Source organism: Carica papaya, chromosome 9, assembly GCF_054855325.1.
Source record: "Carica papaya isolate Zhongbai chromosome 9, ASM5485532v1, whole genome shotgun sequence".
In the NCBI taxonomy this organism is placed as follows: domain Eukaryota; kingdom Viridiplantae; phylum Streptophyta; class Magnoliopsida; order Brassicales; family Caricaceae; genus Carica; species Carica papaya.
Genome location: NC_142317.1, coordinates 6395409 through 6529971, shown reverse-complemented (window position 1 = coordinate 6529971; position 134563 = coordinate 6395409). Strand labels below are relative to the sequence as shown.

At 35.3% G+C, this 134563-nt stretch overlaps 9 protein-coding genes, 1 long non-coding RNA gene, 3 other non-coding genes and 2 pseudogenes across 18 annotated transcripts; 5 read left to right on the top strand and 10 right to left on the bottom strand.

Annotated features, from left to right (window-relative positions):
* Positions 1-16466: 16466 nt before the first annotated feature.
* LOC110820538 (uncharacterized) lies at positions 16467-17392 on the bottom strand. Its single transcript, XM_022050029.2, has 2 exons — positions 17033-17392; positions 16467-16859 (listed from the first exon to the last, which is right to left on the bottom strand). Exons 1-2 carry the CDS (start codon positions 17265-17267, stop codon positions 16651-16653), a joined length of 444 nt encoding a protein of 147 aa, XP_021905721.1. The 5' UTR covers positions 17268-17392; the 3' UTR covers positions 16467-16650.
* Positions 17393-17512: 120 nt separating this feature from the next.
* On the bottom strand, positions 17513-19835 carry KUOX1 (KAR-UP oxidoreductase 1). Its single transcript, XM_022049827.2, has 3 exons — positions 19563-19835; positions 19210-19457; positions 17513-18714 (listed from the first exon to the last, which is right to left on the bottom strand). Exons 1-3 carry the CDS (start codon positions 19788-19790, stop codon positions 18138-18140), a joined length of 1053 nt encoding a protein of 350 aa, XP_021905519.2. The 5' UTR covers positions 19791-19835; the 3' UTR covers positions 17513-18137.
* A 2722-nt stretch (positions 19836-22557) lies between these two features.
* On the top strand, positions 22558-23498 carry LOC110820378 (Cupredoxin superfamily protein). Its single transcript, XM_022049825.2, has 2 exons — positions 22558-22778; positions 22959-23498. The coding sequence occupies exons 1-2, from the start codon at positions 22616-22618 to the stop codon at positions 23345-23347; spliced, it is 552 nt and encodes a 183-aa protein (XP_021905517.1). The 5' UTR covers positions 22558-22615; the 3' UTR covers positions 23348-23498.
* Positions 23499-23741: 243 nt separating this feature from the next.
* Positions 23742-26779, top strand: LOC110820462 (peptide methionine sulfoxide reductase A1). The gene is made up of 2 exons (XM_022049933.2): positions 23742-24334; positions 26308-26779. The coding sequence occupies exons 1-2, from the start codon at positions 23792-23794 to the stop codon at positions 26557-26559; spliced, it is 795 nt and encodes a 264-aa protein (XP_021905625.1). The 5' UTR covers positions 23742-23791; the 3' UTR covers positions 26560-26779.
* Positions 26780-31675: 4896 nt separating this feature from the next.
* LOC110820546 (cyclin-U4-1-like) lies at positions 31676-34058 on the top strand. Its single transcript, XM_022050043.2, has 2 exons — positions 31676-32126; positions 33520-34058. The coding sequence occupies exons 1-2, from the start codon at positions 31777-31779 to the stop codon at positions 33782-33784; spliced, it is 615 nt and encodes a 204-aa protein (XP_021905735.1). The 5' UTR covers positions 31676-31776; the 3' UTR covers positions 33785-34058.
* A 21504-nt stretch (positions 34059-55562) lies between these two features.
* Positions 55563-56539, bottom strand: LOC110820582 (uncharacterized). The gene has a single exon (XM_022050096.2). The coding sequence runs from the start codon at positions 56196-56198 to the stop codon at positions 55686-55688; it is 513 nt and encodes a 170-aa protein (XP_021905788.1). The 5' UTR covers positions 56199-56539; the 3' UTR covers positions 55563-55685.
* Positions 56540-70016: 13477 nt separating this feature from the next.
* LOC110820319 (uncharacterized) lies at positions 70017-72251 on the bottom strand. The gene is made up of 2 exons (XR_002540840.2): positions 70536-72251; positions 70017-70403 (listed from the first exon to the last, which is right to left on the bottom strand). It is a non-coding gene; the product is annotated as an uncharacterized LOC110820319 (long non-coding RNA).
* On the bottom strand, positions 71315-71408 carry LOC148239764 (small nucleolar RNA snoR31). Its single transcript, XR_015816641.1, has one exon. It is a non-coding gene; the product is annotated as a small nucleolar RNA snoR31 (small nucleolar RNA).
* Positions 71538-71637, bottom strand: LOC148239763 (small nucleolar RNA R30/Z108). The gene has a single exon (XR_015816638.1). It is a non-coding gene; the product is annotated as a small nucleolar RNA R30/Z108 (small nucleolar RNA).
* LOC148239762 (small nucleolar RNA Z107/R87) lies at positions 71890-71992 on the bottom strand. Its single transcript, XR_015816642.1, has one exon. It is a non-coding gene; the product is annotated as a small nucleolar RNA Z107/R87 (small nucleolar RNA).
* A 1246-nt stretch (positions 72252-73497) lies between the features above and the next one.
* Positions 73498-101597, top strand: LOC110820377 (protein ORANGE-GREEN, chloroplastic-like). Of its 3 annotated transcripts, none has more exons than XM_088212151.1 (9): positions 73498-73988; positions 74546-74660; positions 75084-75200; positions 76077-76163; positions 76346-76422; positions 77345-77472; positions 78061-78197; positions 78400-78479; positions 101548-101597. In XM_088212151.1, the coding sequence occupies exons 1-8, from the start codon at positions 73789-73791 to the stop codon at positions 78475-78477; spliced, it is 939 nt and encodes a 312-aa protein (XP_088068277.1). In that variant the 5' UTR covers positions 73498-73788; the 3' UTR covers positions 78478-78479; positions 101548-101597. The 3 variants fall into 3 exon arrangements, with proteins under 3 accessions (XP_088068277.1, XP_088068276.1, XP_088068275.1); XM_088212150.1 differs by lacking the exon at positions 101548-101597 and adding an exon at positions 80681-80954; XM_088212149.1 differs by lacking the exon at positions 101548-101597 and adding an exon at positions 81124-81572 and having other exon boundaries at positions 73499-73988.
* Positions 80245-103528, bottom strand: SRS2 (P-loop containing nucleoside triphosphate hydrolases superfamily protein). 2 transcript variants are annotated; one of them, XM_088212148.1, is made up of 29 exons: positions 103221-103527; positions 102219-102909; positions 102057-102098; positions 101625-101788; positions 101055-101253; positions 97916-97972; positions 97721-97826; positions 97503-97636; positions 97287-97361; positions 97060-97185; positions 96840-96971; positions 96676-96759; positions 95287-95400; positions 95069-95169; positions 94808-94874; positions 94668-94718; positions 94149-94226; positions 93260-93463; positions 93112-93150; positions 92147-92218; positions 91965-92051; positions 91836-91892; positions 83707-83870; positions 83535-83628; positions 82496-82546; positions 82029-82091; positions 81801-81860; positions 81263-81325; positions 80245-80459 (listed from the first exon to the last, which is right to left on the bottom strand). In XM_088212148.1, the coding sequence occupies exons 1-29, from the start codon at positions 103385-103387 to the stop codon at positions 80370-80372; spliced, it is 3432 nt and encodes a 1143-aa protein (XP_088068274.1). In that variant the 5' UTR covers positions 103388-103527; the 3' UTR covers positions 80245-80369. The 2 variants fall into 2 exon arrangements, 1 of the variants encoding a protein (XP_088068274.1); XR_015816612.1 differs by lacking the exons at positions 80245-80459; positions 81263-81325; positions 81801-81860 and having other exon boundaries at positions 83736-83870; positions 103221-103528.
* Positions 103529-105290: 1762 nt separating this feature from the next.
* Positions 105291-107912, top strand: LOC110820573 (U6 snRNA phosphodiesterase-like protein). Of its 3 annotated transcripts, none has more exons than XM_022050084.2 (6): positions 105291-105561; positions 105714-105806; positions 106443-106692; positions 106806-106902; positions 107524-107589; positions 107674-107912. In XM_022050084.2, exons 1-6 carry the CDS (start codon positions 105393-105395, stop codon positions 107872-107874), a joined length of 876 nt encoding a protein of 291 aa, XP_021905776.1. In that variant the 5' UTR covers positions 105291-105392; the 3' UTR covers positions 107875-107912. The 3 variants fall into 3 exon arrangements, with proteins under 3 accessions (XP_021905776.1, XP_021905777.1, XP_021905778.1); XM_022050085.2 differs by having other exon boundaries at positions 105293-105561; positions 107683-107912; XM_022050086.2 differs by having other exon boundaries at positions 105304-105561; positions 105686-105806.
* A 66-nt stretch (positions 107913-107978) lies between these two features.
* On the bottom strand, positions 107979-110539 carry LOC110820375 (ankyrin repeat-containing protein BDA1-like; annotated as a pseudogene).
* A 16268-nt stretch (positions 110540-126807) lies between these two features.
* Positions 126808-129188, bottom strand: LOC110820374 (ankyrin repeat-containing protein BDA1-like; annotated as a pseudogene).
* Positions 129189-134563: the final 5375 nt, after the last annotated feature.

Here is a 134563-nt window from a genome sequence, read left to right as displayed (position 1 = left end):
TTCATGCTTTATTATGATTTTGGATTAATTGTTTCGGATATTTTATTGTTTATAGTTTATTTTGTTATAGATTTTCAAAACTTATAAGATATTTAGTTCACTTTGATTAATTGTGTTACTATAAAATCTACTAGTAGGATGTTTAAAGAATAAAATTCAATTGTTAAATTTTTTATTAAACGTCAAACTATTTTTTAATTACCTCTATTATGTCAATGTTTATTACTTAAAGTTACATTTTATAATCTATGTGTTTATGTGATCTTTGTTTCTATTATATAGCATGACAATAAAGATCACTTACATGTACTTCAATCTATTGTGTGATAATTGTTCGAAACAAGCCTATTTTAATTTTAATATTGTTTGTAATTAAATTTAATTTAATAAGTTATAACTTTTTAAATAATCAACTTTGATTTCATCTTACATAGATATATTAGAGATAGCATTTGATTCAAAATCAAATGCATTTCCCTACCAATTCTATTAACTAATCAATGGCATGTTAGAGATAACATTTTAAATATAAACAATTCATACTCATCATATATTATAAAATTATATTTTTTAAAAATTACTGTATATCAATAAAATTTAAGAAAATTAATCTCATCAAAACTTACATATAAGTTGATTACGTTTAGAGTATGTTATAAATTTATATTATTATTTTTATTTACTATATATAAATTAATAAAAACTTATTACAAACATAAAATAAAATTTGCTAATATATCATTTTATATACGAGTAATATTTAAGATAATAAATAGCTATAATAATATAAAAATATATTTTCTCTAAAATTTTTGTTCAAACTGTTTAATTTATTTATGAAATATATTTAAAAATTTAAAAGTTTTTATTATTTTTTAGATATCAATAAATTATTACCGCTTATAAATAAATAATAAATTTATTATTAATTATTTGTAATCTCGTGTTGAATTATTATTATTATTTTTTTTTTTTTGAGGAAAAGTGAAGCTTATATACACACATAGACACATATATATATCATTAAACAATAATATTAGTGATGGTTGTAGGAAATTAAGTTGTAAATAATTAAAAGCTATTGCAATTTGCAACGGCATATATATCCATATAATGTAGAAAAGTTTAAAAGCTAAGCTTTTAATTATGTATATATATTATTTTATTTTCTTAATTATTTTACGTGTGGGATCTTTAGGTATGGGAGTAGGCTCAAATTATTCTTGGAAGTTTAGACCACTTAGAGATACAATTCTCTCAATCTTTACCTTTTAATTTTTTATTATCGAACAAATTATTTATAGAGAATTCAAATTTTAGAATGTGATTTATAAGAACATAAATAAATATGTACATATATTATTTAGAAATTATATAATATATTTTTTGTTATAATTTTAAAAATATATAAATATTAAATAATGTTAAAAAATTAAATAATAACGTATATTGATAAATATATCATCCACATAGAATTTTGAAATTAAATTATCGTTGTCTCGCGATCAAGAGAAAATTAGATTAAAATAGATTTTTTTATATAACTATTTGAAAAAATTAGCCTTTTAGTTTAAAACTTTCTCTAGTTATTTTATACAATAAGTGGTAATAAAATTTAAAACCACTTTAAAATCTCTTCATCCACATCAAATTTTCCAATAAATTACAACACCACTCGTATATCATTTTACATCTAACATTACATTTCTCTTAGTTAAATAAACATCAACAATAAGGCCATTAATAAAAAATATATATATTAGTATAGAGAATTTTAAAAATATTATATTAACAAGTGAAATATGTCAAGGAAAGTGTTATAAAATATATATGTTCAATCTGCTGGCAAATTTTAAAATTTTATTTTTGTTTTCTTTTAAAAGAAAATATAAACCAAATTCTCATTTCTATAAATAAAAAATTAAATTTATCCCCACAATAAATAAAAATTAAATATGCTATTAATTTACACATTTTAAATAAGTATAAATATCTCATAAATGAGAGGGGGAACTTTTTTTTCTGTGTGGAAAATGGGTCAATATTGAATTTAATTGACCTAAAAAAATAAGTCTCATATTTAAATTTTTTTTGGCTACATTATTTAATTGTGCCAAAAATTAAAGGCATTTTAAATATTGACGACTACAAAAAAAAAAAAAAAAAGGTTGCCATAAAATCAAGACTGAAATGAGAAGAATATAAAAGAAAGGAAATTAAAATGTACTAAAGCAAATCAATAGTCAAGCAATTAAAATGAGAATATATATTTTTTAAATTAATTATAATTCTAGGGAAAGGAAAAAATATTCTCTTGTAAAGAAAAAAATTAGTGTTTACACAAAAAATAATTAATGACAATTAAATTTAAAAATACTTGGTAATTAAACATATAAAGAGAAGAAGTTGAAGAATTCAAATAATTATATTTTAGTAATTAAGTTATTACTACCATAATATGAAAATCGGTATCATAAGATATATATATATATATTTAATTAAATATAAACTAAGTATAACTCAAGAGAAAGAAAAAAATATCAGCTTATAAAGAAAATAAAGTGTTCAACAAAATAATAGTAATAACTAATAAAAATTAAATTCAGAAATAGTTGACAATTAAACATATACAGAGAATAAGTTGAAAATTTTAAATATTTACATCTTAGTAATTAGATTAGTACCACCATATACGAAAAAATGTATTATAATATATATACGTATATATTAAATTAAGTGTAAACTAAATATAACTTTTGGAAAAGGAAAAAGGATCATATTAGATATGTAACGACTCCATAAATTAAAAAAGAAAATACATATAATAGTTTGAGTGCGGAAGTGAAATAAAGATTAAAGTTAACATTCTTCACACGATAACTCAAAAGTACTAACAAATAGCACGGAACAAATTTTCTAAAAGAAATACAAAAAATGAAAAAAAATAAATGAAACTATAAAGTATTTAGGGTCTACTCGTAGTCTTCTTGCGGATCGGGCTCAGGAACCGGATCCTCCTGATCTGAAATGGTTAAATAAGGGGTGAACTACACTAGCCCAGTAAGGACATCACAATATATTGTCGTCACAGAAGTAAAGGTTGGTAGAAAATAAAAAATAAAAAATAGAGCATAAATTTTAAACAAATTCATTTATCAATAATTAAACAATTTACCGTCCACTTACCGCAGTGAGATTTATAAAAACAACCTATGGAAATAATAACATTATAAATATCATGATTTCATATATAATCTGCAACATAGCACATATTATACTTTTATATTCAAATCATCAAATAACAATTACCATTTTTTATCAGCCTACTAGTATCTATTGAGATCCATAGAAGTGTATCCGTTATACATGAACCATTTCCATTAACAATCTTAATTTCAGGACCCTCCCCATACTCTGTCCGGTATGAGTGCCAAGACATTAAACCTCAATACTCTGTCCGGTATGAGGGTGAAGTGGGTCGTCTCCATACCCTGTCCGGTATGAGCACCAAATGACTAAGTCTTCATACCCCGTCCGATATATGACAACATTCACGGTATGATTCCCTATGAACCCGGTCCGTCCATCATCTCCCAAGATATTTAGTGAGGCTGTCGCCTTATCTGTTTATTAGATCACATCCATTTCCTATTTATTCTTAATCTTCGTTACCAAATTAAACACAATCACATAAACAATGAACATGTACTCGGTAATACAATCATATCTTAAATCCCAAAATCACACAGTGGTCAAGTAATACAGTAATACATGCATTTAAAACTCTAAGACCATATACCATAATGCATTTAAACAATAAAATAAATCAACAGAGAACAATTTTCGATTTCGGGCTCCATTAGCAATCTGTAATTAATTTTGTATATTTATCTAACCTGTATAAAAAATCATATTATTATTTATTCAAACTTCACATCTATGATAGAAAATATAATGAGGGTTTCTTACTTGATTCGACGCCGAAAACTAGATAGTTACTACGCCTAACGGGCGGTCCCTCGGTTCCCTGAATTTTTCTTCGGGAACTGAAACACGCTTACGGTATCTACAAGTGTCCCAAATAAACCCAAAAATCAGACTCAGGGCCCACTCGGCCAATTTTAAAATTTCAGCACAGCGGCTCCGCCGTACTCCGGTGACAGTGTTGCCGCCCGCTGCGGCGATCCGCCTTGGGTTGGTTGTTTTCGATCGTTTTCGACCAAATTCAGCCGAACTTGCATCGGTTCTTGCGAGAAAACACACTTAGGACCCTCGGTGGGCTGAAAAAATATAAAAAACCGAAACTCACCCGCGGTGGGGCTCTCCAGTGCGGTGGCTCCTCTAGCTCACGTTGCGGTTGGATGTTTTGCTTCGGTCAACCTGTAGAGAAGGAAACGGTGGTCACAACAGTGGAAAAGTCACATCGAACGGGAATCGGGAAGGAACTCATCAGAGGTATTTTTTGAAACACCCCACGACAGCACTATCGAGTTTCGACGGCATTTTTCGACCAATCAGCTTGTTCTTTTACTCCGATTTGGCCATAGGTGCGTTTAAAATTGAATTTCATACAAGAGGAAAAATTTTTACCTCGTTTGGCAGTCAGAAATTGCTCTGGTACGACGGCGAGTGGCAGCAGTCGGCTCCCCGGCGGCTGGGCTATCTTCTCCGGCGATGGGCTCTGGCGGCTAGGGTTAGGGGTTGGGTGTGGATGAGGTTATTTATACCCATTCGCTTTTGATATGGGCCGTCCATTGCTTTTAATCTGTACCGTCTGATCGCGATTAAATGAGGAGTAAATCTGGGCCGTTCATCGTGATTTAATCTGGACCGTCCATACACGATTCAATCTAGGCTGTCCATGCACGATGCAATCTGGGCCGTCTGTGCACGTTTTTTATCTGGGTCGTTCGTGCGCGCGGAAACGGATCTCAGTTGTTCGATCGCGCGCATGCGGATTGCCTATGTGGCTCCCCCCCGCGTGGCTTCCCGCATCAGCGTCTCTGTCACCTAGCGCGTCCTGGTTGGTCGGGGCTGCTGACTGGGCAACTGATGTAGTGTAACTTTTCTAAATTACATTTTTTTCTCTAATTTCTGATTTTTCTTTTAAAAATACCTCGAGAACCTAAATTTTCACCTCTTTTCCCCAAAATTGTTTTCAATTAAATCCCTAACCAATTTTTACTATTATTATTATTATTATTATTATTATTATTATTATTATTATTTTCATTAAATCAAATTAAAATTAAACAAATTAAATTAAAATCATATAAATAATAATTATATTTATATAAAATAATAATAACAATTAATTAATAATAATAATAATAAAAGAAAGGTTGGGTGTTACAACTCTCTCCCCCTTAAAAAAAAATTTGGTATTTCAAATTTGCTTTTTACTCTTGATCAAACAGCTGGGGGTACTGGGCTATAAAGTCTAATTCTAGCTCTCATGTGGCCTCTCTTGGTGTGTGGTTCTGCCATATGACCTTCACAAAGGATATCTCCCGGTTGCAGAGTAATCTGTTCTTTCGATCTGCAATGTTGATTGGTACCTCCTCATAGGATAAATCATCCTGAAGTGGAAGGGGTTCGTGGGCTAAGACATGAGAGGGGTTTGGGTTGTACTTGCATAGCATGGACACATGAAATACATTTTGGACCTTAAAAAGTTCTGGAGACAATTCTATTCTGTAGGCGGCAGTACCAATCCTGTCTAAGACTTCAAATGGTCCAATAAATCGGGGGTTCAGTTTCCTCATCTTGCCGAACCTACTAATTTTCTCAAAAGGAGTGACCTTAAGGAACACCTGGTTGCCTTCATCAAACGCTAAATCTCTCATCCGGATGTCCGCATAACTCTTCTACCTGTTCTGAGCCGTCCGAATGTTCTTCTTGATCTTAGCTATTTTGAATGTAGTATCCTTTACCAGCTCCGGGTCGAACAATTTTCTATAGCCCACTTATTCCCAATAAATCGACGATCTGCATAGGCGCCCATATAATACCTCATACGGAGCCACACCAATACTCGCTTGGTAGCTGTTGTTGTAGGTGAACTCTATTAGGGGTAGATGGTCGTCTCAATGGCTCATGGAGTCAAGAACACAAGCTCGGAGCATATCCTCAAGTGTACGGATTGTCCTTTCTGACTGTCCATTAGTCTGAGGGTGGAAGGCAGTACTGAAGGACAGCTTCGTTTCCATGGCTTGCTGAAAACTACTCAAAAATAAAGAAGTGAACTTGGGGTCCATGTCGGACACCACTGTCATTGGGACTCCATGCAATCTGACTATTTTTTGGATATACATTATTGCCAACTTGTCCAAAGGATTGGTCATCTTGATGGCAAATAAGTGGAAAGACTAGGTAAGCCGGTCAACAACTACCTAGATGGTATCATGTCCTGAGTGTGCCTTAGGGAACCTTATCACGAAGTCTATGGTGATATATTCCCACTTCCACTCTGGGATCGGTAAAGGCTAAAGTAACCCGCCTGGGCGCTGATGCTCTGCATTGACCTGCTGACATACCAAGCATTTAGACACAAAGTCAGTTATGTCTCTTTTCATCCAATTCCACCAAAACAAGGGTCGTATGCTTTAATACATTTTAGTGCTTCTAGGATGCATGACAAACTTTGAGTTATGGGCCTCTGTCATGATATTTCTCTTTAACTCACTGTCACCTAGAACACACACCATGTCCTAGAATCGGAGTAACCCATCGGCAGAAACTCAAAATTCTAAGCTAACTCTCTGTTCTACATCGTTCTTAAGGGCTACTATGGTAGGATTAGCTGACTGAGTTTTCTTTATTCTCTGGATTAACTTAGGCTGGACGGTCAAATGATGCAAACATGTGACTCTCCTCAAGTCTTGAAGTCGAACCTGTTGTGTGACCTCAATTTGCCTGCATTCTGAAACTATCAAATGGGCTAAGATATCTACACTTTTTCCGCTGAGTGCATCGGCTACCACGTTGCCCTTACCTGGATAGTACAAGATGTCACAATCATAGTCCTTAAGAAGTTCTATCCACATTCTCTGACGCATGTTGAGATCCTTTTGAGTGAATATGTGTTTCAAACTCTTATAATCGGTATAGATCTGAAAGGTCTCTCTATATAAATAATAGCGCCAAATCTTCAAGGTGTGTATGATTACGGCAAACTCTAAGTCATGCGTGGGATAATTTTTCTCATGACTCTTTAACTGTCTGAACGCATAGGCTACGACCTTCCCATGCTGCATTAGAACACAATCTAGGCCTAGATAAGAGACATCACTGTAAACTGTATATCCATCCGAGCCACTCGGTAAGGCCAGCACAGATGCAGTAGTCAGCCGTTTCTTTAGTTCTAAAAAACTTATTTCACAGTCCCCATTCTACTCGAACTCGACATTCTTCTTTGTGAGCCGGGTTAGGGGAGCAGCTAGACTAGAAAATTCTTCAACGAACCTGCGGTAATAGCCCGTCATTCCCAGAAAGCTACGATTTTTTAACTGATGTGAATTTCTACCAGCTGAGCACTGCTTCAACCTTTTCAGGATTCACTGATACTCCATCATTTGATATGATGTGTCCTAGGAAGGTGGTCTGCTCAAACTAAAATCTACACTTACTCAACTTTGCATACAACTTCTTTCTTCTGAGAACCTGCAAAACCTAAGTTAGATGGTGAGCATGTTCCTCTCTGCTTTTTGAATAGACCAGGATGTCATCGATGAACACGATAACAAATTGATCTAAAAATTGTCTGAAGACCTTGTTCATCAGATTCATGAAGATGGCTAGGGCGTTGGTTAGCCTAAATGGCATGACCAGAAACTCATAGTGTTCGTACCTAGTTCGAAAGGCCGCCTTGGGGATGTCTTCTGTCCTTATTTTCACCTGATGGTAGCCTGATCGCAGGTCTATTTTTGAGAAGACCTGCGCACCCTGCAACTGATTGAATAGGTCATCAATCTTGGAAAGGGGATACTTGTTCTTGATTGTGACCCTGTTCAATCCTCTGTAATCAATACATAGTCTCAACGTTCCATCTCCCTTTCTAGCAAAAGTGACTCCAGCACCCCAAGGGGACATGCTATGTCTGATAAAATAACTATCTTGCAATTCAGTGATATGTTTTCTCAGCTCCTCCATCTCAACGCGGCTCATGCGGTAAGGAGCAATCGAAATAGGCTGGGTGTCTGGCTGTAAATCTATGGTAAACTCGACTTCCCTGTCCACTAACAGTCCTGGTAGTTCATCCAGAAATACATCTGAAAAGTCTCGGACTACCAGAATCTCTTGAATACAATTCTTTTTCTTGGGTTTGCCTAGTTAGAGAAAACAGTAAGGTTAAGGTATTCGACGAATAAGAAAACTTGCCATCAAGGAATAAGTACTAAATGATTTTATTAATTTGTAAATGGTTCCTCATTAGAAGGATTGAATACAACCTTCTTGCTAAAACAATATATGGTGATGTGATACGCCACTAGCCAATTTATCTCTAAAATTACATTAAAATCCTCTGTGTCTAATTTTATTAGGTCTACACTCAGCTTCCTATTTGTTATCTTTACGGCACAAGCCCTGTAGAAAACTTCTCCCAATAATATTACACTCCCAGCAGTAGACACAAATAACGTTAAATCAAGTTTATCATGTAATACCTTAAATTTTGATGCAAAAACAGGTGAAACAAATGAATGCAATGCACCAGTGTCAATCAAAACATGAGCAAGATGGTTACAGATAGTATACATACCCTGTACCACGTCCGGGTTGGCTTCGGTATTCTGCTGGATGAGGTTGTAAGCCTTGCCCTGATTCTGGTTCCTCGGGCACCCTCTCACATAATATTGGACACTACAACACATACGACAGGTGTTGTTGAGACGGTAACAGAGTTGGTCCCCGTGATCCCTGCCGCAATGTTGACAGATCTTACCACGTCCTACCACTGGAGCATAAGGAGGAGCCTGGATCACTGGCCTGGGCCTCTTGTTCTGTTGGACAGCCACGGTAGGTGCTGGTCTGTGTGGTGGAGCTGAGGGTCTGAGGTTCCCTACTGCTTGAGGGAGGGTGTGGAAGCTCATCTCCACCAGCTGTGCCTTAGCTAAAACGACCGAATAGGTCTTGACCTCCAGTACGAACAAATGCTGCCTAATCTCTGAGCGGAGGCCCCACTAGAATCTCCTAGCCTTCCTGCCCTCTTTCAACAGCGTCTCAGGGGAGTATCGGCCTAACTCCAGAAACTTACGAGCATATTTTGACACAGTCATATTCTCTTGGACCAAGTGGATGAACTCTATCTCCTTCAGATGTCGGAGATGCTCTATGAGGTACTATGGATGAAAGGCTACTAGGAATTGCTCCCAAGTAACTGGAACGGGCAAGGTGGTCTGCTTCAGTTTCCACCAGCGGTTTGCTTCTCCCACTAGCATGTAGGTAGCAAGGGTGACCTTTTGCTCAGAAGTCACCCTTAAGATCTTGAAGGCCTTCTTTGTCTCTGCCAACCAGTACTCAGCATCTTCAAAAGAGGATCTCCCTGCAAAAGTCGATGGGTTTAGTCTCTTGTACCTCTCTATGTAGCCCAGGTCAATCTTGGGAGGAACTGGGTTCCGTGAGAAATGGACTAGGCCAGGCTAATGGTAGACTGGGGGCCTTGTGGTGGTACTTGTTGATACGACGGGGGTACCGGATTGTACTGTGGTGGTGGTACCATGTGGTACTGTAGAGGAGCAAGATCGTACCGGGGTGGCTCAGGATCCTCTCGCTGCAGTGGTGGCTCAACTTGTGGCAGCGGGGGAAGGTCAGGTAGCTCCCTCCTCTCCTTTCGGCCCTGCTGGGCCGCAATGAGTCTTTCTAACATCCCAAATATCCTATCCATGTCTTCCCTGAGTGAACCCTCTCGGGCTTCTTGGTTTAGTGGGGGTCTTCCTCTTCTCATTTCTCTGTACTTGCATTTTATAAGGAAGGGTTGAGTGATAATTCATTGTTTAGTGTTTCTCTAAATATTATTGTGTAAGGGACGGGTTTGAGGAATGCGGCTCTGATACCAATTGTAACGACCCCAGAAATTTAAAAAGAAAATGCATATAATAATTTGAGTGTGGAAGCGAAATAAAGGTTAAGATTAACATCCCTTATACGATAACTCAAAAGTACTAACAAACATCACAGAATAAATTTTCTGAAAGAAATACGAAAAATGAAAAAAATAAAGGAAACTATAAAGTATTTAGGGTCTACTCGTAGCCTTTTTGCGGATCGGACTCGGGAACTGGGTCTTCCTGATCTGAAATGGTTAAATAAGGGATGAACTACACTAATCCAGTAAAGACATCACAATAAATTGCCGTCACATAAGTAAAGGTTGGTAGAAAACAAAAAACAATCAATGTAGCACAAATTTTAAACAAATTCATTTACAATAATCAAACTATTTACTGTCCATTTACCGAAGGGAGATTTATAAAAATAATCTATGGAAATAATAACATTATAAATATCACGATTTCATATATAATCTGCAACATAGCACATATTATACTTTTATATTCAAATTATTAAAATACAATTGTCTTTTTTTATCAGCCTACTAGTATCCATGGGGATCCATAGGGGTGTCCCCACTATACGTGAACCCTTTCCATTAACAATCTTAATTGCAGGACTGTCCTCATACTCCGTCCGGTATGAGTGCCAGGATATTAAACCTCAATACCTCATCTGGTACGAGGGTGAAACGGATCGTCCCCATACCCCGTCCAGTATGAGCACCAAATGACCAAGTCTCCATACCCCATCCGGTATGAGACAACGTTCACGGTAGAGTTCCTATGAACTTGGTCCGTCCACCATCTCCCAAGATATCTAGTGAGGCTGTCGCCTTATTTGTTTATTAGATCACATCCCTTTTCTGTTTATTCTTAATATCCGTTACCAAATTAAACACAATCACATAAATGATGAACATGTATCCAGTAATACAATCATATCTTAAATCCTAAAATCACACAGTGGTTAAGTAATACAGTAATAAATGCATTTAAAACTCTAAGATCTGATACTATCATGCCTTTAAACTGTAAAATAAATCAACATGAATCAACAAAGAACAATGTCCGATTTTGGGCTCCATTAGCAATCTGTAATTAATTATGCATATTTATCTAACCTGTACAAAAGACCGTATTATTATTTATTCAAACTTCACATCTATGATAGAAAATAGGGTGAGGGGTCCTTACTTGATTCGATACTGAAATATAGTTGGTTACTGCACCTGCAGGCGGTCATTGGGTTCCCTAAATTTTTCTTCGGGAACTAAAACACGCTTACAGTACCTACAAGTATCCCAAATAAACCCAAAAATCAGACCCAGGGCCCACTCGACCAATTTTGAAATTCTGGCACGGTGATTTCGCCGTACTCCAGCGACGGTGCCACCGTCCGCAGCGGCGATCCGCCTCGAGTTGGCTGCTTTTGACCGTTTTCGATCGAATTAAGCCGAACTTGCACTAGTTCCTGCAAGAAAATACACTTAGGGGCCTCAGTGAGCCGAACAAATACAAAAAATGAAACTCACCGGCGGTGGGGCTCTTCGGTGCGACAGCTCCTCCGGTTCACGTTGCGGTTGAGTGTTTTGCTTCCGTCAACCTGCAGAGAAAGAAACGGTGGTCACAACGGTAGAAAAATCACATCGAACGGGAATCGGGAAGGGCCTCATCGGAGGCCTTTTCCAAAGCACCCCGCGGCGGTGCCTCTGAAGTGGCCAATCGGCCGGTTCTTTCACTCTGATTTGGCCATGGATGCGTTTAAAATTGAATTTCGTGCATTAGGGGAAATTTTTACCTCGTTTGGCGGTCGAAAATTGCTCCGGTACGGCAGCGGGTGGCAGCGATCGGCTCCCTGGCGGCTAGGTTGTCTTCTCCAGCGAAGGACTCTGGCGGCTAGGGTTTGGGTTTAGGTGCGGATGGGGTTATTTATACCCATCCGCTTTTGATCTGGGCCGTCCATCGTTTTAAATCTGGACCGTCCGATCGCGATTAAATAGGGAGTGAATATGGACCGTTCATTACGATTCAATCTGAGCTGTCCGTGCGTGATTCAATCTGAACCGTCCGTGCGCGATGCAATCTGGGTCGTCCGTGCGTGCGGAAACAGATCTTAGCCGTTCGATCGCGCGCACGTAGATCGCCCACGTGGCTCCCCCCCCCCCCCCCCCCCCCCCCCCCCCCGGCCCCCCTGTGGCCTCGCGGGTCAGTGTCTCTGCTACCTGGCGCGTCCTGGTTGGTCGGGGCTGCTGACCAGGCAGTTGATGTGGCGTAACTTTTTTAAATTGCGTTTTAACCATCCGGTTTCTGATTTTTCATTAAAAAATACTCCCATAACTAAAATTTTCACCACTTTTCCTCAAAATTATTTTTAATTAAATCCTTAACTAATTTTTACCCTTTTTATTTTTATTATTATTATTTTCATTAAATCAAATTAAAATTAAATAAATTAAATTAAAATCATATAAATAATAATTATATTTATATACAAAAAATAATAATTATTAATAAAAAAAATGAAAGGTTGGGTGTTACAAGAAATAAAATAAAAAAGTGTTTAACAAAAACATAATAATAATTAAAAAAATTAATTTCAAAAATAGTTGGTAATTAAACATATACAGATAAGAAGTTAAAGAATTCAAATATTTAGATACTATTAATTAGGTTGCTACTACCATAATATGAAAAAACGTATCATAAAAAAGATATATTTTTTAAATTAAATGTAAACTAAGTATAATTTTTGAAAAAGAGAAAAAGATCGTCTTAAAAATAAAAGAAAGTGTTCAACAAAAAATAATAATAATTAATGACAATTAAATTACAAAATAGCTGGTAATTAAACATATACAGAGAAGAAATTGGAGAATTTAAATATTTATATATTAATAATTAGGTTATACTACCATAATATTAAAAAACGTATCATAAAAAATATATATATATATTTAAATTAAATGTAAACTAAGTATAACTTTTGAAAAAGGAAAAAAGATCCTCTTAGAAATAAAAGAAAACGTTCAACAAAAAAAAAATAATTAATGACAATTAAATTCAGAAATAGTCATTAATTAAACATATACAGAGAGAAAGTTGAATAATTCAAATATTTATATCTTAGTAATTAGGTAATTAATATCCTAATATGAAAAAATGTATCATAAAATATATATATTAAATTAAGTGTAAACTAATTATAACTGTAGGGAAAGAAAAAAAGATTCTCTTAAAAATAAAAAAAAAAGTGTTTAAGGAAAAAAAGATAATAATTAATGACAATTAAATTCAGAAATAATTGGTAATTAAATACATACGGAGAATAAGTTGAAGAATTTAAATATTTATATCTTAATAATTAGGTTATTAGTACCGTAATATGAAAAAACGTATCATAAATATATATTTTTTAAATTAAGTGTAAACTAAATAATAATAATAATAATTAATGACAATTAAATTCATAAACAGTTGATAATTAAATATATATATATATATATATATATATATATATATATAGAAAAGGAGTTGAAGAATTCAAATATTTATATCTTAGTAATTAGGTTATTATTATTGTAAAATAAAAAAAAAGTATCATAAAATATATATAATTTTTAAATTAAGTGTATTCTAAGTATAACTTTTAGAAAAAAGAAAAAAGATCCTCTTAGAAATAAAAAAAAGTATTCAACAAAAATAATAATAATAATTAATAACAATTAAATTAAGAAATAGTTGGTAATTAAACATATACAGAAAAAAAAAGTTAAATATTTCAAATATTTATAACTTAATAATTTAGTTATTAATACCATAATATGAAAAAAGTATCATAAAATATATATATTTTAAATAAAGTGTAACCTAAGTATACCTATAGAGAAAGAGAAAAAGATTTTCTTAGAAATAAAAGAAAGTATTCAAAAAATAAATAAATAATTAATGACAATTAAATTTAGAAATGGTTGGTAATTAAAGAGAATAAATTGTAAAAAATTCAAATATTTATGTATCCGTCCATCAAGATCTGAAATTAATTATATATTTAATTATTTATATTATATAAATAGGCCTTTGTGAAAACAATAACAACATCAGAATACAAATTAATCTGCTTCTTTGGTCTTACGTTTTTTTTTTTGTCAAATTAAAAGTATGGAGAAAGCTTCGGTAAATGCCGGTCTCTTAGTTCTGATGATTGTTACTTACTCATGTAAGTTCTCTCCCTTCCTAAACTTTGGATCTTAATTCATATTTGCACCCATATACATCCATATAGTTCATTTTTCTTTTTCAGTTAAACCCATATATGTACACACCCATATACACACACACGCACACACACCCCCCCATATAATTCATATTTGCACCTCTACGCAAATACGCCCATACGCACACACACACACCCATAAAATTCATATTTGCACCCACATACAAAGACCCATACACACACACACCCATAAAATTCATATTTGCACCCACATACAAAGACCCATATACACACATACCCATAAAATTCATATTTGCACCAACTTACAAAGACCCATACCCATACACACACACACCCCCATAAAATTCATATTTGCACCCATACATACACACACCCATGTAATTCATATTTCCACCCATACATACACACCCATGTATTCGCGTCGCACATCTCCATGATTAATATGTATAAGATATTAGTAACAAAATTTTATGCGCGTACACATAATTTTCAGGTATTTCATTTGCTAATCTAGCAAATGCAGAAACTCAGTGTTCTGAAAATTCTGACTGTATTGGAAAAATCAAGTGTCCTTTTGATAGAATTACCTGCTCAAATGGTCAGTGCAAATGCATAATTCATAAACTAGCAACAAATGAATCTCGGTGTTTTGAAAATTCTGATTGTATTGGAAAAATTAAGTGTCCTTTTGATAGAATCACATGCTCTCATGGCCAGTGCAAATGCATAATTTTTGAAGTGGCAACGAATGGACCTCAGTGTTCAAAAAATTCTGATTGTACTGGCAAAGTGAAGTGTACTTTTGATCGAATTACCTGTTTTAAGAGACAGTGCAAATGTACTACTGATGTAAATTGATTTAAATAAGTTATTTTAAATTATTATCAGAAATACTTTTCAATAATTAAATAAATATACATTAAAATTTTTATCATTTTCTATTTTTTAAAGTTAATTCTCTAAACCACATCATTTCTTATTTTCAATTCGCAAATTTAACTTAGTACGGATAATAATCACAAGTATATTCACTTTCCACTTTAAAAAAAAATTATAAAAAAATTACGACATTAGTTAAATTTACAACGCAAAATGACATCGTTCGTCAGCAAAATTGGGAGCAGAAACCCTTGAGAAATTGCGAAGCAAATCAGCTTATTCTTTGTCAATTACAGTTCCACCGTCATCGAAATTGAGAGCGTAGCTATGAGGATCATACTGAAACCGATTCTTCTGTTTCTTGCGTGAATTACCCATTTTTTAAATGAAATCCTTCCATTTTGGCCCCGCCACTAGCTCCGAAAACTCCTTTATCTCCTTCAGTTTCCTCGCCCACCATGTCTCTCTGTGGTCGCCGTTTTGGTGCACCAAATTGTTTTGTCCTGATCCGAAGTCGTTATTGACTTGATGCCATTTGGAAGTGAAGACTCGGAAGCAATGGCATCTCCACTATTCCATACGTTTTCTTTATAGTCACCCGTTCTTTCTTCGTGTTCTTCGACCGAGAAAAATGTTACTTTCTCTGGAACGACGGCCATGGTAGTCCGAGGTGGTTGTTAATTCTTGCAATGGTAGGGCAATGAATGACGTCTCTTTTTATACTTGAGAGTAGAGAGAGGAAGTTTCGAAGAAATTGGCAAGGGTCAGCTTGATGAGGAGGCTGGAAAAATATGGTGAAAGACCACTAGGGTTTTTGGACGAGTAACTCGGAAGATTTTTCAATGATTACGTGTCTCCTTACCATTGGTCCGTGTTAAAGAGTTTGTTACAGTAACATTTTTGTTTTAAGTTGATTTTGAAATATATAACCAAATTAAGAAAAATCTTGGGAGGAGGTTAAAACATTTCTAATATAGTTATAACCTGCAAAGCGGTATTTTAAAGGAGTGAGTCATGATACTGGTCAATCATGGAAACTAAACAAAATGGAGAACCAGAAAAGTCAAAATGGAGAGAGCCTATATATAACTAGTAGGTCAGATTATCTAATTCCTCTTGATTTATTCTTCTGTTACAGTGCATCTCATGTCATTTAAACCAAACAATATATACTCTTTTATTTCTCTTCTCTTATTTATTTATTGTATGCTCATTGAGCTATTAAAATTAAATCATCAAGAATTGAAAAAAAATAAAATATTAAAAAAAATTGAAAAAAATTATAAAATTGTTCTGGAATTCTTTTGAAATAATTAATGCAATTAAATCTATATTGTGTTAGTTCGGAAAAATTCAACTATAAACTTCGTATTTTCTTAATACATTTTCCTTTATATATATATATATATGTATATAAAAAGATGAGCAGAAAACTAGAGAGTGAAAATGCGATGGCAGATCCCAATGAGTTGTATTTCTTCATCATTTGAATCGCTTAAAACTTCCCTTCTTATTTGCTATTACACTCGCAGCACCTCTCATACGGTTGGGTTTGCCCAAATCCAGCAACTCCGCCGTCGGCAAAAAACCCGTCTGAGTTCCGTCACTATCATTATCCATGTCCCCTTCAATTGTCAATCCTTCTATTCTTGCTGCAATCGAATCCCCTAATTTCAGCTTTACGTCTATATCTGCATCAAATATTTGGATCCGTTAATGGAATTAATCAGTTTTCTATTCTTCAATTTCTAATTGGGAGTTGAAGAGAGAGAGAGAGAGAGAGAGAGAGAGAGAGAGAGAGAGAGAGAGAGATGTATGAATGTAATTCATGCGCGGGGAGAGAAGGAAAATGATTAATTAGTACCTGGAGTAGAGAAGAACCAGAGGATTAGGGCACAGAGGAAGAGAACAAAGGGAATGACATGAACGGCGTTCTCAGCAAATTTAGAGCGCGGCTTCTTCGATTCCGTTTCGGTGTTGGAATCATATGGAGGTGGCTCTCGATCATCCCCGTCCGTCACCGACGACGGTCTCATCGCCGGCGATGAGTGCATGTAGTAGTCATCGGCAAACCGGCTCCAACTGTTTGATCTATACATTTTTCTTTTCTCTTTGGAGATTTTAATACGACAGAAAAATAATAATAATTCGATTTCTTACCAATTAGATGCAGCAGATGTTCTTGCTGTTATTATCAAAAGACGAAATTGAAACAGAAGTATAGAACATAAAAAGCTTTTCGATTGATCTGTGGTGAAAAAAAAGTTTTTTTTTTCTTTTTTTTTAATAAATAAATAATCCACTTTTATCTTTTCACAGTTGTATGTGACTTAATTTAAGCTCCAACAATTTGGGATCGGAAAATGGACTTTTTCAAACTCTTGAATAACTTTTTTATTTTTTTTTTATATTTATTATAGTTGGAATAAACCCACAAGTTGTAGTTAGATTAATTTTTAGGCTATTTTAAGACAAAATTAGGTTATTATTCTTCTGAATAATTTTCCTGAAATACAATAACAAAAATATAATTAGTTGTAGAGCTTCTCTTCTTTTTTCTGTTTGGCAAAAGAAGAAAACAGAGGGCTTCTTTTCTCTTCTCTTTTCTGTTTGGCAAGAAGGAAAACAGAGCTTTCCCTCAAATTATCTCCAGCATAGAGTGGAAAGCAAAGAATCAATTAAAGAATATTAAACTGAAACCAAGTTAATAAAACTCTATTTTTATAACTCTCATCACAATAATATAACATTACCAATACATCTGCTGCTCTGATTCCCTTATTATTACTTGATTAACATAAGGACGAAAAACCCATTTCTCACCCTGTTCTCTAAATGAAAACACAGAAGAAAAAATGGGTTTTACTAACAGAGGATATTGGAATGCCGACCCATATTTGTACATTTTTTTTTTTATTTAAACTTTTTTTTCTAAGAACTATTTTGCATTTGTCTTTTAACATCTCTTGCTACTTCTCCAGCCTGATGGTGTCGATGAAACGCTTACCACCAGATATATCAGTGCTGGAGAGAAAATCAAGAAAATCCCTGAAGCTACTTTCCTTATACTGCAAAGGATTCTGGTTGTCGACTAGTTCCATGGCGGCTCCCATAACATCATCCATTCCCAAACTATGGAGACTGGTTATGGAAACTCTTGTCTTGTCGGAGTTCAGAGTTGCTCTGTGCACAACACTTTTGTATCTGCCATTGCTGAGTACCTCAAGGTGATCACCTACGTGAACCTGCAGTGCGCCATGCAGTTCCGGCACTACTTTCCAATTTCCGTCTTCCTTGTCGAGAATCTCCAGTCCCTGTAAGCTTTGAAGAAGAATGGTCAAGCAGCTGTAATCTGAGTGAGGCGGCAGCCCTAAAGCCACCTCTGGTTCTGGACATGGCGGATAACAGTTCACCGCCATCACTTGCATCCCTTCTTCCATTCTGTTTCCCAAGTAGTCTGATCCTAATCCAAGGCTCTCTGTTATGGCACCCATTAGTTCCAATGCTACTCTCCTCACTTCACTGCAGTATTTCCCCATTTTTTTCCTGAGATAATGAAATACATAGTTACACTCTACATATGTATATATATCACAAAAGGGTATCTGGGTGTATGTATTTTTCACAAGACTAAGTTCATTGCATCTGTTGTTGTAATGGGCAAGCTTTAAATTAACCTTGAGGTCACATGGCATACTGTTACATTTTTGTTTATTTCTCGAGTATAGTTCATAGCTCATATAACTATAATCACATGCGACAAGCAAGCGTAAGCGGTGTGTTTAATATAATAAAATAATTATGCATGTATATGAGCAATGACCATCGACAAAGTCAGATGGAATCAAAAGATAAAATGAACACCTGAGAATTAATTAAACTATTAACAAACTAGTTCTGTATGTACCGGGATCATGTATGGTTATTGCAAATTACGTATACCCTCATCCGCATATATTACTGGTATATGCAATACTTTGTTTTCAGTGACCCACATGACGTTTGAGAGAGAAGACATATATATATATAATATAAAAATACCTGTAATCAGGGGGATTATGGGGCCAGAAAGGAGTCCAGGAGTGAAGGGGATATGCATAGTGCTTGAGAAATACCCTCCAGTACTGGATACTATCAACTCCATCCTTCATGCTCGTCCCGTATCTCACCGGCTTAAACACATCGTTTGACATCAGCTTCGTTTTCTCTTCCCCTGGCAGCTTGAAATACTCAAACGAACATTTCAATGCCCCCTCCATTACACTCTCGCTAATCCCATGATTCACAATCTACCACAATATCATAATCAATACATGATATGTACATATAAATATATACAAACGCACACACACATATATATATATGTAATATGTGTAATTAATACTGAAACTCACTTGAAAGAAACCAAGCCGGCGGCAAGCGTCGGAAAGTTGAGAAATGAGAGTAGAACGATGGTGGGTATCGGGCATTTTAGCCAGATCAATGACTGGTATATTTGCTACGCTGGGGGCCAAATTTGGACGATCAGCCATCGGAACAAGGTAGCAATCCGGGACGTACGGCAATCCCTTCTCCTGTGCCGAGTTACCCATTGTGTATTTATCGCTACTGCAGCCTTCCATTTCAAGTTAAAGCTTCTTTGAATTTGGATTAATATTGTATCGATCCAAGATGTGGGGGCGTATATATATAGGCGAAATATAAAACAGTTTAGAATTTCTTATTGAGCGCGCGTGGGTTTGATGATGATATGCATGCAGACTTTGTTCATTAGACATGGCCAAAGACAGAAACACCTGCAAGCTATATTCACTGCGTTTTGGACGTGGATTGCAAATGGCGTCTACATAATATATACCTATATATGCCATAGATATTTAACAAGTTGGTAAATTAGAATGCGGCTGTAAAACGAAATAGCACTTTATCGCCCTATTGACTTTGAGTCAGAATGCGGAGCATGTACATGCGGCGTATTGAACCGCTTCAATGTATATATACATATACATGTCTATGTACTATACGTATGACTGCAAAGTCACTGGTAAAATATCTAGATCTTCATATCTGCCTACCGTTTGGGTGCATCACTTGTTCTTTTCGTGATCCATGACGTAACTAAATATTTTCCAGACCTAGACTATTTATAGCATATATCACATAATTAGGTAATACACACATAATTAATTAATTAATTTACATATACAAATCTTAATACAATAATTTAAATTTAAATTTTCTTATAAAAAAATCTACTCGTAAAAATAATCTTAGTTTATGAACTTTTTAATCTTTTAGTTCTTTATTTTTCCTTCTAATAAGTCCTTTTGTTAATTTTTTTTAGCAATTTTTTGCTTAAGTTTATGTTTCAATATGAACAATTTTTTAACAGGTCATTAACACATAACAATCATATTATTGGTTATTATATATTAATACATGCATCCCATTTAAGATATTTTCAAAATTTAAAAAATTCAAGTATAAAATTTTAATTTTCAACTTTTTTCTCTTAAAAACTTTATATAGTTTTAGTTTAAACTCTTATGCCTTAACAGTTAGTGATAGGATAGCTACTATATAGTGATAAAGTATGTATTAATGAATGAATTTAAGAGTATTGGAGAGTTTTTTTTCTGATTTTTTTAATAATTTAAACTATAATAATATATATTTATATATGCACATATATGAATGAGTTCATAGTTCTGGTCTTTTTTTTTCTTCTTTTTGTTAAATTTAACTACAAGCATGATATATAAATCTATATATCTGTCTGTGTTTATAGTTTTTGATTTTCTTTATTCAGTGAGTAGAAGTAAGGTAGTAAAGACAAAATGACGTCCATTTTCAAGGCATTCTGCGAACCAAAGCTAATTTTTTTTTAGCCTATTGGCAAACTTTATCTTTTGAGTCGTTTTCTCCTGAGAAGCAAACAACTTTCGTTGAATAACCATTACTATTGCGAATATATACACAGATGTAATGTATGTATACTAGATAAGTCTCAACTACTAGTAGCGTCGGACTGTGAGTACAGATTACTTGGATACTGGCCGCAAAACAATATATAATCGCAGCCAATTATATTACTTCTTTTCCAGGTTTATAACTGATATATATATATATATATATATATATATGAGACAAGTCACAGCTACTACTAAGTACTGTTGGACTGTGAGTACAGATTACTTGAACACTAGCCGCAAAACAATGTGTACGCACAGCGGCTCATATTACTTCTTTTCCGGGTTTATGACTGATGAATGCATACATATATATATATATATAATATGAACGAAAGGATGGGGAACAACAAGTTGTTAGTATCCTTATACAGAAACGACCATTTTGGGATTATGGCGCTTGCCACGTGGAGGAAAATCTGGTGGGTAACATCCATGCCTAAATCCGTGGAAGCAGAGCACCTGCCGCCCAAATACAAGTCTTGCCCGAGTGCATGCAAATTTAATTTTCTACCCATAGGTTTTGGACCTTTTGACATCTGTTTTTGATAATTAATAAACTAAATTATAAAGAAATTTCTGGGTTTTGATGTTTCCCCGAGTTCATAGTTTTGATTTTTGCTTTCTTATATTTTTAATAAATTGAACTACAACCATAATATATATATCTATACATCTGTATGAGTTCATAGTTTCTGATGTTTTTTTTTTTCAGTGAATAGAAATAAACTAGTAAATCCATGATGACGTACATATTCAAAGTATTCTCAGAACCAAAGCTAACTTTGTTTTAGCCTATTGGCAAATTTTTCTTTTATAATTTTTATCTTTTGTGTTGTTTTCTCCTGAGAAGCAGACAATTTTCATTGGGAAATCATCACTACTAAAAATATATACACACACATATATATATATATATATTAGACAAGTCTCAGCTAGTAATAGTGTCGGACTGTGAGTACAGATTACTTGAATACTGGCCGCAAAACAATGTATATACACAGCTAATTATTCCTTTTCCGGGCTTATGTCTGATGCGCGCGCACACACACACACACACATATATATATAAAATATGAACGAAAGTACGGGGAACCACAAATTTGTTAGTAAAGTTATACAGAAACGACAATTTTGCGATTGTGGGCGCCGGCCACGTGGCGGAAAATCTGGTGGGTAATATCGATGCCTACCGAAATCCATAGAAGCAGAGCACCTGCTTGCCCAAATTCAAGTCTTGCCCGAGTGCAGGTAAATTTAACTTTTTACAATTTAGATTATAATATAAGTGACAGTAGAAAAATATATTTTTACAAGTTGAAATATTATTCAAATAGGTAGATAAACCAATTAGAAGTTAGGTAATCTAATTACAAGCAACCCTCACCTATGTATATATGTATATGGATATATATAATATCCCATAGCTCCGATCTCTACCTATTATATTCCATATTTGCAAATCGTTATTGATCATCATGGGTTATAAGCTGCTTTTTCTTCGCTTAATTGTCATTTGCAGCACTGCATTAACATGCAAAGCTACAACCTACTTGGTGGGCGATAATTCTGGCTGGGAGATAAGCACTGATTTTGATACATGGCCACTCGATAAGAGATTCAAAGTTGGTGATGTTCTAGGTAATTTTCTTAAAAACAAATTTATCTACTTTATTAATTATACAATATATAAGTATATAATCTGTTTGTTAAAACACATATTAGTTGTTTTTTTATTAAAAAAGATGAGAGATTAATAGTAAGAAATTAGTTTACTTTATTAATTAAATTAAAATAACAAATTACATTTTAAATTTGCAGTATTTCAATTCTCTTCATCCCACTCGGTGAATCAAGTAACAAAAGAGAATTACGATGCATGTAACACAACCAATGTACTCAAGTCATATTCGAACGGAAATACAACTGTTGCATTATCAAAACCAGGGGACACATATTTTGTGTGTGGAAATAGATTACATTGTCTTGGAGGAATGAAGCTTCGAGTGAACGTAGAAGATGACGGGTCAGCCAAGTCGCCGATTGGTTCGCCAGAAGCTCAACCAGGATCGTCTCTTCCTCGACCTTCGTCTAAGAACGACAATCCTGTAGCCCTGGTTCCGACTTCAACCGGGTTTCTTCGAGCTGGGAAAGTCTCTTTTCTGCAACCCTTTTTGGCTGTTGTAGTTATCTTACTGCGAATGTTATGAGTTTTTTTTTTTTTTTTTTTTCTTCTTCTTCTTCTTTTTAAATTTGAAAATTTTCTTGTGTTGAATTATTTGGTTTCGAACAAATTATGTACGAATATATAAGCATGATTATAACTGTTATTTGGAGTTATTAAATGGGTCGGGTTCCAAATTGGGCCAAAATGTGTCAGAAAATATTAACCTGAAATTTTTTACTATTTCAAATTAATTTATAGAGCGAGATCAGATAAATTACGTGGAATCTCAAACACCACGTTATATCCATCCGATTTTATTTTACAATTTTTAAAATTTAAAAAATAATTAGAAATTAAAAATTCTGTAATTTTCTCAAAATATATATAATTAATTAACGAAATTATGACTTATAAAAAGGTAACCACAGATTTATTTATCCCCACATTTCTTCTTCCAACCGGCTGCAACACGTCAGACGCGCCTGCCATGCTGCACGCGCTTACTGCCTCCGCGTCTTCCACCTCACCTCTTCTCGTCGCTTCCTCTCTCTCCAAGCCTTTCCTCTCTCCCGCTACGCAGAATCTCTCTCTCTCTCTCTCGGCTGCCAAACACGCCGCGACTTTCCCTCAAAACACAAGACTCTTTTCCATCTACTCATCCCCCATGAACATACTCAACAAGTTGGGTTTTGGCTTCAAATCAAACTCTGACCCGGCTACCATGGAGAACTCCTCGATTGCGCAGGGGCCCGACGACGATGTCCCGGCCCCTGGTCAGCAATTCGCTCAGTTCGGTGCGGGTTGCTTTTGGGGAGTTGAATTGACGTTTCAGAGAGTGCCTGGCGTCACCAAGACCGAGGTCGGTTACTCACAGGGCTTCATGCATAATCCGAGCTATGAGGATATTTGTTCTGGTATAACCAACCATAATGAGGTGGTCAGGGTGCAGTATGATCCTAAGGAGTGTAGCTATGAGAGCTTGCTTGAGGTGTTCTGGGCCAGGCATGATCCTACTACCTTGAATCGCCAGGTAGGTTTCGTGGATTTTTTCTTTTGTGCTTATTTTTGGGCTGAGTATGTTCTGAAATTGGTGGCTTATTGATGGATCTTGTTTTATATGAAAATTTTTCTTCTCTTGTTTTGGTGGTTTAAATTAACCTCGTTCCATATGTGGTGCTTGATTAGGTTTCAGGTAAGTGATACTTGTGCCGGTTTGATCAGAGTAGTGACAGTTTGTGAAGTTTTGAGAGTCATTTTCTTATAGGTACAAGCCTTTTTTTTGGGTCAAAATCTTTGAGGGCTGGAGTATATTGATGCTTGTTTGAATTTTCTTGGAAATGTTATGATGCATTAGAGGCCACTGGTACTTCCTACTGAGAGCTTTTGATTGTCGGCAGAGCTGGGGATATGGATGATTGGGAATTTACTGTTTTTTTTTTTTTTATTTTGAGTATTTGGTAGAGGATTTTGCCTGTTTCTTGATGAGTGACCTGTGGGCTTTCGGTTCATTTTAGTTGTAGATTCTTAACTCTTGTTATAGAAAGCCCTGCATATGCTTCTCTAGGACTTCTTCATTGAATCATCTCATTAGGGTCCATTTCGTTGATATCAAGGAGGATGAGATTAAGGAAGATGATTACTTAATATTTATCCTATGTTTGTTCTGCATTGTTCAAAAGGAGAGAAAATGGGTTTTCTTTAGTCTATTGATACATGCACAATACATTTATGGCCTTGTGACCTGAACTCTGGTGAACCACGGACGAAGTGGATCATTAAAATTGAGTGCCTGACTCTAGTGCTTTTGGCCGTTGCTTGATATGAGGCTGGTGGTGGTGGCTGTGTCAAACCACTACGCAGTGGTTGTTGGAGATCTGTCAATTGCAGTTGATAGAATAAAACTGACTGTTGGCAGGGTGTCTTGTTTTTTATATGGCTGCTTACTGTTTTGATGTAGGGTTATATGATATTTGGACTGGAATTGATGAACAACCAATGACAATATTAGTCTTTGTTACTGTTGAATAAAAATCTAAATGGTGTATAGTCGGTTGTAAGGCAATGGGTTTCGGACTTCTAAGTATGATACCAAGTTTTTTGAAATACTAAGTATGATACCAATTGATGGAATACAAATTGGGGTCAATTTGACTACTTAAAGTTTTAATAAACTTAGACATTGCACTAATACTGCATTTGTTTGGTTCAGTTCTAATTTAAATTTTTAGTCAACTTCGACTTATATTTTTTCATATTAGCTTTATTATGCAAAGTGAGAAAATAATTTGTTGTGTTTTAAGTGAATTCCCACTGAACTTAAGAGAGGATGGTGGTAGTGATTCAGACATCTGAGAGTTAAAACTAGGAGTTGAATGAGATTGAACCAAGCACAACCTTAGATTTCTTGGACACCCCATTAAAGGAAAGGGTTGAAAATTGCAAATTTGATTGCATTATGCAACTGGGTATTGGGAAAACTCTCAAGAGTAATCTATTGACTCATGGCTTTCTTAAAGGTAAAATTATAAAGGTGTATAGTGCTTAAATGTAAAATCTACTAATCTACTGAATCCTAATAGAGAACCTAATACTTTGTAGAATTTAAATTACAAATAAATGTATTTTAGATTAATAATTTTCTTTCTAGCTGATCTACAATTTATTATGATAGCATGGATAACATTAGGTTTCAGTAGCTATAGAATCTATGAGAAACCCATAAACTACCTAGTCGAATAGCTGGATATAGACGTAACACTAATAGTATGTATATAGACCAAAATTCTTATGTAGATGAACTCGCCAAAATTTGTTCTACATCTTATAGACAATTCATATTCTCACTAATGCTTTGTTTGGCAGGAAAACTAAGAAAATCCTACTCTAGCATAAACTGGATGTCTGATCATCTTACAATATGATCATCTTCTATTGAAGTCTTCTTCCTCATGACTTTCCATTTTTTTCATTCTAATTCTCTGTTGTTTTGTCTCCAATGGTTAGGGGAATGATGTGGGAACACAGTACAGGTCTGGAATATACTATTACACCCCTGAGCAGGAGAAGGCAGCGAAGGAGTCTCTGGAACGACAGCAGAAGTTCTTGAACAGGAAGATTATTACTGAGATCCTACCTGCAAAGAAGTTCTACCGAGCTGAGGAATACCACCAACAATACCTTGCCAAAGGGGGCCGTTTCGGTTTCAAACAATCAGCTGAAAAAGGCTGCAATGATCCAATCCGATGCTATGGTTAAGTTGGAGATTGGCCAAACCAGAAAATGTTGTGCAGAGATAGCGGACGTGGATACTTTGTGTTTTGTTCTTTAGCTGATATATTACAGTTAAGAGATACTTTTCCGTCCTAAACATCTGATATATGTAGCTGCAGTAGTTTTAGGAAGGAGAATCCTTTGTCTCTTCTGTATGCATACTCATTGAAAGTGCTTTCCTCTGTTGTGGAGAGATTAAGTGTAACACCCCGTTTTTTTTTTTTTAATGGTGTACGATAAAGCACTCATACAACACAATACCGAATCCATATTATTCCAACCATGCACAAGAGAAATTTGTCCACCTTCCATGTTCCAAATCAATTGTACATACATCTCCACCTCTACAACACATAGTAATACAATATCAAACATTCCTAGATATTCAATATCCAGACTAAACCATCCTTTCAAACTGCTTTAAATCACAACAAAACTTGTGTCCTGTGGCACTACCGACGGGGCTCCGTTACCAGCCGTTTGGATCCCAATTCCGTTCTTACTCCACCTGTGAATGATGAGAAGTGAGTTCACATAACTCAATACGATAAAAATCAAGTTGTAAGTGTAATATGCAGTGACAAGAATTTCCAGAAATGTCTATATGCATTTATCCTACCCAACCCCAACAACTCATAACCCTCTCCCTACACTAATTATCAAGGTCCTATTCCAAGGAAATAGCACGATCAAACAACCCCACCCACCCAACAATCATCCATTAACTCCCGTCACCAACATCGGCGACTCATACACTCTTCCCCCATCTCCCGACCTCACGAGACCACACACACACCCACCCAACCACCTTCATTCCACGTCACCAATATCGGCGACTCATACCCATATCTCCACCTCTCGACCTAATAGGCCACGCACACACCCACACACCATTATTCCGCGTCACCAACATCGGCGACTCACACTCACTCCTCCACCTCTCGACCTAAAGAGGCCACACACACACACAAATACCATTGTCTCGCGTCACCAACATCGGCGACTCATACTCACTCCTCCACCTCTCGACCTCGTTGGGCCACGCACACACACAAACATTTCCACCTCCCGTCACCACCATCCGTGACTCATGCACCCTTCTACCCCTCTCGGCCTTGCTAGGCCACACTCACATACATATCCCCTCCCCGCTCCACCAACATCGGCAACTCAACCCGCCCCTACCAACGGCCTCCAAATCTCCCCTCCCAAACCGCATGCTCCCATCTCCCCTTATACCATGCTAGCCCCAAGCGTTCTAACTTGCTAACTCCTACTGACCACATTACTCCCCTTCTCCCATCCAATCCCCCTCAAATCCTGTTTCCTAGTCCCCACTGCCGTACCTTCCAGCTCCCTTCCCTCTCCCACTGCCCCCTACCCGCTACCTCCCCCATCCTCCTGCCTCATCCCGGTTCCTATACACTTTTGCCTACCTAGGGCGATTAACCTCTCCGCTTGCACCGTTTCACGCCACATACCCGCCCTCACCACCGTGCATTTCGGGGAAACACATCACCGCCTATTAGCGGCTCCCTCCACATCCCCACCCACGCACACACCACGCACACACCTCTTCTGTCCTCTCGAGTTTTTATCCCCCCCGCGCCCCCTAGATTGTTCTCTCACATCCTCCTCACTCTGTTCTACCCGCACCACCCCCATCCTTCCCCACGGCTCCCCACACGCCTCCAACACCGCCATACTTTCCATTCCTTCCCCGATCACCTCCGTGAGCGCGCGGGACAACCCCACGCTTGCGGCCTACCTTCGCTGCTCCACTCCGTCGCGCCATTGCCGACGCCGCAACCTGCAACAAAATTCTCTACACACACACACCACACCAAACAGCTCAAATTTTCACCGTACCTCCCGTTTCCATCTTCCTTCTTCCTGCCGGTCGCGTCGTCCGTCCACGGCCTCCTTCCCTCTCCCTTCTCGCTCCCCTCCGCCCCGACTCTCTCCTCTCTCCTTCTGGAACTTTCCTCTTCTTCTTCGTCTCCGCTGTCCTCCTTCCCTCCTTTTCTCTTTTTCTCTTTTTCCTTTTCTTTCTCTTTTTTTTTCCTTTCTCCTCCTTTTTCCTTCTCCCTTTCCCGACCTCCTTTTATACTCTGCCAGCCTATCGCAAAACGACGTCGTTTTCCTACATCCCAAAACGACGTCGTTTTCCTTTCTTTCAAAACGACGTCGTTTTTTCCCTCTCTAAAACGACGTCGTTTTTATTATTATTATTATTATTATTTTTTTTTTCTATTCTTCTACTTTCTAGTCCTTACATTAAGTACATATGTTATGAGTAATAACATCTCCTGTATTTTTCAAGGTTATAAGGGGTGCTCTCTGAACAGGGTATCTTGTACAAATTCTTCATATATTTAAGTATAGGAAATAAAATCTAATTGAATCTTGTTATTGTTGGGGTTTTTGTAAGTAAAAAAAAATTAAAATTTTTATTGATTTCATTTATCGTAAAATTAATAACTTAAAATATTTTTAAATAAAATTATGTTAAATTTAAATTTTTTTAAAATAATTTATTATATTTTAAAAGATAAAACATTAATCAAATCTTTTTAAAAGTTCAATTTTTATTAATTATATAATATTTAAAAATTAAATATATTTTAAATTTAATTAAATATAAATTTTATTTAAATTTAAATTAATAAATATCGAGGAGGGTAGTAAGAGTATCTATCTTCCACTTTCATATGTCCTATACATTAAGAAGAAAAAAAATATTTCTACAACATATTTTTACCATTTTAGGAACCATTAATTTATTTATAAAAACAAAACTTGCATGACAAACAAGTGGATTTAACAAAATTACCCTGTTCTTTTTTTTTTTTTTGAGGGGAGAAGAAGAGAAAATACACTGTAATTAAAGATGTGCAGAGGATAATTCTTGTTGATATTAAAGTATTGAAATTAAGTAAGAGGCAGCAGCGCATACAACACACTAACGTGGGCGGCACCAGCAAATCAAGCTGATGGGAAATCGGCTACGTGGGTCTAACTCTGACTGACACGAGTGCCTTCCACTTCCCCCCTGCTTCATGCAACCTAATCGATTTAACTTAACGTGACCTGATATACGAAATAACAATCGTTCTCTATATTGTCTTACGTAGATACACATATATATATATATATATACATACGTGTCTCCGTCTATAAACGTGGTTGGACTATTTCTTTAATCCTATGTTTAGATTATTTGTTTTGCCGATTTTTAACTGAATATAACTTATTTTAACTCAAAGTAATTTAGTCATTACAATATATTTTTCTTTAAAAAAAATAAATAAATAAGTTTGTTAAAATTTAATTATTAATAAATTAAAATATTTATACTAATAAATTAAATATTATAAGATTGATTACTGTCAACTCATAATGCACTAACAAAATGATGATTATTACATTTTTAGTAAGGTCTCAATTCATAATTTTTTAATAAAATTATAAAAAAATAAATAATTAGATCATTATATTATTGAAAATTTTTTATTTATTATATTAAATAGTTAACTAGATTTACTTTTTAATCTAACACAATCAGTTTGAATTTCCTTATATAATCTAAAACAAATACTTTAATTATAAATAAATAAAATTTATAAATTATTTACATTAACCTTTTAATATAATTAGTGTCGTGGGAAGCTGAAATTGGGAAATAAATTATAAAGAAGCAAGAACTAATAGCTGTAAAATTAATTAGTTTGGTGGTTTAACCAATTTAATCCTAACAAAACCAGCTGTGATTATATTAATACTTAAAGAATTCTATTGTTATTTATTGTGTTTAAGTTTTTATTAATTAAAGGCCGACGCGTATTCATTAATTTTATGACAAAATGCTTTTAAATAATTATAATCCTACAATTAAACTTTTCTTTAGAATAAATGTGACTATAAACTTAGTACATATTTTAGGGTTATGGTAAGGTAATTATAGAGATAATGATAGTTTATATTTAATATTTAAGTAAAGTAATAAATAGGATAGGGTAAAATAGTGTGGTATATTATTTAGGATGTAACTATTACTTTACTATATATTAAAAAGGAATGCATAAGAAAGTAAATGGTTAACAAAAATATTTTTGAAAATGGGAGCACCGGAGTATTCCTAAAAATGAAATTTTTCGATTATTATTTATTTATCTAGTAGGATGAAATATATAATACTATCACAATCATTATAATACGTGATTATGTTTGTAAATTTTTTTATTATTTTGAACTTTATTAATTGACGTTATCTGTAAAAAACAAATGAGATATCTACAAAAAAAATATATATATAAGTGCAAGATAGGTAAAAAAATTTTAGAATGCGAAGTGGTCAAATTTCCTTCTCCACAACTTCATTTTCTAATAAAAATATGACAAATCCTCATTAAATAAAAATTAAAATATCGAAATCTTGAAATACTAATTACCAAATCTAAAAAGATAATAACAAATTCTTATTAAATAACGTGAAGCAATCTTGGAGAAGAGAATAAAAAATATTTGTGTGGGTAAGAAGAAAAACCTAATAATTATAAACTACTTGATTTTGTAAACCAAACGATAAACATAGAAATATGATTTAATGATACTTGAGAAGCCCCATCAAAAATATTGAAGAAGAAATTTAAGTATAAGATAAACTTTTTGTATTCATATATATATATATATATTCTCATTACAAAATTATATTATAATTAATGTAAAATATATAACTTTTTATTCCAAAAAAAAAAAATGTACACTACAACATTCAATTATTATATAGACATCAATGTTTAATATAAATCCCATGTGAAAACATACATGTGTCTACACATTCCTTTCCAATATTCAATCACTGAATTAGCTTTACTACGATTATAAAAAAAAATTAAAAAAAAAAGAAAAAGAAAATCAAACTGGGTAAATGCTATTCAGGTCCACAATCTTGTATTAAATAAATAAAATTATAATAATATAAATATATAAATTAAATTTTCATATATTATCTCTTCATAATTATATTAATTAAATAGATTAAATATTAATAAATCTTAACCGGCAAGTATGAAATTGTTTTCCTTTTTAAGGTGAGAGCCACATAATATACACGCAGGGGAACCATGTAACCCTCGCACAAACTTACAACCGAAGCCGGACGTGTCTCGTAAGCCACCGTCTATCGACCACCAACCAAAAATGGCTGAACCCTCCGCCACCCTCCCTCATCACGACTTTTTGCCTAAGGTCATTCAAGGTCTCTCCTCTCTCCTTCATAGAGTTGCAGAGTCGAACGATATCAACCGCCGATTTCATCAAGCTCAGAAAACCTCAATCTTCCATGCACTCGCCAAGCCCAATATCTCAATCCAAAACTACCTCGAAAGGATTTTCACATACGCCAATTGCAGTCCTTCGTGTTTCGTTGTGGCTTATGTTTATCTCGATCGGTTTATTAAGAACCAGCCGAATTTGCCGATTAATTCCTTCAGTGTCCACCGTATGCTTATCGCCAGTGTGTTGGTTTCTGCTAAGTTCATGGACGATGTGTAAGTTTTTCTTAATTTCTTTCCTGAATTTTCTGAGATTCATCATCGGGTCGGGCTCCAATTGGGTTTAATTGATTTTGGTAATCAGATAAACTGAGCATGATTTGGATCTGCTTTTGGTGGTTTTGTTTTTTAGATTGTGTGTTTTCCTTCCAGATCATTAATGAAGTAGTGATTAGAATAATCTAAGTTTGATTACGCGGTTGGTGCCATTATTTTTATATAATCAATTTAATTTCTGAGTTTTATATAGAGAGTTTAATTATTAATAGAGTGTAGATTAGAATAATTTGAATTTAATTGGTCAGTTAGTGCCGTTATTTTTATATAACTGACTGACGATTACTATCGTTATTGATTTAGATATAAATTTTATGATCACTAATAAAATAAAATATTTAGTAGAATGGTTAAATTTATTCTAATCAAACGATTAGTGACCTTTTTAATATATAAAATTAATATAAGTTCGATTCGTACGTAGATGAATTTATGTTAAAATTTTATAGGTTTGATATATTTAATGTTGGTTTATTTGATTAATTAAATTCTTACTAAAATCCTTTTGTCAATATCTGGTAATTTCCAGCTCATCACTTGTATTTCTGTCTCTTTTCTATTCTCGTATATAATAATGATCATCTTACCTCAATATTCCTGTTCTGAAACAATGTACAGTTTAATTCAATCTCTAAATTATATTTAATAATTATTATTTTGAAAAGACTCCTATTGAATAATTATTTAAGTATCATAGATTTTATAAATATTATTTCATTAAAAATTTGTGAAAATGTAAATTTAATGCACACGGGTACATTTAGTCCATTTCATTTGAGCATGTATGTGTGTGTGTGTATATATATATATATATATATATAAATTTATAATTAAAAAAATAAAACCAGAGAAATAATAAGGTGTTGCTTCCACCACACCGTCAAGTAGAAGATGAGAAGCACGTGAAAGTCTTCCCTTTAAGAGAAAAAAAAAAAAAAAAAAAAAAAAAAAAAAACCAGAAAGACAGCAGCCACCTAGCTGTGTGTGTGTGTGTGTGTGTTATATATAAGGCATATAAATGGTGTGCGTAGATGTTGTGATTGAACTTCACGAAAGCTAATGACAGCTCAATCATGACCGTACATTCTGTTTAAACTTAACTTCGTTCCCTTGACTCATACTGGGCTGGGGTTTGACTGTCATTCTTCTCAACGTCCAACACCAGTGACTCTAGGTTCACCCTCACTGGAATAAAGAGCTTCTAACTTACTCATAATACTTTATGTTTTTATACGTAATTATTAGAAAATTGTACTACGATTAGTGTGTTTGTGTGTGTGTGTGTGTGTGTATGTATTTAATTTTAATATATACATATATATTTTTTTTCCAGGTTCTACAATAATGCCTTCTATGCCAGAGTTGGAGGAATCAGCACAGTAGAGATGAATGTTCTGGAGATCGACTTCTTGTTTGGCATCGGTTTCAAATTAAACGTGACAGTGGAAACTTTCAACACTTACTGTCATTTTCTTCAGACACAAGTTTTAGGTTCAACCTCTCTGCACTCTCCTGTCTCCATTACCAAACAACTCAAGCTCCTCCATTGTTTTCCAGAAGATGACTCCTCCACCCATCACAAGCAACTCGCTGTTTAATTTAATTTACCCACCAACTGTGATTAACTTTTACTGTTAGATTTTGTAGTAAAATTCATTCTAGCAGTGGGTGGGGATTGACTTTTTTGCGGTTAAACTAGAACACAATTGGCTTTCAGCTGAATATATATATATATATATATATGTATTCATGCTTTAAGCCAATTGTGAAGCTTTTTGGAGACTTGGTGGAACCTTTAGATCGTCTTTTAGTTTGTTTAAATAAAATTTTACTTCTTAATTTGCCTGCCTTTGTGGGTTGGCTACTCTACTTTCATGGTTTACCAACCATAATGCATATTATTTAGTCATTCTCTTTCGAAAAATGAAAAAATTAAGATGAGATTTTTTAAACCGTTGTTCTCACTTTATTTAAAAGAATTTAATTATTTTTATTTATTTATAAATATTATTCAAATATAATAAAATTTAATTATTATAATTTCATATTACACTATTAAATAAAATATTATATATGAGTAATCGTGAGTCTATAGAATTAAGAATTCTATATTTCAAATAAAATTTAAATTTATAATTTTTAAATAAAATATAAAAATCTTTAATGACTATTAAGAACATTATATTATTGGTCATTCTATTCTATTTAGTTAACATGTTAAATCACTTTTGACTAAGCCACCCATATATATAATTTTCCAATACATTATCATTATGTTTTGCGCCAATAATTTTGGATCTCATTTATCTTTTGGGCTTATCAACATTATCATTGGTTTTTGTTTTTATAAAAAATATACAATTATTTATTATGTGTTTTTTTTATTAAATTCTTTTGAGAATAATTAGGTTATATTTAAGAAAATTTAAAAGTTTATTTTAAATATTTTACATATAAATAAGTTGCTAAAAAATCATCCTTGATCTTTTTCCCCCTATAGATGTATCTCTTAAGAAAAACTATACATATTATAATAATTCATAATATTATTTTTTTCTATTATTACATCACACATTTTCAATATTAATGTGAATATATTAAAATGTTTTTATTTAAATTTTAACCTAATTTATATACATAATATAAAATTGATTATTACGATGTTAATGGAGAAAATGAGTATATTAAGTTTTTTTTTTTAAATTTGTTGTTTACCAAAAAAATATAAAAAAATCAATATGACAAAATTAAACTTTCATTTCTTAAATATATAAATAAATAAAATTATATTCATTTACTTAAATATATTTCAGCCAAAAAAAAAATAATAGAAAAGAGAAATTGTGCATGAAGTGCTTAAATACATTTATAATATATTCCTATTTAAATAAATATATAAGTAAGTTTTGAATATAAAAAAAATGAAAATCTGGTGTATATTCCAATTTTGGAGAGGGGTATTGTAATAACTGGAAAAAGAGAAAGAAAAAAAAAAGAGGGAGAGGGAAGGGAAAAACGACGTCGTTTTGTAAGGGAAAAAACGACGTCGTTTTGCAAGGGGGAAAATGACGCCGTTTTGAGGAAAAACTGGGATGATTTAAGTAGGGGCCGGGGGAAGGAAGAGAGGAGAAGAGAAAATAAAAGAAAAGAAAAAAAAGAGGGAAAAAAGAGAGCAGAGGAAGAAGGGGAGCGGGAGAGAGAGAGAAGAGGAAGGAAGGTTCCAGAAGGAGGGAGAAAGGAAGCGGAGTGGAGAGAAGAGGAGATCGCGGACGGTGATAGCACATTCGGCCGAAAGAGGGAAAAATGGAAATGGGAGGTACGGTACCAAACTCTAAATATGTGTGTTGATTTGATTGTGAAATGGTTGGATGTGTGGCGTGCGTGGCCACAGCTTACGGAGGTAGCGGTATACGGAAGAGGCTGGGTGAGGATGTGTAGTGAGGCAGGTGGAAGGAAGCGGATCGAGTGAGGATCGCGGGAGGAGAGAGAGAGAAGGTGACAGTACGGATGGAGGTCAGGAGAGAGATAGGAGTGCGGAGTGAGTGGAGGTCGGGAGAGAGAAAAGAGATGCGCGAATGAAGGAAGTGACCGCGTGAGGATCGTGGAAGGAGAGAGAGAGAAGGTGACGGTACGGGCGGGAAAACGGTGTGGGAGAGAGCAGACTGTGTGAGCAACGCGGAAGGAGATAGGGAGATGTTATAGTGTGAGGACTTAGTCTGAGAGAGAGATAGGTAGAGGCAGTGGGGAAACGCTAGGGAAGGGTAGAATCCGCGGGGTGAGTGAGGTGAGAAGGATAGTGTGGCGTGATGGTGTGGTGGGAGATTGTAGCTCGACAAAGAGTTAGGGAGAGGCAGGGAGTGAATGTTGGAGAAGGGAAGGATCCACCGGGTGAGTGACCACCGGGTGAGTGAGATGCTTGGGGGAATGGAGTGGGGTAGCTGGAGCCTTGGGGGAAGAAGGACGGGGTGAGTGGGGGCAATTAGGACATATCGCAGGCAGCAGGCGGAGAGAGAGACAGTGGACGAGAAGGAGTGGTGTGTGTGTGTGTGTGGCCGATGGGGGTCCATAGGTAGACGATGGTTGCCGAGGTTGGTGACGCAAGTGAATGAAAATGGTGTGCGTGCGTGGCCTGGTATAGGTCGAGAGATGGTTAGTGGTCGCCGATATCGGTGACGAGAGGGAATGATCAGAGTGTGTGTGAGTGGCCTGGTATAGGTCGAGAGATGGCTAATGATCGTCGATGTTGGTGACGCAAGTGAATGAAAATCGGGTGTGTGTGAGTGGCCTGGTATAGGTCGTAAAATGGCTAACGGTCACCGATAGTGGTGACGGGAGAGAAGGATTAGAGTGTGTGTGTGTGGCTTGATAGGGGGTCAATAGGTGAATGATGGTCGCTGCTATTGGTGACGAAAATGATTGAAACTCGTGTGCGTGCGTGGGCCACTAGGGGTCGATAGGTGTTAATGGTTGCCAATCTTGGCGGTGAATGGTACCACTGGCACGCCTGGAGTGCCGTCAGGGAACGAACATCTAGGATAGGTAGAGTTGTAGGTGCAGGTGGAAAAATTGGAGTTCAGTAGTGAACTATTGGTAGAGGCATAGGGTTTTATATTGTTGCATCTCACGCATGTATTTTGAGTTTTACCGTACTGAGTTAAATGAACTCACTCTTTCCTCTTTACAGATGATGTAGGGACGGAGTCTGGATCGAAGTTGTTGGATTTCGAACCTAGTGTGTAGAGTACAGGATGAAGAGTTTCGTTTTGTTTTGACTGAATGAAATATGTAGAATTGATGGTAGCATAGATATTGAGTATGGTTGTATTGTGTGCGATGTCTTGTCCATGATTGTAGGATTATCTTGATCATTGGATAATGGATTATGCTAGTGTTTCCTTGTGCATGACCGTTTTGTTATGGAATTGGTTGCTTGTTAAGTACGTCCAATATGAAAAAAAAAATGGGGCGTTACAGGTATATTCAGATTATGGCTTCCTTACTAATTGTAGTTGTTATTTTTATAAAAGTCTCCTTTTTCTTTTTTAAAAATAACCTTAACTTAAAAAAATAATATCTCATATTATAAATAAAATTATTATAACAAATGCATTCAATATAAATATAATATTGTCTGTAATTAATTATGTTATGAAAATAACAGTAAATATTAAAATAACATAAAATTATATAATAAAAAATTTTGTTGTAATTTTTAAAACAATATATATTTTTCTAAAAAATATTATGATATTTTAAAATAATTTAGAAAATTCATGTTCAATTTAATTGTTTTATTTATTTTTTATATAAATAAGTGACAATAGTGTCTGACTATTAGAGTTTGAAAGATTATTTTTGGGATCACTGTTGGTCTCTTTGGGACCAAAGAAACTGCTTTGTGTTTGGGGGTAGTCCCTGTAATGTCGACAAATTAAAACAGACAGTTTTATGCATGATTGAGTACACATTCAAGGCTATTCTTGTTACTGACATGATCAACAGACGCTCATATGGATCTCAGAAAAATCTCGTCAGCTGGTCAGTGCCTAATCATGACTGGATTAAGATTAGCATGGATGGGGTGCGTCGTTCCAACATCAACTGGGCCTACACCGGTGACCTTACTAGAGATGCTAACGGTGCTTGTGTAACACCCAGCAGGCTCAAGGTGTAACGACTCCGGAAATATCAAAAGAAAATAAATTATAAATTAAGTGCGGAAGAGTAATAAATGTTTAAGGTTTACATTTCTTACACAATAACTTAAAGAACCAAACGGGGCTGCGGAATTCAGTCTTAAAAAAAATGCAAGAAATAAAGAAATAAACAGAAAATAAAGAAAACTAGCATCTACTCGCAATTCTTTTACGGTTCGAACTCTGGAACTTAATCCTCTTGATCTGAGATGGTTAAATAAGGAATGAGGTACACTAGCCCAGTAAATATATCACACTATATCACCGACATAAAATTAAAGATTGGTAGAAAATAAAAAAAAAAACCAATGGAGCACTACATTTAGCAAATTCATTTATCAATCATTAAATCATTTACCGCCCACTCACCGTAGTAGAATTTATAAAAATAATATATACAAACAATAACATTATACAGATTATGATTTCATGTATAATCAGCAACATAACAAATATTATAATTCTATAACCATCATCAATAAATCAAACAATAACTATCACTTTTTTACCAGCATGCTAGTATCCATGGGGGTTCATAGGGATGTCTCCTGTAACGGCTCTGGAAATTCAAAAGGAAATACATATAATGAACTGAGTGCGGAAGTGAAATAAAAGATTAAGGTTAATATCCATTGCACAATAACTCAAAAGTACTAAACAATATCACGAAATAAGTTCTCTAAAAAGAAATACTTGAAATAAGAAAAATAAAGAAAACTATGAGGTATCTAGCATTTACTCGCCGTCTTCTTGTGGATCGGGCTCGGAAACCAGGTCCTCCTGATATGAAATGATTAAATAAGGAATGAATTACACTAGCCCAGTAAAGATATCATACTATTCACCGTCACAGAAGCAAAAGTTGGTATAAAATTAAAACAACCAATGGAGCAGTAGACTTAAACAAATTCATTTATCAATAATCAAACCATTTATCGTCGACTTACCGCAGTGAGATTTATAAAAAACAACCTATAGAAACAATAACATTATAAATATCATGAATTTATATATGATATGTAATATAGCATATATCAAACTTTTATATTCAACTCATTAAACAACAATTGCCCCTTTTTATCAGCCTACTAGTATCCATGGTGATCCATAGGGGTCCTCACTACACATGAACCATTCCCCTTAAAAATCTTAATTACAGGGCCGTCTCCATACCCTATTTGGTATGAGCACCAAAATAATAGACCTTAATACCCTGTCCGGTATAAGGGTGAAACGGATCGTCCCCATACCTCGTCCGGTATGAGCGTCAGAACAATAAAGTCTCCATACCCCGTCCGGTATGAGACAACGTTCACGGTAGGGTTCCCTATGAACCCGGTTCGTCTACCATCTCTCAAGATATCTAGTGAGGCTGTTATCTTATCCTTTTATCAAATCACACCCATTTCCTATTTTTTCTTAATCTTCGTTACCAACTCAAACATGAATACATAAACAAGTAACGTGCATCCGACAAAACAAACATATCTTAGATTTCCAAAATTAAATAGTAGTGAAGTGAGCAATGATGCATACATTTAAAATCATAAAATAGATAAACCAGATACCATAATGCATTTAAACTGTAAAATAAATCAAACAGGAATCGACAGAGAATAATGTCTGGTTCGGGCTCCATTAGCAACCGTAATTAATTATGCATATCTATTTAAAATACAGTATTATCATTTATTAAAACTTCAATTCCATTATAGGAAATAGGGTGAGGGGTCCTTACCTGATCTAACGCCGAAAACTAGATTTTTACTACGCCTATGGACGGTCCCTTGGTTCCCTGAATTTTTTTACGGGAACTGAAACACACTTGCGGTACCTACACATGTCCCAAGTAACCCAAAAATCAGACCAGGGCCTACTCGGCCAATTTCAGAATTCCGGTACGGCGGCTTCGCCGTGTTCCGGCGACGGTATCGCCGCTCGTGTCGGCGATCCGCCTCGGGTTGGCTATTTTCGACCGTTTTCGGCCGAATTCAGCCAAACTTGCATAGGTTTCTATGAGAAAACACCCTTAAAGCCCTCGGTGGGCCGAAAAAATACAGAAAACTAAAACTTACCGGCAGTAGGGCTCTCCAGTGCGGCGGCTCCTCTGGCTCACGTCGTGGTTTGGTGTTTTGCTTCGGTCAACCTGTAGAGGAGGGAACAGTGATCACAAAGGTGAAAAAATTACGCCGAACGGGAATCGAAAAAGGTCTCATCGGAGGTAAAAATCGAGACACCCTGCGGCGGCACCGCTAGGTTTTGGCGGCGTTTTCCGGCCAATTGACCTGTGCTTTCACTCTGAAATTGCTATAGGTGGGTTTAAAATCGAATTCTTAGCAAAAGGTTGATTTTTACCTCGTTTAGATGCCAGAAATTGCTCCGGTACAGCGGCGGGTGGCGGCGGTCGGCTCCCTGGCGGCTGGGCTGTCTTCTCTGGCGAGGGGCTCTGGCGGCTAGGATTAGGGTTTGGGTGCGGATGAGATTATTTATAACCATCCACTTTTGATCTGAGCCGTCCATCGCATTTAATCTGGACCGTTCGATCCCGATTAAAGAGAAAATGAGTCTGGGCCGTCCGCTCATGCGCGAACGAATCTCAGCCATTCGATCGTGCGCACGCAGATCGCCCACGTGGCTCCCTTCTACGTGGCCTCCCGCATCAGTGTCTTTGCCACGCGACGCGTTGTGGTTGGCTGGAGCTGCTGACCGGGCAGCTGACGTGGTGTAATTTTTCTAAATTGCATTTTGACCTCCGGTTTTTTATTTTTCTTTTAAAAATACCCCGAGAACCCAAAATTTCACCCTTTTTTTCCAAAATTATTTTCAATTAAATATCTAAATAATTTCTACCCTTATTATTATTATTATTATTATTATTTCCATTAAATTAAATTAAATTCTATTAATACTTATTTATATTTATATAGAATAAAATAAAATAAAATAAAATAAGATAAAATAATAATTATAAAAATAAAGAGGAATTTCTTGGGTGTTACAACTCTCCCCCCCTAAAAGAAATTTGGTCCCTCAAATTTGCCTCTTACTCTCGATCGAACAACTGGGGGTACTGGGCTCTAAAGTCTGATTCTTGCTCCCATGTAGCCTCCCTTGGTGTGTGGTTCTGTCATACGACCTTTACAAATGATATTTTTCGGTTGCGGAGTAGTCTACTCTTTCGATCTGTAATGCCGACTGGTACTTCCTCGTAGGATAAATCCTCATGGAGTGGGAGGGGTTTGTGGGCCAAGACATGAGAGGCGTTCGGGTTGTACTTGCGTAGCATGGACACATGAAACACATTGTGGACCTTGGAAAGCTCTGGAGGTAGTGCTAGTTTGTAGGCGGTGGTACCAATTTTGCCTAAGACTTCAAATAGTCCAATAAATTGGGGTTCAGTTTTTTCCTCCTGTCGAACCTACTAATTCCCTTGAAAGTAGTGACCTTAAGGAACACTCGGTCGCCTTTCTTAAACTCTAAATCTCTCCTCTGGGTGTCTGCATAACTCTTTTGCCTGTTCTGAGCCATCTGAATGTTCCTCCTGAACTTAACTATCTTGGATGTAGTTTCCTCTACCAGCTCCGGGCCGAACAATTTTCTATTGCCCACTTCTTCCCAACAAATCGGTGATCTGCATGGGCATCCATATAACGCTTCATACGGAGTCATGCCAATGCTCACTTGGTAGCTGTTGTTATAGGTAAACTCTATCAGGGACAGATGGTCATCCCAATGGCCTCCAGAGTCAAGGACACAAGCTCGGAGTATATCCTCAAGTGTACGGATCGTCCTTTCTGATTGTCCATCAGTCTGAGGGTGGAAGACAGTATTGAGGGACAACTTCGTTCCCATGGCTTACTGAAAGCTACTCCAAAACCAAGAAGTGAACCTGGAGTCCCTATCGGACACCACTGTCATTGGGACTTCATGCAATCTGACTATTTTTCGGATATACATTCTTGCCAACTTGTCCAGGGGATCGGTCATCCTGATGGCTAAGAAGTGGGAAGACTTGGTAAACCGATCAATAATTACCCAGATGGCGTCATGTCCTAAGCGTGCCTTAGGTAACTCTGTCACGATGTAATGACTAGAAATAAAAAATATATATATATAAAAAAAGTAATAATAATAAAAAATATATATATATATAGGTAGGAAACGACACCGTTTTAAAGAGGGAAAAAACGACATCGTTTTGAAAGGGAAAAAAACGACATCGTTTTGGGATGGAGGAAAACGACATCATTTTGAGTAAGCTGGTAGGGTATAAAGAGAGGTCGGGAAAGGGAGAAGAGGGAAGAAAAAAAAAAGAGAAAAGGAGAGAAAGAAGAGAGCGGGAAGGAGGAAAAGAAGAAGGGAATGAAAGTTTCAGAAGGAGAGAGAAGAGAGTCGGAGCGGAGGGGAGCGAGAAGGGAGAGGGAAAAAGGCCGTGGACGGACGAAGATACCGACAGAAGGAAGGAAGATGGAAATGGGAGGTATGATGAAAATTTCAGTTGCTTTGGTGTGGTGAGAGTTGTGAACTTTTTGCAGGTTGCGGAGTCCGTAGTTGGTGTGACGGAGCTGGGAAGTGGAGGTAGGCGGTAGAGTGTGGGATTATTTCGCACGTTCGCGGAGGAGGCCGGGGAAAGCGAGAGTATGGCGATGTTTAGGGCGTACGGGGAACCGTGGGGGAAAATGGAGGTTGTGCGAGTAGCACAGAGGGAGGACCAATGGGAGGAAGAGTGAGTGAAAAATCTAGTGAGTGCGGGGGGGGGGGGGGGGGGGAAGGGGGGGAACTTGAGATGACAGAAAGAGGTGTGTGCGTGGGTGGAGGCGTGGAGGGAGTTGCGAACGGAAGACGACGTATTCAGTGAGCGCACAGTGGGAGGGGTGAGTGTACGGATTGAGATGGAGTGAGTCGAGAGGTTTCTAACCGCCCTAGGGAGGCAAAAGTATAGAGAAAGCGGGAGGAGGCAGAAGGATAGGGGAAGTGGAGCGTGAGGGCGGTGGGTGAGAGAAGAGTACTGGATTGTACGGTGGAGAGGACTAGGATATAGGAACCAGGGAGTGATGAGGTTCGGATGAGGTGTAACATAACAGTAGGGGGAGGTAAGTTAGAGGGGGGTAGAGAGTGTAGTTGCTTGGGATTGGAATGGCGCAAGGGTTGATGGTAGCGTGTGGTTTGGGATGGGAGATTAGGGGCACGTTGGTGAGGTGTAGTGTGAGTCGCCGATGTTAGTGACGTGAGATGATGACACTTGTGTGTGTGCGTGGCCTAATGAAATCAAGAGGTGGAGGAGAGAGTATGAGTCGCCGATGTTGGTGACGTGAGATGATGGTGCCTGTGTGTGTGCGTGGCCTAATAAGGCCAAGAGGTGGAGGAGAGAGTATGAGTCACCGATGTTGGTGACGTGAGGTGATGATACCTGTGTGTGTGCATGGCCTAATAAGGTCGAGAGGTGGAGGAGAGAGTATGAGTCACCGGTGTTGGTGACGTGAGGTGATGATACTTGTGTGTGTGCGTGGCCTAATGAGGTCGAGAGGTGGAGGAGTGAGTATGAGTCACCGATGTTGGTGATGTGAGATGATGGTACTTGTGTGTGTGCGTGGCCTACTTAGGTCGAGAGGTAGAGGAGTGAATATGGGTCGCTAATATTGGTGACGTGAAATGAAGGTACTTGTGTGTGTGCGTGGCCTCATGAGGTCGAGCAGTGGAGGAGAGAGTATGAGTCACCGAGGTTGGTGACGTGAGCTAATGGATTGTTGTTGTGTGTGTGCTATTGATTGCCTAAATTATTCCTTTGGGGTAGGATCTTGATGGCTAGTTGTAGGGGAGTGTTATAATTTGTTTTGGGTTAAGTAGGATAACTGCATATAGACATTTTTGAATTTCTTGTCACTGCATACTAAACCTACAACTTGATTTTTATCGTATTAAGTTATGTGAACTCACTTCTCATCATTTACAGATGGAGTAGGAACGAAGCCAGGATCCGAGCTGCTGGTAACGGAGCCCAGTCTGTAGTGCCATAGGGCACAAGTTTTATTTGTGGCATAAAGTAGTTTATAAAAGGTGTCTTAGTATGGGTATTGAATTTCTGGAAATGTATGATATTGTGTTGCCATGTGATGTAGAGGTGGAATTGTATGTACAATTGGTTTGGAATAATGAGTTGTGGATAAGTTTCTCTTATGTATAATTGGAATGACATGGGATTTGCGTGTCGAGTCGTAGGAGTGCTTTATCTTATGCCATTAGGAGGAAAAAAAAACGGGGTGTTACACACGAACTCCATGGTATGTTCCAACTTCCACTCTGGGATTGGTAAAGGCTGAGTAACCCACCTGGGCGCTGATGCTCTGCCTTGACCTGCTGACATACCAAGCATTTAGACACAAAGTCAGTTATGTCCCATTTCATCCCATTCTACCAAAACCGGGGTCACATACTTTGGTACATTTTGATGCTTTCGGGATGCATGACAAACTTTGAGCTATGGGCCTTTGTCATGATGTCTCTCCTTAACTCACTGTCACTTGAAACACACACACTATCCTGAAATCAGAGTAACCCATTGGCGGAGACTCGAAATTCTAAGCTAACTCCCTGTTCTACATTGTTCTTGAGGGCTACTAGGGCAGGATCAGCTGACTGAGTTTCTCTTATTCTCTGATTAACTTAGGCTGGACAGTTAAATAGCCCAAACATGTGACTCTCCTCAAGTCCTGAAGTCGAACTTATTGTGTAGCCCCAATTTGCCTTCATTCTAAGACTATCAAATGGGCTAAGATACTTGCACTTTTTCTGCTGAGTGCATCGGGTACCATGTTGCCCTTACCCAGATGGTACAGGATATCATAATCATAGTTCTTAAGAAGTTCTATCCACATTCTCTGACGCATGTTGAGATCATTCTGAGTGAATATGTATTTCAAACTTTTGTGATTGGTATAGATCTGAAAAGTCTTTCCATATAAATAATGGCGCCAAGTCTTCAAGGCGTGTATGATTGCGGCAAGCTCTAAGTCATGGGTGGGATAATTTTTTTCATGACTTTTTAACTGTCTGGACCCATAGGCTATGACATTCCCATGCTGCATTAGAACACAACCCAAGCCTAGATAGGAGGCATCATTGTAAACTGTATATCCCACCGATCCACTCGGTAAGGCCAGCACAGGTGCAGTAGTCAGCTACTTCTTTAGTTTTGAAAAACTTCTTTCATAGTCCCCATTCCACTCAAACTTGGTATTCTTCTTTGTGGGTCTGGTTAGGGAAGCCGCTAGACTAGAAAATCCTTCAACGAACCTGTGATAATAGCCCGCAATTCCTAGGAAGCTATGAATTTCTTTAACTGATGTCAATTTCTCCCAGCCGATCACCGCTTCAACCTTTTCAGGATTCACTGATACTCCATCCTTTGATATGATGTGCCCCAGGAAGGCAGTCTGCTCAAGCCAGAATCCACACTTACTCAACTTTGCATACAGCTTCTTTCTTCTAAGAACCTACAAAACTTGGGCTAGATGGTGAGCATGTTCTTCTCTGCTTTTTGAGTAGACCAGGATATCATCAATGAACACAATAACAAATTGATCTAAGAATTGTCTGAAGACCCTATTCATCATATCCATGAAGATGGCTGGGGCGTTGGTTAGCCCAAATGGCATGACCAGGAACTCATAGTGTCCGTACCTAGTTCAAAAGGCCGTCTTGAGGATGTCTTCTGTCCTTATTTTCACCTAATGGTAGCCTGATCGTAGGTCTATTTTGGAGAAGACCTGCGCACCCTACAACTGATCGAATAGGTCATCAATCCTGGGAAGGGGATACTTGTTCTTGATTGTGACCCTATTCAGTCCTCTGTAATCAATACATAGTCTCAACGTTCCATCTCCCTTCCTAGCAAAAGTGACTCCAGCACCCCAAGGGGACACGCTATGTCTGATAAAACCACTGTCTTGCAATTCAGTAATCTATTTCCTCAGCTCCTTCATCTCAACGCGGCTCATGCGGTAAGGAGCAACTGAAATAGGCTGGGTCCCTGGCTATAGATCTTTGATGAACTTGACTTTCCTGTCCACTGGCAGTCCGGGTAGTTCATCCGGAAACACATCTGGGAAGTCTCGGACTATCGGAATCTCTTGAATACAATTCTCTTTCTTAGGTTTGCCTAATTAGAGAAAATAGTAAGGTTAAGGTACTCGACAAATAAGAAAACTTGCCATCAAGGAATAAATACTAAATAATTTTATTAATTTGTAAATGGCTCCTCATTAAGAGGATTAAATACAACCTTCTTGCTAAAGCAATCTACGGTGGCGTGATACGCTGCTAGCCAATCCATCCCTAAAATTACATCAAAATCTCCCGTGCCTAATTCTATCAGGTCTACACTCAGTTTTCTATTTACTATCTCTACGGCACAAGCCCTGTAAAAAACTTCTCCCAATAGTGTTGCGCTCCCAGCAGTAGACACAAATAACATTGAATCAAGTTTATCAGGTAATACCTTAAATTTTGATGCAAAAATAAGTGAAACAAATGAATGCGATGCACCAGTGTCAAACAAAACATGAGCAAGATGGTTACAGATAGTGTACATACCTTGTACCATGTTCGGGTCGGCATTGGCATCCTGCTGAGTGAAGTTATAAGCCCTGCCCTGAAGAGGAGGTCTTCCTTAATTCTGGTCCCTTGGTCACTCTCTCGCATAGTGTTGGGCACTACCACTTATGCAACTTGTGTTGTTGAGGCGGTAGCATGGTCGGTCCCCATGATCCTTACTGCAATGCTGATATATCTTACCACGTCCTGCCACTGAACCCTGAGGGGGAGCCTGGATCACCGGTCTGGGCCTCTTGTTCTGTTGGGCAGGCATAGTAGGTGCTGGTCTTCGGGGTGGAACTGAGGGTCTGTGGTTCCCTGTTGACTGAGGGAGGGTGTGGAGGCTTCTCTCCACTAACTGTGCCTTGGCCAGAACGACCGAGTATGTCCTGAGCTCCAGTACAAACAAATGCTGCTTGATCTCTGGGCGGAGGCCCCACTAGAACCTCCTACCCTCATCCATCAACATCTCAGGGGAGTATCGACCCAACTCCAGAAAATTACGAGCATATTCAGACACCGTCATGTCCCCCTGGACCAACTAGACAAACTTCATCTCCTTCAGATGTCGGATGTGCTCTGAAAGGTACTCTGCATGAAAGACTGGTAAGAACTGTTCCCAAGTAATTGGAGCAGGCAGGGTGGTCTGATTGAGTTCCCACCAACGGTCTGTTTCTCCCACTAACATGTAGGTAGCAAGGGTGACCCTCTGCTCGGGAGTCACTCCGAGGGTCTTGAAGGCCTTCTCCATCTCTGCCAACTAGTACTGGGCATCTTCAAAAGAGGATTCCCCTGCAAAAGTAGATGGGTTCAGTCTCCTGTACCACTCTACGTAGCTTGAGTCAATAATGGAAGGAGCTAGGTCCCGCGGAAGAGGGACTGGGCCAGGCTGCGGATAGACTGGAGGGCCTTGTGGTGGTACTGGCTGATATGGTGGGGGCACTGGATTATACTGTGGTGGTGCCGAGCAGTACTGTGGCTGAGGCACCGGATTATACTGCGTCGGTGACACCAGGTGGTACTGTGGAGGAGCAAGCTCATACCGGGGTGGCTCAGGATCCTCTCGCTGCAGCGGTGGCTAAACCTGTGGCAGCGGGGGAGGGTCGGGTAGCTCTCTTCTCTCCTCTTGACCCTGCTGGGCAGCAATGAGTCTCTCCAGCATCTCAAATATCCTGTCAACGTCTTCTCAAAGTGAACCATTCTGGGCTACTTGATTTAGTGGGGGTCTTCCTCTTCTCATCTCTCTGTACCTGCATTTCACAAGGGAGGGTTGAGTAATAATTCATTGGTTTGGTGTTTCTTTAAGTATCATTTTGTAAGGGACGAGTCCGAGGAACGCGGCTCTGATACCAAATGTAACGGCCCCGAAAATTCAAAAGGAAATATATATAATGAACTGCGTGCAGAAGTGAAATAAAAGATTAAGATTAATATCCCTTACACAATAACTCAAAAGTACTAAACAATATCACGGAATAAGTTCTCTAAAAAGAAATACTTGAAATAAGAAAAATAAAGGAAACTTTGAGGTATCTAGAATCTACTCGCCGTCTTCTTGTAGATCGGGCTCGGGAACCAGGTCCTCCTGATATGAAATAGTTAAATAAGGAATGAAGTACACTAGCCTAGTAAGGATATCACACTATTCACTGTCACAGAAGTAAAGGTTGGTAGAAAATTAAAACAACCAATGGAGCAGTAGATTTAAACAAAGTCATTTATCAATAATCAAACCATTTACCGTCCACTTACCACCGTGAGATTTAAAAAAACTAACATATGGAAATAATAACATTATAAATATCATGAATTCATATATGATCTGTAATATAGCACATATCAAACTTTTATATTCAACTAGTCAAACAATAATTGCCCCTTTTTATCAGCCTACTAGTATCTATGGGGATCTATAGGGATCCCCGCTACACGTGAACCATTCCTCTTAACAATTTTAATTCCAGGGTCGTCCCCATACCCCGTCTGGTATGAGCACCAAAACAATAGACCTCAATACCCTGTCCGGTATGAGGGTGAAGCAGACCGTCCCCATACCCCTTCCGGTATGAGCACCAGAATAATAAAGTCTCCATACCCCGTCCGGTATGAGACAACGTTCACGGTAGGGTTCCCTATGAATCCGGTCCTTCCAACATCTCCCAGGATATCTAGTGAGGCTGTTATCTTATCCTTTTATCAAATCACAGCCATTTCCTATTTTTCCTTAGTCTCCGTTACCAACTCAAATATGAATACATAAACAAGTAATGTGCATCCGACAAAGCAAACATATCTTAGATTCTCAAAATTAAACAGTAGTGAAGTGAGCAGTGATACATGCATTTAAAATCATAGAATAGATAAACCAGATACCATAATGCATTTAAACTATAAAATAAATCAAACTGAAATCGACAGAGAATAATGTGCGGTTCGGGCTCCATTAGCAACCGTAATTAATTATGTAAATCTATTTAATTTGTATAAAATACAGTATTATCATTTATTCAAACTTCAATTCCATGATAGGAAATATGGTGATGGGTCCTTACCTAATATTACACCAAAAACTAGATTTTCACTGCGCCTACGGGCGGTCCTTGGGTTTCCTAAATTTTTTTTCGGGAACTGAAATGCGCTTATGGAACCTACACATGTCCCAAATAACCCAAAAATTAGACCCAGGGCCTACTCGGCCAATTTTGGAATTTCGGCATGGCGGCTCCACTGTGCTCTGGCGACGGCGCCGCCGTTCGCGGCTGCAATCCACCTCGGATTGGCTGTTTTCGGCTGTTTTCGGCCGAATTCAGCCAAACTTGCATCTGTTCCTATGATAAAACACCCTTAGGGCCCTCGGTGAACCGAAAAAATACAAAATTGAAACTTACCGGTGGTGGGGCTCTCCGGTGCGGCGGCTCCTCCAGCTCATGTCGCGGTTTGGTGTTTTTCTCCGATCAACCTGTAGATGAGGGAACGGTGATCACAAAAGTGGAAAAATCATGTTGAATAAAAATCAGGAAGGGCCTCATCGAAGGCAAACATCGAGACACCCCACGGTGGCGCCGCTGGGCTTCAGCGGTGTTTTTCCGCCAATTGACCAGTGCTTTTGCTCCGAATTGGTCATAGGTGGGTTTAAAATCGAATTCTGAGCAAAGGGTAGAATTTTTACCTCATTTGGCGGCCAGAAATTCCTCCGGTACGGCAGCGGGTGGCGGTGGTCGGCTTCCCAGCGGCTGGGCTGTCTTCTCCGGCGAGGGGCTATGGGGGCTATGGGGGCTAGGGTTAGGGTTTGGGTGCGGATGAGATTATTTATAACCATCCGCTTTTTATCTGAGCCGTCCATCGCATTTAATCTGGATTGTCCGATCGCGATTAAATAGAAAATAAATCTGGACCGTTCATCGCGATTCAATCTTGACCGTCCGTGTGTGATTCAATCTGTGTCATCCGTGCGCGTTTTGATCTGGGCCGTCCGTGCGCACGGGAACAGATCTCAGCCGTTCGATCGTACGCACGTGGATCGCCCACGTGGCTTCCCGCGCCAGCGTCTCTGCCACGCGACGCGTCTTGGTTGGCCGGGGCAGCTGACGTGGTGCAATCTTTTTAAATTGCGTTTTGACCCACAGTTTTCGATTTTTCTTTCAAAAATACCCACAGAACCCAAATTTTCGCCCATTTTTTTCAAAATTATTTTTAATTTAATCCCTAAATAATTTCTACCCCTTATTATTATTATTATTATTATTATTATTATTTCCATTAAATTAAATTAAATTCTATTAATACTTATTTATATTTATATAGAATAAATTAAAATAAAATAAAATAAGATAAAATAAGATAAAATAATAATTATAAAAATAAAGAGGAATTTCTTGGGTTTTACATCTCTGCTACACGTGAACCTTTTCATTTGACATTCTAAATTACGGACCGTCCCCATACCCCATCCGGTATTAGCACCAAATTGTCAAGTCTCCATACCCCGTCCGATATGAAAAAATGTTCACAGTAGGATTCTCTATATACCCGATCCCTACACCATCTCACAGGATTTTTAGTAAGGCTGCCGTTTCATCTATTCATTTCATCACATAATTTTTACCATTTAACCTTCATTTTTTTCCGATTCAGCATTAAACACATAGAATAAACCAAACATGCATTCAAAGCCATAAAATTAATTAATAAGATATTATCATGCATTTAAACTGTAAAACAATCAATAAAGCAACAGTAGAGAATTTTCGGTTTTGGCTCCATTAGCAATCTGTAATTAATTATGCACATTTTTTAAATTCACACAAAATATCATATTATTATTTATTTAGACTATAATTCTATGATAGGAAATAGGATGGGGGATCCTTACTCGATTTGATGTCCGAAAAGCTAACCTGTTCGACCGCGCCTACGGGCAATTTTTGGATTCCCTGAATTTTTTTTCGAAAATTAAAACGCGCTAATAGTACTTACAAATATCCCAAACAAACCCAAAATCATTCCAATGGCCCACTTAGCCACTTTTGGAATTCCGGCACGGTGGCTTCACTGTGCTCTGGCGACGCCGCCGCTATCCGCGGCAGCGGTCCGCCTTGGGTCGACTGTGTTTGGCCATTTTTGGTGGAATTTGGCCGATTTTGTATCGATCCCTGCGAGAAAATATGTTAAAGAGCATCAGTTGGCCGAAAAAATATAAAAAAACTGAAACTCACAAGCGGCGGGGCTCTCTGGTGTGGCGGCTCCTCCGGCTCATGTTGTGATTGTGTGTTTTGCTCTGGTCAACCTGTAGAGAACGATACGGTGATCACAACGGTAGAAAAATTACACAGAACGGGAATCAGAAAGGGTCTCATCGGAGGGGTTTTGTGAAATTCTCCGCAGTGGCATCGCCAAGCTTCGCTTGCGTTTTCTGGCCAATTAGCTGGTTCTTTTACTCTAATTTGGCCATGGGTGTGTTTAGAATTGAATTCTGAGCAATTTTTTTTTTTTTACCTTTTTTGGTGGTCGGAAAGGGCTCCAGTGCGGCGACGGGTGATGACAGTCTCCTTCCCGGCGGTTGGGTCTTCTTCTCCAGCGAGGAAGGTCTGGCGGCTAGGGTTAGGGTTTGGTGTGGATGAGGGTTATTTATATCCGTCCATTTTTTATCTGGGTCGTCCATCGCGTTTGATCTGAACCATCCGATCGCGATTAAATAGGGAGTAGATCTGGACCGTTCATCGCGATCCAATATGTACCGTCCATCGTGATCTAACCTGAACCGTCCGACCGCGTTCAAATCTAACCATCCGATTGTGTTTGGGGTGAGAGCGCATCTGAACCGTTTGTGCACGCGGGAACGGATCTGAGCAGTTCGATCGTGGGCACGTGAATCACTCGCATGGCCCCCGTGCGTGGTACTGCGTTAGTGTTCGCCGCCATGCGACGCGTCCTGATTTGTCGAAGCTGCTGATTCGGCGTCCCACGTGGTAGAACTTTTCTAAATTATAATTTGACCTCCGGTTTCTAATTTTTCTTTTAAAAATACCATCAGAATCCAAATTTTGACTCTTTTTTTTTTAAATTATTTTCAATTTCATTAAATTAGTAAAAATTAAAAAATTATATTTATTAATTTTAAATTACATTAAAATCCTATTTTAGGGTGTTACACAAGGTCTCATTCGGCCCAATAAAATAAGGGAAAAAAAAACCCACCTGAGCCTGAACCCCTAACCTGCATGAATAGCTTTCTTTTTCTTCTTCTCATCTGCAACATCAGAAGGGTTTGAGGGTGAGGTTAATATAAAGAAAAAAGGGAGAAAGCTCGACTAAGAAAGAAAGGAGAAAGCAACTCTCGCAAGGCTAAGAAGGAGGAGGTAGCGCGAGAGACTTTATCAGAGTGCAACCACAGATGAAGGCGATCCGACACCCCACTCGGAAAGGAAAGGTAAGTGGATTTTGAATGGTGAACTTTGTAATGGTAAATCAATTATGAAATTCTTGCCGGATTTTTTGGTAAGTGAGTATCGAATACTAGAAAAGGGTAAAAAAGTTTTGAATTTCAATATTGCGATTCACCTTGAATTTTTACTTTCTGGTTTATGAGAAGAGAAAGGAGAAAGGAAATAAATAATGTTGCAGAAAGTTCAGGTAGTAAGAACGTCTGAGTCGAGGTTAGGGATGATAGGAAGGAATTGTGTGGAGATAGAGAGATAAGGGTGAAAATAGGTAAAACAATCTGGGAGCATCACTGGATTTTGAAGGAGTGTGTGTTCTAATGTGTCGATAAGGGCTGTGTGTGTTGTATGAGTGGCCATTCAATGGTCGGTTGCCAGTGATGGCGTAGTGGGATGAGTATGTGGCCATATGATGGTCGGTGGGTGCCAATGGTGGCGGAATAGTGTGTGTGGCCTTGAGGAGGGCCGGTGAGTACCGGTGTGGCGGAATAGTGTGTGTGTGGCCTTGGAATAGCCATTGAGAGGCGAACCAAGACAATGTAGTGCGTGTGTGGCTTTGATACGATCGGTGATTAGCCAATAATGGTGGAATGGTGTGTGTGTGGGCTAGGGGTAGCCGGTGGGTTACCAATAGTGGCAGAACTGTATGCGTGCGTATGGTCACTTGGTGGCTGTTGGGTGAGGGCTGGTGTGGTGAGGATGTGCGTGTGTGGCTGGTGTGGTTGAGGTGGGTGGCTAAGTGAGGGTCATTGGGGGTTAGAGTGTGTGTGGATGGCTGAGTGAGGTCGTTGGGTGTTAGTGTGTGGGTGGCCGAGCGAGGGCTGTTAGGGTGTTAGTGTGTGTGTATGTGGCCGAGTGAGGGTTATTGTGGTGTTGGTGTGTGTGAATGCGGTCGAATAATGGTCGGTGTAGTGTTGATGTGGGTGGCCGAGTGAAGGTCGATGTTTGCATGTGTTTTATGGTTGAACTACTTTAGTAGTGTATCACTTAGGATTACTGTTATGGTGTTTGTGTTGGGTTATAGTGAGTGACAAGTGGGGATATTCTGGTGCCGATGTGGTTGGCATGACTATACATATGTGTAAGATCATTGTATTTTGAATACAAGTTTAGAGTAAACTTATATAATTGTCATAGATTGTGAAATATGTGTTAATTAGGTCTTTGTAGGTACAGGACACACCAACGGTGATGAGGAGGTAGACTAGTCAGTATTATTAATTGGTTAGAGAATAATTGAGGACTTTTGAGGGAGACGGGTGGAAGTAAGTGGTTGGGGCATATCTGCACATGGAGTAGGTTTACACAGGGGGGGATGCTAGGCTAAAAATGGAAATGTTTTTCCATACTTTGTTTTATGTTCCGAATTCACTTTATTGTGCTAGAGTATGCTCATTCTATATTATTTTCAGATGCAGTAGTACATGGAATAGACTTAGGAGTACCAACTACGGTATAATATTTAGAGGAATCGGATTAGTCAAACTGTATAGACTCATCTTGACTTACACTTATGAAGTTATAATTTAACATTCCCTTTTATAAACGGGAGTTTCCACCTATCATTTTGGTATTGGTGGTTGTAATGTGTGATATATTGAATATATTTAGATGAATTGGATTATTTAATGTATAGTGGATAGTTGAACGCAGAAAATGTCTGTTTAGTAGTTATAGTTTAGTTAAGGGATGACAACAAGTATATTTAACACCCAAGAGTTTAGGGGTGTTATAGCTTAGCTTAGGGGATTTAATAGAAACATTGGGATTTGCTTTGTCTTACAGGCTAAGCTTTGGGGCGCTCTTGATGGCCTGTATATGACCTAGAATCTAGGTGCGTGCAAAGTGCTTCTAGAAATGGACAACATGATCGCGGTTCAGGTCCAGAATAAGGTTGTTCGCAACAAAGTTTTTCATATCAATGCCTGACAAGCTATAAAAATGCATATAGACAAGAATTGGACTGTTCATGTTTAATATGTTTGTAGAGAAGGGAATTAATACGCTGATTTCTTAGCTTCCCTGTGCCTTTATTTTTATCCTCAATCTTTTGTTAATCTCCTCAATTTTACTAGAAACGATCTCTTTGGAGTATTTTGGTCTAGAATATATAACATCTAGTTCATTATGTTGTGTTTTCTTCTTCATTTTGTAACAAAAATAATATATAAAAATTTAATTTTAAAATAAATGTTATTTACATAAATTTATAATAAATATAGAATTATTAACAATAAATTAATATTAAATACTTTTAAAAAATATCAATGTAATGTTATTATTATTATTTTTTTCATTTTCTAAGAAAAATCTAAGAGTTCTTAAATATACAAGAGGAAATTAATGATATAGAGAAAACAGTGAAAAATTTTAGAAAATATGTTAAAAAAATTAGAATTATCAGCGATCAATACGTACATGGATGGATAAAATTTGGGTATTATACAATATAGTTATATTATATTACTGCCAAATAGCTGTTATATTATTATGTGTATCAAAAAATTTTACATAATGTTAATGGTGTTCACACATGGAAAGAAGGAGAAAAAAGGTAGAAGAGAAGACAGCCAAAAAAAAAAAAGAACGTACCCAATAAATTTCAGTTTCTAAATTGGGTTTAAAAGCCCAAATGAATACGGATTAAGACCCAAACTAATTATTTGGGCTACAACCCAAATTCAAATTAAACGGTTGGATTTGTAATTATGTTTCTCCAGTTTAAAATTAATAGCAGTAGAATAAGAAATGAGCATGATTTTAATGCCTAAATTCAAATTAAATTAAATGAATGAAACGCCAAAATTAGATCCCTTCAGTTAGATCCTAACTTTAAATTTGACTTTTAGGATTAAATTCATGACTGCGCCGAGCTTGCCCTTTAATGGGAAAATGGGAAAAAAGTTGTTCTAAAAATGAGCTTAAAGCACAAGAAAACTAAAAAGACCAGAAAAGCTGGGATAAACAAATCCAGAATGACCCAAATAATATCGAGTTAAACCATAGATTTAGACAAACAGTCACTATATATATATATATATATATATATATAAGTTGAGTATTCTTGAGCATTAGTCAGGTTCAGGTGTATATGTTACACACACACACATATATATATATATATTATCTGGAAACCAAAACTATAAGACTACATAAAATACTATAACTTAATTATAACTCCCACATTCCATCTTACATATTTGCTAGAAAGCATGCAAGCGCGGCCTAGCTTTATATGTATATGTATATATAATGACCGCTCTTCTCAAGCTTTAACCGTGGTGATTTCTGTCTTTAGCCTCCCATGGAGAGTGCGTGCTATGGTCGCCTGAACCACCACCTCCCCCACCAGAACCACCGGTCCCACCAGAGCCGCCGCCACCAGAGTTTCCATTTCCACTTCCATAGCCATATCCTCCACCGTGAGCTCCACCACTTCCAAATCCGAATCCATACCCGCTGCCCGAACCCGACCCTGTACCGAACCCAAACCCGGAACCCTTCCCGAACCCGTTGGGTGACCGTCCTGAGCCCGAACCGAAACCCCATCCGCTGCCGGGGCTTGAACCCCATGCCCAACTGTAATCCCAGTTGGGTCCACTGGCAGACCCAGTAGCCCCGCCTGGCTCGTTAGACCCCGTAGAGGTTTCAGGAGACGGCACCGTTTTGGTTCCAGTGTAACCGCCAACCCCGCCGCCGATAAACCGGGACGCCAAAGAAGTTGCAGAGATCATCATCATGAAGAGAAAGAAGAAGGTGAATGATTCAGAGAAGTGGGTGCGCATTTCTTTTTGTGTTGTTTGAAGAAAATATTTCTATTTGATGAATTACGTTATACGTAGAGAGGGTTTTTGTAGAGAAAAGTAAAGTGTGCGATGACTCGTGATGATCAGATTATGGTGCATGAAAGTGGGAGATCGAGATATACATATATATATATATATACAGAGAGAGAGAGAGAGAGTGAGTGTGATGGTAAGACGGGTCACCACCCCGTGAAGATAATTAATTAGTTTGAAATGGTAGGCATGTCAGGATCTGAGAATTTTTTTCCCGTAATTATAATCCGTTTAGCACCACCGCCTTTCTACTAAAATAATAATATAAATATATTTTTCTTTGGTGTGCTTTGTAATTCAATTGCTTCTGAACCATATATATATATATATATATTGTATATGTGTATATACAGATATATCTTATCCTAACCACAGAAAAAGGGAAAGGAAACGTTAATTTAATTAAAATTAATTGTGGGTTTTATTCCCAACCGAAAAGAAGAAAGTGAGAGCTAATTAATTAAGGCATTGATTTTTGTTTTTGTTATAATTTAGTGAAACAAATGGATACAAGTGGAAAGTGTATTAACTTAGATTGTAACATCAACAAATTCTGGAATCCACTATATGATTTGTCTTTTCTGGGTTAACTTGGGTTAATGCACAATTATACAACTCTTGAGAAAAGAAATGTTTGTATTGTGCTATGGGAAATAGCTAGTTTCCTTGCTCACAAAGCATATACATATATATATATATATATGCTTCAATGATGATGTCAGCACCATGCAAGTACCACTACAGCTATTTGTAGGGAAATTAAAAATTGAAAAACAATTTAACTAATAAATACAAGATCTTAGGTAAATCACAAAACTAATAAATAAATTAATAAATACATGATATTTTACATTTAATTTTTTCTTAGAGAGAAACCTTTTGTTTTATTTGGCGATGAGAAAATAGTGCAAGAAATTAATATTTGAGCTGAGAATCATGAGTTATTTATAGTTGTGAGATTTTGTTATTTTATTTCAGTACATCATAGGAATAAAATAAAACTTTAGTCCATAGGAAATAATTTGTAGGCTCAATAACTTCAGTAATTTAATTAATTACTTTTCACGAATTCAAAAAAAAAAATAAAATTAAGTAGCAATAAAAAATATCGGCCTACACTTAGAAAATACCCAACAATATCGGCATAAGTGCTAGCATAAGTTTATTTTTAAAGCACTTTTAATAGCAAAAATTTCTTACTTATTTATTGAAAAATCCTAACATTGGATTGATATAATTAAGGGTAATAATGTGAAGACGTGTAATCTTAAAAGTAAATAAATTTATATTTTTAAATGCAAAAACGAACAATAAGGTTAAGATTTACATTGCTTACACAGTAAATTGGGATGTTTAATAGAATTACGGAAATGTCCCTTCTATATTGGTTCATAAAAAAATAAACAATAATAAAAATAAATAAATATCATAAGGGTTAACTTTCCCACTAGCATTTGAAGGGAGTCCGAAAGGTGAACTATTTACAACTTTCTTACTGATCGGGATCTGAATCTTGATCTTCTTTATATGAAATGGTTAATAAAATGATGAACTACACTACCCCAATAAAAATATCACACTAATCACTAATACGAAAAATCGAAAGTTGGTAAAAATAATAAAATAACTAATGAAGTCTTTATTTAAGTAAATATATTTAACTTTAAAACTTTTTATTCAATACTTACCATTACGATTTTTTTTTTCCAAAATAAACCTATGAATACAATTATCTAAATGACATTTCAATTTCATGCATAGGACCAGCAATCCTTCTTTTTTAATCTACTTACTGGAACCTCTGTGGGTCCATAAGGATATCTCTCTACTTGTGGACCCAGTATCAAGATTTAACAATTAACTCAGCCGTTCCCCTTTCTCGTCCGGTAATGGGCGCCTAAAACATCATCCCCTCGATACTTCGTCTGGTATAAGGATGAACTATATCTCCTAAAACTCTTTCAGTATAAGACTTCTTAACTTCATTCGATTGAAGTAATGTCCACGGTAGGGTTCTCTATGTACCAGGTTCGTTTATCATTTCCCAAGATACTCAGTAAGCTTTTATTTATTTAGATTCAAACAACTACTAAAGCATACCAACGTTTCATTTCATATTCACTGATCAATTTAAACGACATTTAAGTAAGCGATATAGTTTATCATAATCAATAACCGAATAACCAGATAATCAAATAAAAATGTAGGAGGAACCAAATAAACCAGATAATCGAGAAAACCATAGAAACTATCAATTTAAACATGTATAATATAATAGTAAGCAAGTTAAGCAGTATAGGAAAATAAATAGGGAATTAGGATAAATGTGAACTAATCGGTTATGTCTCCACTAGCGACCTGTAATATTTTTAGAGTTTTTTTTTTAATTTTTATAAAATACACAATTATCGATTATTAATCCTCAATTTACGTAATTGAGAATAGGGTTAGGAATTCTTACCCGAATCGATATTTTGAAATATCGTGCTATCTACTACGCCTCCTAATGAGTCTCGAGTTTTTTGAATTTATCATGCGATAATCTAAATTACTCGTTACATTCCTAAAAAAACATCAAAAATCTAAAATAAGTGTTGAAAACTCTTTTCAGCCAATTTTAGGGTTCTGGCACATTGGAGTCCTCATGCTTTGGCATCGGCTCCGTTGCCCACGGTGGTGGTTTACCTCGACCTGGTTAGTTTTGGCCAGTTTTGGTTGATTTTATACATATTTCTATGAAAAAACACGTTAGGGGGTCTCGGTTGGTAAAAAAATCACAAGAAACCAAACCTACCGACGGGGGGTCTTCGAGTGCAGCGGCTCAGCTAGTTCTCCTTTGCGACTGGGGTTTCTTCTTCTGCTAATCTGCACAAAAAATGACGGTAAACATAATAGTTAAAAAATTGTGTGAAACGGGAAACAAGAGGGGCTTATCGGAGGGGTTTTAAGGTTTCGATTAAGACGACTCCGCCAGACTTTGCCCTCAGTTTCTGACTCATCCGCCATCCATTTTACTCCAATATGACCACAGAGAGACTCACAATTGAACTTTGAGTGGGAAAGAGAAAATTTTATCTTTTTGGGTGGTCGGCGGCGGCTTTGGTGCAACAACAGCCGGGGGTCGGTCTCCTTCTTCGGTGTTTGGTTCTTCTTCTCCGGTGAGGATAGATTCACCTAGGGTTAGGGTTCTCCTATGATACGATGTTTAAATACCTATCTCGCATCGATCTGAACCGTCCGTTCGTGTCGACGTAGAGCGAGGAGAGTCATCTGGTCGTTGCCTGTTTAGGTTGATTGCATGGGTGAATCTTGGCCGTTCATCGTGATTGATCTCGTTCATCCAATCGCACCTAAAAATTTGGGTGACATCTGAGTCGTTCACGTGCGCGGGATTAAATCTGGGCTGTCAGATCACTGGGCATGCATATCGCCTGCGTGGCTTCTTGCATGGCGCCGATGTCAACATATTTTGCCACGCGACATGCTGTGGTTTGCTGTGGCTGCTGACTAGGTCGTCCCATATGGTCGAATTTTCTCTTTTTATATTTTAACCTCTTATTTCTAACTTTTCTTTCAAAAACACCCATTGAACTTAATTTCACCCATCTTCCCCAAAATTGCTTTCAATTTCATACCTAACTTATTTTTCCTCAAAAAATTTAATAAAATTAAATTAAAATAATATTTTTAATTATTTATATATATTTTAAAAATAAAAAAATTTATTCCAGGCTAAATTCATGACTCGAGTATTACAATTCTCTCTCTCTTAAGAAAAAACTTGGTCTCTCAAATTTATCACCCTCTCACTTAGTCAAACAGTTGGGGGTACTGGGTTCTGAAGTCCGATTCTAGCTCTCATGTGGCATCTTTCTGTGTGTGATTTTGCCATAAGACCTTGACGAAAAAGAATTTTTTTATTGCAAAGTACTTTACTCTTTCGGTCTACAATGCCTACTGGTACTTCTTCATAGGATAGATCCTCCTGAAGTGAAAGATGCTCGTAGTACAGGATGTGTGAGGGGTCCGGATTGTTTGCATAGTATGTACACATGAAACACATTATGCACCCTGGATAGTTCTAGAGGTAGTACCAGTCTGTAGGCGATCATACCAATATTGTTTAAGATCTCAAATGACCTAATGAACCGAGAATTTAATTTTTCACTCTTGTCAAATCTGCTAATTCTCTTGAAAGGAGTGACCTTAAGAAACACTCGATCACCTTTCTCAAATTGCAAATCTCTCCTTCGGGTATATACATAACTCTTCTATCTACTCTGAGCTGTCTGGATGTTCTTCATGATCTTAACTATCTTGGCTGTAGTCTCCTCTACAAGATATGGGCTAAATAATTTTCTATCACCCACATCTTTCCAACAAATTGGTGACTTACAGGGGCAGTCATACAATGCCTCATACGGGACCATGCCGATATTTGCTTGTTAGTTGTTATTGTAGGCGAACTCTATGAAAGGTAGATGATCATCCCAATGGCCCCCGAAGTCTAGAACAAAAGCTCAAAGAATATCCTCTAATGTGTGAATCGTCATCTTTGATTATTTATCGGTTTGAGGGTAGAATGCGGTGATAAAGGATAGTTTTATTCCCATGACTTATTGAAAACTAGACCAAAACTAAGAAGTGAATCTGGGATCTCTGTCGGGTACCACTGTCACTGGAACTCTATGTAACCTGACTATCTCTTGTATATATTCTTTCTAACTTGTTCAAGGGGTCAGTCATCTTGATAGCCAAGAAGTGAGAGGGCTTGGTGAACTGGTCGATAATTACCCATATAGTATCATGTCACGAACATGCCTTAGACAACCCTGTCACGAAGTCTATTGTGATATGTTCTCACTTCCACTCCAGAATTGGTAATGGCTGAAGTAGCCCACCTGAGCGTTAATGCTCTACCTTAGCCTGTTGACATAGCAGACACTTAGAGACAAAGTCACTTATCTCTCTTTCTATCCCACTCCACCAAAACTAGAGTTGCATGCTTTGATACATTTTTGTACTTTCGAGATGTATGACAAATTTTGAGCTATGAGCCTTTGTCATAATGTCCATTTTCAGTTCACTACCATCTGAAACACACATCATATCCTAAAATTTGAGCAACCCGTCAACAAAGACTCAAAATTCTAGGTTTAATCCATGTTCTACATCCTTCTTGAGAGCTGCTATGGAGAAATCGGTTCATTGAGCTTTCTTTATTCTCTGGATCAATTCTGGTTGGACAGTCAAGTGGGCCAAGTATGTAACTCTCTTCAAGTCCTGAATTCGTATATGTTGTGCGGTTCTTATTACCTTGCATTCAGAAACTATTATGTGAGTTAACATATCTGCACTTTTTCTATTAAGCGCGTCGGCTACCACATTGCACTTGCGCAAGTGATACAAAATATTACAATCATAGTTCTTAAGGAGCTCTATTCAACGCATCTGATGCATGTTGAGATCCTTCTGAGTGAATATGTACCTCAAATTCTTATGGTCAGTATAAATCTCAAAAGTCTCTACATACAGGTAGTGGCACCAGGTCTTCAAGACGTAAATAATGATGGCAAGTTTTAAGTCGTGTGTGGGGTGGTTTTTTTTATGACTCTTTAATTACCTGAACCCATAGGTTATGACATTCTCATGCTGTATCAGAACACATCTCAACCCTAAGTAGGAGACATCACTATACACTGTATATCCACTTGTCTCACTCGGTAAAGCCAACATTGGTGCAGTAGTTAACCGCTTCTTGAGTTCTGTAAAGCTCTTTTCACAATCATCGTTCAATTCAAACTCAACATTATTTTTTGTGAGCCAGGTCAAAGGAGCGGTTAGGTTAGAAAATTCTTTCACAAACCTGTGATAATGACCTGCTATTCCTAGAAAGCTACGAATCTCCTTATTCGAAGTCAATTTATCCCAACTAAGTACTAAATCAACTTTTTCAGTGTTCATTGATACTACATCTCTTGATATGATATGCCTTAAGAAGGTAGTCTGTTCGAACTAGAATCTACACTTACTCAATTTTGCATACAGTTTCTTTTCTTTGAGAATCTGCAAAACCTGAGTCAGGTAGTGAGTGTATTCCTCTCTGTACTTTGAATAAACTAGGATATCATTGACAAACACAATAACGAACTGATTCAAGAATTATCTGAAAGTCCTATTCATCATGTCCATAAAAATGGCTGGTGTGTTGGTTAGTCCAAATGACATGAACAAAAACTCATAATGTTCGTACTTAATTCTGAAGGTTGTCTTGGGAACGTCCTCTGCCTTGATCTTTACCTGATAGTAACTCAAATGCAAGTCTATTTTGGAGAATTTCTGAGCACTCTGCAACTGGTAAAAAAAAGTCATCAATTCTGGAGAGGGGATACTTGTTCTTGATCGTGACTTTGTTCAATCTTCTGTAGTTAATACATAATCTTAAAGTCTTATCTCCTTTCCTTACAAATGTAACTCCAGCACCCCAAGAAGACACACTATATCGGATGAACCCACTATCTTGCAATTCATTAATCTGTTTTCTCAGTTGTTCAAACTGAAGATCTATAGTGAACTCAAATTCTTTGTCCATTGACAGTTCAGGTAGTTCATCAGAAAACACATTCGAAAAATTTCGGACTACTAGGATCTCTTGAATGCAAATTTCTTTTTTAGATTTACTTATATAAAAAAGACAACCGAGTTAAAGGCTATGTAATAAGAAAATTATTGTGAGGGAATAATATTCAAACTTTTAGTAACTTGTAAATGACTTTTCATTAAGAGGGTTGAATACAAGTTTCTTGTGAAAACAATCTACGGTGGCATGATACACTGTTAACCAGTTCATTCCCATAATTACATCAAAGTCCCTTGTGTCAATTACTATCAGGTCCACACTCAGTTTCATTTATGCTATATCTATGATCAAGCTTTGTATATAACCTCCCCTAGTAGTGTTTTATTTCTAGGAGTATATACAAACAACACAAAATCAAGTCTCTCAAGTAATACATTCAAGTATGCAAAATCATGTTGAGACAAACGAATGTGAAGCACCAGTATCAATTAAAACATGTGCAAGGTGATTACAGATCATGTATGTACCTTGTATCACATTCGGGTTGGCTTCAACATCCTACTAAGTGAAGTTGTAAGCTCTGCCCTAGATATGAGGTTTGGCCTGATTCTGATTTTGTGGGCACTCTCTCGCGTAGTGTTGGATACTCTCACATATGCAACATGTATTTTTGAGACAATAACAGGGTTGGTCTCCATGATCTTTGCCACAGTGTTGGCAAGTCCTATCGTGTTCTGTTGCCGGAGTCTGAGGAAGAACTTGAGTCACTAGCCTAGGCTTTTTGTTATGCTGAACCGGTGCAGTGGGTGTTGGTTTGTGGTGTGATATCGGGAGTCTGGGATTCCCCACTACTAGAGGACAGATGCGAAGGTTCCTCTCCATTAACTGTGTCTTGGCTAGAACGGCTGAGTAGGTGCTAAGCTCAAATACATACAGCTGTTGTCTGATATCAGGATGGAGACCCCACTCGAACTTTCTTACCTTTCTGCATTCATCCATCATACTTTCAGGAAAATACTAGCCCAACTTTAGGAACCTTTGAGTATATTCTGACACAGTCATATTACCTTGGACTAGGTGTGTAAACTCCATTTCTTTCAAATGTCGGAGGTGCTCTGGGAGGTACTCTGCATTGCAGGCAATCAGAAACTATTCTCAAGTGGCTAGAACAGGTAAAGTGGCCTGCTTGAGCTACCATCGCTGACCTGCCTCTCTCACGAGCATGTAAGTAGCAGGTACGACATTCTGCTCAGGAACCACCCTAAGAGTTGTGAAGGCTTTCTCTGTCTCAGCCAACCAATACTCAATTTTTTCGAAAGAGATACCATTGCAAATGTAGATAGGTTTAGTCTTTTATACCTTTCAGTGTAATCTGTGTCCATCATGGGTGGAATTGCGTCCTATAGAAGAGAGACTAAATTGTGTTGAGGAGTGATCGGGTAGCCATGTGGCTAAGCATGGTGATACAATAAAGGCACCGAATTGTATTGTAGTGGTGCCGAATGATACGGTGGAGGAGCATGGTTGTAACATGGTGGCTCTGGATCTTCTCGTTGCAAGGGTGGCTCAAACTATGGCAGCGGAGGAGGGTCAGACAGCTCCCTCCTTTCTTCCCGGGCTTGCTGGATAAAAATGAGTCTCTCCAGCATCTCAAAGAGTTGATCAACATCCTTTCGAAGTGAATCATCCCGGGCTGCTCGGTTTAGTAGGAGCCTTCATCTCCTCAAATCTTTATACTTGCATTTCGCAAGGAAGGGTTGAACGATAGTTTGCATCTGGTATTTTTAAGTCTTTGTATAAGAAATAGTTCCGAGGATTGTGGCTCTTATACCAACTATGAAGATCCGAAACCTTAAAGAAAATAAATTTGTATTTCTAAATGCGGAAGTGAATAATAAATTTAAGATTTACATTTCTTGCATAGTAAATTGGGATGCCCAATAGGGTTATGTGAATGTTCCTTCTATATTGGTTTATAAAAAGACAATTGATAATAAAAAAAATAAATAAATAGATATCCTAAGAGTTAACCTCTACTAGTACTTGAAGGGAGTTTGAGATGTGAACTACTCACAACCCTTTTGCTGATCAAGATCTGAATCTTGGTTTTCTTGATCTGAAATAGTTAATAAAAGGGTGAGCTACACTAACCCGATAAAAATATCACACCAATCATTGATACGGAAAATCAAAGGTTGGTAAAAATCAGAAAATAACTAATTGAGTCTTTACTTTAAATAAATACATTTAACTTTAAAACTTTTTATTCGGTACTTACCGTTATAATTTTTTTTTTCAAAATCAACCTATGATATAATTATCTAAATAATATTTTAATTTCATGCATAGGATTAGCAATCCTTCCATTTTAACCTACTTATTGTAACCCCTAGGGGTTCATAGAGATATTCCTCTACTCGTAGACCTAGTATCAAGATTTGATCATTAATCCAGTTGTTCTCATATCTCGTCCTGTAATGGGCACCTAAAACACCATCGCCTCGATATCTCGTCCGATATAAAGGTGAACTATATCTTCTAAAATCTTTTCAGTATAGGACTTCCTAACCCCGTCCGACTGAAGTAATGTCCACAGTAAGATTTCTTATGTACCGGGTCCGTCCACTATTTTTAAAGATATCCAGTAAGCTTTTATTTATCTAGATTCAAACAACTACTAAAACATACCAGCGTTTCATTTTATATTCACTGATCAATTTAAACAACATTTAAGCAAGTGATATAATTTATCAAAACTAATAACTGAGTAACTAGATAACTAAATAAAAATACAGAAGGAACTGGATAAACCAGATAATCGAGAAGACCATAGAAACTATCAATTTAAACATGCACAATCTAATAGTAAGCAAGTTAGGCAGTATAGAAAAATAAATAGGGAATCAGGACAAATGTGAACTAACCGGTTTTGACTCCACTAATGACCTATAATATTTTTAGGATTTTTTTAATTTTTCATAAAATACACAATTATCAATTATTAATCCTTAATTTACCGTAACCGAGAATAAGGTGAGAAATCCTTACTCGAATTGGTATTTTAAAATGTTGTGCTATCTACTATGCCTCCTAGTGGGTCTTGGATTTCTTGAATTTTTCCTATAGGAATTCAAATTACTCATCACGTATCTAAAAATATCTCAAAAATTCAAAATCGGTGTTGAAAATCCTTTTCAGCAAATTTTAGGATTCCAGCACCGTGGTACCGTCGTGCTTCAGCGTTGGCTCCGCTGCCCACGGTCGTAGTTCACCTCGGCCTGGGGAGTTTTGCCCAGTTTTGGCCGGTTTTGGCTAATTTTACATATATTCCTACGAAAAAATACGTTAGGTGATCTCGATTGACCAGAAAATCACAAAAAACCGAACCTATTGGCTGGGGGGGGGGGGGGGGGGAGGGGTCTTTGGGTGCAGCGGTTCCCTTAGTTCTCCTTCACGGCTGGGTTTTCTTCTTCAGCTATCCTGCATAGAAAAGGACAGTGAACACAATGGTTGGAAAATTGTGTGAAATGGGAAACGAAAAGGGGCTTATCTGAGGGGTTTTAAAGTTTTGGTCGTGACGGCTCCGTCGGGCTTTACCCGCAGTTTCTGGCTCACCTGAAGTACCTTTTGCTCCGATACGGTCACAGAGAGATTCAGAATTAAACTCCAAGGGGAAAGGAGAGAATTTTACCTTTTTGGACAGTCGGCGATGGCTCCAGTGCGGCGACGACCGAGGGTCGGTCTCTTTCTCTGACGGCTAGTTCTTCTTCTCCGGCAAGGGTAGGTATGGCTAGGGTTAGGGTTCTCTTACGATGCGATGTTTAAATACCTATTCTACATCAATCTGGGACGTCTGTTCACGTCGACGTAGAGCGAGAAAAGTTGTCCGATCATTGCCTATTTAGCCTGATTGCGTAGGTAAATCTGGACCATTCATCGCGATTGATCTCGTCTGTCCGATCGCACCTAAAGAGAGAATGCATTTAAGCCGTTCACACGCGCGAAATTAAATCTGGGCTGTCAAATTGCAGGCACATGGATCGCCTGTGTAGCCTCCCCCGTGACACCGATCTCAGTGTGTTTTGCCACACGACGTGCTCTATTTCGTCGTGACTACTGACTGGACGGTTCTATATAGTTGAATTTTTTTTTTTATATTTTAACTATCTGTTTCTAATTTTTCTTTTAAAAACACCAACCGAACACAAAATTTCACACAGCTTTCCCAAAAGTGCTTTCAATTTCGTCTCTAACTTATTTTTTCTTTAAAAAATTAATAAAATAAAATTAAAATAATATATATATTATAAATTAAAAAATTTATTCCGCACCAAATTTCGAATCTAAGTATAACAAATAATAAGGTATATTTTACCAAATTTGAATTTCATCCACTCTTGTAAAAAGATATTATTTTAATTTTTTTCCACACCATAGCGGGTTTACAAGTTATTGACTATCATTTTATTATACTAATATAAATATAATTTTATTTACTTTAATAAAAAAATTTAAAATATATTTATTAATATATATAAGAATGCTAATTACATTTGTCAATATATAACTATATATATTACATTATATTTAATAAAGTAAATCTAAAATTACTTCTAATAATATAAAAAAAACTAAAAAAATGTACATAATATATCGAATTCAGACGAATTTAGGAAGACCAAACCCGAACCCGTCCTGATTCGCTCATCTTTTCCTGCCAATCCAAGACTGATATACCCCGAACCTGCATGTTAATAATAAATTGTATCATATCAGATTTGATACGGTCTGATTAAATAAATTTATATGTAAAATATCATCCATGGATAAAATTCTTAGTAATAAAGGAAGTTATAAGGTCCACATACTCTTTAGTGAGTGGAGTGTAAAATCTACCTCTTGGAGGATAAATTCAAGTAACCCCTAATAGATAGATTGTATGAAACTCTAACCCATAAAGACTAGATTGATGGAGTCTGCTCCTCATTTGATAAATGGTAACTTCACTCCAAGATGAATATATTAAAAGTCAATCTCTGGGTGGATCATATGGAATAAAAGTCCACTCAAAGAATGGATGGATGTAGTCATCCTTTCGGTAGTCAAGTGAAAAGTATACTCCTTTGTGAAAAAAGATAAATAAATTTCTTGTCTTTAAAGTGAAGACAAATAAATGATCTACCTTATATCGCCGACAAATAAGTCGTCTATCTTCGATGATCGACTAACAAACTGTTTCTGAACGATCTTTATTAATACGAGACATTTGATACATTGAAAAATATTTATAAATTTTAAAATATCATAAAGCAAAGAATGATATGATTTAAATAAGAGATCGTAGTTAAATCTTATACTCAATAAGGATCATAACTAAGTTTTACAAATTGTTCTTTGAAGCATCGTTTTAGAAATAAAATTTAAAAGTCACTATTTATTCATATTGACATTGAGTCTTAACAGAGGTCCAATACTAGTGAGTTCTATGCAATCTCAATCTAAATTATTCTTAATTCTAAGTTTTATTCAACTTTAATATAAAAATACTTGTGAGGACTAGGTTTCGTCACACATAGATTAAGAATAAATGAAGTATGCATTGGAGCTTTCTGAATATTTGACGATCTAATTAATATCTCTCTTGTTATTAGTTGAGTTATATTTTATTTTAGATGTTATTGGTTCTGTATTTTTTATATGTTATTATAATTTAACACTTCTTGTATTATTATATTTTTTAATAACTTTTTTTTTTCAATTTTTTAAAAAAAGAATTAAACTTTCATAGAGTAAACGTCTACCAATAACTTAATCTTAGATTAAATAAAATATATCTTTAACAAAATAGAATTATTTACATAATAAACGTTAAAAACAATAAAAGTAAAATAGTAATTGAAAACAAAAAATAGAATTTTGGATGGCAAAGATAGCTATGAATGCTTATATATATATATATATATATATATATATATTCTATTTATTGTTTTTCAGTTTTTGTAAAAGAAAAGAAATGGTAATGATGATATGGTCGTTGATATTTTGGGTTGCAGGTGTCAATGAACTGATTTTGGGGGTAACCAGAAGAAGGGAGACTGGTCCAGCAACCTATGATAATGGTAGTGGCTTTAGCCGGCCGGCCATGCCAAGGGGAAAAAGACACGTAAGCAAGCACAGGTAATCGCACCGAACCACTCCTTTTCCATGCCATCATCAGTGGGATTATTACTTGTTCGTCGCTACTTGCAATCCCCCTCCCTTTTTAAGTTGCGCAACTGGTGGATAATCTTTTGACTTCCCGCATGATAAAATATCCGATTAAAAAATAAATAAATAAATAGATAATTAATTGATTAATAGCGTTATAGCTAGTAGGGTTGTGATTCCTTCCCCATTCGGCAGGTTTAATTAGGTCTATTAATATAAGAAAACGTTTTAAAAGAAAGAGTATTAATGGTTTAAACCTGATCCGTTTAATTAACATGCATGTGTATCTCACTATTTTATATCTGTTTGTTAATTAACTCATTTTTTTTAAATTAAAAATTTATGTTATTTTATAATTTTAATATTATATAATTCGGAATTTTAAAGAAATAACATGTTGTAATTTAATCATATGTAAATTAGTTAGATGTATTTAATTAAGTCTGCGCTAATCATTAATTGATTAGATGATGGCTAATTAATTGCACTCCTTTTTAACAAAAGAATCATTATATTAAAGATGAAATAAATTAAGATAATATAAAAAAAAATATATAGTACTAAAAAAAAAAACAAAAAGAAATCGTGATTTAAAAAAAAATAATAATAATAAATCAGAGTAATAGAAATGAAATAAATTAAGTTATATTATTTATAATTAATTAATTATTTTTATATTTTTTTCTTAGAAAACTTATATATATAAATAAAATTATAATATTCAGTTAAGTACATATTAATTAAAAAGTAATTCGAGTCTATTCATCTTTAAAAGTATGTTATCATTAATACTTGAGTGTAACTTAATTAAGTAGAAAACAAAAACTAAGCAATAAATTTAATTGAAACTTTCACTTAATTTGAAAACTTACAAAAAAATAACAATCGTGGGTATCATTATTGAGAGAGTCTTAATGATTATGTAATAACGGATTTTAGGTGTTTCAATGGATCTGAGATGTGAATGACTCAATTCATTTATACTAACTTACGTGTTTGTATATTTCAATTAATTTTGTGATAAAATAATACCATACCTGAAGAAAGTACATCTTTTTCGTCTTAGAGAATTTTACAAAGCGTGTTTGCTTTCCGAGAGAATATCCCCCCCTCTCGTCTTTTTTACACGCTAATACTGCGAACCAGAAAACAATTATCACCAAAGATACAGGGACCAGTCTTCTGGATTTACAACATAACAATTAGTTTTCATGAACAGGTCCGACCCGTTCATTTTTTCCATTGGAGGTTGGCCAGCCGGAAATCTCTTGTAATCCGGTTCGAACCAGGCAAAGCCTGACGGTTTGAACCAGCTCGCCCTGTTATGTTACGAGACTATATAAACACCTCTATGCCCTGCAAGTCTGAAAAGGCCGAGTAAAAGAATCAATTAGCGTGACACTCGTTTTTATTATTTTTTAATTACTTTTTAGTATTTTGACTACTGTTATTTTCTAATTAAATTTTTTTTACAAAAACTCGAAATGGGAATGTACCATCACCAGTTATGCTGGGCTCGAATCAGAAGAGTAGAGTGGTAGACTCGGGCCCAGCAGGGAAAACAACTACAGTGATCAGCCCTAGTCCACAGGCCCAGCAAAATATGGACAAGATTCAAACCTCGAACGGGAAATCACAGAGCTGGCTCAAGTAAGTCCCGAGCAGAGTTAATTAACCGACCCGGTACATGTCAGGCAACAAAACAAATGAGCTTCCCGGTCATAGCCCGGATTGCCATTCCTGACTCCTACTCGTGTATGCAAGTTAACTTCGCCTGTCCAGAAAATAAAAAAGTGGCAACAAAGTGAAAGCTGAACGAACCCCTTATGCCTATCATCAAATTGAAGGACGCAGAAAACCATTTATTTCCAATTATAATCTTACTAGCCAATGTGGATAATATTATCCCTTATCATCATCAGAAATTGTAATGGAAATATTATTCTCATCCATAGCCTCAGAAGCTATGTAGGAAGGTGTCCTAAGATTCCAAATTTCATCATTTGATGATCATAATGTTAAACAATTTCATTCAACTTACAGATTTCTTTCACGTAAGGAAGAACCCTAACTAAATTCTTGGTTAAAATTGCGAATCAAGCAAATTGATAAACTCGTCATTATTCATGGATCATCAATTTTGATTACCCAATTAATAATACTTGAATCGATTTAGGATACATCGCCTCAGGTATAATAAAATTAGAACAATCAATACCATAGAAATTGAATTTGATAATGAGAAAACAAAAGCATAAACATTTTGGAGGAAGTCGCAGATTCAGAAGCAATCATCTTCGCATCACTAAACACACGAATATCTCAGATCAAGTGTTGGATTGTGATAATTAGTGCTTCATCCTCACCTACGAAGTGCAAATTTAATTGAAACCAAAAGTAGCTCATTTGAAAAACGAGATCGTTGGAACTACTACACAAAAAAGAAAACAGATTAGTTTAATTAAATGCTAATTTTTGAATTGGAGTGGGAATAGAGATTACTCAGTGGTGGCGATTAAGTTTTAGGTTCGATTCTGCCAGCCAATTTCTTCAACTAAACTTCGGAAGAGGGAGCTGAAAATCCTCATCGTAACCTCTAAATTCCCACAAAAACAAACTTAAAACAGGCTTAATCCCGTGATAAAATCTTGACATGCATCAGCAGAAAACTAACAAAAAAAAAAAAAACAAATAGATCTTAGGGTTTAAACAAATTTCTCTTGTTGCCTCCCGCGTTCCTCAAAAAGACTTGAACCAACAACCGCTAGATTCAAGATCTTCTTCAGATTTCTCACCAAAAAAACAAAAAAATAAAAAAAAAAACTTATTCCACAGCGAGAAGAAGAGAGAGATCGCTCAGTTCAGCGGGGTGATCGACACGCAAAGTTATCTAAGAAGAAAACCCTGCATTCCGGTCTGTTGAGCTTGAAATTTATGAGTCATCACTGCGATCTTTAGCTAGAAAATAATTATTCGATAAGCGCAAATAAAAACAGCAATACCATAGGCCTAAAAGGTACCATTCTCTTCAGTAAAGAATCCCGAGCAACTATAAACCTAAACCCTAAAAGAAGAGTAGAGACACAATCCAGATGGACACCAGGACGGCTCTTGCTACCAATATATAGAAGCTAAGTTAGGGTTTCTTTGACCTTGCATGCAACTTTTTGATTGGTCACGTTTATTTTCTTATCCTAGTTACGGATTCGAAATGATGGCTGGGCTGTTTGGTAGAAGGCCATGTCCCGTTTAAAAAAAATAAGGTTAATTTTTCAATTTAAAAACTAAAAGATAAACTGAAAATTTTTAAGATATTATAATTTAATTATTATTTTCAAAATATAACGTATTAAATTTTATAGTAAAAGTACATCAATCGATTTAATCAAGTTTTTTATAATAATAATTTGATATGTATTACATAATAGTAATATAATTATTAAATAATAAAAATTAATATAATAAGATTATTCTAAAAATAAAAAATAATTTACAATTTAATTAGAATGATTAAAAAAATAAGCAAATTATAGAAGCCCTCGAATTTTTTATAATATAAAAAAATATCATATTTTTTAACTAAATAGAAATTTTCTTAGGTTACAACTCATTGTATACTTCACCCTTAATTATTGAGTTTAGTGTTAAATTTAATGTTTTAATATTAAAATTAGCAGGGTGGCCCTTAATCTAAAGGTAATTTACTGTAATACTCTCAATAAATTTATTTTAAAGTAAAAAAAAAAAAGCAGATTAATACATGTTAATATGAAAAGTATTAGACGTGATTAATCAATAATATTTATTATATTAAAATATGATAAATATATACACTTATAGTAATACATATAAATATAAATATAACACTAACAAATATTATCAATTAAAAAACTTTTTTAGTTATAATAAATGATGCTTCTATGTCATGTTTATGAATAACATAATAAATAGCAATTAATAGATAAAATTTATATTAATACATACAAGTATAAATAGCATATTATTAATATTTTTATTTTGAGAAAATATTTTCAGTTGTATAGCTTATATATTTCCATTTTTTTTATAAAAAAAAATATATACATTGTAATTATCGGAAATAGAGAGGTTGTTTTCAGATATTTCATTTTCAAGTCATTTAAGGTATTTGGCTCTTATAATACCTCTCCCTGTTTTGGATAAACTACAAATTTGTGTGAATGGAATGTTGAAAAAAAATATTTTTACAAAAATACTCATTATCCTTGTTAGCTTGTTCGCCATCTTCCCTTCCCTAACCCCAAAATATTTTATAATTTGTTTTTTAAATAAAATATTCTGCATTTTTATTAAAAAATTATTTTATTTATTTATTTTTGATAATTAACGTATATATGTTGATATAATAATAATTTTTTATTAACAACATACAACGTAGTAAATTAATATAGAAAGCCGGCAATTTATAATAATAATTTTCTGTTGGAACGGCACCACCTGAGCTCCACTCAGAATTCGTGATTCCTCCCTCTTTAGAAACCAACGCATATAAGATTCAACCAATAGGCGCCCTCCACGTGCCAAGTCACGGTCTATTGTCTACCGCTTGAGAACTCCTCCTCCACTTCCGGTTGCCATTTCCAACATCCAACTCTCTCTCGTCTTCACTCTCCTCTCCACGGTCATGAAGTCTCTGCGTGTTCGCAGTAGCAAAGAAAAGATTTTGGAGCTTTAGAGAAGAATTAACTTCGAAGTGAGATAATTTGGAGAATGTTTTGTTTGGATCGTGTTCTGGCGGTTTCCTACCCGTTGAAGCCGTTGTATAAGTCCAATTCTTATTGCCGAACCTCCAGATTTGTTCATGTTAAGCCCGAAGTCAACCTTAAATGGCGATCTATGGCGGTGGAGCCCGAATCTTCTTCTTTCGCTTCATCGATTGATTCTGATTCTACGGATAAAAAGGCTGCCGGGTACTTTTTCCCCTCTCTTGGTACAAATATGGTTATGAACAGTTCCAGTTTCTATTTTCAAATTTATTATTAATTAAGAGCATAAGCTTGGATAAGCTATGTCTTCAAAGAAATCTATGGCAACTGGAAGCAATTTGCACGGTGGATTAAAAACAATGAAGACACGCCTTGGGGAAAATAGTAGGATACTTTTATATTAGCATGCTTAAGGTTTATATGTTTGATCAGCTCTGAGATGTTCTCAACTCGGATGTAAGAAGCTTTCGGTTTAAACTGCCAACATGTTGAATTTTATAACATCCAGCGGGGGAACTTTTCTCTTTTGTATCGGTTAATAATTAAGGAATTTCATGGTGGCAAGAGAATATGCTAGGAACATGCTTCTCATAAATATTTGATTTTGAAAATCAGTTAATACTTCAGAAATATGTCACGATGTACAAGTACTGCCGTAGTCTGTGAGGGAAAGTCTTCTAGATAACTGGTAGTTGTATCACTTGGTGATAAAAAATATTCATCCGTTGCTTCATAACTCAAGGTTTTCTGGTGCAAAGCAGATTTTGTATCATCGAAGGGCCTGAGACAGTACAGGACTTTGCCAAAATGGAATTGCGAGAAATTCAAGATAATATTCGAAGTCGCCGCAATAAAATTTTCCTCCATATGGAAGAGGTAAGCTCTTTTAAGCAATACTCAAAAGTTATAATTCAGGCGAACATTCTCTCATAGTTATTGCTTAACAAACACTATAAAGAACGTAACCTAGTTATTAAATACATTAATACTTGCAAATAAAATTATGCTCTTTTGCTTTAGGTTTGATTGTCTGTGCGTTGGCGCCTTCACATGCAATCCAATCCTCATCCCACTTCTAGCATGAGTGCTTAGGTTCTATATTGTAATAAATTTATACTACTTAGATATTACCTGTCTTATTTCTCATTCAGTGCAAGAGTGTAGGTATCATCATCTCCCTGATTTCTATATGATTTAGGAAATAGGTCCTGATTTGGTAATCTTATTCATAAAAGTATTCTAAAATCTTGCAAGTGTATTGACAATGCTTTTTATATTTCGTGCTGCAAAACAACCTAGGTTCGCAGGCTGAGGATACAACAGCGGATCAAAAATGCTGAGCTTGGTATTTTAAGTGAACAGCAGGAAAATGAACTCCCTAATTTTCCATCTTTCATCCCGTTCTTGCCTCCTTTGGTATCATTCCTTTCACTACTATTGTGTGGTGACTAATAGTTGCTAGCTTAAATTCAGCATGAAAAATTTTACTTGCAACAAGCTCTTTGATACTATTTTAAATTACTTAAAATACCCTTTAGTTTAGTTCATCCTTCACTTATCTTCCTCTGTTTTAAAGTACACACTTTCTTCCAAATGTTGCAGAAAACTTTACAGTTAAGCCCTCAGATAGGTCATCAGTAGTCGATATGCCAACTTATCCTATCATTTTAAAACCTCAGAATTACCTTTTTGTAATTATTTTTTAAAAGGTTCATCTTTAATTCTCCTATTTTCATATTTTCATTCTACTTATGGTCTTTTATTATTTTTATGATTCAAAAGTACTTCTAATTGCGTTGCTTATTTGAATTGATTATTGCATACATGAGCATTTCTAAAAAAGAATTTGACAGCTGAATTTTTTTTTTATTTCGATTTGAAAGTTACATTACTTGGTCCATACATGGTAAAATATAAGAAAATTCACTTTTACTCCTCTGTTTGTGGAAATCTATTAACTATCTTTATATGAAAAACCTGATTGATTTGATAAAAATTACATATCCCAACTTTTTTTTCATTGAGATCCTCTTTATATTGTATGCATACAAGGGTAGGTAAGAAATTTCATAATATTTGTTGAAGTTCTAGTCTTTAGTTTACAAAAGGGAGAAATTATATATGTACATATTTCAATTTAACGGAGTAAGTGTAGGAGATCCGAAATTATAGGGTGGGTAGTGTATTTTTTCCATGTAATTTACACAATAGTAGCATTAGATTTTTCTCTTTTTTCCTCTTTGAAGATGTTGATCACATCACAAGTAGTCAATTTATTATTGCTGCTTTCAGAGTTCAGAAAATCTTAAGGTGTATTATGCCACTTGCTTTTCTCTTATTGCTGGGATTATCATCTTCGGTGGTCTTCTTGCTCCAACTGTAAGTCATTTCTCTACTCAGACAATGTTCATCGTGTAGATTATTTTTTACCTATTATCTTTGTGGAGTGGTATTTTTTTATCTCTCAATGACAAAAGGAGATATTTAATTAAATTAATTTTGATTCTTTTGATGAGAATATTATTCGCTTTGCCCTCTTTGATTTTCTCTATGGTTCTCAGCTGGAGCTTAAGCTAGGATTAGGAGGCACATCATATGAAGATTTTATCCGCAGTGTGCATCTGCCATTGCAATTGAGGTACTTGATGTTTCTGTTCTGCAGTTGATATATAAGATTTTGCTTCTTTGGCTGTGATTGTTTGCAGTTTCATTATATTTTGTTCTGTCTACTAGGTATTTGACGAAGTTTCTTCATCTTATTAAAAAAGATACAGTTCCTTTCAGTATTTTTGGTTCCTTAGACAGCATGAATAGTTGGGATTTAGGGAGTTAGGATGCAATCAATCTATAGGTATGATTTTTTCATACTGCCATATATCATTTTCAAAGGTAAAGTTTTTCTGTTAGGAAAGAGCATTTCAGCATTTTTGCTAGTATGAACTGATCTTGGGTGTCAAAATGCTTTTTGCTAGCAACAATATGCAGATAGGTCCTTTTAGAACAATGATCTAGAGCTTATTATGATAATGTGAACCGTACAAATGAGGTTAGAAAGTTGCTGTTTCCAGCTTCAGGTAACTAACTAACTTTAATCATAGTTGTTAAATGGAGATTTGAATTGCGGGTCAAAAACTCCATTTTTTGTATTGAGAATCATGAATTGAATAATATATTTGAAATATAGTTATTTAATCAAATTTTACAATATTCATATATAATTTTTAAAGAAAGAATATCGAAAATTAGAATATTTTAAAAATTTCATACTAATATTATAAAAAACTAAAGAAATAATTGTTTTTGATGTATAATGTGTAAATATTATACCTTATAATTAAAGAAAAATAAGTTATTTAAATATTTGATTAGATTTAGCTTTCACTAGATGAAATTGAATCTTAAAAAATAAATCGTATCATATGCAATATACTGTCATTTTTAAATTCGTGTAAGATTCATGATTATGATTTACCCATAAGATTCAAATTGCTTATTGAACTATAAGATGCAAAACATGAATCATAAAATTCTAAAGCAGTGATTTCAATGTTGTAAAACAGTCAGGTTGATCCAATAGTGGCATCATTCTCTGGAGGTGCAGTAGGGGTGATCTCGGCGTTGATGGTGGTTGAAATCAACAATGTGAAACAGCAAGAGCATAAAAGATGCAAATACTGTCTCGGAACTGGTATATCTGGAATTTTCACAGTTTCTTTTTCTTTCATCTAGCTGTCAAAGATATATGTATTTCGATACGCATGTGATTTTGTACCATTGGCTACAACATGAGCTATCGCGTCTTTCTTGGCTTCTATATGTATAGTGTTAACTATGTATCCATCTTTGCTAACAGGGCTTTCAGATTTCTGAAGGAGTTTGAGATAAACAGAATAAAACTAATTTCCTTTTATTTTTTTACACATCCTGGCATATTCTGCGGACTTTACTCAGAGTATCTTTTATGTAGGAACATCCTAGTAACTTTTCAAGTAAAATTAGCAATTGTAATTATCTAGCTGTACTTTCCTGCCCAAACCTCAGAATATTTTCGTAAGCATTTCTTTCAAGTGCACAACTTGCTCTTTCAAAATTCTGCTCAAGTATCTGTGTTAGGTTTAATCAAAATTATGATAAGAGTAACTGCTTTTGTGCAAGAGAATAATTTACTTTAACATTTGAATGGAAAGCAAAACTAATATAGTTGTTTAATCTTGTTCCTGGAGAGCTGGAAAATGAGATTGCTGTACTTACATTCACTGTCATCTAATAAATGCAGGGTATCTTGCTTGCGCTCGCTGCTCAAGCACTGGAGCACTTGTTCTTATTGAACCAGTTTCGACAGTCAATGGTGGAGATCAGCCTTTATCAGCACCAAAATCAGAAAGATGTTCAAACTGTTCAGGGTCTGGAAAGGTTGGGAATGCGAATATATAATTTAGAACTTTTTCCCACTTGTAATCAATTCGAAATTAATTTAGAGGCATCTGTGTGTCCAGTCTTCTTTAGTTCATGCTTGATACTGCTCTGTGCCTGTCAATTCTTGATTGATAAAGCAGATGCAGGTCTGGAAAGAACTTCGAGAATCTAATTAAGTTTTCATTTAATGTTTTGCCAGGTTATGTGCCCAACATGCCTTTGTACTGGAATGGCAATGGCAAGTGAACATGATCCACGAATAGATCCATTTGATTAGAGGTGCACCTCTCTCTTTCTGTCTCATACTGCTTAATAATGTGTATATAGAAAGGACACCTTGGCATATGGTAAAAGAATGTTACAGGATTAGTTGTCATAAATTCTTTCCATGGGAGGGGTTAATCTCCTTTTTCAGATTTCTATAAGTTGATCTTTGCCCCTCTTGTTTATATTGATTACAAAATTAACCAAAAATTTTCATCCATTAGCCAAAGGTTTCATCATTTGTATATTAACGAACATGTGTTGTCTCGTCCATGTCTTCAGATGAATTGAGAAGCAACGTTAAATAAGGTATTTACTTAAGATTGGAAAGTAGGTCAAGTTGGATTACCTAGGTGTAACGAGGCCGAATGTTAATGTGATTAAGATAACATTTGGTACTTGTTTTCAGACGAGATTAGAAATAAAGCCCTCAGTCTATAAGTTTAGGGCTTTTTTTGTCGTACTTAATTAGAAATTCATTCTGATTTTAGAGTAAATTCTATTCTATTGATATGAACGTTTTCATATGCCGAGTCATGAGATTCATAAAATAGAAATGATAAATTACATAGGACTTTTAAGATTTAGAGCTAATGCTAACTTTGACATAATCTTTTGGTATCAATTACAGAAAATTGAAAGAAAAAATTCTATTTTAGTACATAAAAATATATATTTTTATCTTTTAACTTATTGTGTTTATGTATATTTTTATCCATAAAAATATCTAAAAGTTGTATATTTGTAAAGTAATTAAGACAGAAGCAATTTTCTTTTCTATAAGACATCAAAACAACTTTTAAATTTTTATATTTATTTAATTATTTTTACTATTGTTTTCTTTATTTTTAACTTCTATAGATTTAAAATTAAAACATAAATTTAAAAACAAAAACTAAAAATATTTTTATGTACTAATGGAGCAAAAACCCCCTATTTAACGTCTAAAAATATTTTTTAATTTTCGTCTTTTAAATTTATATTAATTTTATTCACCAAAAAGAAAAATTGTTTATATTTTAATAATTTAATAAATATACAATTGTTTCTTATTTTCATGAATAAACATATTTTCAAGTACATATAAATTTTGAAAAATATTTTATTAGAAGAATTGTGTAAATAAAGTATAGTTTATTATGCCTAAATAGAGCAAAATATTTGTTATTCATATTTTAAACCATCTCATATCTTTTTCCGCTATCTTCGTCTTTGAATTGTCAGAAATACCAATTTTAAATAGAAGTCTCATTTTTTCTTCGTCTGCTCTATCTATAAGTAACCTATTAAAACATAGCAGAAGTAACACCTTATTTCCTCGTTACCAGCAATCACTCATATTTTAATAATTTAATAAATATACAATTGTTTCTTATTTTCATGAATAAACATATTTTCAAGTACATATAAATTTTGAAAAATATTTTATTAGAAGAATTGTGTAAATAAAGTATAGTTTATTATGCCTAAATAGAGCAAAATATTTGTTATTCATATTTTAAACCATCTCATATCTTTTTCCGCTATCTTCGTCTTTGAATTGTCAGAAATATCAATTTTAAATAGAAGTCTCATTTTTTCTTCGTCTGCTCTATCTATAAGTAACCTATTAAAACATAGCAGAAGTAACACCTTATTTCCTCGTTACCAGCAATCACTCATTCCGTTACAAGTGAAGAAGCTTTCATATTTGAATCACGCTATATTTCTGTTGGTATTTTGTTTCTTTTTAGCTTTAGCCTATCTCCCTGTTGAATTTTCCTTTAAAAAGAGTCAGGAGTTAATTGCAAGATCATCTATTCATTTCTGCCACGCCAAATCACTAATAAAAAAGGGAAGTCGCCAACATAATAGAATAGTTAACAGGAAATATATACAACAAATTGACATTTTAATTAATTCGTATCACAATGATTTGTACTGCTCGATCAAATGAGAGGCATGGAGTCGTGAAGTTGGGGCAACTGTACATCCCAAACTCTGGAGATATGCTATCTGCCATTCAAGAGAAACAGCCATATAGCTACAATTAATAGGAGGGGGGATAAGATTTCTACCACTTTCATTCACAAGTTCCACTTCTGATATTATATGAATTACTTAAATCAGTAACCATTTATCTTTAACAGTTAACAAATAGATATCTTTTTCTTTATTATATTTACTTAAATAAATCAAAGTTTAGATAATGTTCATTTAGTGTTTTATGCCGGCAGAAAATGTCAAATGCTATGTTCGGAAGTTTGAAACCATGACACTGAACGGAAATGTGTTCTAACCAGCAAAAAGATTTGTAATTATCAACATTCGGAACTAAATCTCATATTGACATTATTAGAACGTACTCTGTTCACCAAACAAAGTACAATATACTTGTCAAACCAGAGTTCATGTTGTACTCTACATTTGTAGTCTACTCTACATTTGTCATGTTGTATACTGTATAACATAGCAATGAAAAGTTGGTTGCAAGTGGGTGGCAATTGATAATAGATGAGCAAGAACAAAAAGAGTAACAGAAGAGGCTTTAATTGGGGAGTGCAGGTAAACGGGATATGCACATGAATCTTCAATTATCCCTCTGTATTCTTTTTTCTCAACCTCCATAAACCCAAATTGCAGAACAGTACATTAATATCTGTGCGTTTGTGTGTGTTAGTATTTATGCAGGTTTAGATTTACTTCATCCAGCAAAATATGCATCTCAGAAGGGGAGCTAGGTTACTTCACAAAGATCCTTCTAGGTTTCTACTTAAGAAGAAATATCAATGATCAACCCTTTAGAAGAATCTTAGTACCTGTTTAGCTGTTGGTGCCGATGAACTCATTGAATTCTCGATTCTTAGTTTCTGGAAATGCTCCTGGAAGAGAAAAACACAATCCCATGGTTACCAACAATTACAAGAATAATAAGTTTTCACATGCATCCATTTTTTACAAAGTTGAGGGTTATTAGTGTAATATTTATGCAATTTTCATGTAAACGAAATTAATTCTACAGGTGAAATTTAACATGAATTTTGTGTTAATGTAAAAAATTATATGGATAGCAAGCTTATGGGGAAGAAGTTGCCAGCATTATATGAAGACTTCGAATGTTATCATGAATACCCTCCAATTTTTTATTCCTCACCTAGAATGTTATAATATCTTTGTTGTCCTTTTTGTTTTAGCTTGACCAAGTCTTAATTTTGGATTTAGCTGAGCTTCGAATGCATACTGGTTACTATTAGTTCAAACAGCCTTCTAAGAAAGAAATAGTTCCTCTAGTGAATTTTATTGTTTATGTTCAAAAGGCTGGAAAAGTACAAAAGAGAAATCGCTAGAGAAACAGACCTGTTTCTCCCTCATTAAATGAGCACGTGTATCTGCAGGAATTTGCTCCCAAGACAAAACCTATATAAAGAAATAGCATATTAAAAAGAAGTTAGCTTGTAGCTGTGCCTGAAGGCATATCAACAAGAATTATTCTGAATATTAGAAATAGAAAAGGTTTTCTCAAAATGTCAGCCACTAGCTGTGCCTTCCATCTGTTACATGTTGATAAAATTTTCAAGTGCTTACGTATTCTGCATACTGAAATGCCTCCTCAGAGCTCAAACAAGTCTTCAAAGCAAGCAAAACATCCTGAAATCATGTAGAAGTCATATAACAATTGCAGTGCTTGATGCATGAGAACGGCTTGCACAGATAAATGCAGCATGGTAGGATTTTTAGCCTTATGACTGGTAGTATCTAGTAATTATTGAAGTGATTGCAATCTTGTGTTGTTCTCCATAACTAAGTGAGATATGCATACTGCCACAGATTTGGTGCATCGGCAGCATTGCCTTTATGCAGCTTATACTGCTGGAGTTTAACTCTAAAATTAAGATGTGCCAATGCCCATTTTGGTCCAATGAAAGAACGATAAAAACGAGATATACAGTTAAAGTTCATCAACACCTCCATGAAATATTGAAGTGTAGAATCAAAGCGAAAAGTGACATGATAACTTATTTTGGGATGCATAAATCAGCACATTGTACTACCTTATGTTTGGTTTTCTTGACTGTCAGGCGTTCATTGATTACAAAACGGACCTGCAGATGTTGAGCATTAACAGAACATACTGATTAAAACAAGGCATCAAAATTTAAATGGGGGGGGGGGTGAAAAGCAAAATAAAAATGTTAAACACACAATCATATTTCTCAATATCTTCTTCCCACATGCAACACAAAACTATCACTGAACAAGAAAAGGATGACAAATGCATTACCGACATATAATAATACATGAAAATAACTTAAATGTAAAGAGAAGCATGCTTTATAAAAGAATATCTATGCACTATAACGTAAAGCTATTTAGCAATTGAAATCTAAACAGAGGGAAACAGTGATTGTCAGAAACATTTTAATACATTCAACAGGAAACTATCATTGGACAAGAAAAGCTTACAGAGATGACAGTGAATTAGCGACATTTAATAGTACTTGAAAATAACTTGCTAATACAAAGAGAAGCATGCTTCATCCTGACACAGTAAGTTTCTGTAATTTCAAAATATAAAAGCTGATATCGCACATGCAATAAATGGTATTGGTTGAAGTCTATTCAACAGAGACAGGAATTTTGTTGAAAAAATGCACTACTGTTCTTTCCTGCAGTAAAACATTTCCATCACTGAGAGTGCAGGGCACAGAAAAGAATAAAAAGCACTCACAGTTTCCCTTATCTCTTATTTCTATCGTTTCTATCTAGTTCTAATGCTCTAAGCAAGCAATTAGCGTATTTATCATTGAAATTTAATAACACTTTCTCTTGGATCTACTGATGGAATGCAGAAAGATGCACAAAAATGCATGAATAGTGTGCAGTTCTATAAGAGGCAGTGTGAATTGTAGAGTGATCCGTTCTCTCTCAAATAACATTTGTCCATTTTTACATAAATCAGAGATAGACAAAAACAGAACGAAGAACATAACAAAAATATAGGGTTTATTTGGTTTAGCTTGCCCCTCTCTACAAACATCTAAACAACAAACTGCATATGAAGCAACAACTAAGTTAACAAGCCAGACTAACCTTGTCAAGCAACCTTCTTGGGTCTTGAAAGGCTTGCTTCTTAGCCCATTGATGAAACAAGTGGGAGACAACAGATCTGTTCTCCACAGTAAATCTGCAAAACAGTGAAAAAAAAAGAATGAAGTGAAAGCTCCATCGTGCCATAGTTTTCTTAGATCATTTGAAGTAAGACCTTCTCAGGAAACCATTCCCGAAACATGCCTCCTCTGCTTCTATTGATTCTTTTGTGGCATCACCAGCTTGACACATCTCAGAGGGTTGTTTTTCATCTAGTAGGTAAGAGTTATGATGTTTATCTTCTCTCGGAATGTGTCGATACTTAATACTTAAATCACCCTACATGAGAATCGAACAAGCGAATGTCAAATGAAATCAAATCCAAATTTCTCAAGTGTTAAGTCATAAGCATGCAGAATATAGAAGATGAATGATAAATTTAATGTTTCACTGTTCAGTTATGTTTTTGTGGGAATGATATCTGATTAACAATTGAAGGTCCTCTTTTATCAATAGTAACCCAACTCAGGTTTTCTTTTCATCCTCCAAAAAACACAGCCCATTACTAACTACAACTACTGCGATAAATCCTATGGATATGAGTTTCTTTTTTTAAAAAATAAGATATGGATATGAATTTCTTCACGCTGATGATGCATAATAGATTTGAAATTTTTTTTGAGATAAAAAGTGTAAGATATATATTATCAAAGTACTAAAAACAAGAGTACCGTCCATATACAAAAAATTTACAATAATATTAGAGTATTTATGACGTTCTTAAAATGCACATCACTAATTATGTCATAACCTAACAAAATAAATTCAAAATAATGAATTCATCTATCTTTTAATCTATTAATACTACTTTCAATACCATCAAAAGCTCTACCATGTCTCTTTTTCCAAATAACCCAAAAAATAATCAAAGGAATAAAATTTGCTATCTTTTCTTTTACACATAAGTTGGCCCAAGCCCAAATCTCCCCCCCAACTGACCAAGGAATAACCCAATCAACCCCCAAAAGACCATAAATCATACACTACAAACTATAAGCAGTAGGACACTAGAGTAAAAGATGGTTGTACGTTTCCTCCGTTTTCAGACAACAGTAGTAGCCGTTCACCAAAATTTGAGCTCTAATTCTCAACTTGTCAATGGTTAAGGTTCTCTCCCAACAAGCCTCTCAAACAAAAAAAGTATTAATTTTTGAAGAAAAAATAATAATTTTATTTCTCACCTTTTAAATTGTTACATTTAGATATTTATAGAACTCATATCATACTGATAGAAAAATTCTTATTCTACTAAATTTTTAATTATATAAGATTATTATTCTCATAAAATCTTAATTATCTAATAGCAAATAATTAAATAATAAACTAAAATAATTTGATAATAAAATATGATACTCAACACCTCCTCCTAAGTTGGTACAATGATATCGCATATGTCCAACTTGTAAATCAAGTTCTGAAGAATTATCTTGCAGTTTACCAATGCCAAATGATGCCCAAAAAGTGCTATAAATTGGAATCATATCTGTCAGATAGCAGATCGACTCGACTCAAAAAGAGCTCAGTCTGCCTCAAAACGGCTCGGTCCAGCTCTAGAACGGCTCGGGCTCGGGCTCAACTCAAAATAACTCAACCTCCACCGGAGTACCACACAAGTTCTCACGCGCCGCCACGTGCCACTGTCAGCACTACCACACGTTGCCGCGATTTCACTAGCAATCACCACAAAAAATGCTGGCAGTTTCAGATCCGGCACGAATATGGTGAGACCACGTAGAGGGACAACAGAAAATGTCTTCGCGCAAAATGGGCTCCCGCGTGTCTTCTTCTCTCTGACAAGCTCCGCTGTGCATTCTCTCTCCAGCTTTCTGGTTTCGGGTGCAGACAAGGACAAACTTTCAAATCCGTCTCTGATTTCTCTTTTTTGGTCCTCCCTTTGCGCAGATCGAGAACAATTGAGACGTGTTCTTCAAATCACTGTTGCCAATTGACATGCACGGGCCATTCACCGATCAAGATCTGCTCGGATAGGCCGTTCACGTGCTCTGCCTCGCCGGCTGGTCACCACTTGCGCTCCAACCTTCTGCGTTACACAAATTTGCGTCAGTCTTCTCTGGATTGCACCAAGCTGCGCACGGTTTCAGATCTGATCGGTTCTGTGCCTTCTTCCATACGCAGCGACGGGTCGGGTTGAGAGTAGATCTAGATATGTGGATGCCAACCTATCCTATTGTGTTATTTAAGAGTTTGATGGAAATCCTGAAATTAAAACTCTAAAATAGTTTTATTTGACTCTGATACCAAGTTGATTTTTGAAGAAAAAATAATAATTTTATTTTTCATCATTTAGATTGTTACACTTAAGGTATATATAAAATTTCTATCATATTGATAAAAATTTTATTTTACTAAATTTCTAATTATATGAGATTATTATTCTCATAAAATCTTAATTACATAATACCAAATAATTAAATAATATCATCAAAAAGCAATACGTGGAGAAACCTTAGTTTTCCAAATTTGCTTAATCGGAAAAACTCTCCCAACAGTAGCACTCTTATTACTCAGGTGGTTGTAATATGAAGTGACAAAAAATTTGTCTTTCTTTTTCAGTTTCCACAAAATCTGATCATCAATAGTCGAAACTTGTTGTGTTGCAAGTAACTGTATCGGTTCTTCGAACTCACCAATCTCCCAATCATTTAAATTTCGGTTAACATTAATCGACCAAACAACATTCTCATTTGATACCCAGTAAGCTTCCTCTACTACCATGTTCTTGTATCAGGCAATACCAAAAATTATGGGAAGCCTTCTCATAGGATTGTCCTCACCAACCCATTCATCTTTTCAAAATTTGATTTTGTTACCTTTCTCAACCTTTCATTTAATGCATTATTGGAAACAAATACACTGCATCATAATTTTCCTACATAATCCTCTCTCGTGAGGGATAGAGATTCTATTTCTATCCCTACTAGCCATGTGCTCTCCCCACCGTACATCCACAATTCTTCTCCAATCTGTTTTCTTCCCGCAAATACCTCCATAATTATTTTTCTTGAAAAGTTTCATTCATTTTTACCATAAATCTAATACCAAGCCCCCCGTAGTTGAGAGGTTCTTTGATGTCATTCCATTTCATCAAATGGTATTTACGCTCATTTTCAACCTCTCCTCAAAGAAAACTACATTGAATAGCTTCCAATTTCTTAACCACATTCACAGGAATAATAATTGTCGAGAGGTAATAAATTGGGAGATTAGCTAAAGTGCTTTTAATGAGGGTATATCTACCCCATTTAGAGAGGAAACTTCTCTTCCACCCACAAATATTTTCTCAAACAAGTCGATTACCGACTCCCATGTAATTTGATCATTACATTTAGCACCCAATGGAACCCCAAGATATTTGAAAGAAAATTTGACTTTTTTACACCCCAAAATTTTAACATATAACCCAGCATCACCAATGCCACCAATTCTAACCAATTCAGATTTATTTTGAATCCCAAAACAGCTTGCAAACACAATAACACACATTGCAAATGTAATAAATTTCTCAAATCTGATTGACAGAAAATTAAAGTGTTATCAGTAAAGAAAAGATGAGACACTTCCGTGATATGCTCCATTTTACACCATGACTCCTCTCATCAACTAGAGATCTTTTGCCCTGCCTAATAACCTATTGAGAGCTTCCATAATCATGATAAATAGGAGGGGGGATAAAGGATCCCCTTGTCTTAAGTCTCTTGTAGCAGTAAAGAATTTGAAAGGATCCCCATTTATTAAAACAACAAAAGAAGTTGTTGTGATGTAAGGTTTCATCCATTTCAGCCCATATCTCATTCTATTTAGCATATAATCAACAAAATTTCAGTTAACATAGTCATATGCTTTCTTTATGTTGAGTTTACACACCAAGCCATTGTTCTTATTAGTCAATAAATCATCTACCGTCTCATTGGTAGTCATCATAGCATCAAGGATCTATCTTCCACCCACAAATGTATGTTGACATTTCCCTATTACTTCTCCAAGCACCTTAGATAATCTCCTAGTTAATACCTTAACAATAAGTTTGTACATGCAACCAACCAAACTTATTAGTCTAAAGTCTTTAAATTCATTAGCACTTCTTTTAGGGATGAGGCTAATGAAAGTGGTACTTAAAGATTTTATAAATTTACCCGAAGAATGCAAATCTTTAAAGATATCCATGATGTCTTCATTCAATAAATAGCATAATTGGGTAACACCTATCCACAGTGTGGCCCACAAGCCCACAGTGTGAACAGGTGGGTCTTCTTCTTCCTTGAGTTAGGGCAACAGAGGATCCGGAACCGTGACCTGTTTCTGCGTGTGTGTCGAACCCGATTGCACGGTGTCGCTCCTCCTGCACCACCAGCGAGAAGACTTTCAGAATAGATGGAGAGCATTCCATCATCAAAATCTGGGCTCTAACAGCAGCATAGGAGGAATTTAATCCCATTAAGAAAGTCATCACAAACTCTTGTTCCTGATAATCATTCCACGCCTTCATGTTTCCGCAATTACAAGTTGGGCCTGGTTGAAAGGTTTTGAGTTCGTCCCAGATTGTTTTCATTCGTGTGTAGTATGTGTTGATGCTGAGTGACCATTGAGTAAGATTGTTCATGCTCTGTTTCAATTGGTAGATACGCGGCGCATTGCTCTGCTGATATCGAAGCTGTAAATCGGTCCAGATGGATTGCGCACTTTCATGATATAACAAGCTGTCAGTTATCTCCTTGGTGACAGCATTCAGTAACTAAAAAACCACCATACTGTTACAACGCGACCAAGCTGCGGCATGGGAGTCGGTGTTGCTCGACTGATCGTAGGTTCCGTCTATGAATCCCAATTTATTTTTGGCTGTTAGTGCCATTCTGATTGCTCTATCCCATGTGTTGTAGTTGTTGCCATTGAGAAGATTGGACACCAAAACTAAACCGGGGTAGTCGGCACTGTGAAGGAAGAACGGGTTTTGGAGGTCATCGGACTGATCTCTAGCCATTGGAGATCAAATGCTTCGTAGCTCAACTATTGATAGATGTTGGTTAAAGGTTCATTGCTCTGATACCATAATAGAAAAAAGGAAGAGCAAATGAAAAGAAGAGACTGATAGAAAAGAAGGAAGAGCAAAAGACCAGAAAAATATTTTCCTTCTTCTGAAATATTTTGTTGCTTATAGGGATACATATATTGTCACTAGTATTGTGCCGTAACAGAAGAAAACAAAACAGCAGGAAAACAAAACAACAGGAAAAGAAACATTACAGCAGGAAAACATGTATTGCCACTGGCATTGTACTGTGGCAGAAGAGAACAAAAAGGAAAAAACAAAAAAAAAAAAACGGTTACAATTAAACTAACAAATTTATTAATTAATCTTAATACCAAAAGGTAAATATTCTCCTTCACTAACCACGTATTGTCCAAACGAAATGGGATAAATCCCTCTTGGATCCCCTCAGCCTCAATGCAAATGGGGTAATGGTCTGTTATCTAAGGGGCAATGGATTTGATCCAACCAAAAGAGTAGATCTAGAATTGATAGATTGTTTTGGTTGAACCAAGTCCATTGCCCCTTAGATAACGGTAGATCAACTACCCTCAACCTCTCCATCACCTCTTTGAACTCATTAACTTCCGAAGCCAAGAAGCTACTATCACTCCTCTCTTCCTTTCTCAATGTCATGTTGAAGTCACCTCGAATAACCCAATTACCTCCCCATTTGGTTCTGCATTCCTCCAATTCCTTCCAAATTATTGTTTTCTCCACTATATTCCCTCTACAGTAGACCCCAGTAAATATTCAATCGAAATCCCCCCTACAATTTTTAAAGATGCATGACATGGACATTCACCTGATCTTTCCTCCACAATAACCATTCCTCCAGCCGAGCCATTTGCAAGAATAACATGCTATCCCCTATGTTTAACACTCCAAAAACTATTAATCACACCATTGAAGTACTCTTCCACTTTCGTTTCTTAAAAACAAACCACAGTAGGTCTCTATTTATCCAAGCACCCTTGGATGATTAACCTTTTACCTTTATTATTCGCACCACTTACATTCCAAAAACTTACTTTATCTATCATTGACAAATCATTTTTACCCCTCTTATTGTCTTACCCTATTTTCTTCTTCCATCATAGTTGATAAAGGTCTCTAATCTTTTTAGCTCTCTATAAGTACCACCACTCAATTTTTTCTTTTCATTTAAGACAGACCCAATCTCCCTCAAAAGTTTCATTTTTTCAATTTCAGAAAAGAAAAGATATGGTAGATTTTCTATACCTTCTAATAACACCCCCATCAACTTGCTAAACTTCAGCACGTTGTTGACGATCCACTGGGAATAGTATTCCACATCACAAGCAGAGATGTGAACTCCCTCCAAACTTAACTGAAGAATCTCTTCAATCTTTAGGTCATGAACAGAGACAATCACTTAGGCTTCTTCATCAACCAACCCATTTCAAGGTTCTTTGAAGAGTCCTTCTCACAAGGATTTTCAACCGACAATCTCTCTTCTCCTTGAAGTCCTCCATTGTTGAGAAGACGGAGCATAGATCATCATCATCTCTTTCACTCGAGACCATCGATTCGTTGAAGACTTCTCTGTCCATTTCAACCACTAATTTTTTCATTTCCGCATGCCCTATCTTTTCCATTTCTTTTTCACTTTCTCGACTTTCCTCCAACTACTCATAACTGTCGGGGAATAAATCCTTCACCACGTTAGTACCCAATGACTCACTCCGGATCGGTTAATGATTATGACCGAATTCGGGTTATTGCTTGGGCCTTTAACTATTTCTGGGCCCGCTATCCACTTCTCCTTTTCTCTTCAAATGAATCGGTTCTTCTCACCCATCCCATTCTTTTTATGTTAGTTTTGGCCTAGAAAATGAAGGAAACCATCACCTTAAAACCAAAACGACAAGTACTCCTTGTGTTTAGAGTTTTACCCATGTACCCATTACCTATCCAGTTCCGATTCATCGAGCCTAACCCGATTTGAATTACCTTCAGGTTTCCTCTGCCCTACCAGCTTCGAGCTTCCCTCGAAAAATTGTAGAGCTGCCGCATATGAGTGAGCTCCCCCTCCTTCCATCGTGACATTAATCGGAACATTGCAATGCAGACATTGAAAGAAGACTTTCCAAGGTCGTTTCGTTTGACTCACATTCTCCTTAGGATTCACCTTGTTAATCCTTTCGCTCTCGGCGACAATCTTAGGGTTATTAACAGGTCTGTACATGAGCTCAAAAACAACCACCATTAACTTGCACGATCCTCTCCCCTGCACTCTAAGAAAAAAAATTCTCTTCACCTGACGATCACCTTGCACTGTTAAGGCTGATTACTCCCCTCATCTGTTCTTGCCGAATGATAGCCACAACTTATATTTTCTCTTCACAAGATGTTTAGCCCATGTCTCCAACCTCCTTTTCCACCAAAAATCATAAAGCGTGTAAAGGAACCAGCCATATTCATCTTTCTCTAAAAAATCGAATGACGGAGACCTCGCCCATTCTCGCTTAATCTGTAAGCCTTCTGCTCTCCTCCTTTCACAAACCAAGTTGAACGATTTGCTTTCAATAACTAGAAATCTTCTTCCAAACGAACTCATTAAGATCTCTAACGAAATGGTCAGCCGATCAGGCCGATAGGGCACCAAAAGCCTAGAGAGAAAATTTAGAGAGAGAGAGCCATAAAACTATAAATAAGAAAACTAATAGATTTGAATTAGAATATATAAATAAATTAAAAACTATAATTCCACCTAATCTACAATGTAATATAACAATATGGATAATATTAGATATCTAATATCAAAAGGATTTTATTTATATATAAATCTTTTGAACTTTTTAGGAGTGACTTATAATAATTTTTGTGTTTATATCCCAATCCTTAAGTGTAACATCTTTCGATTCCTAAATCTATTTGAATCTCTATGTGGCAAAGTAACTCTAGTTTTCCTTATAGTTATGCATGAGTTTATTGCTTTTGATAACCAAGAGGGATAATATCATGTATAGCACAATTTTTCCTGTACCAAGGAATAAAATTTTGAAAGTTAAATCATATGAAAAATTGGAGACAGAAGTTAAACTTAGGACCTGATCTGACATGATACCAACTAGACATCTAACGTATTAGGTTTGCTTCTCCTATGAAGCTAAGCTTGAAGCATCTCTTCTTAACTAAAAGAATAATTGCATAAAATAACTAGCAGAGCACACCTGAATCTCATGCAGATGATCTGGAATTTCTTTGAGAAATCGTGACGGCTGAAGCATCTGAAAGTAATCAGTCTTAGAAAAAGCACTATTAAATAGGGTAGTGGTACATAAATTCTATGTAGTTCAAACCTGCCAATTCGCATCCATCACAGTATACAAAATGAGAAGTTTTTTTCGTGCACGAGTCATTGCCACATAAAATAGGCGCCTTTCCTCCTAATAATCTCAAATAAAAATGAATAATTGAGCAAGACACAGAAAAATCAAATAATGAAAAGCAATCAATCCACTTTCCTACAAGGAATGCTTACCTCAATTGAGCTCCCATTTTCATTAGCTGTGTCATTAAACTCATGCAAGAGAGGAATCTCAGATTCATTTGCCTGGCATCCCAGTCATTTGACATGAGGATCGAATTGATGAAATATACTATGCATTTGGAGTGAAGAATTAAACAAACTACTATAATGATTTAATGTATAAGAAACAAAAAAGTCATTAAACATGTTGACATCACAATGATTTATTGTATAAGAAACAAAAAAGTCATTAAACATTTTGATGTCATTTACATAAATTCTTAAACCCTTTTATCACAAATGCTTTACGAGCAATGCTTATTGCTTAACTTCAACTGCTCAAGCCACTCAAATGAAATCATCAACCACCACCTCTTAAGTAGCAGGCAGATATAATCTTTAAAATGTCTCCAGTATCATCCATCAAATGATCCCCCTCATCACTAATACCTCACCTGCATTTCCCACTTCTGAAAGTAGTGAACAAAATCACTTCTGTAGTTTCATGTATTATTTCCAGTTCCAATCATGTGGTGGCAATAAACTCAATTATATTCGTCATTTAGTATTTCCCAACTAACTGTAAAAATAAGATAAATTAAAAAAAACTTCTTAATATATAATGATATATGGACTAAAAATGTCAAACCATGCGTATTGTACATAACATGCTCTGACAGATGTTATTAGAGTTTAATGGTGAAGCATAATTTTACATTTCTACCGTAGTCATAGTTGATGCCAGTTATCCTCATTTATTCACTTCACTTTTTCTTCTAATTATCTTATTATAACCAATGGAAAAATCACGTGTTTAGTTTATTAACAAAAGCAATACGAGTTTGCTACTTCTGATTAAAGGCTGTGCATAATGATAAGAATAAAGAGATCCCATGCTCATACTATGATCCCCATCGAACATGTTTGTATCTTTAGAAAATTTGGGCAAACAGAGCGAAGTTAAGGTCACCAATTACCTTCACTATAAAGACAATGTCCCATTCCAACCCTTTGGACTGCAGAGGAGAGACGTGAAGAAAGTTCAGACAAGGTTGAGTAACTATGGAAAAAAACCAATATGAGGGTCCTTGCAATCAATGAGAAGATGCTTCAGTCACAAAATACCTGATGAATTGTAGTCAAGGTGACAGAATTTCCATTTTCACATCTCCGGTAGCGAAAGTTTACTCTTTCACGCTCAGAGATATAGTCAATGAAGGCTTTGAGTATAGATGCACAGCCTTTTTGTTCTTCAACCACAGCTCTCTCTCCTGTTGTGGAATGTGTAGACAAAAAATTAGACACGTCATCCAGTAGGTACTGAAGAACCTGCAAGGTGGAATAAGCAAATTCCAAGCATATATGTCAAACATTCAAATTCGACCTTGAGATAGATTTCACCAAAAAGGTTTATAATATAAGTTAAAATATATCGTGTGTCTCCTTCCTCTCTATGAAAAGCTTAAATATTAGTATGGTGCATTTTTCTGGAAGCTACAGAATCTATTAATTGATTGTGATCATGTAATCTTACATCTTTATACTTATAGTCTCTTATAGACTTCTAAAAGTAATAACGTGCCAAATAAATGATTATAATTAATTATCCCAAACGCCTAAATTGACAGTAAAGTATTTGATTTATTATTTATACTCTAACATGCTCTCTCATGTACAAGCTTGCCAGCCAAAAATATTGATCAAATGCAGAGGGCCATCATACCTTGTGCAAAACTAAATTTTAACACAAAAGAAGGTTTAGACGAGAATTTTGACCCTATACTGGGTCAATAAATTGACTGTAACCAATTACCTCAAAAACTTAAACTTATACAAGAGAGCCTGAGATATTATTTATACTCTTAACAATATGCATACGACAAGAAAACACGGATCCATTAAGAGAAATATAGGAAAAAGAAGACATGCAAACATTTAGAGATGAAGAGAAGCAGTTCAAGATGGTAGAGAAAATAAATTCAAGTTTTGGTAAGTCAATGAAAGCGTAACTTACTGATCTAAGGTCATTATCTTCATTAAGTAATTTCCCTCCATCAACATCAATGACAGCCTGTTGCTCAAGAAGGTATTTCTAGAAGTAGAAGTACACAATTAAAAAAGAACTATCTGAATTTAAAAAAAAAAAGAAGATAAAACTAACAGTGAACCTTTAGAAAGAGAAGGAATATTTAATCATTTAGCCAGAAAAAGAAAAAGATGAGGGTTGAAACTAACTCATCACAGCTAAATAATAATTCTAATTGTAAACAGAATACTATAAGTAGCCATAAGAACATGCATACACACACAAGTATACGTAAATTGGAATTTTAGAGAAAGTTAAATATAGACGATGGTAATACGTTTATCAACATGCAAAGATTGGCTCATGCATTGGCATATAAGAGCACATTTACTGAAAAAGAATAAGAAAATCCTGTAAATGTGTAATATAAGCTATATTTATAAGACTAACAAAATATTGATGCTGCAAACTGATTTCCTGCTTAAGTTTTTGGGAACTTGGACGAACCTGTGGTACCATGTTCGCGACTGAAGTTATGACAGCTGAAATTGATTGCTCCTGTAAAACATTGATAAATGGATGAATTTCCATCAAAGGCGAATTCTTGATGAATATGGTAACCCATGTATTAAAAGCAATATGCATACCCTATTAACAAGTTTTGATATCATCTCAAGCGTTACCAACACCTTACGTCCTTGGGTAAGCTGACTCCTGTATCAACAAATTACATCCATCAAACAACATTAAAAGTTGGTAGGGAGAGAGAGAATTCTTTAAGTAAATAGGCATTAACATATCCAGCCTTGTTCCAGATAAAATTTGAATGGACATGTTTCCAGATGTTGAAATATATTAGACATTTTCTTTAAGATATAAAAATTATGAGGTAAGTATTTTCAGGAAACCTTTTGAAGGTACCGGAAATCTTTGCATTAAAAATGTCACAGGCAGCCGATATGAAGCTGCTTTTTCTAATAGTTGAAATTTTATCAACGTGGCCTATTACCTGCAAAATTGAAAGGCAGTTTCAGATCTAAGAATTTTACAATAAGTCTTAAAATAAAAGAGTAACATAAACATAGACAAGCAAGCTCAAGCCCAGCCAGGCAACTAAAATTTGTACCCTTTTCTTTTCCTCTTTCCCACAAGGAAGTAAAGCCTTGAAAACTTGACGATATGGGTCATCACCGCAACCAGATAATGTTGTTCTAAGCATAGCAATAATGCCTTTGACTACCTACTAAAAAAAGGTGTTTGGTTAACATCCAAGCTAGAGCAGAAAAGTAAAATAGCACTCAGCGGTCACATTTTGGAGAAAAGAAGTGGAAACAGCATAAAATGAATACTAGATAAGCAACAAGAAGAACGGAAGTAGTATATAAAAGCTCCAAATTTTCTGATTTGTTCCCCAAGAACTAAATTCCTTTGTGCATTCATATGCACTTGCATGGAAATTTCCCCAGAGAACTATGCCTTGTTATCAAGCGAAAAATGAACACCTTAGCAGAATAAAAGTTGCATAACCAGTCAGAAAATATCCTAGAGCCCCACTAATTGAGGAGCACATGCTGATACTGAAAAGTGCAAGTCAATCTTCTATTGAAGCTATAATCTACAAGAGGAGAAGGGAAAATAGATGACACCTGATAGATTTGTTCAGGTTAGGCAGAGGGCACGTTTCAATTTCTTGTCAATTCCAATAATTAAGTTGGCCCCTAAGAATTAGCTGAATAACCTGTGCAAATTGGTTTTCTATAACCAAAAAGCTAACAATTTGAACTTGTAGTCAATAATGAAAAATAACAAGCAAAAAAGTGCAGAAGAAAGTAAAGGACAAAAAGGAATTTATGTAATTTGATAAATGCGGCTTACAACGTGGGACAGAATCCAAAGTCTGGAGATTATAATGTATTTTTCTCATTTCTAAATCCTAGGCCCAATTCACAAAAATTTCAAAGAATTGGTGTACAGACATACACTCACCTAGAGACTACTGAGGAAAAACCCTAATGAAACTAAAACTTGAGTGAATAATGAAACTAAAATTTGAGAAGAACTTTTTGTCAGACATTAGGATAGATATTGTGTTGTTTATCTATTTCCCATAAAAGTGTAAAATGCAATACAAGAATACACTACTAGATATTTGATTTTTTTCGATCAAGTCTGATTTCTTGGAATGCAAGGAAGCAATTGAAGGTGTTAGTTTCCTAGTGCATTTGGATTGATACCATATTAGCTTCCTAGTGTATACTGCTCTAGAGTTTTACTAGATAAATACACTCTAGAGTTTTGCTCAAACTTACTGTTGCCTACAAATAGCTCAGTCTTATACACGCAATGACATACAGAATGATTATTTAATAAATCTCGTAAGCTATCAAGTTTTTCATGGTGTTAGCTTGTGCTTGAGAAAAGTTAACCAGAAATAGAAATTTTTAATATGCATTTCGTACTTAAAAATATCCACTACAGATACAAAGATATTATATAATAAAATTATGTAGTTAACCTTTTTCCTGTAGAAGGCTACACCATGAACATTGAATGGTATGTTCCTTTCTCGGAAGGCTGTTTGGAACAATTTCCCTGATACCTGTTGTATAGGGTGAAGCTAGAACTTAACAGCACATATCTAAAGGTAATTAGTTCACATTAACAAAATAGAAGGCGAACCTGCCGCCGATATAGAATCGCAATATTGCTATAGGAGCATTGATCAGCTGAGCTACTACTTGCAATTTCCAAGATCTTGTCAACAACAAATGCACATTGTGCATCCTCGTTGTGGCATTCCTTGATGGTTATCTGAATTGTGGGTCAAACCATTAAGAATCCAATTTAAACTGCAATGAGGATAAAAATTTTAGGGAAGGGACTTGGGACAATATTATACCTTGGACCCTTGAGAATTTTCCGTTAGGAAATCTTTTGACTGACATCTCTTCTTATTATTTTGTATAATAGAAGATGCAGCCTCAACAATGCAACGTGTAGATCGATAGTTTTTAATAAGTCTGATCTGAATCATGGACATATATTAACCATCTGAAACATGATAGAACTAATATACTAATCAAATTAATCAAATTACTGATAGACACAACTAAGAACTGCCCAGACCTCTTTGTAGTTTGGAAAATCTTTACGAAATGAATCAAAGCCTGAAACATCCGCTCCATTGAAACTAAAAATGGACTGCATATTTGGAAATTTTGATTAGAGCAATTAAGGAAGGTCTTTGATTCATATAGACTGAGAGAACAAATGAGAAAAGAGATGAGGGAAATAAGACATTTTGACTTCTTGAAAATAAAGATCTAAAAGATGAAACTGAACCTGATCATCATCTCCAACAATAGTCACACGGCTATGAGATGAAAGAACTTGCAGGAGACTATATTGCATGGCACTAGTGTCCTGAAATTCATCTACTATGATGGCTTTCCAGGAATCTTGGCACTCCTTCAACACTGAAAATTGATGAAGCAAAAAACTATTATGCATGAGGAACATGTAAAGTGGCACGCATTGATGAAGCATGAAGCGGTGTGAACCTTCAGGAAAGTCATTGAGCAGCTTGACCGAACAACTGATCAAATCATGATAGTCCAAAGCATTACACGATTTCAATATATTGTTATAATTTCGAAGAATTGAAGCCTGATTCAGATCCAGAGCTCAGGTCACAAGACTTAAAGCTAATTACAAGATTTAAAATACCAAAAATGGCAGTTTATCAATCTACTTACTCCTATCTCATCACCCTTTCTGCCGAAATCTGAAGGACATTTTCCAAAAGCTTTTGCCTGCAAAGGAGGAAGAGATACGGTTCAGAAATAAAAAGCTATTATTAAAATGGAGAAATGAAATATATGGGACAAAGGATTTTGATAAAGCACTCAAACAATTACGTATAGCAACAAAACAAAATAATAAATAGGAATGGAGAAATAATTCGTGACTTTTGCCTAAACCCAATTATAAGTAACACAATAAATTGCATTTGGATTCAATGACTTAAGAAAGCGAACACAATTCACAAATTTTTTATTATAATACAATATCTAAGAATAACGAAGAGTCAGTCACCACCAATTTACACTAACCAGACCTAATAACAATAGCTCCAAGATGTCCAAGATATACCTTGCTAAAACTAGAGTGCCCAATCAACTAAAAGATCAAAGAATGAAATTTTTTGTCTTTGATTTTGGATAGACAAGTTTCTACTTTATAAAAAACCCTTATGTTTTTCTCTTTCCAAATTACTTAGAAAAAGATACACGAATTAGAGCGATAACATGTTCCTTTCAGTAGAAGCTTAGATACCTGATAATGCCATAATTTATTCCAAATGGACCAACTAACATCCTAGAAAAAAGAGAGCAATGTGCCAAAAATATCTAAGGTTAGTTTGGCTAAGCTTTAGTAGTGGGCTCATGCTTAACTTAATCTCGAGTCCAAAACACCATCTATTTTGGGAAAGGTAGTTTGTTTCTCCAAAAGGTAGGCTTACGCGTATTCAAGCTTGTCTTTCTAACATTCTTTCGTATCTTTATTCAAGATTCCTAGGGGTGTGGCTGGAAAAATTGAGAGGGTAATGAAGAAATTTGTTCCCAGGGATGCATCAAGAGATCACTTGATTGGATGGAGGGTGTATTTTTTGAGGAATGGGTATTAGGAACTTAGTATCTACAGACTTATCTTTACTGTCGAAATGGCTTTGATGTTGGAACCTTTTTCTTTGAGGCACAGAGCGTAAGAGTAATATGGGTTGCACCAAAATGGATAGGCACTAAAGTTATAAGCATATATTGGAGACGGAGCCATAGTATGTGGACTTTAGATTATTCTGATTTCTATACTTCTAGATCCTTTTTTATGTGTCTTACCCTAATTCTATCAACAATTTTTGGAAAGTGAATTCTAATATAAGGTTCAGGTGTTCGGAGTACTATTCTTAAGATACTTGACACCTATAATTTACTTCAAGCAAAATAGCCCAAGGGCACTCTATCCTCGATGTCTATGTGATGTCTTATTACAAGAGAAAGTCACAATCACCTGTTTTTGCATTGCAATGTAACTCAGAGTATATGTGCTAGAATATTTGATACTTTCGACACCTAAATGGGTTTCTCCCCCTTCTATAAAGTGTTGGATTTCTTTCTCCCTCCATGGTGTTGGTAAGAAGAACAAGAGTCAAATTCTCTAGAGCTAAATTATTTTTGTAGGTTATGAGTGTTCTGGTAGGAGTAAAATATAAACATTGTCTCAGAACATTCCTTATCTTCTCAATTTTTCTAGAATATAATGGAATTTATGGCATCTCTTTAGTTGTAGTGTAAATATATATTTTCTTTAGAGTAGTTTTATGCTAATACTAGTAATCTTTTTTATTTTTTTCATTCTTATAAGGATCACTTGTCCTCTATTTTTCTCTCCTCTTCTCTCCTATATGTAATCATACATATTTTTTCCTTCTTCTCTATTTTTCGTGAATACCTCTCTATCCCCTGTTATATTTCTACAATACTCCTCTCACATCATTCTATTTTCTTGTCTCTAAGACACTCCATTATAAACATTCCCATTTAGTGGGCTAGTGTATAAGTGAGGAAACGTTGGCAAAAGAAAAGGGAGCTAAATCGATTAGGTTTCCGGCCTTTATAGTGTGAGTTGCAGACAGCTTCTAGACATGATGTATTAGTTTCTAGTTTCCTATAGACGTGGTGGTGATTTCTTTCAACATGAGTAAATTACCTACCACCGAGAAGCAATTAAGTTTCTTCTTGTCTAAGTTCAAATACTGGAATGAGAAAAACTAAAGACAAAGGTTTTGAATTTCTTCAACTCTATAGATGGTTCTCTCTCAATGAACCCTCATACTTTATGTGAGAGATCAAAGGATTCCTTCTTAGTGAGCCCTCACCTTTAGCATTAAGAGATCAAAGGGTTCACAAGCCCATGAGTAGATCCCGATCAAGGGGCCAAACATTTTGCTACCAGAAGCGAGTATTGGATGAATCTCTTGTTTCCAATTCCTGGCAAACTGAGTCCTTTATGGAATTATATCAGGGTGATGTTGGTGAGTAGAGAGGGAGTAAACCAAATTGGAGAGGCAGCGTGACAGGGTTGCCATTGAGTTTGATCTTGCTCTTAAGTTCAAGGTACGTTCCTCGCTATTGAGGGAGGGAATGTTGTTGTAAACCACCCTCCACATCAACAAAATAAGGATAATCCACTGCAAATGTTCTTATTTAATTGGTGTATTACTGGTGTAAAGATGGACAGAAAACAAAAGGTAATGCAGAACAGGAAGATCCTAAAGTAGATGCATTTATATCATAAAGAACATTTATTGCAATGTTTATATATTATTAAGATATTTAGGTTAGTTAGGAACTAGTATTTATATGGAAGAAGCTTATTATTTTCTATTTAGTTAGGATGATATTATGTTATTTCTACTATAGATTATTCAAATTAAATAGCTTATTTTCTTATTTTATAGAATTCCTAAATAGAATTAAAAAATCCTATTTTAATTTTATTCTAGCGTCTATAAATAAGATATCAAAATTTAATTATTTAGTAGACTATACATAATTTTTATTCAAATATTGATATATTAATTTGATTATTGAGATCTGAGACCTCTAATTTTGGTTATTAATAAATTTTCTCTAAGTTTTGTCGTTAAGTTCTCTTTATCTTGTGTCATATGCTTTTTTCTAGTGACTATACGTTTAAGCAAGTAATCTAAGTAACACTCCCATAACATAACAATCTTACAAAAGCAACTCAGTCTTATGACCAGTTAACAGAGAAAGGAAAACTGAAAGTTAACAAAAATAATGATTCTTTCTACTAGTCTTCGGCACAAACCTGATTCACAAACTTTTGCCACTTTCTTGACTTATCCTTGAAATATTCTGGATGCCTTGTACCATTAGAGCCACCACCCGGTTCCCAAGTTTCACAGTTCTCTCCATTGTTTTCATTCTCTAATAACCTCACTGCCTCTATGATTGCTCTTCTCTGTTGTCCATGTCCATATATTAAGAACTCCGTTGTGCGGTCCAACCTATAACATAGGGAAATAGCGAGTGAGAACTAACTAAAATAAACAAAACCAATGTTCGCACAAAGTGGACAACTAAACACAATATTTTTTTCTGGCATACAAAACACAAGCTGACATAACATGGCGAACAAATCAAGTTGGTGATGTTTGAATATTGCCATGAAGCTAGTAAGTAAGCAGTTTCAGTAAATCAAGCAGTAGTAAGTCTAGGTTCATGATTTTGACTACTGTTAAAGCATATCATAGTTATCAAAGAGCTAAAAATATTTAAATTTGCTATTTTCTTTGCAACAGGAAAGAAACAAAACAACAAATTGAGACAATAGCATCTGTAACTCGAGGAAAACCATACGAGGCCAAGATACACATACTTTTCTGCATGTAAACGACACAGTTGTAAAGAAAATGAATGGAATGTGCTGATTGTAAGTTCTTTAGCTGTTGCTTTCCCAGCTACTGCTCCGACACGATCTCTCATCTCAGAGGCTGCAGCTGTGGTGAAAGTCATTGCAAGTATGTTTGATGGATGAATGCCCTGACATATTAGAGAATAGGAAGTAAGATAAGATAAAGAAATTTAGAGAAATTTGGAACCACCATTAGAAAAGGATATATTAAAATAGAAGAAGCAACATGCTTTTTGAATTCCATAAGACACTAGATATGTGTGAAACCCAAAGACCATAAATAGCATCAATAAGAGAATGTTTCAACTAAAGCTCATTGGAGAAAATTTTGAAACAATGCACACCCAATGGATAAAATATCGTTATATTCTTAAAAAGCATGAAATTGATAAATACCTCATTGAGCAGCATAAAAACACGCCCAACCATTGTGGAAGTCTAGAATCAAATGACAAGAGTCATTTTCCGCATTAGAAAGAGAGAATCAGTTCATGGTACAAACAAAAATCCAAAAACAAGCATTCATATCTATGTGTAAACTAATGAAAAAACCAAGACCTTTCCACTTCCTGGACCAGCAACAATCATTAAAGGAACTGAAATATCACTACAAGCTGCTTCACGTTGCTTATCATTCAAAGATTGCAAGTATTTCTGGTACTCATCAGGCATGCTCCCAACCTCCACAGTGATAGATGTTCTTCTGTCCTCTTCTCTGGATCCCAGAACATCACCATGGTTCAATTCACTTTTGGTTGCAACACTCTCGTCATTAACAATGGAGTCTGAACTGGTCTTACAATCACTGTCGTTGTTGTCATTGTAGTCAGTCTCCACATGCAAGCTAATACTTGTATCTCGACTTTCTCCTTTTGTCGCAGATTTTTGCTCATATACCGCATCAATTTCTTCCAAAAGAGATTCATCAAAATCATCATCTAGAAGGCTAGGTGTTGAAAAAGAATCACTTAAAATTGAGCAATCAGGTTTTTTCATGGGAGTTACAAAAGGATTTGAAAGACCATCGCTCTCTACAAACACACTAATTGTCCTTGAGTTTGAAATCTGAATTTCTGATTCACTCTTATGGAAGTCTCCGCTACACGTAATGCTGCTATGTTTTCCAACGGTTGATTTAAATACAATCCCATGAGATGAAGATGGCGAATTCGCAGGTATCTCCGCAAGGGGAGACCTTCTAATGGCAGAAACCTGAGCTGGGGATTTGATTCCAGTAACGTCCCTAGTCCTGGAACCAGAAAGACTCGGGGTAAGCGCATAATATCCCAAACAATAAGGCCCTAATTCCGAATTTAACAAACAGGAAAAACATGGACCGTTGCACCAACATCTTAAATTACGAATTGTTCTACTATCCGTGCAAAGGAAGTAACAAATAAGAAAATTCATGATAGTCTTTTTGAATCTAAGATATAATGAGGAAAACAAACGAGTAAGTAAGAAGGCAGGGTCTTCAAATTTACCAAACGCACCAAGAAGCAGCAACGAATTTAGAAATGAAAGAAAAAAAATAAAATATTAGAGCTATGAGGTCCTCACTTGTGAGGAAGACAATCGAGAGCAGAGGAGTGGTTATCGCGAAGTCGTTTACGATCGAAAAATGGCTTTGAAGCTCTGAAATTCTGAGAAATTAGACCTGGCATGTCTTCCTCCATGGTCCCTTCGATAGAATTACAATTCATGAGGTTAAAATTTTCATTTGACATTTCCGTTTTGCCTTCCTCTTGATAGAGAAAGACAGATAGGTTAGTAATGGAGATTAGCAAAGCTGAGCTCCAAAGGAAACCCTAGAAACCAGGAGCGGAGGAACTACTGAGTAGCTGTTCGCGCTAAAGTTGTAAAATTCAAATTATGGGCTGGTGTTGTAATTTAAACTATGGATATCGTCGAAAGCCCAATGGCCTCAGCGTAGGAAAAATGACCGAAGGCCCATTGTTTAATAAGATACTATTTCCATAATATAATTTTTACCAAAAATTCGTATATTTTATTAATTATGTGATATATAAAAATTAATTATAATATCATCTTTTAATGAAATACACATGAGAATATACCATAATTTCTAATAAATTAAACTCACGTTATTAAAAATATGGAGTTAACTTCCTTACTAATTAATTAATTTTTATTTGATTATGAGTACAGTAAATCTATTTAGACACGATAACACTCTATCTAAATATACCAAAACCTCCATTTCATTTAAACATGAAAGAAGTAATTTCCTTGCACTTGTTTAGTAGTTTAGAAACAAATCTTTTGGTATGATCATGATTATAAAATCAATAGGCACATTAATATTTTATTAATTTACTTTTTTTCTGAATTTATTATTTTATGATATGATTTTCAAACTAGATAATTAGGCTTATTAAGGATATATTAATTATTTTATAAATTTGATATCCTTATATACATACACTAATGAAACTCTCAATATAACTCCTCCAATAACTTGCTATTACATCTAAAATAATAAATTAACACAAGTTTAGATGAGATTTGTCATAAATTCAATAATTTATCGGTTAAAATATAGAAAATAATTTATTCCAAAATAAAAATATAGTACTTAAAAGGCAATAAGCCTAAACCGGTAGTAGTAATAAAACGCACAAGGTAATAAGGATAAATAATAATCATTTATGCAATAAAAACTAATAGATAGGAGCACTACACTATTTTGTGGGAATATGATCATAATAATTTATATATATGAGTCAAACATAATAGAAAACAAAGTTAACACCATTAAATTTATAGGCAAATAATGAATAATGAACATGATCATGACCCGTAATGAGAAAAATGAGTTGCAATTAAAATTTAAAAACTAATAAAAAATTATTTATAGAAAAATAACTGGAGTAAGTTTTGTTATTAAATTATGTTCTTTTGTTATGAGTCATTATCTTTATTTTTTTTAATGATTAACATCACGACCACAATAATTATTTTATAAAAATAAAATATAGTAAATAACATAAAAAAAATTATCGTCATAATTATTATTGTAATTAGTAGAATAATTATTTCGGTACTATCTAATATTCATTTCTCAATCATAATTTATTTTGTGATACATATAATTTTAAGATAAATCTGATACATATAAATTTAATGTGATGTCTTTATTGGTAGAAAATATTAAATAAAATTAAATATTATGTATCAACATAACTATAAATATATTATATTTGTTGAAGTGAAAAAGATATTATTTATATTCCTATTGACTTTGTTCGATGCATAAATAATTATCTATAGATTGAAGATTGCGAATTAGAGAGAGAATGTTGTGTGTGTGTATATAATATATATATATATATATATAAGGATTGACACGAGTGCTTAACATTTTTTACATATATATTTTTATATATAGTTTTGTTTGAAATTGACTTGCTTGTCGAGGATGTTGCTTCATTAAGGCATTTTTTTTTTTAATTTTCATTCATAAATAAAAATTATAATTTGTTTGCTCATACTTTATAAAGAGGTTTTATTTGCTCGTGATAGACAATTTGTTTCTAATGATATTATTTCAATTTATTCTAAAAAAATTTATTATCTTAAAAAAAAAAAAAAAAAAGGAAAACGAGTAATACGGGCGACCTGTTTGATAAAGGGTTCGACCAGAGAAGAGAACCCAGACAATAGCCAATACGCTGAGTCTCAGAGGTCGGCGAGGGGAGGGAGCGGGGTTAAATGGAAGCATTGATTGCCTCGTACGGAGACACGTCGTCGGATTCGGACTCCGAGAACTCTGCAACACCCACCACCGATAATGTCCAGAATTCAGATTCCAAAGATGACGCAGTATCATTGCCATTGCCACCACCTCCTCTCTCTCTTCTATGTCCTCCCAGTTCTCTCTGTACTTGCTATAACCATATTCTTTATACTCGATTCTGTCTCTATCTTCTTTTTCTTTTATTCGTTTAGTTAAAATAGTTTAGTTTTAAACGACTCTTAGTTTGTTTACATATGCGATGACCTAGAAAATCATTGATGTGTTTGATGACGAAGGGACAACTGATTCCTTGGAAATTGAGCCGGCGAGTCGTGTTCGGAGCTTTCCCCATGTTGAAGGCAACTATGCTTTGCACATCTATATCCCTGGTACTTTCTTATGCTCTTTTGTTTTCAATTATTGTTTCTGTTCCTGTATTTTGTCAGTTTAATTTTACTAGTTAAATTTGGAGCTTCCTGTATTTGTGAAGGTGTAGTCCAAGATAACTGATTTCAGGTGATATTATAAAGGGAAGAGAGCTCAATGAATAGTGGTGGATTAGTTTATTTGTGAGCCAGAAATGAGCCTGGGTTTTTTGAGGTTATGTGAAGTGAACATGGAAAAGGCTAGAGGATTCCTTTCTAATGTCAGGATATGTTGTGCTGGAGGGTCCTCATTGTTAAGTTCCTAGTAAGTATATTGCTATAACAAAGTGGTCTGATAGGAGATACTGCCGGCTGAAATCTGACCATAATCTCAAGTTCTCATTGATGGCGGATTTCATTTTCTGGATGTGCCTTGAGTAAGATAAATAATCTATAAGGTGCAGTTGAACAGTACCGTTACTTGTGGCTGCAGTATTATGATGTGGCTCAAGCACTAGATTAGTGGGAACAGTGGCTTCTAATTCATTAACAAGGAAATTAGATTACAAGAAAGGAATTGAATTGAGTTTATGTATCTGAGGATATATTTCATAGTTTGTTTCATTGGGCTTATTGCTATGTTGGATTATCTGCTTTCAGTTTATATACCATCTTCATCAAAGAAGGAGATAGGCCAGTTTCTGAAGAAGGTGGCAGCATCTATGCCAGGTCTTCATGTTGTTGATGTTGATGTCCCACTTAATAATCTCTGCAAAGATGATCATAAGCTTCAACAAGCTGCATTGGGAAAGGAATTCCACATAAGCTTGGGAAGAACTGTACCAATTAGAGTTCACCAGATTGACTCTGTGGTAGCCATGCTTCGCCAGAAACTTCAATCTCAAAAGAGGTCAAGAGTGTTACATTCTTTTATTATATGATTTAGTTAGATTTTTAACTTTTAACATTTTGATTTTCACCTGTTTAATTTCTTCTGATGCATTTATTTTTTTGAAAGAGCAGGTACTGGATTGATTTTAATAAGTGGGAAGTTTTTGTCAATGATGAACAGACTCGCTCCTTTCTTTCGATAGAAGTAGTTACAGGAGGGCTACCTGAGGTATGCTTTACAATAACTTTTTTTTCTAATCTGGAGTGTTCTGAGTGTTATTTGATACTCTCTAATTGCATAAATTGTTTGCTTCTGGTTTATACTCTTTCTTCCTTTATCTATGTCTTCTTCAAGGATCTTACGTGAGTTTGTGAATGTTAGCTCAAGCATTTTGGATATCATGACTAAGAACAGGCAGCTTTGTGTGTAAGTTATTAAAGTTACTGGAAATTGTGCGCTAGTAATTTTTTGTTTCTGGACTTATACTATGGAATATAGCACCTTTTTTCTCCATCTTTGAAAAAAGGTACCTCGTTTCTCCAGGCGGCTCTTCCATGGTTCTTTGTTAATGTTATTTATGCTTCTTACCACTAGAAAGGTTTAATATACAAATGCGGAAAAAATAAAACATCCAAACTCGACCAAATACATATAACTTTGATGATTGGTTATTTTGTCTTTAAGGTCTTATCTTTTAAGAGTATTTTTGGCTTATGATGTTCTTGTATTCCTAGTGTGACACCGTTGTCCTTGAGTAGCATGACCATTTTATATATCAGTAGAATTTTTCTTGCCATTTCACTTCTAGAACTTCCTTTATAAGATTTGCTTGGTTTCAATTAATTTCAGATAACCAAGCAGATTGAAGCAGTAAATGAAGTTTACAAGCTTCACAATCTTCCTGAATTTTACAAGGTTAGGTTTTTATATCTAGTGATTTTTTTATTTGGTTTTGAAAATTGAATTGCAAATATATGAAGCAGTTAGTTAATATTTTAGGTGTCACAGGATCCACGCCCTCACATATCTTTGGCTTGGGCATCGGGGGACATTACCCTAAAGAGAGTCATTGCAGAAGAAATAAAGAGATCGAATGTTGGATGTTTAATACAGAATCGGATTTTTACTAGTAAATTCTGTGGTATTGATTGTAAAATTGGGAACAAAACATATAAAATATGTAAATTTTCAGATGATTGATAAAACCATTGAATTATATTATTTACTTTTTATTGGAATCTAATTTAGCATTGCACTAATCTAGAAAATTTTAATATAAATTTGTGGCTCTGATTCTAGAGGCATTATCTAGTTCGCAAATGAGCTTATGTTGTTGTGCCAACATTTTTAGTTCTGTAAAAGATGAAGGGGAGAGGAACCATATTGAAAAGGTAAAAATTTGCACCAGCAGATTTAAAAGCACTTATTACTAGATTAGTTATAACATAGGATATGGATCTTAATTCAGAACAAGTGTTCGAGTTTCCTGGATTCTTGTAAACCTCGGTGCAAGTTGATTTAGATAGCAAACAAAGCACTCGGTCAGGTAAGAAGTGCCATAGGTGAACGGTGTGTTGTTTCATGTCCTCAGCAACATAACCAGATAGTAGGAGAGCATGCGATAGTTGCTTGATAAGTAATTTCTTTTGTGTGGAATTCAAGCTTTAGTATAAAGGTTTGTATATATGTGAACAAAAAGCTGAAGAAGAAGAAGAAGAAGTAGAATGTTCACGGCCTAACCTAACCGTGTCCAATGTGAGTAGAAGTTTTGTATCAGTTTGACATCCTGTAAAGCAATTTACTCGATAAGTTCCTCTAAAAGTGACTTCTTTCCATCAGAGTATGTGCTTAAAAGCAATCTGTTGCCTGTAATCATAGAGACAGCTGCATTCCTGAGTTCCTTGGTAGTATTCAGAATTTATAGAGTAAAAAAAACACAGGGAATCCAATTTGCGATTCTACTTTCTCCCTGTCCGTAATCCCATGGGATCACTTTCCGAATCATATCAGTTACAACTTTTACTACTCCAGCAAGTTTCATGGTCAGCTGTCTAAGCCATTTGGTTAGAAGCAGGGTAGTTGTTGAAAAGATATAGGTGAATATAATGATGTAGTGCTTTACACTTTCAGGTGCAATGACCAACATCGCAGTGTTGTATGTGAAAAACATAGCAGCCATGCAGACTTGAAGCTCAAACTGCAAAGGGAAATTTTTGGTGAGGATATTGATCATGAAAAGAGATACCGAAAACCCAATTGAGTTGAAGAGAACAAAGAGGATAAATGTAACCCCATTGGTTGTGCCCATAATAGACCACCCTGCAAAGTGTTCTCTGTCAACGCTGGTGCTACTGTTTCTTCCACTAACATTGTTATCTTGCCAAACGCCTCCTGGAGGACTAAGTCCTGCTTGGAAAGTTGCAGTTGCTACCAAAATGGCTATAACCAACAGTGTACTACGGGCTTCGCTTGGGAGTCTCTACCTTTTTTGAACTTGAAGTACTCAAGTATCCCATTTGATCTGGATTGACACCTCTGGGCTGTTGCATGCATGTTTGCAGCAGAATCACCAGATTTGGAGGAAGGATTGGCAGAGACGGCAATGTCTTTTGCCCTTAGAGCTCCAGCCCCTTGGAGGATCTCCTCAAGTTCCCTGTCACCGGCTTCACTTGGGAAAATCGTTAGTAAATCCAGGGCAGTGAGATGAGTCTTGTTAATGGCATTCACTTCCAAGACTTGAGACTTAGTGGTTCCTTCTCCAATCAACAATTCATTATCTGCAAGAATCAAAATTTCCCTTCAGCTTTTCTTTAACCACTTCAAAGTGAAAGAAATCGAACAAGATTCAATTTTCATTTGAGGTCAAACCAGTCTCTAATGCCAATGGTTTCTCACACGCATTTATGGTCAAACAAATCAAAATGCTTTATTTGAAATCTTTCACTACCAGATGCAAACATAAGAAAGCAAACCTACAGACTAGCAGAGTTGATAACTTTACCTGCCATTGTTTTTTCCAGGTAGCAAGGTGCAGATGTGTATTGCCATAGTCATCTAATCATGTTCAAGACATGTTCCTTGTCCACCTCTCTTGTCAAATCCACTAACACCCTTGTGACCTCAAACTGATTATTCTTAACAGCAAGATGCAAAGCATTCTCTCTTTGAACACTCAAATCTTCTAGACAATCAGCATCACACAAAACAGTTTCACTAATCACATCAACCTTTCCTTTAATAGCTGCATGGTGAAGAGGTGTTTTCTTGTCTCTGCCCTCCACCCTGAAAAGTTTCTTATCATCAACTTTCATAAGCTCCTTTACAATTTCAACATGCCCATTTGCAGCAGCCAAGTGCATAGGGCTAAATCCATCTTGATTAACTTCTTGGGAAAATTCAGGTTTTAAACTTAATAATCTCCTTAACAAAGTCAACGTGTCCGGTTGATGAGGCAATATGCAGTGGATTGTAAGTAGAGAACAGGGAAGTGTTGTGGAGGATTAGAGGATTCTCTGTTAACAATTGGTGAAAGTAGCTGATGTTTCCAGTTTGAGCGGCCTCATACAATCTCAGGTCCATGTTGTGCAATCCAAATCCAAATCTGTCTTTCTGTTGAGACTTTTCTGGGTAGGTAGTAGATGGTGTGCACATAAACTGCAATCTATTAATCACGCAAGTTTAATTAAAAAAATAAAGAAATAATCAGGGAGCATGAATCATCTGGACTTTAATACCAGCTAATCTATTTGGTTTGTGAAATTTTCAAAGAAATTATTTTGTACAAACTAGTATATACTGATTTTGTTATCACATTTTTTATTAATAATTTGATAAAAATCTCATCATAGAAATTATATTAGTGTGAACCGACTATTCAAAATAATTTCTCAGTTTCTTTGTCTGAACACTCAGCAGGGGAATTGTTTTGTTTGACTGAGTACAGATTAATAGTTGGATAAAAATTTTAACGTACAATTTGCTTGTCAGTTTAGCTTTTGGTTGAACTGTTAATAGAAATACACAAATGTGTAATTATCATAAAAGTTACTTCTGTTTTAGTTTTGGTATGAACATTAAGCTCAGATAAACTTATACTAATCCAAAGCGTTGACTCTCTGTTGTTTTAAAACTGATAATTTGAGTTCATCATATGAGCTGTATGGTTGATTGGCAGCCATGTATCTCTAAGCAGAATTTATAAACTATAAAAGAGCTAACGAACATTTGCATAATTTATTTCTGTGATAATTAGTATATAAGCTCGAGAAGAGGTCAATGCAGATGTGCTCCAATTATTCAAAACTCTTGAGAATGAAATGCTTCCAGAGCATTCAATAAAAATTGTCAACCCTCTCAAAGATCTTGACCCACCAATCTGATAGTATGTGATTTCAGGTTATATTTGGACAAATTCAGAAATGTTATAAAAATTACAAATTCACACTTAATTTCTCTATCAGAAAAGACATGTTTTAGGCCAACACGTTGACTTAAACACTAAACGCCCCGTTGGGCGACAATTGCAATTAAGCTCCCTTATCTTTCAAGAACTCAGAAGGATCAACAGATATTACATCATGTAGGCCTTAAACATTTAGCAAAATTCACCTGCCTGAAAATAAACATACATATAAATCAATTTGGAAAGTGCTTAAAGCCCTGGTATTGATTCCAGGTTATGTCTCTCAGAGGTTGAAGCTTCAGTCTCTTGGCTCTCCTGCAATTCTGGCTTCTTAATGGCATGAAGACTTTGCAAATATGTGTATGAAGTATTCCGGTTTAATGAAGGAGCTGGATTACTTATTCTACTGGCAAGGACTAGACGGATAAGACCCCTGAGGAATGGAGTCTGTTGATAGATGAGTTGATTAAATCCCTTAAAATAGATAGAAGAAAACAGAGTGGAAAGAAATACAGAAAAGATAAGGGAGTTTTCTGCTAGGAAAGTGTTCAAAATGCCTTCACTTTTCCATTAGTTTGACGAATATACAAAACTGAGAAAAGAGCTTACAGCTTTAAGTCATCAACTAATTCTCCTGACTCTGACTCTGATACATAATAGGATTAAATCTGAAAAGTATGACGTCGAATACAAATTATGAAGTTCTATTCCTATTTGATACCTTATTAATTAAAGCTGTCAATGCTAAAAGAAAACAGTAGATATAGGATTGAATTGACAAAAAATTAGTTACTTATTCTACGGAAAACTCAAGATTCAACATTTCTGCTTGAATTTTCCATTGAACAAACTAAATTTAACTCTCAAATCTTCAAATTTGCACTTAGATAGAGTTTTGTCATTATATCAGCAACTTGATCATTTGAATTGTGGGCACCAATTAAACTTCACCCTCCTTTTAAGCATCATGAAAAAAATGATATTTCACTTTAATATCTTTTGTCCTTCCATGTTGAACTGTGTTATTAAAAATTGTAATGACAGATTTATTATCCATATAAATAATAATAGGATCCACCTGCACTGTATTAAGTTTATTCAAAATTTTTTTAAGCTATATAGCTTGGTTTACTGCTGTTGCCACTGCTATATATTCAGTCTCAACAGTGGACTAAGTTACTACCTCTTTCTTGGCATTCCAAGTAAAAACACTAGAACCAAATGAGAAAATTAATTCTAATGTGCTCTTGCAATCATCTGAATTTCCTGCCTAGTTACTATCCTTACAAGGCACCACTTTTATCTCTTAAATATCAAGTGCCGTAACTAGAAGTTCCCATTAAATACCTCAACACCCTTCTTACTGTCCCAAGGTGCTTTTCACTAGGTAAATTCATAAATACTGATAAATAATTAATTGAAAACATCAAATTTGGCCTAGTAGTAGTCAAGTAAACGAGGTTTCTGTCAGGATATTAAAGATAAAAAAATGAGAAAAATTATTAAAAAAAGTAAATTTATTTTTTAAAAGTATCAATTAGAGTTAGAGTTATACTTAATGTTTTGAACTTATTTTATAGCAGCCACTGCTGCATTGATTTCGGCTACGATAGTAATTGCTTTAATTGCTTATAACTTATAAAAGGCTCAATCCTTATATTATAATCAATTAAGGAAAAGAATAGAATAAAATTGTTCTTCAGATTTTCCTCTCTGTTTCTCTTCTATTTCTCTCTTCTCTCTCTCTTTCTTTTTCAAGATTAGACAGTAATTCAAAGACTTCTGACAAGGTGGTATCGGAACCGGAGAATCCGGAAGCGATCACTGTGAAGGAGATCGACCTGGAACTCATTGCTTTCATGGAAGAATCGCGGCGACAGTTCAGCATGATCCTGGATTTGCTCCGTGGTAAATCTGACGACTGGACCGAAGAAAGCTTGGCACACTTGGAGGAGGCATTTTTGGACGATGCGAGACTCAAGGCTTAAGGGACCGCACCTAATGAACAGCCGACCCCTCTTCCGCGTGATGAAGAAGAAGAAAAGAATTGGGGTTCAAATAAAAAAATAAACTCTAAAACCGGTTCAGTTATTGAACCAAGCCAAACAACACAGACCGAACTAAGTTTGCTAATTTATTCGATTCGAACTAGTCCAGCCAACATTTTGAACTAAATTGGTTCACTTGCTCCCCTTCTTTTTCTTTCTCAAGCAGTAGTGGCCGAGAATGAGCACCCTAGAGGTCTCTCCATTGTATGTCTCAGCCAACCAGCCAAAAAGAGCTGTCACCTGGAAGCTCTGCTCAAGTTCTGCGTTAATCCGCGCGAGGTCAAGATGGGAACTTGCAGGTCTCTTGTTCTCCAGATGGGTTCTGATCTGGAAAAGGAGAAACGGAAGAAGGAGAAGCGAAAGAAAAAGAGGTGGAAGAAGAAGGTGTTACTGCAGCAGCATGATTACATCGCCCGAAAACGACTGTGTTGGTGGTATGGAGGGTGCCGGCAATCAATGAAATTCAAATTTTTACAGGGTGGAAGTAGTAGAAAGCTGCTTTAAAAAATATATATATCTACATCTATATATAATAATAATAATAAAAAAAAATTGATTTATTGGACAATAGAAAAATGCTTCAGAAAAAAAAGATATATACATATATTAAATAATTAACATATATATAACTACTTTTGTATATATGTATATATGAAAAAGGAAAAAAAAACCTGTACATATATCTATATAGTAATAATAATAATAATAATACTAATAATAATAATAAACTATATTTTAATGTTAGGAACAAGTTGAGGATATCATCATTACATTAAGAGTAAAAAAAAAAAAAATAATAAAAGGGATAAATTAATCTTTTACAAGAATCAATTAGGGTTAGAGTTAAAGTTAATATTTTGAATTTACTTCATACCAGCTAGCCACTACTTCATTGATTTATATTATGATATGCTTTAATTACTTATAATCTATAAAATGCTCAATGTTTATATTATAATCAATAAAAAAAATAAAATTTTTCCTCATATTTTCCTTTTTGTTTCTCTTTTATTTCTCTCTTCTTTCTTTCTTAAGATTAGACAGTTATGTCAAACACTTCTAACAATCTGCTTCCTCCCTCGAACGACAACCACCTTCTTGCTGCTCTCCCGAACAATGCACATAACATAAAAGTATTTCAACCCTTATTTAAATCCGCACTGAACCGAACTGGACCTATGGAGGAAGTGGATCGAATCGGTTCGATCTAACCTGGTATGGACCAACTCAACTTGACTTGAACTTATTTGAACCGCGCCAATTTAAATCGATTTGATTGAACTGAACTAGCTTATTTGCAGCCCAATAGACCATATGCATCACATCGAGCCTGGTAAATAAGTCAATTCAGTAACTATTTGGACTAACCCGAACCGACCCGATTTGAGGGGGCTTGGTGCGATACATAGCGTCCATCGAGCTATAAATAAGATAATTCAATTTAAATCGGGTCACTTCGATTTGGCTTGGTTCAAAACAATTCAGGTTGGGTCGAGCTAGTCTAGACTAGATTAGGTCGAAACGATTCAATCTACTTTCTCCATAGGTCCAATTCGGTTTAGTGCGGGTTTAAATAAGGATTGAAATACTTCTATGTTATGTGTGCTGTTCGGGGGAGCAATAAGAAGGTGGCTGCCGCTCGTAAGAGGAAGCAGATTGTCAAAAGCTTTTGACATAACTGTCTGATCTTGAAAAAAAAAGAAAGAGAGAAGAGAGAAGAAAAGAGAGATAGAAGAAAAACAGAGAGAGAAATCTTATATAATTATTCTTATTATTTTCCTTTCTAATTTCAAGCACAAAGATTAAATCTTTTATAGAATATTAAATAATGAAAGCACCCCAATCACTACCCGAAATTAGTGGTCATTTATGATACAGCGATGACTGCTATGAAAATACATTCAAACCATTGCTCTCTCTCTAATCCTAATTGATGCATGCAAAGGACTGATTTACCCTTTGTATAAATTTCTCTTTTTTATCCTTAATGTCATGACAATACCCTTCCCTTCAGTATCAACCTTATCTTCAAGATTAAAATATAGTTTATTTTATTATTATTATATTAAATATATAGATGTATATTTTTTTAAAACAGGTTTTTCTTTTTCTTAAATATATATTATTATATATACTTTAAAGTTGTTTATATATTTATATATATGTTAATTGTTATATATGTATATTTATTTATTTAAAGCTGTTTTCTACTGCTTCTGCTCCAGAAAATTAGTTTTTTTAATTATTATATATGTGTATATTTTAAAGCGGCTTGCTACTGCTTCCATCCTATGAAATCAAAATTTCACAAATTAGCCCCTCTACACCACCAACGCAGCCGCTGTCGTCCGTTCTAATCATGTCGCTGCACTGACGTCTTCTTCTTCCGCTTCTCTTTCTTTTGCTTCTGCTTCTTCTGCTTTTCCTTTTCTAGATCAGAACCCATCTGGAGAATGAGAGACTTGCAGGTTCCCGTCTTGACTTCGTGCGGATTAAGGCGGAACCCGAGCAGAGCTTCCAGGAAGTAGCTCTTTCCGGCTGGTTGACCGAGGCGAACAATAGAGAGACCTCTAGGGTTTTCATTCTTGGTCGCTATTGTTTGAGAAAGAAAGAAGAGTGGAGTAAGAAAATCAATTCGGTTCAAAATGTTGGCTGGACTGACTTGAGTCAGATACGTTAGGGATCCCGGTTTGATCTGTTGTTGGGACTGATTCAATAACTGAACCGATTTTAGAATTTATTTTTTATCTGAACCCCAACTCTTTTTTTTTTCTTTATCATGAGGAAGAGGGGTTGGTTGATGTCAGCTGCGGCCCCTTGAACCGCCGACCTTGCATCTTTCGGGGTATAGCTGCCTTTCGGTTGAGGCAGAATGCCTCCAACTTCGTGAATCTCGGCCTCCAGGTGTGCCAAGCTTTCTTCTATCCAGTTAGCGGATCTACCATGGAACAGAGCTACGATCAAGCTGAATTGCCGACGCGTTTCATCCATGAATGCAGAGAGTTTCATGTTGACCTCTTTCGCGGTGATCGTCTTATGATTTTTTGGCTTTGATACCACATTGTTAGAAGCCTTTGATATGACTATCTGACTTTGAGAAAGAAACAAAGAGAGAAGAGAGAAATTAGAAGAAAAACTGAGAGGGAAATCTGATAGAATTATTTTTATTATTTTCCTTCCTAATTGCAAGTATAAGGATTAAATATTTTATAAACTATTAAGCAATAAAAGCACCCCAATCACCTGTAGAAATCAGTAACCATTTATGATGCAACGGTGACTGTTATGGAAATACATTCAAAACATTACCCAAACCCTAATCCTAATTGATACATGCAAAGGACTAATTCACATTCACGCTGCTTGTGTCTATTGGCTTCAATCGGTCTCCTGAGGATGTATCACGAAACCAGTCCATAATGGAGTCAAGTTGTTATCAGATTTCACACCTTATTTTGTTTACTTCTTCCATGAAAGAAATAAGCTTTTAATCTACCTTTTTTTTACTGAAAGTTCAGTGTTCTCAAGTTTTTTGTCTCCTGCCGTTGTTATATTCCCTTTCGACCAAGTGCATGTTGTGACTCCAATGAAGGACTCCGCCAGCTCCTGCTCTGATACCACCTTGTCAGCACCCTTAGTCATGGTAGCTGAACTGAGAGAGAAGAAGAAGAAGAAGGAGAAGAGAGAGTCGAGAGGAGAATGATAGGAAATTTTATTATTTTGATATGTTGATAATTACAAGAATTGAAAGAAGGCCTTTTATAGGCCTAAAAACCATAAAGGAAAATGTTCTTAGTGGCCTGAATCGCGCAATCATTATGAGTGCATGATGGCCACAAAATGTCAATGTCCTTGTTCGGAAGGTATAGCGGCGAGGATCTCGACCTCTCCTCTGTTAGGGTTCGATTAGGTCAATCTTAATTCTAATTTTATATAAAAAGACTAATTTATCATTCTTTTTGTTTTTGTTTTTTTGTTATTTTTCCTTTTTAACCCTTGATATCCTGACACAAAACAACTCTTCCTCTTCATTTCTCCATTTAGGGAATCCAACAGAAAGCATCTCCTCTGAACATCAGCTCCTCGCACCCCCCAGCTTCTATGGTGACAATTGGCGATTTGAAGGGAATATTCATGCACCATTTTTAAGGGAATATTCATGCACTATTTTTATGTATTTAAATGTTGTAGTGTAAACTCAAAGGAATCATGTAATTGTTTAAGATAATCTCATACATTCAGTCCCAATCTCCTTCTTTCTCGGTTTCTCTCTTTAAACTCTCTGTCTCTCTCTCGATCTCATACTCCTGCTTTTATCTCTCTCGATTTTCTTTTTTCTTCTCTTGGCAACCTCTTCTCTCTCTCAGTTTTCTTTTTTTTTTCTCTCTTGATTATCTCTTTTTTTTTTCTCTCTTGATTATCTCTTTTTTTCTCTCTGTCTCTCTCTATTCCTTTTTTCCTTATCAGTCTTTGTCTCTATCTATTACTTTTTTTTCTCTCTCTCTTTTCTCTTTTTCTCTTTCTCTTAATGATGTGAGCATAGATCACTTTGGGCCATTTGGAAGAAACATCATCATGTAAAGTGGGCCCGTAACAAGGAGCCAGACCCAAGGATTACAACAGGCTGTCCAACTCTTCATTCAAGTTTGGATTAATAATTAAGAGGGACTTGAATTCACTAAAGAAGCCCAAGGAAAGAAGCTACCCAACCAATTAACCTAAGGACAAAATGGTCTCATCAATTTGCTTCAAGCACATGATGGAAAGGGGTTAGAAAAGGAAGTAACTGGCCAAGAAAAAGAGGAAGACCATATCTATCCTAGTTAAAAATTTAAACTTTAATTTTAATTAATTTCCTATGTAATTGCACGTAGTCAAGGATTTAGACTTTAATTTTAATTAATTTCTTATGTAATTGTAATTTTAAATTATGAAATTTTTATTACATTTTTAATTCACATGACTTACCATATAAATAGACTATCAAAAACATTGTAAGCATTTAATATTGAAATCAATAATACTGTGAGTCTTATTCAAGAGAGATTTCTTCATCTTTCTTGTTGAGTAAGGAGTGAATCTACTTATCAAGATAATTCTTTGTGGCATTCTTCTATTCTTCTTTTTATTCATTTTTTGTTTATCTTATTTTCTATCATTCTTGATAAAGGGTTAAGTAGAGAGGGTTTTCATATGATCAAATTTATTTGCTGCCTTGAATGAAATTGTCTGAGTTTCTAATCATGTTGGTTGATTTTGGGTTCCATATCATTTAATCTTTCTCTTCTGATTTCTTTCCTCTACTCTAATTTATTTTTCTCTCTATCTCATGATTCCAATAAGGTACAGGTTAAGACCGACACCTAATAACTTGGTATTAGAGCTGGTTGAATCTGAGGAGACTCTTGCAAGCTTTGTTGCTATGGCAAAGAACAAAGAAAAAACCATTATGCCTAACCACAAATAGTGCAAATTTTGGAACAAAATGTTCGTGAGGTTAATTAAAGGCTCTCAGATTTTATGTTAAGATGAATGAATCTCAACATCAAAACTAAGTTAGGATAGACCAGAAAATGGCTTTATTCGACCAATAAATAGGGGCTCACCGATCTCCTACATGGCAACGTGCTACTAGGTGAAACAACCATAAAGATAAGCCCCTCCTCCTTTATATTGAATATTGATAGAGAAATTTGATCAAACTTTAGAACTAAAGAAACATGGGTTACTAGTGACTCGAACTAGAGGGGTAATCAAGTAGGAAACCCTACCTTGAAAATTAAAATACCTGTCTTTAAAAGAAAAAATCCTAGGATTTGGTTTAAGAGATGTAACAAGTTTTTTCATGTTTTCAATCTTTCAAAAGAAAATAAAGTAGAAACAGCTTCCATGTGTGTAGAGGATAGGGCGAAAATTTGGTTTCATGGACTAGTAAATGACCATCAAATATTTTAATGAGAAATATTGGTGGAGGAATTGTGTAGAAGATTTAGAGAGTTAGCTGGATTAAACGTGGTGGACGAATTTAATAATAGATATAAGATAATATTGTCCTCAAATATCAAGAAAACTTTGAAAAAAGATGTCCTTGTTATTAACCAAAAATCCTAAATGCACAGACTGCTCACCCTGACTCAAGCATTTGAGTTGGCTCTATGGTAAGAACAAACTGCCATCAATCATCACAATAAACCAAAACATTCAAATACATCTACAACTTCTTCTAAGTCACCTAATCCCAAAAGAATGCTTCTCATTAGTGAAAATTTCTCCAAAATTTAAAATTTTCAAGAAGCATTACCCCTGTGAGGTCCAAATTATTTAGAAATAAGGAGAAACAATCTTTACTACAGATGCAAAAAAAAAAAACTTCCCAAGGCATCAGGATGAAGAAAAATAGCCATAGAAGTGGAGAAATGTGAAGAAGAGGAAGAGAACGTGAAAAGGAACACTCTCTGGAGGAAGGACAACATGATAATGGAGAAGATCCCATGACCTTACCTCTGCAAGCCATAAAGCCATAACAAGAGGTTTTTTGGATAGTACAGTTAAAATCAATGACAAAAAGAAAGACAATGGTTAATCAAATAACGAAGAATAAAAGAAAGAATATGAGAAAATGTTGTATATATATTCCAACAGTTTCCTCACCTTAACCTTGAGGCACGATTAATTCTCAAGGGAAGGGAATTGTTGAGAACTAGTTGCATCAAAATAAAAATAAGGGGGAAAGTATGAAATCCATAAGGGAGCAGAGTGTGGAAGATGAAATGGACCGCAAGGAAGCAAAAATCAGGGAGCAGAGTGCGGAAGATGAAATCGACTACAGGGAAGCATAACCCATAAACATTTATAAACATTGGCAACAGATTCTCTTGCCCAAAAATAATCAAGGCCACGTGGCAGTATCCACGAAGACCTTGATGGACGCGTGTCATAATCGTAGAGCGGGTATTTAAAACCCCAGCACCAATGCGCGAACTGTCTCTGAACCATTAAACCAATTCCTCATCATTCAGTAAACTAAACTGACTTTTCCTCTTCCTTTCTCTATTTGACGAAGCAAATAAGAAACATCTCCTCTTAATGTTGACTCTCCAACTTTCATGGTGATGATTGGTAATTGAAGGGAATTTTCATGCACTATTTTTATGTATTTAAGTGTTCTATTGTAAGCGCCAAAGAATTAAGAAATTGTTTAAGATAATCTCATACATTCAGTCCCAATCTCCTTCTCTATCAATTTCTCTATCTAAACTCTCTGTCTCTCTCCCTATTTGACTTTCTTTTTCTTCTCATCTCTCTCAATTTTCTTCCTCCACTTAGAGTCTCTTTCTCTCTTTAAGTCTCTTCATTACTCTTCTCTCCATTGGTCTCTCTCTCCCTCTTACTCTTTCTCTCTCCTGATTTCCCTCACTCTAATTTATTTTTTTCTCTGTCTCAAGGTCCTGGTGAGGTATATGGCAAGGCCAACATCTAAGAGCCTGATTGGAAGACTTACATAAGGGTTCATTAATATTAGATACAGTTGGGTATGTATAAGATTTATTAATGTTTAAATTTAATCATATCTGAATGATGATTTATTAATATCTGATAGTGACAACTGTTTTTATTTGGATTGATAAGATAGTATGGATATATATTTGAACAAATTTTTTATTTTATCTATGTTTTATTGTATATAGTAATAGATAAAAAATAAAAAGAGAAAAAATTATAAAAAATAATATTAAATATAAAAATATAAAAATATATATAATTAAATACATATATATATACAATTAAATATATTATATACATATATATAATTAAAATATTATATACATGTATTTATATATAATTAAATGCATAAATACACATATACATTTATAAATTTATGTGTATATGTAATGAAATATATATAATTAAATATATAAATATATAGATAATTAAATCGATATAATTAAATATATTATATACATGTATGTATAATTAAAAGTATAAATACATGAATATAATTATATATAAATACATGTTTATATATAAAAATATATATATTTAAATATATATATATATAATATTTTGAAAAGAAGAAGAAGAATATAAGAAGAAGCGTTGGGTGGAAGAAATTAAAGAGAAGGTAATGTTGTAACTAACTAAAAATATTAAGAATATAAAGGAAAATTTTTTTCAAACTATCATAAAATCACTAAAACGGTGGTTTAAAAAAAAAAGAGAAAAATCATGATTTTGAGAACTATGACTCAACCGCAAAAAAAAAACTATATCATGTGTTTGCAAATACAAACAAACACAAAAAAATCATAAAAAAATCATACCATCATTACTGAACCATCATCCAAATAAGAATTAATCGAATTTTTTTCTTTTACTATCAATTGTAAGCGCCTATTTTCTCAATCTTCCAAAAAGGTACTTCTTTTCTCCAGGCTGTACCTCCATGGTTCTTTGTAAATGTTATTTACACTTTTTACTACTAAAAGGATTTAATATACTGTTGATAAGAATTTCATAATAAATATAATATTATACTGAATATAATATTTTATTAATTAGAGTTCTAATAGTAAAGTTATATTATTTAATTAGAATCCTCTTAAAATAAAGATAATTTATTTTATATATATATATATATATATATATATATACTAAGTGTAAATATAAAGCATAAGAAATAAAATTAGTAATTTATTTTTCTTCAAAAATCTTTATGATATCAGAACCAAAATAAGATTATTTTTAGGGTTATAATTTTAAGGTTTTTTCAAGACCTTAGAATAGCAAAATAGGCTGAATTGGTACTCACCTATCAAAAAACTCTAACTTCACCAACCACTTAGAAGAAGTCGTTGCTCACTGACACCTAACCAGAGAAGTTTCTGATGAGCGTGAGCCACATGCGCTGCCGGTAGTGGAAGCGTGTGATCCCCACACATCGTCAAGGATCACCTCATTTCGGTCGGGATCATGTCGCACGATTGTCGTGCACCAAGATTTGGCTCTTTTTTGGCATTTCGCATGCGATCCAACGCAAATTGTGCGTTTAGACTCTAGCTTTCAAGTGGCTACATGCATTCGGCTGATTTGCTGTCCCACGCCTTCCACCGTATCATCTTGTCTGTTCTGTGCCTTGAGGCGACTCGTCTTGACTTCTTGCACGCCACCCTGCTTCGGCCACGCACTGAACTGTGCTGTATTGTCAAACATACGTCTTTCACGTGCCATTCCAGCCTTCCACACATGGGGACATCCGATCTCACCATTCTGCGCGCTGAGCTGACCCTATCTGGTCATTCTGTGCGCTGAGTTGACCCAATTTGGTCATTTCGTGCCTGAGCCAAGCTGTCTGTGTTCGAGTCGCTGTCGAGCCGAGTCGATCTGATCTGAGCCGAGCCATATTTGATTTTGGATTTTTTTGGTCTTTTTTTACTCATTTGGTGCAGATTTTCATTTACGGGTATCTTATTTATTGTTAATGAAATATAGAGGAATGTAGGGTTACATTACTAGTGAGGTAAAGAAAGTAAATGTTGGTATTTAGAATATAGTAGATGAGACTTTGAGAACTCTTTGATAATGTCATGACTCATTGCTTATATGTAACTCCACATCGTCAAAATATATCTGTTGCTTACCATTGTTGAAAAGATATGAAATGCAACATTCCTTGTATATTCACAATGGGTAATGACGCTCAGATTTATAAACTGCGGAATAAAGTTCATGATACAAAGTAAGAAAAGATTATTATTTCTTAATATTTTTTTGAATTGAATGGATTATGGAAGGAGTTAGATTATTATGAAGATTTTCAAACAGATTGTCCTATAAATGCAATCAAATTTTATAAATTAATAAAAAGAGAACGGATTTATAATTTCTTATATGTCTGAAAATCGAATATGAATAGATATGAGTCTAGGTACTTAGTAAAAATTATTTTTTCTCATTAAAAGAAACTTATGCTTATGTCCAGTAAAAAGAAAGTAGAAAAAATATTATACTTCACATTGCACCAGTTGAGAAAGCTAAATTAATTACTCAGTCTGATCAATATAGAGATATACAAAAATGTGACTATTGTGGTAAGTCAAAACACACTAGGAAAACTTGTTGAAAAATATATGGAAGACCAATTAGAGGTCGGAAAGGAAGAAGAGGTGGAACCACAAGAGCTTCAATAAATTTTGTTGAAGTCAGGGAAACACCTGTCTCACTATCCGTTGGAGCCTTTTTCACAGAAGAAATTCAAAACCTAAAACGTCTTCTGAATCAACTTAACTCTTCATCAACTGTTGGCACATCAAATATGGTAAAATCAAGTATTGCTCATCTCTATCCTATTTCGACTCGTGATAGTTGGATTATAAACTTTAAAGCTAATAGACACATGACATGCTATTCTAAAGAATTCTTAACACATTCTTCTTGTACTGAAGGGAAAAATATCTGTATAGTAGATGGGTCATATATCATGTGTGGAAAAAGTTCTATTAATTGTACTCCTGTTGTTATACTGTCTTCAGTTTTATATGTGCTTAGTTTTTTTGACAATTTTTTATCTATCAATGCCATTACTAAAGATATCAACTGTAAAATTAAATTTTTTTTTTCTGATTATTGCATCTTTCAGGATCTTCAAACTTAGAAAAAGATTAACATTGGTAGACTGCATGATGGCTTTTTTTGACTTATTTCTTCTAAATATATTTTCAAGTCTGGTTTATTCAGAAGTACTGATTCTTTCATGACTATTTATGTGGGGACCTACTTACAATACCTCTCTATATGGTCATAAATTTTGTTACTTTTATTGACTGTTAACATAGATTTATCTATTAAAAAGAAAAAGTGATGTATTCTTATATTTTCAATCATTTCATAAAATGATATGTATACAGTTTGGTGCTAAAATTAAGATTGTGAGAACTGAAAATGGTATAAAATATATAAACAGTAGGTTTCATGCCTACTTGGAGTCAAATGAGATAATTCATCAAACAAGTTGTGCCTACACCAGTGACTAAGATAGAGTTACTGAAAGGAAAAACTGACACATACTGAAGGTAACTCGGTTACTAATATTTACTATGAATCTATCAAAGAGTTACTAGGGAGATATAGTTCTATTAGTTATCTGTCTTACCAATAGAATACTTTTACAAGTCTTGAATTTTAAAAGTCCTATGGAGGTTTCGTAAGGAAAAAATTCCTATATTATTCTCCTAATTTTTTTTGGATATGTTAGCTTTGTTCATACTAGAAATGTGAGTAAGTTAGAATCTAAAGCTCTCAAGTGTATGTTTATTGGATATTTTTATACCCAAAAAGACTACAAGTGTTATCGTATACTATTTAGATAATACTTTATAATTATAGATGTTATCTTTAGAAAAATCGAGTCTTACTTCAATTCAAACCCAACACCTCTTCAGGGGGAGAGTGAGAAAGAAGAAATGATATTTAATTGGGTACAATTGAGAGTCATATTCATGGGGAAGAGTTCTATTGCAGAAGGTCTTACTTAAGATAAAAATATTTGACGTTTGAATAAACTAGACATGAAAAGGTATTCAATGAGAGATAAGTCAGAAAAAACCATCATACAATCTGTCGCATGTCAAGAATTTTCTCTGCTTATAGAATATACTGATGAGTTATGTGTCTCTTGTGATTTATCAGATAAACATATTGTTATTAGAAAGGGAATGAGAACTTGCACTAAGCACCCTATCTAACTTTGTTTCTTATGACTCATTACTTTTCTTATATAAAGTTTTTGTTTTGTCTGTTTCTTCTGTATTTATTCCATAAGATTGAAGAGAAACTCTAGCAGATCTCAAGTGGAAGGAAGTCATGGTTGAAGAAATGAAAGTATTGACAAAAAATGAAGCATGGAAACTTGTTTCACTTTCGCAAGAAAAGAAAATAGTTGATTGCAGATAGGCTTTCACCGTAAAATGCAAAGCAGAATGATCGATCGAAAGGTATAAAGTTAGATTGGTGGTTAAAAGATCTACTCATACCTATGGAATTGACTATCAGGAGACCTTTGCACCTATTGTAAAGATGAACACAACTAGATTACTTTTGTCTTATGTAGCTAATCTTGATTGGGATTTACAACAATTTGATGTAAAAAATGCACTCCTCCATGGTGACTTAAAGGAAGAGATATACATGAAAATTTTATCTGAATTTGAAGATGAAAGGATGCAAGGAAAAGTTTACAAATTAAAAAAGGCTTATATGCATTGAATCAGTCTCCAAGGGCACAGTTTGAACGATTTAGAAAAGTTATGATCTCTTTTGGATATCAACAAAGCAATGGTAATCATATCTTAGGAATTGAAGTTATCAGGTCTAATAAAGAGATCTTCATTTCTTAAATAAAGTATATCTTAAACTTAATAAAAGAGACTGATATGATGGGTTATAAGCCGGCAAAATCAACTATCGAGAGCAACTATAAACTGCAAACAGATAGTGGTACATCAGTTAACTGGGGCAAATACTAGAGACTAGTTGAATGATCCGTTTATCTCTGACATACCAGACCTGATATAACATATGTAGTTAGTATGGTGAGATAGTACTTACATGATTCTCGTGAGACTCATTTACATGCGGTCTTCCGCATATTACGATATCTGAAATTTGTACCAGAAAAATATTTACTTTATTTTTCTAAGTATGGTCACCTCAAAATAAAAATATTTACAGATGTCGATTGGACTGAGTCTCTAGAAAAAAATCAATTACAGGTTACTGAACACTTGTGAGAGGTAACTTAGTCACATAGAAAAATAAGAAGTAAAGTGTAGTTGCTCGTTCTAGTGTTAAGACATAATATAAAATAATGGTTTAAGAAGTATGTGAATTACTGTGGTTGTAAAAGGTAATGAGGGAACTAAAACTGCTTAAAGATGAGAGACTATCCCTGTTTTGTGACTGGAATTAACATTGCACGTAATCCAGTTCAACATGATAGGATAAAATACTTTGAGATTGATTAATACTTCATAGACGAGAAGGTGGTTGGTGACTCTCTATGCTTATATCATGCATCTTCAGATGACTAGGTGGCTGATATTTTAACTAAAGGAGTGTGCAATAAATCTCTCAAGAACCTAATTTACAAGTTTGGCATGTGTGATATTTATGCATTAACTTAAGGGAGAGTGTTGATAAAGATTCTGTAATAAGTAGAGTATTATGCTGAATAGAATATTTTATTAATTAAAGTTCTAATGGTAAAGTTATATCATGTAATTAGAATCTTTCTACAATAAAGATAATTTACTTTATATATATATATATATATTTTAAGTATAAACACAAAATATAAGAAATAAAATTAGTAATTTATTTTTTTTCAAAAATTTTCATATACAAATGCAAAGGAAATAACATATTCAAAAGCATAAAAAAGAAAATCTTCAAACTCAACCAAATACATATAATTGATGATTGATTGTCTTTTCTCTTTGATGTCTTATTTTTAAAAATATTTTGGCTTATAATGTTCTTGGATCTGTAAGATGACACTGTTGTCCTTGGATAGCATGACCATTTTATGCATTAGTAGAACTTTTATTGCCATTTTACTTCTATAACTTCGTTTACAAGATTCTATAACTTCATTTACAAGATTTGCTTGGTTTCAATTAATTTCAGATAATGAAGCAGATTGAAGCAGTAAACAAAGTTTACAAGCTTCACAATCTTCTTGAATTTTATAAGGTTAGATTTTTAGATCTAATGATTATCTTATTTGGTTTTGAAAGTTGAATTGCGAATACATGAAGCAGTTAGCTAATATTTTGGATGTTACAGGATCCACGCCCTCACATATTTTTGGCTTGGGCATCGGGGAACATTGGTAAGTCTGTGCAATAGTTACTTGATAAGTAATTTCTTTTGTGCGGAATTCAAGCTTTTGGTATAAAGGCCTGTATATATGTGAACAAGAAGATGAAGAAGAAGAATAAGAATGTTCATGGCCTAACCTAACAGTGTCCAATGTGAGTACATGTTTTGTTATCAGTTCAACATCTTGATAAAGCAATTTACTCAGATAAGCTCCTGGAAAAGTGACTTGTTTCCATCCAAGTATGGTGACATAAAAGCAATTTTTGCCTGTAATCACAGAGACAGCTGCACTTCGGAGTTCCTTGGTAGTATTCAGAATTTATAGAATGAAAAAAAAAAACTACAGAATCCAATTTGCGACTCTACTTTCCCTCTGCCTGAAATTCAATGGGATCACTTTCCAAATCATATCAGTCACCACTTTTACCGCTTCAGCAAGTTTCTTGATCAGCTGTTTAAGCAACCTGGTTAGAAGCGGTGTAACTATTGGAAAGATAGAGATAAATATAATGATGTAGAGCCTTAAGCTTTCAGGTGCAGTGACTGACATTGCTGTGCTGTATGTGAAACACATAGCAACGATGCAGATTTGAAGCTCAAACTGCAAAGGGAAATTTCTGGTCAAGATATTGATCATGAGAAGAGACACTGAAAACCCAATTGAGTTGAAGAGAACAAAGAGGACAAATGTAATTCCATTGGCTGTGCCCATAATAGACCATCCTGCAAAGTGTTCTCTGTCAATGCTGTTGCTACTGTTTCTGCCAGGAAGATTGTTATCTTGCCATACTCCTCCTGGAGGACTGAGTCCTGCTTGGAAGGTTGCAGTTGCTACCAAAATGGCTATAACCAACAGTGTACTACGGGCTTCACTTGGTGAGTCTCTGCCTTTTTTGAACTTGAAGTACTCGAGTGTCTCATTTGATCTGGATTGACACCTCTGGGCTGTTTCAGGCGTGTTTACAGCAGAATCACCAGATTCGAAGGAAGGGTTGGCAGAGACAGCAATGTCTTTTGCTCTCAGAGCTCCAGCCCCTCTGAGGATCTCCTCAATTTCCCTGTCACCGGCTTCACTTGGGAAAATCATTGGTAAATCCAGGGCCGTGAGATGAGTCTTGTTAATGGCATTTACTTCCAAGACTTGAGAGTTAGTGGTTCCTTTTCCAATCAACAATTCTATTATCTGCAAGGATAAAAATTTCCCTTCAGCTTTTCTTTAACCACATCAACAAGAAAGATAATGAACATGATCATCTTTTCATTTAAGGTCAAACCAGTATCTGATGCCAATGGTTTCTCACAAGCATTTATGATCAAACAAATCAAAAAATTACCTAGAACCCAAAAGGCCCCCCAAAAAATATGATTCTAGTCATAGATATTGCCTGGAGATTAAAAAAATGAAAACCAAAATGCTTTATTTGTAATCTTCCACTACCAGATACAAACATAAGAAAGCAAACCTATAGAATAACAGACTTGATAACTTTACCTGTCGTTGTTTTTCCAGGTGGCAAGGTGCAGAAGTGTATTGCCATATTCATCTCTCATGTTCAAGACATGATCCTTCTTCACCTCCATTGCCAAATCCATTAACACCCTTGTGGCCTGAAACTGGTTATTCTTAACAGCAAGATGCAAAGCATTCTCTCTTTGAACACTCAAATCTTCTAGAGAATCAACATCAAACAAAACAATTTCTCTAATCACATCAACATTTCCTTTAATAGCTGCATAATGAAGAGGTGTTTTCTTGTCTCTGCCCTCCACCCGGTAAAGTTTCTTGTCAACTTTCATAAGCTCCTTTACAATCTCTACATCCCCATTTGCAGCAGCCATGTGCATGGGACTAAATCCATCTTGATTAACTTCATGGGAAAGTTCAGGTTTTAACCTCAGAATCTCCTTAACAAAGTCAACTTGCCCGGTTGATGAAGTGATATGCAGTGGATTGTAAGTAGAGAATAGGGAAGTGTTATGGAGGATTAGAGGATTCTCTGCTAACAATTGGTGGAAGTAGCTGATGTTTCCAGTTTGAGCGGCCTCAAACAATCTTAGGTTCATGTTGTGCAATGCAAATCTGTCTTTCTGTTGAGACTTGTTTTGGATTGGTAGTAGATGGTGTGCACATAAACTGCAGTTTAACATAATCAAGCAAGCTTAATCATAAGAAATAAAAGGAGTAATCAGACGAGAATGAATCATCTGGACTTAATCTATTTGGTTCTTAAAATTTTCAAAGAAATTATTTTACATAATTAGTATATGCTGATTTATTATCACATTTTTTTATTAATAATTTAATAAAAATCTCATCATATAAAATCGTTAGTTGAATAAAGTTTCCTTGTAAGTTGTTATATTAGTGTGAACCCACTATTCAAACTAATTTATCAGTTTCTGTGTTTTTTTTTTTAACACATAATTCTGCTTGTCAATTTATATTTTTATCAAACTATTAATAAAAAATATAGTAGGACAGAACAGTTTAATTATTGCACAAGTTAATTTTTATAATTTAGGTATGAGTTCTAAGATCAGATAAACTTATACTAATCCATGGTGTTGACTCTCTGCTGTTTTAAAACTAATAATTTGAATTCATCACATGAGCTGTACGGTTGATTGGCAGCCATGTATCTCTAAGCAGAATTTATAAACAGAAAAGAGCTATCCAAACATTTGAATAATTTACTTATGTGAAAACTAGCATATAAGCTCAAGAAGAAAGTCAATTTAGATGTGCTCAAATTATTCAAACTCTGAGAATGAAATGCTTCGAGATCATTGGATAAAACTTGTCAACCCACCCTCTCAAAGATCTTGACGTAACAATCTGATAATGTATGATTTTAGGCTATGTTTGGACAAATTCAGAAATGTATAAAAATTACAAATTCAAACTTAATTTCTCTATGTTCTAATCAGATTATGTTGATTTGAGCACTAAATGCCCAGTTGAAAATAATTTCAATTAAGCTCCCTTATCTTTCAAAAACTCAGTAATGAGCAATAGATATTACTGTAGTTATATCGCGCAGGCCCTAAATATTTAGCAGAATTCACCTGCCAGAAAATAAACATACATATATATCAATATGGAAAGCATGATTGGGCAGAAATTCCGTGGCACTTAAATAAGCCACAAAACTGTGCTTGAAGCCCTGGTATTGATTCCAGGTTATATTTCTCAGAGGCTGAACCTCAGTCTCTTGGCTCTCCTGCAATTTCGGCTTCTTAATGGTGTCAAGAGTTTGCAAATACGCGTATGAAGTATTCTGATTAGATGAAGGAGCTGGATTACTTATTCTACTGGCAAGGAAAAGACGGATAAGACTACTGAGGAATGGATCCTGTTGATAAATGAGTTGATTAAATCTCTGAAAATAGAATGGAAAAATATGGAGAGCAAAAAAATACAGAAAAGATAAAGGGAGTTTCCTTGAGTTTTTTCGTTAGAACAAACCAAGTTTATCTCTCAAATCTTCAAATTTACTTTTAAGCAGAGTTTTGGTCATTATATCAGCAAGTTGATTATTTGAATTGTGGCCACCAAGTGAACTTCACCCTCCTTCTCAGCTTCACGGAGGAAATGATACTTCACTTTAATATGTTTTGTCCTTTCATACTGAACCGGTTTATTGGCAATTACAATGACAAACTTGTTATCCACGTAAATAACACTTGCACCATATTAAGTTTATTCAAAATTTTTCTAAATCATATAGCCTGGTTTGTTGCTGCAATCACTGCTATATATTCATCTTTAGCAGTGGACTGAGTTACCACCTCTTCCTTATTTGAATTCCAAGCAAAAACACCCAAACCAAATGAGAAAATAAATCCTGATGTGCTCTTGCAATCATCTGAATTCCCTACCCAGCCACTATCAGAATATCCTTACAATGCACCACTTTTGATGTGAGCATGGACCATGAGAATATTATAATGTCAATTGGCCATTACAAGAGGGAGAGTTAAAAGATTACAACAAGCTTTTCAACTCTTCATCCAAGAATGGATCAATGAGGAGGATGAGTTTTGATCACTTAAAGAAGCCCAAAAGAAGAAGAAAATAAGTCCATCAATTCAAGAGCATTATGGTACATGCATCTCAATCCAAGTGGAAGAGGAAGATAAACAAAAAAGAAAAGGAAATCTTTCTATAAGGGATTTCTTCTCTCAAACCTCCCATGAATCTTTTCTTTTAAAGGGAGAATCACCCCCGGGGGAGGGAATTTCCTTCATAATCCGCATAAGAAATCAAGAGAAAGAGGAAAGCAAATCTGATGTCTTAATGGGAGATTGAATCTCATAGATTTTGGGAAGATTATGGGAGCAATTAATTCTTTCCCAAACTGGTCATAATCTTCCTTAATTGTTCCTTCAATCATCTCTATAATTAATTAAAGTCTTCCTCATTTAAAAGGTTTCCACAAAAGGAGATCATATCTATCTATTTTAAATGTAATCCTCTTAATTCTTGTATTTTCTTATTTAAGTATAGATTTAGTTTCGTATGTAATTCCTTCCAATTAGTTTAGGAGATTTAATTTTTTTATTTTGCACATGGCCTACTCTTAAAATAAATTTTCAATTCTCACTTATATTCATTCAAGTTTTAATCAATAAAATTATAAAGTTTATTTCAACTAATGAGATATCATTATCCTTCTTGTTGAGTAAGGAGTTGGATAAACTTATCAAAGAATCTCTTTTTAGCATTTTTTCTATTTCTATTCTTTCAGTTTTTCAAGAATTTTAGTTCTTGTCACTCTATTGATAGCGGGTTAAGTAGGAAAAGTTTTTATAAGATTTAAATCATTGGTGCCTTAATGACCATTGTGTGAGTTCTGGATTATATTATTGATCTTGGGTTCCACATCAACTTTCATCTCTTGAATATCAAATGACACAACCAATTTTTCCTCTTAAATACCTTAGTACGCTTTTTGTTGTTCGAAGGTGCTTTTGACTAGGTGATTCATAAATCTTGATAAATAACTACTAGAGTTGGCCTGATGGAAGTCAAGTGAAGGAATTTTCCAATCAAATTTTTGTAAAAACTTGTATCTACCTTCTCAACTTCATCAAACTTTGACTATTTTTCACTTGCAAAAAAATGGTATGATAGATGACTTGTATTTCGCCATTTTAAAGCTCTTTAAAACATCACATGCATACTTTCTTTGAGAAAGAAAGATGCCATCATCAAACTGTTTGACCTCCATACCAAGGAAATAAATCAATTTTTTAAGATCCGACATCTTAACTCTGCCATTATATGTTATTTAACTTGCATCAACCGCTCCAAGTCTGCTCCTATCTCCAACAAATCATCAACATATATTGACATAACAAACTAATTACTGTCATCAACGTCGTTCACATGAAGAGTTGCTTCAACTCATTAACATCCTCAAACTTTAAGTCTCCTTTTGAGTATTGTTAGCTCAAGATATCCTCATATTGTTTAAGTAGTGCTCCTAATGCTTTATTGGAGATATGTGGGATTTCTACCTCCTTCGAAATTTCCATTACCAGGAACATGGTTTCACTCTTAATTGTTTGCTTTTGTTTAACCCACTTATTTGCTTTAACTTCATTTATTTCCGCGCTTGGCTCTTCAAAGGAGTTGCTTCTATTCAACAATATGAGTAAATCTCCACAATGGAACTTTACAGTGCCTCGATGAAGTCGAATATCATTGGATTGAATTTTTTCATCCAATCGACTCCTAGTATCATATCATATCCGCCTAGCAAAATTACGCATAAATTGTAGATAAATTTATATTCTTATATGATCCATGCCACTTCTGGATAATCGATGTGATTAAACATTCTATGTGGCTAGACATTCATTGCTTATTGGCTACCATCACCATCATTAGTTTATTACTAACCACTTGTTCTTATCTATTTTTATGCTCCCTTATTAAAAAATGAATGTGAAATTTTGATGTATAAAAGGAATAAGATGTCATGCCCTATTAATTTTTTTTCCCATATGTTAAGGGTACTTAACCGTAGTCACCACTGTTATTGCTTGTATTGACAAGGTGTCAGTGATGTCTTCTTTATCTTACCTTGTCCTTTTTACCTGATCGGTATGACCAATGTCTGGGCTACCAAACTTGCCACCTCCTTGTACCACACGATGTCACACAATATGTCCATTAGGTACTTAAATTATTGCTGTGTTTTTCTCTAAATCTCATGAACTTAAACTATGAGGTTGGATGATTGTTGGTCCATCTCCTTCCCTGTAGGCTTCATTTTTTCTACCTTCACTAATTCCATGGACACCACTTTTCCTTTAGATATGCCTCGCACTGCCATCAATGTGTAGGTTTTCCTAAATTTTGATGACTCTAATACCACTTTGTTATAATCATTGCTCATGATTCCAACTTGATAGGCAAGTGTTTTTGGGTTTTTTAAGAGAGAGAGAGAAAGAGAGATAGGAAGCTGATGGAATAGAAATAGAGAGGGAAAGAAAGACAGGGGGAGAGAAAGAGATAGAAAGATAGAGAGAGATGGATAACAGAGATATTTTGGATAATTTATTTGATGTATTTCATTATTAGAATCTGCTTATTTATAGAGTCGAGTGATCCATATTTTATTTGTGTTTTACGGATTGGAATTGATGCAACTAATTTTGTCACAACGGTCAACAGGTTGGTGAAAAGCCTACCTGAAACCCTAAACACTTTTATGAGCAAAATGACACTTTTTCCCTTAATGTGTTTTTCTCATTTTACCTTTTTACATGATTTTTCTTTTTTTACACTTTTTCTATAATACATCTTTAAAAGAGGCTTTATGACATAGTTATGTCAAGTCTTCATGTTGTTGATGTTGATGTCCAGCTTAATAATCTTTGCAAAAATGATCATAAACTTCAAAAAGTTACATCAGGAAGAGAATTCAAAATAAGCTTGGAAAAAACTATATTAATTAGGGTTCACCAGATTGACCCTATGGTAGTTATGCTTCGCCAAAAATTTTAATCTCAAAAGAGGTCAAGAGTGTTACATTCTTTCATCATATGATTTAGTTAGATTTTTAACTTTTAATAATACAATTTTCACCTATTTAATTTCTTGTGAGACATTTATTTAATTTTTATTGGAAGTATAGCACCCCAACACCTTCATGCTTAATTATGGTCATGTAAAACTTTTTTTATTCGGGCCCTAAGGCTGTTAACTATTTAATTCAATGTTTTAAAATTTTGCATGACTTTTGAGTTTTACTTCAATTATTTTATTTATGAAATTTTATCATTAAGTTTTAAATTTTTTGAAAAAATAGAGAAAAACGATAAAGAAATCTTGTGAAAATTGCAGGAAAAATTTCCCGCCCGTGTGGGCCATGCGTGCCATGCACTTACGCGCACGCACGCAGCATGTGCCTGAGCGCACATCCTATTTGCTCCGTGCGCGAGGTACGTAGTCTGTACATGCAGAGCCTCGACCCAGCGCACGCGACAAACCTTGGGCTGCACGTGGCGCATCTTAGGGGGCGTGTGTTACCGTTTGATCAGTGTGCCACCGTTT

Coding starts and splice junctions, on each gene's coding strand:
- LOC110820538 (XM_022050029.2), bottom strand. CDS start 17,267: ATGTATAGATCAAACAGTTGGAGCCGGTTTGCCGATGACTACTACATG. Junction 16,860..17,032: donor CTGGTTCTTCTCTACTCCAG/GTACTAATTAAT, acceptor TATTTGATGCAG/ATATAGACGTAAAGCTGAAA.
- LOC110820462 (XM_022049933.2), top strand. CDS start 23,792: ATGCTGCACGCGCTTACTGCCTCCGCGTCTTCCACCTCACCTCTTCTC. Junction 24,335..26,307: donor CTACTACCTTGAATCGCCAG/GTAGGTTTCGTG, acceptor TCCAATGGTTAG/GGGAATGATGTGGGAACACA.
- LOC110820582 (XM_022050096.2), bottom strand. CDS start 56,198: ATGCGCACCCACTTCTCTGAATCATTCACCTTCTTCTTTCTCTTCATG.
- LOC110820377 (XM_088212151.1), top strand. CDS start 73,789: ATGTTTTGTTTGGATCGTGTTCTGGCGGTTTCCTACCCGTTGAAGCCG. Junction 73,989..74,545: donor ACGGATAAAAAGGCTGCCGG/GTACTTTTTCCC, acceptor GGTGCAAAGCAG/ATTTTGTATCATCGAAGGGC. Junction 76,423..77,344: donor CATCTGCCATTGCAATTGAG/GTACTTGATGTT, acceptor GTTGTAAAACAG/TCAGGTTGATCCAATAGTGG.
- SRS2 (XM_088212148.1), bottom strand. CDS start 103,387: ATGTCAAATGAAAATTTTAACCTCATGAATTGTAATTCTATCGAAGGG. Junction 101,789..102,056: donor TTTTTATGCTGCTCAATGAG/GTATTTATCAAT, acceptor CTAATATGTCAG/GGCATTCATCCATCAAACAT. Junction 95,170..95,286: donor GGAAAGAGGAAAAGAAAAGG/GTACAAATTTTA, acceptor TCAATTTTGCAG/GTAATAGGCCACGTTGATAA.
- KUOX1 (XM_022049827.2), bottom strand. CDS start 19,790: ATGGAAGGCTGCAGTAGCGATAAATACACAATGGGTAACTCGGCACAG. Junction 19,458..19,562: donor GCCGGCTTGGTTTCTTTCAA/GTGAGTTTCAGT, acceptor ATATTGTGGTAG/ATTGTGAATCATGGGATTAG. Junction 18,715..19,209: donor CATAATCCCCCTGATTACAG/GTATTTTTATAT, acceptor TCATTATCTCAG/GAAAAAAATGGGGAAATACT.
- LOC110820573 (XM_022050084.2), top strand. CDS start 105,393: ATGGAAGCATTGATTGCCTCGTACGGAGACACGTCGTCGGATTCGGAC. Junction 106,903..107,523: donor TTACAGGAGGGCTACCTGAG/GTATGCTTTACA, acceptor AATTAATTTCAG/ATAACCAAGCAGATTGAAGC. Junction 107,590..107,673: donor ATCTTCCTGAATTTTACAAG/GTTAGGTTTTTA, acceptor TTAATATTTTAG/GTGTCACAGGATCCACGCCC.
- LOC110820546 (XM_022050043.2), top strand. CDS start 31,777: ATGGCTGAACCCTCCGCCACCCTCCCTCATCACGACTTTTTGCCTAAG. Junction 32,127..33,519: donor GCTAAGTTCATGGACGATGT/GTAAGTTTTTCT, acceptor TTTTTTTTCCAG/GTTCTACAATAATGCCTTCT.
- LOC110820378 (XM_022049825.2), top strand. CDS start 22,616: ATGGGTTATAAGCTGCTTTTTCTTCGCTTAATTGTCATTTGCAGCACT. Junction 22,779..22,958: donor CAAAGTTGGTGATGTTCTAG/GTAATTTTCTTA, acceptor TTAAATTTGCAG/TATTTCAATTCTCTTCATCC.